The 144,179-nt window shown below is 34.9% G+C and overlaps 1 protein-coding gene across 3 annotated transcripts; it reads left to right on the top strand.

Moving 5' to 3' along the window:
* Nucleotides 1-31,668: 31,668 nt before the first annotated feature.
* On the top strand, nucleotides 31,669-115,249 carry LOC106667900. 3 transcript variants are annotated; one of them, XM_014396157.2, is made up of 10 exons: nucleotides 31,669-31,834; nucleotides 53,524-53,555; nucleotides 77,487-77,625; nucleotides 111,865-112,042; nucleotides 113,348-113,426; nucleotides 113,496-113,559; nucleotides 113,631-113,744; nucleotides 113,809-113,946; nucleotides 114,028-114,158; nucleotides 114,320-115,249. In XM_014396157.2, the coding sequence occupies exons 3-9, from the start codon at nucleotides 77,491-77,493 to the stop codon at nucleotides 114,133-114,135; spliced, it is 816 nt and encodes a 271-aa protein (XP_014251643.1). In that variant the 5' UTR covers nucleotides 31,669-31,834; nucleotides 53,524-53,555; nucleotides 77,487-77,490; the 3' UTR covers nucleotides 114,136-114,158; nucleotides 114,320-115,249. The 3 variants fall into 3 exon arrangements, with proteins under 3 accessions (XP_014251643.1, XP_014251644.1, XP_014251642.1); XM_014396156.2 differs by having other exon boundaries at nucleotides 31,670-31,834; nucleotides 53,524-53,551; XM_014396158.2 differs by lacking the exon at nucleotides 53,524-53,555.
* Nucleotides 115,250-144,179: the final 28,930 nt, after the last annotated feature.

The raw sequence follows: 144,179 nt of genomic DNA, 5'->3' as shown, positions 1-144,179 counted from the left end.
CTTCATCCGTTATATTCCTATCCTTCAAATCCCAGGACATCGTGCTCAATCGGGAAATCTCGAGTCCAGTATTGAAGCGTTCTTTACTACCGCCTTGAATTTGATAAGTGGAAAGATTGTCAATACCGAAACCGACATGTCGTAAACAATTCCAAATCGTAGGTTTTGCCCAATTCCATGACTTTTCTAGCATTATGATAGCATTCAGCACTGATATTTGCAGTTCTATCTTATTTTTAATATCGCCCATAATTTCTGAAACTAAATGTTTTCTGGAATTAACTTTAAACGATTTTATGCGCTCGGGCAGTAGGGTTAGGATCGAGAGGTTAGTGTGAAACTTTTGAAATCGGTAACAGGTCTGTTCGTTGACAAAATGATGTTGAGATTGTTGTGGATAGTGAGGTTAGTGACGTAATAATGAGCTTTGACAATTTGTCTGAGGTCTTTTGATTGGAAGGATGGATGCGCTGGATGTTGGGTGGCATGGCAGAATCCCTCGGTTCTACTCCTCATGACCACTGCGGTCGCAGTAGTCTTGTGTAACTTAATTTAGTTTTGACGGTGACAAGGCAAATTTTGGTCCTAGAAGTCTTCGTAGTTGTCCAATTCCTCCGTTGAGTTGTTGTCTCTTAAGTCTTGTACGGGTATTCCATGTTAGGCACAATCCTAAGTATTTTACTTGAACGGAAGTCGGTATCTCTTTGTTGTTGAAGTACAATGAAGGACAAGTCTGTTTTCTCAATGTTATTGACTACTCATTGACTACATTTTTCTTCATTCAGACCTCCAATTTTGCACCAATCTTCGATAAGCTCAGTGTTCTTGAATGTTGGAGGGAGCTTGGAAAGGTTTCGAGGTAGAGGGCAAAATTTCGGTATCGTCCGCGTAGGTGGTGATGACGGTATTAGGGTGGTATAGGTATTCCCCAAAAATAAGGTCATTGTTAAACACTAAGAAAGGTATGATCTTATTAACGATGTACTTACATCCGGACTTTTTTAACATTAAATTCAAAATGGTTTCATGGATTACATTATAATGGTTTAAAATGGTCAGGAACTAGCAATCCCTTTCTTATATACAATATTTTTTTACAACTGGAGCTCATACAAACGATTTTTAATGTAGTTTAAATATTCTCTAAGGACCTGGGCACATATATTGATGACAAAATCAAAGAAAAAAAGGAAAGATTTTGGAAAAAGTACTCATACATAAATAATTGGTTGTAAATCTAAAATTTTCCAACTAAACGGACCGATTTATTGACTATAATTTACAATGGAAACCAATTGAGTCCGTTTCAATGGGATATACTATTCTAATTTAATTCTCGAAAAGAGGAATGAAAAGGAAAAAAAAATCTGTGCGTTAAATTGAATTAACGTTATAACATTTAAGTCGATTTTATTTCCCACAAGATGAGGAAATCTCGGAGAAGTCAAATCTTGTACCGTGGTGAATCTCAGAGATGGTTTTTATTGTTAATTCATTTTTATCTAAAACTCTACTTAGTAATGTAAATAGTTAACTTTGTCGGACTGAGGAACAGGTTCATTTTATAAGTAATGCTAGGAAAAATCTCACCACGGAGTGTAAAAAACGATGTGCTGTGACTTTGAGGGCATAAACTTTATTTTCCAAAGATTGCTCCATTTTTCAATTGTTGAATGTGGTTTTGTAACAAAAGTGAAGCTTGTGTAGAAGAGGGGTGACAATAACGCAAGACTGCATTGACACCTATAAAGATAACCAAAATACTATCTGCCATGATGACAACAAAAGATAATAGATAAAGTAACAATTGTACTATTTAGTGACCGTTAATTAATGATTATTTGGAGATCGTAAGATGCGGTCTCGAGTGAGGTAAGTTTAGAAAAACATTTTCTTTATTGTGCCAACGTTTCGATCGTTATGTACATCACCTTCAGAGCGAAAAGATCGAAACATTGGCACAATAAAGAAAATGTTTTTCTAAACTTACATCACTCAAGTCCTCATCTCCCGATCTGCAAATAATCATTAATTAACGGTCGCTAAATATTACAATTATTATTTTTAATTATCTTTACACAATATAGCCATTATTGTAAATGTTGTAATTTATTGTAAAACTACTATTTTCACAATATAGAAATGCCTATTGTAATTAAAAACTTGTAAGACTAAATATTGTAAATTACTAAGTTATTTTACGAGGGTATTTCAACTACGAGGTTGTGTGAACCCGCGGGGTGCAGGTGTTTTTGGAAAAACCCATTCGAATGTAGGGCCGCTGGATTCGAACTCGGGACCTTAACCTTACAGTGATGAGCGCCCTGTCAACTTCTAAACCGATGCGGCCCCCGACGCCCCAATTACTAAGATCATAGGCATATTTGTGTAAGAATCCACTATTTTACGGAAATGCTGTGTTTTCTATTCTAAAGGCAAAGAAACTTTATCCAAATACTTGTCAATTTTATTTTCTAAAATTACATCCGAAATCTCACAATATTACTTTTTCACTCAGAATCTTGACAAACTATTTTGGATCCAAATTTTACGGATTATTTTTCTGACTGCACTTTTACTAAACAATATTCTAATACTCTACTCTGAATCCTATTGCTATCCTCATACTTGGCAGTTTTTTTCTCTCTCCATAATATAAAAACAATTATGCTGAATTTTCACAAAATTGCTTCTGTACTCAGAATCTTCAAATCAGAATTTTTATTTTATGAACTCAATCCCACACAAAACTAGACTTTACTTAGAATCTCACTAAAATATTTTCATTACAAATACATACAAATTAATATTTTGACAAAATATCACAAAAATGGGCAAATTATATGATTTGCAATTTGCTAAATAAGCATATCATTTTGTTACTTAAATTTCCACCAAACTATCTTCTCTCCAAACTGAAAGACAAATCACAAAACATTTATTTCGTATATCTCACAAAAAAGTTTTCTACTTGAATTCTTATTAAACTACTTTCTGTTCAAACTGTAAATAATTATATATCATACGAAATAATTGTAAATACGTTAAGAACTATATTTTGTCTAATTTATCAGAAAGAATTTACTTCATAAATCTCTCAAAAACGTTCTTCTTGAATTCCCACCAAACTATATTCTTTCCAAACTGTAAATGAATCAATTTGTGCAAAATCATCCAAAAATAATTGTAAATATATTACTTCTATATTTAAAAAAATACATTCTGTCTAATTTCTTATTTAGTATTTATTTCGTAAATTTCACTAAAATGTTATCCTTACCAAAATTCCAAATTTCTGTCCTAACTAAATCCTACATGGTTGTACAAAATCATACCGAAAACAATTTAAATATATCACCGTAGGGTTTTACAAACTCTTTTGTCTAATTAAAAAAAAGAAGTAAATCTCACAAAAACTTTGTTACACTGGAATTCTTACCCAACAATTTCTTTCCAAGGTGTGAATCTATTAATTTGTAAAATCATCAAAAAAAATAGTAAAATATCTCACCATGACATTTTACTTTCAAGCTTACTTAAAAAATAAATAAAAAAAATAAAAAAATCGTTTTGTAAATCTCACAAAAACAATGTTCCACTTGAATTCTTAACAAACTATTCTACTACTCTAATAAAAAATAATAAAATCAAATTTTGCCTATTTCGCCATTGAATCGTTCGATTTCACAGTTCGATAGAGCAGTTGATTTTAGAATTGGGTCATAGAGGAAGTGAGTACGACGGGAAACAAACATCCGCTTTATCAATAATCCTCCAAAGTAGCAACATAACTCCAGGTAGCTGGGGGTGAGAAATCACTGGTCCGTGAAGTGGGTTTTTCTTTTGACGCTAAAGAAAACGAATGACCGATAAATTGCCTGGAATGAAGGCTGCTTCCAGCTTTGCCTTTTTCCTCTACCGGTTGGAAACCGACTTTTCGTTTTCCTGTATTTTGTCAAATGCCGTGCAGTTCTTAAAACGGCTATTGAATAAAACGCAGCCCTCCAATTGACCGTGTGTTGAATTGCATAAAAAAATTTGAAAAGCTATTGGACAAATCTCTTTCATTTCTACTGTTATAAATAACAAAAGGTATAAGTTCATACAATAAGATCTAAATAAAAGACGATCATTGATTTTTTGTAAGAAGTGATTTCTTTTGGTTCTGTACAATAAATATTTTAATTGTTCTGTCCATTTATGCCAAAAGATATAAACACTGTTTACATTTTATAAATCTTTTAAGAACAAACATTTTTGAACTCCTATAGTTTTCTTCTTCAAAATGTTAAGCTTGGTAGCCAGCCTGTTATCATAATTACGGCATCTCTAAGAAGAGATGATTTCTGGCTTCTGCCCCGGTTTTGCATGACCTGTTTCGTAAGTCGAGAGAGCAGAGTTGAAAGATTCCATCACGGCTAATTTATTTGGCACTGTGGATGACTCAGTTGCCAGGGGTAACGTCCTCGGGATAGATAAAGACCGAAGCATATGTCGCATCTAGACCAGTGTAGGTTTTTGTCACGTGCCCACTTCTATTACTTAGTGGCCAGATGTCTTCCAGATCTCATCTTGGAGCGTCGAACCACGTTTAGTCAACAAATATTCAAGACCTTGAAGCGTCCCAATCACGCCGGGCAAACGCAGTTATCTTTAAAAGCTGATTATTAGCTGAAAGGCCCGGCATATTGGACCGGTTACCAGTCTCGTTTGCCGATCAGTAATGACATACTCTTCGCAGAATCGGACATGATACAGATGATATCAGAAAGCAAATATCGGGCCTGAGCAAAGAGACAATTATCTTAGAGATAAAGTGCAATGTTTTGCCAATTTCAGAACTGTTTCCTTGTTAGTACTAAAATTAATTTTCTTTATTTTTAATTCTTCTGATTTTAAGGTGCAAAATGACTTCAAGGATAAATGAATGCTGTAACACGTTATCGACTAGGTTTACTATTCCCATGTGAAAAAAAGTTGTTTCTGCTTCTCAAATTATCCCACTCTTGGAAATGTGCCGTAGATTGCGAAAGTGAAAGAGACTTTTTATCTCCTCCAGGATGGGACTTCATTGTGACATCATCACCATTACGATATTTAGGCAGATGCTATGGGAATTACCCGGGTCTCACGTTGTTCTGTCATAAATATGCATTTTGCTACGTTTAAAAACAAAAAAAGTGGAATAAGGGACAATTAAAATTAGAAATCTTTTTATTAGAAGGAAAGGGACCTTTATCTACAAAGATCGACCGATTGTATCATATTAGTAAGAATCCAGATAGTTTTAATTGACGTGATGTAACTAATAGAGGTAAAAAATAATGCCAAATCTATAAATCAAGAGTTTCGGTCGTGGAAGAAAATTATTAACCGCCCCTTATCCGGTCGTAAAGTATAAAGTTTACACGTGTTTACATCTCAACTTTGTCGGCAGGATCCAGGACACGTCGGGATACCGGTTGTAAAGCACATTCGGGGTGGTAGGAATTTGGGAGTAAAACGGCCCGAGCATCACAGGCCATGTGGCCTGTCAGTGCCGGTGCATTTGAGAAAAAGGAAATTTGAAGCCCGGCTAATTAGCCAGTTGAGATATGTCCACTCTGGATGTAAGAATTTGTAAATTACGAAATTTCTTTGAATAATTAATACGTGTGGTGTTTATCTATAATGGAATCGAAGGTTATGTACATTTTCATTATCTTTTTCTTCATCAATCTGGTAAAGTTTCATTGCCTTTGATTGAATTATCTTATTATTATATTATTATTAATCAACCATCAACGAGGACGGCCTTAATCGGTACATTTATAATTACCTCCACTGTGATATAACGTGAAAGTTTTACTTCTTTGTTTAATTTAAAGGTTCTTTTACAGTACACATAATAAATTCTTACCTTCTAGGAAGGTTCTTTTCCTTTTTATTGGATATCTGAATCACCAATTTTAATGTAAATTTTTTTCTTCATACCAGGCCGAAAAATTTTAGACATGTGTTCGAGCGTTCTTGCCAGGGGCCCTACAACAAAAATACTTTACTAAGGCTATTGTTTTTTCATTGGCTTTATTTGATGATTTTTAATATATTTGATATATATACGTATATAACATTTTTATTTAGGAAATTTCGTGAATAAAAAATGAGCTAATTTAATTAAATTTTGTGAATATGGTCTCTCTCTCTCTCTCTCTCTCTTTTTCTGGGCCGCAACAAAAGAGGCTATATCAACCCTCGGGGTGCCGGTGTTATTGAGAAAAAAGCCCATTTGTAAGTATGTCGGATTCGAACCCGGGACCTTTACCTTACAGTGATGAACCGTTGCGGCTCCCGACGCCCCTTCTCTTTGTCATGCAAGTATTTCAAGTTTATTTAATATATTGTATATCAATCGATTCGTTTTTATAGGGTGAGAAGTAAAATGGAAGATCGTATTAAATGAGATTAAAGAGATAAAAAGATAAGTAGATTCGTCGGAGGCAATTTTTATTTCACCAATGTCCGATGTTCCACTTAATACATAGCTCCTTTGAATTTTATCCAAATTGAACGTTTATACGATGGATTATTTGGAGGTCGTGAGATGCTGATTGGTGTGACGTAGGTTTTAGAAAAACATTTTCTTTATCGTGCCAACGTTTCGATCTTTATTGAGATCATCTTCCGGGCTCAAAGTGTTTGTTTTCCGTGTAGATGTGTCATTCTGGTCTGTCGTGTTGATAGTGCCCTATGTTCTTCGTTCTTCTCGTGTAGAAACGTGTAGTGTTTAGTGACCGTTACTTAATGATTATTTGGAAGTAGTGAGATGCGGCCTGGTGTGACGTAGGTTTTAAAAAAAAATTTTCTTTATCGTGCCAACGTTTCGATTTTTATTGAGATCATCTTCAGGTCTCAAAGTGTTTGTTTTCCGTGTAGATGTGTCATTCTGGTCTGTCGTGTTGATAGTGCCTTATGTTCTTCCTTCTTCTCGTGTAGAAACGTGTAGTGTTTAGTGACCGTTACTTGATGATTATTTGGAAGTAGTGAGATGCGGTCTGGTGTGACGTAGGTTTAAAAAAAAATTTTCTTTATCGTGCCAACGTTTCGATTTTTATTGAGATCATCTTCAGGGCTCAAAGTGTTTGTTTTCCGTGTAGATGTGTCATTCTTGTCTGTCGTGTTGAGAGTGCTCGTTTAAACAATAGCTTGAAAGCATATTATTTTTTCTTTCGTGGTATGTCAACTACTGTCTCTGCTTTTCCCATCTTATTTAGGTGATAGTTAAAAAGGTAGTGGCTCATGGTAAAGAGGTCTAAAATTTTTCTTAAATCTTGTCTTCTGAGGGAGGAGTTCCTTCGCCTTCGTTTTTAAGAGTTTTAAAAGTCTCTAAACTTCATACCTGGTGTTTGAGTTGTTTCCATTTCCTACTCAAATGCACTCCGATAAAGCTAGCTGTGGTTTTGATCTCATGCGCTAGCTCCGTTTGTGGCTCGTGTTCATCCTGTTCACTTCATTTTAGACCTTCATGTCCTCGAACCCACTTTAAAATAACCTTGTTGTGTTTTCCTAGATCCATTAAACAATTTGTGCATTCCAGACTAGCTTGGAGCTGAAGGTAGCATTTAGTGCCTTTATGCAGGCAGGATGGTTGACTGTCCAAGAGTATGAGATCTGTGCATCTTTCATATTTTTCATTATCAACTCCTGTCCAGTGGAATTAAACGAACCTTAAAAAATTGTTGAGATTAATGCATCGGGTTTTGCTAGCGCCCTTTTCGTTCGGCCCTTTTAACCCTACGCCAACTTTTCAACCAAACTGTTATACTATATTAGAGCTCCTGGATCTTGGGGTTACCTTTCTTCAAAAATCTTGGTTATTATGACCACTTAAGTTTGTCAAAATTGAGTTGCCCTTTTAATTTGTCACGTACCATTATAGCCATCTCATTTAATTCAGAATTTGTGATGGCATCTCCTTAGATCTGACTTTATTTCCTTGATCTCAAGAGTCTGTTGGCACTCTCAAAAGCCACCTGTTGTACATAAATATGTAAGAAAGGGTGGAAGGTCGTGTGCAGCTCTAACATATTTGCCCTTGTTATGTTTATTTACGCAAGTCTTGTAGACTTTGTTGCTTGTTTTTGCCACCATATTATGTGTCATTCTGTTGGCTCCATATGCACCAGGGGCCTGACCGTTGTGTATACGCAATACGCCAACCTAGGACCAAAGGAGTTCCTCAAGTAGTAGTTTAGTAGAGCCTTATGCAGAATATTGCCTATGTGTTTTCTCCATTTGAGACTTTGATCAAGAGTCCTAATTATGGTTCTAATTAGTTTCTGTGAAGAAAATTAAGGCTTCATCTTTTATAGTGGGTGCCTTTGCACACAACAGAAATAGTTGGAACTTGACTCGCGATGTGCTATCCCATTCGCTTGAATTTGCCCAGATTTTCACTTATTCCAGGCTCTGAAAACTCTAGGAATGAAAAATTTACTATTTCACTTGAGGGCTGCTGAAACCATATTGAGTTTATTACTCAAAAGCCTGAGGAATTCTAGGTCTGAATTAACAAATTACATAGAATTTAGGTAGTGGAACAAAGTGGTGCACATATATTTGATCAAATTTCTTTACAAATAACTGAAATTTTGAATGAGTTTTTCATCAAAAAACACGACGAAATTGTTTTCTATCTAAATTCTTCCGAATTGAATCAGTTTGTAAAATATAAAAAAGAACTGTCTTAAATCGCAAAATACACTTCTACTAAGAATTTTAAAAATATTTCGTGCCCTAAATCGTACAAATTCTATATTTTGAATGAAATACATTCTCCTTAGAAACAGAAAGAACAAACGACCACCTGGATTTTGCACGAAAAATGGCCAACTTTGGAAATGCGTATTTTTTCAGCCGATGTACGATAGATTAAAACAGATTTGTGCTAGGCCTCATTTTTTAGAACATTTTACGCTGAACAAGATGGCACTTTATGTTTTCTTAGATTCAGTAATTCAACAGTAAATTCAAAAATTCGGGAACATGTTAATTTGTGCACTTTTTACGAAAAATTCAAATTGAGCTGTGGAGCCAGTAAAATCGTCGTGTTTGATTCAACAAAACCAATAAAAAAATAACCTAAGTAACATTACATATTTGATTTAATTACAATTGATTTACAAAAGGATGAAATCGACGTAGAAAAGGGTGCACTTCATTTGAAATAAAACCCATAACTAGTATAAAAATAAAATAAAAGCCTATTTTTAGACAATTTTACACTGAACAGGATGGCTTTTTAAATGTTTCGCTAGCTTCAGTCAGCTTCATTCATTCATCAGTAAATTCCCAAATTCGGGACTTTTTATGAAAACTTCAAATTGAGCTGTGGAGCCAGAAATATCGAGTCTCTTCCCTTTAGCAATCGATAAGAAATTTTAATAAGCTTTCCATTCGTCACCTTCCATTTTACCAGATTTCTCAACCATTTTCGAGTTATTTTCGATTTTTGTGCAAAAACGTAGTTTATTACGTGCTCATGGCAAAAAAATCGATCACTCACACTCCTGATTTTATCATACATAAACCTAGTGTTTCAATACATTATTCGAAACCAAACTGCCACACCACCTGTGAAATGAGAAGGAAAAGTTGAATTTCCGTGAAGTGGGAAAAAAGTGGTTATCGACAGCAAAAACATTCCGATCCTAAAAGGTATAGGTAGTATTAGTAAGGAAAAGTAAGAATTGTCGCTTTCCAGTTCACTTTTTGAATTTAGAAAATTTTACGCTCTACAACATTTATTCCGAGGACTTTTTCCAAAATGGTATCCAATTTTTCCTTTTCAGCGCAGGTTTGTGACTTAAAAGGCTGAGAAAATATGCATTTCCAAAATTGGCCAAGTTGGTTTTTCGTGCAAAAACCAAGTGGTCGCTTTTTTTATGAACAGTGTATTTTATTTTCGAATTTTTAGGAATTAATTTTTCAAAACTTGTTATAATATAAAGAATGCATATGCGCCTTCCAATATTTCAAAAACTCGTTTGTCAAGTGTAACGATGAAGGGTTGATGTGAATGCCTTTAGTGACATTTTATATTCCCACGGATGTAGTTTCCAAAATAAGGCTTGGAATTCAATGTCTCACTTTTCCTTCCAAGCTTTCATTCAACTTCGGAGTTCGTATTACCAAACAATTCGAGTAACACAGTTAAAAAAAACAACTATTTTTTATTAATTTGTTTATGAAGAGAAAAAGAGGAACAGCATCGAAACTGATTGAAGCTTTGAAATATTCACGTTATGTATGTTATCTTCATAATCAGATGAAAAAAAGGGAAGTTGGCTCACGTTCTACATGAAAGACTTTTACGGTCGTTAATTTCACCTGTGGTATATTCGGAGCCCCAATTTTGTTTGTTACAGATTAAAGGAGAAATCTTCCGAGGGCGGATCTGTACCATTTAATGGCTTACCAATTTTCTCGTCAGAAACCATTTTTCTCTCTTTTCCATCTCAAGGCGGTGTTAACGTGAGAACAACGCGGTTCTCTTGCATTTACCGTGCATGATACCGTCGTCTATGTCAACCCTCTCAATCGGAATAGACAATCGGAATTTATGTCATCATGCTGTGACTAAACAACGATCTAGCGGTGGGAAAAAATAATTTCATGTCGCAATTTGGTCTTCATATTAAAAATTTTATTGTTGCGGTTAAACTGCAAGTTAAACTGTTGTTTTAGTGTGTATTTTTACCCATATCTTAATTTTTTGTCATAATTTCCGTTCTTTTATGTTAAAAAAATGTATCTTTATAATCATCACCCATGGTTGAACGGTTTGTAAATTACACAAAGCATGAATTTTTTATATGTAAGTAAGTTCATATTGATCAATAACTAAATAGTGATTATAGTACCATTTATATCATCAGGACCTAGTTTCTTCAGTACAATATTTGCACATTTATATCAGTTTCCGCCGACTTACAAGACTCAGCGGAAACTGTTATAAATGTACAAATATGATACAGAAGAAACTAGGTACTGATGATATAAGTGATACTATAATCACTATTTAGTTATTGATCAATATGAACTTATTTAGATATAAAAAAATTCATGCTTTGTGTAATTTACAAACCGATCAATTAAGGGTGATGATTATATTTAACATAAAGGATTTTTTAAACTCTTTATTAAAAAACTAGTATGAAGCAGGTTTAATTACAATAAAACAAATACATAACAAATTATAAACATTTTGATTATGTGATCTATGTTATTTCAAATTTCAATTAATTAAGGTTTTTAGTTGAGATAGAAAAGTCAGTGTCACGAATGGATCGAGGTCACGATAGCTCAAGTGGTAGAGCAGCGTCGTATCTAGCCGACGATCGTGGGTTCGAATCCAGCTCGTGACACTGACTTTTTTATCTCAACTAAAAACCTTAATTAATTGAAATATATTAATTGGTCAAGCGGACCACAAAAACTAGTGAATTTAATAATTAAAAATGAAGTATACTTTCACTAATGTTCTCCGTGGCCCTTTCATTTGTCGCCGAGAATCAAATAGATTACACGACATTTGAAAAATTGCAAAAAGGAGGGAAAATTTGAAAGGTGGGGTTGAGATGGGAAGTTAGTGTCCGAGTGGGTCGAGGTCACGATAGCTCAAGTGGTAGAGCAGCAGCGTAGCCGAAGACCGTGGGTTCGAATCCCGCTCGTGACACTGACTTTTTTATCTCAATTAAAAACCTTAATTAATTGAAATATATTAATTGGTCAAGCGGACTACCAAAACTAGTGAAGTTATTTCAAATGGAGCAACATTTTTTTGATATAGTCGATTTTTACCATTAGATTGAAAGTTTTTCCTTCATGGATTGTCAGCAAGCGCCAAAAAACGGTACATAACGTGCACAGTAGGCGGAATGGTAAATGGAAAAGGTTTTTTTCAAGAGTTCACCATTTTTGAACTGGGAAGTTTCAATCAATAGGCTGTATACCGATGCAAAGAAACTTGAGTGGCCGATAGTTAATTATTTCAACGGGGGGTCACGCAATGTTTTTAAGAAAAGTTGTATCTTTAGCTAACATTAGCTTTCACGGAGGTCACTGGAGCGGGCAATTGTTAATAGGTCCACGGTTGAACCATGTGGCCTACTTTAATTTTGACGGAAATTAAACCGCCAATTGGCCCCGTTGGCGGAAACGGCAAATTCGGCTGGAAAAATAAAAAAATTGCAAGTACTACAATTGGCCAAGTTTTGACAAAAGGTTACTTATTATACATTGTTAAAAAAAACCAAAAAACTGGGTTTGCTTTTTGCGCACAAACTAAATGAATAGTTACGTAAACATCTTATAAGGATTATGAATTTTCTAGAATCAATCTTAACAATCATGATTATCTTTGATCTAAAGGATATTTTATGTCTTCCTCTTTCATGAATAGGCGGTCTTATGTGGTTATTTATGTATATAAAAAAGTGATTTTTACAGTTTTTTTGGTCAACCATGTAGATTAATTGTTTCTTCGAAAAACCTAAGTTTTTCTTTGGTTATTTATCCTCAATACCGGCTTTGGATGGTATTTGTAAGCTAGTTTGCACCCTAGCTTTTATCGAAAAGTAGATTGTGTTTCTTCAAAAAAAAGTATGTTTTACTTGGCCACCGCGACAACAAAGCAGGCTTAAATGGCTTTTGTAAAACATGTTTGAATGTTGTTTTGACAAAAATGTTGGACTCAAGAAGCGTAACTTTGTTTAAAAGTTTTTGTTCAACAAACCCAAAAGTAAGTTTTATGTATGTTGGGTTTTCGTCAAAAATCAGGTTTTAAATGACTTTTATAAAACAGTTTTTTTAAACGAATCAAAGTATTGAAAAAAAAAGTTTTCCTTGCGGTTTTTGACAAAAAAAGGTTTAATTGTGCTTTTCAAAAAATAAGCATGTCAATTAAATTTTTATTTATCTAAAAAGTAGATTAAATTTTTTTCGACAAAAAATAAGTTTTACTTTGGGTTTTTGATAAAAAAAGAGGTTTTATACACTACGAGGATTATAAAAAATGTACTTATGTTATTAGCTGTTAGTCATGCATTGTAGGTTTTATTAATTTTCGACAAAAAGTTCAAAAGGTGTTTTCTTCTAAATATAGCCTATAAGTTTTATTTGTGTTTTTAACCAATAATTATATTTTTAACATTTTTTCGAAGGAACGTGTTTTACGCTGATTATTGGTAAATTAAATAATAAAGGGCCTTAAATATTTTCTTAATTGAAATAAAAAGCCAGGTTACGTTTTTTGTGTGAAATAATTTTATGTGGTTTACAACTTAAAAAAGTAGACCACATGGATTGACATGGACTTGTCTCAAACAATTTTGTTTTACATAAGCTTTACCAAAATAATCATAATTTTAAATTTTGAATTTTTCGCCAAGAAAGTAGCTTTTCAATTGTTTTACGTTTTTGACATAAAAAATAGATGGTTTTACTGGAGGATTATCGACGAAGTGAAACGTATTTACAAAATACTTTCTACATATGTTTTCCCTGTAATTTTATCAGTAAAATGAATCGGAAAGATGTAATTTTTTAATTATTTTTTTTTATAGGCTCGTTAATAATGTAACCGTAGGAGGAATGAGATCAAACTTATGTACGTTTTTACAAAAAAATAACCATTTCTAGAGACCAATTTGGATGCATCTATCATCAAAAATCCATCTACAGTTGGCCGAGAGGGAAATCCTTTTTCTTCATGACATCACAAGTTATTAATAGTTTTTTTGCGCCGTATAATTATACGTTTCCATAAAATGATTAATGATAAAACTGGAAGTGAAGATGAGCAGAATATGAGGAAAAGTAGATTTACTAGAAGGGAAATTATGTAGGATCGTTTCATGGGGGTGCCGGCATGACAGCTTGACAATGTATTTTTTTCATTACCGGTGCGCAAACGAAATCCTCTTTGTCAATTTCTTTACTACCGATTATGTGAAAAATTTTATTTTTCCAATTCTTATATCATATATTTCATCATTATATCTTATTATATTAAGAAGTTTAGTTGTAATAACAAGGGCTTTACCTAATACTTCAGATGGAAGAAACGTTATGCAGTGAGGACCTTTGTACAGGAGTATTATGCAATTTATAAAAGAAAAAGTGCATTGTTATACAATTATACATTAATTCATAATAATAAATATCTTCAAGTTTTTATAAAAATTAAAATTTACGTTTAACCAATTTAAAACAAACCTAATAGTCAGCAACGTTTAATTTTCAAGTTTATCTGCGATGATTTATAAAAGTCCGATTGCAGTGGTCACTCTGAAGCACGAACCCGATAGTAATATTGCACATGTGGGCACAATTTAAATGCTTCGATGTTTCTTTTCCCTCCTTATAAGGAGAGCTCGTTGTCTGCTGTAAGTCCTCACTATATTATATTTGTCCAAGATTGGATTACCAAGACTTGAAATACGATTTTCAAACACGATTTGGCAAAAAAGAAATTAAAATATAATTAATGCGCATTATATTTGTACAAAATAATAGAGATTTTTATAGGCGTCGCGGGAAATATTTTATCATAGCATAAGTCGTTATTATAAGTGTTAATTCTACGTTAACAATTCTAATTTTACAATGCTGTCTTGCGAATTCCGGCTTGAGTCAGCATAATGATGTAAACCAACGTTTACATCGCAATTATTAACGACATCCTCGCCTTAGACAGTTGACGTTACATGTGGATTGGATTTGAACTAGGCACACTGTTGTAATTAATTAAACAATTAATTTTAATTAACCACTATTATCATCTAGCCAACAATAGCAAGGAGCTTAGCTAATTTTTTTTAATTGATTTGATTTTAAACGAACGTTTAACCACGGAATTATTAACAAAATCCACGCTCTAGATGGTTGACGTTACATGTGAATTGGATTTGAATTAGGCACACTGGTGTAATTAAATAAACAATTAATTTTAATTAACTATCATAAGCGCCTAGCCAACAATGGCAAGGAGCTCAGCTGATCTTTTTTGATTGATTTGGTTTTTACTTATTTGTTTTGTGTTAAAATTAACTTTCAGGACAGTCAACAAAAAAATGCATGGTGAATTTTGAAGAATTTTAAAGTATTACGTCCATAAAATACCAAAAAGATATGCATTATTATTATTCAAAATTCACTAGTTTTCGGGGTCCGCTTGACCAAATAATATCTATCAATTAATTAATCTCTATTTATGGTATTGGTTGAGATAAAAAAGTTAGTGTCACAGGCGGGATTCGAACCCATGACCTTCGGCTAAATACGCCGCTGCTCTACCACTTGAGCTATCGTGACTCGTACACTAACTGAACAATGTGACACCACAAGAATCACTTTATGCCCTGAAGAAGACCCCGAATAAAGGCCGAAACGTTGGTTAAAAAAATGAAAAAGGTGTTTTTGTAAACTACCTCATTCTTGACCGCTCTTCACGACTTCAACAAATTATTGATCGTAAATGTTTCTGCAGGATGGGAAGAGTTATTGGGCCAGCAACTTTAGCTCAAGGTACCAGTTTTTTTTTTACCGAACTTTCTAATATTAGCGAGACGAATACGTATGAAGTATTGTATTACACCAATAAAGACGGTTTTGTATCGGTTTTCGGTGTTAATATGGATTTCTTTTATAGATATATAGAGCTATTATAGCTAATATAGATTCATTCATTCATAGATTTCTAAGCTATTAATACCCGTATTAGAAACTGTCGGCCCACTTACACCGCCGAATGTAGCCTAATTTTCTTTTCGTCTGCGAGGGTAGGACACAACCACATCGTTTGCAAGCAAGATTCGACCTCCCACACTCTCTACTTCTAAGATTGAAATTTCCTCTAGCCGGAATTTCGAAAACCACCTTAATTAGGCGTGATTTCACAGAGACCAAATTAGCTGTTTTAAGTAAACCTAAACGCCATATTTTAGCCACAACCAAAAATAAGATTTCCAGAGTCCAGGATGACCAGAGTACAAACTACCTACTACCCTAATAACTTCATAAAAATTAAAGTAATTCCTGTACAGGAGGACTTAAGGTCATGGGTGTCGCGGACGAAGAGTCAAACAACTTCACAACACTTTCTCCATATTATTCATAGTTAAAAATCCATGCACTATGCCGGGATTCGAAGTAAGGGCCATTAGCGTGGCAAACACGAGTCGGACCACCAATGGACTAGGCCACCGCGGTCCTCCAAATAACTTTATATTTGATTTTTCTCTTGAACTATATAAAAAGAAGAAAGGAGATAAACAGAACCTATGTGGGCAGGCGGTAGCTTAAGAAGTTTGTTCATCTAGGCCTCTGACAATGGCATAAATGACCTGCCTTGTTTATTCAAAACATCGAAAGTTACCGTACACTTTAAAAAAAGACAATACAACTGAACAATGAAAAACAGGTTTTGTTTTTATTTCAATGCCCAAGTTAACAATTGAGAAGGTCCTCCTCAAAAGATTGATCCCTTCACTAAAGTCCCTCAACTAATTCCAGATCAGGCTTTCCTCCTCAACATTCGACAACCCAGCAGTGCTTCGCGTTGTGAAACATCTTCACACTTTAACCATAAAAAATATTATATATTATATTATATGTAGGCGTTTGGTTCACAAACGTTTGATCGTGTATAAGGATCTTCTGTATAAACTAAAACATGTCCTTCCAAATACCTTGTGCCTAACGGAACGATTCTTCCGAGTACGTCAAGCATCTACTACGAATAATTGACCCTTTGGAGCGGGAAAGCTCGGACCAATCTTATACCTCATCTACACCGCAGATATTCCAACTATTCCCTTCACTCTACCTTTGACAAAACAGCTATGCTTTGATCCTGATTCCGCAATTCGGAGGAGCTTCAGGCACATGTGTTGCGAATAGCTGAATGAGTTAACTCTGGCGTATTGAGGAAAATGAAAGCAAGAGCACTATGTTACTTTTACCGTCCGAAACAAAACCCCTCATAAAATATTCCACAATAATATCTATACCTCTAAAACTGACTAAACATGCGACTTTTGGCTAGCTCTATCTCGACTCACATCTATCTGGAACCGACACATACGAACAAAAAGACTGGAATAAACACTCTTTGGACTACTATTTAAATTATCAAGACACATATTTGCAAAAAAATACATAAATAAATAACTTCGAGGAATATCGAGTACTCTGGAGTAGTGTGAACGAAATCTGGTGTGTGGATGTAATTTATTAGCGCGAATGGGTGGGCTTATCCTTAATTACCCCGTGGAATATCGAATACTCAAGGGTTGTGTGAATGTTATCAGGCTATAATATTTTATCTTATTTCTTTTTTTTTGTTGATTTATTTGTGTTCATTTGACTCAATTGTTATTTTGACGAGGCCTGAGGTTCAGAGAGGCTACAGAAAAGAGAGTTGGTTACCGTTCTATTTGGTGTGATCATAACTTGGCTGGAGGAACAGGAAAAAAAATTAGTAAAACTAAAACGCGAGAAAGACAAATCAAGAAAAAACAAAGAAAAAAGGCTGGCGATGCCAATGTATTTTGCCGGCTCAAAAATAAGGGTGTATACATAAATTAGTTGACAGGAGGTGTTGGTCTGCAAATCAATGAACACATTTTCTTTCATGTGTAACATCAAACCGCGAGTGTGCCCAGCTGTAAACGTTTGACAATTAACATTTTAAATCGTTCATTGATTTTCTGTTTTTTCATATTTTTAATCTTATGTATGGATTCTAAGTTAGACTTCTATCAAACGTAGGTTCTAAATAGTTAACTTAGTCGAATTGAAGAAAAGGTTCATTTTATAAGTATTGTGTAGATTGTGTGGAAGAGGGATGACTTGTTAATATGGCGGTGACATCTGCGTTTGTGGCGTTTGTGGACACGTCAGAAGAAAAAATTGTATACAACTGCGGAACGAGTATTGACCCTTGTGGCACACCTGCAAGCACTTCTTTCATCTCAGAAGTCTGCGACCCCTGGTTTACTATGAAAAATCCCTCCTTAAGGTATGATTAATCGGATAGTAGGTCTAGAATAAAAATAATTTTATTTGTCTAATAATCCCTTATGCCATACTTTGTCGAAGGCTTGACAAACATCTAGAAACACTCCAGTCACGTACTTCTGCTCGAGATATGAAGTAAAGAAATTTGTAACTCTGTGAAGTTGTTTTATAAATGAATATATGAGTGTTTATAAATGAAAAACAAAAAAGGCGGTCGATATTTTGAAATAACAACGATACGTTTTTAACACCGGGGCTGTTATGCGGGTCGTCCTTCGTTCATCCAGAAACGATTTCTCTCATAGGATATTAGGTAATGCCTTGTACTACAATTATTTCCAGTTTGTTTTCCTTTGATTTAACTATATTACATATCCATTTTTCCATTGTAAATTACTAGATTAGTGAAAAGAAGTCGATTGGACTTTTAGTACAGCTCGCAGTTATACGACCAGTTGTAATGATTAAACGTATTTCATTATGATTTGTACTTTAAGTAATTTATTATTTTGAAATAAAACGCTAATTAAAAGTATGTATAAGACTATCGCTTCCTTTCAATTGGCCAATCACTTTATCCAGTTCAAGGCGGACACTGTGATATAAGAGAATTTGGGTAAAGGGCACGGGAAGTTTTCCCGTTTAATGCCGTATTACGCATTTTCCCCTTTTTCCACTCGTTGATCCGCCATGAAAAAAACATTTTGCTCCGACTCTTTTAAATATTCTGGGAAAGCTGTTCAGTGTGACAGAAAGGTGTTGGATAACTAGCAATTTTCATCCGTATTGGGCTATGTGACCAAATCTTCACCGCTCATAGTCATGAATCAAAATAATTGTCATGTACAACAACTCATCTTTCGTCAAATTTTATTTATAATTAATTTTATTCTGCTCATTAGAGCTTTTATGTGACCATCCGCTGGCCGTTTCTGATAATTAGCTGCATCAATGCATGCAAATATTACATTATTAATGCTGCTAATTAGATATTAGATTATTAATTTTTAGAATGACTGGCAGTATTTCGTTCTGTAAATGATGATTGTACATAAAGAAGAAACAATATAAGTCATTATATTATTATGACTAACTTATTTACAACTATGATCATAAGAATGGTTGGTGGCGCGGTATATACTCTTTAAATAATAATAAAAAAGTACAAAAGAACAACACTGTGTTCAACATTTAAATAAATAGCATAAATATTGCGGTGGCCGAGTGGTTAGGGCGTCATATTCGTATTTGCCACGCTGCGGTTCTGGGTTCTAAGCAGAGCCCATGGTTTTTTATGGTATTAATTAATGGTATGAAAAATGTGTGGTGTTTAGTGACCGTTAGTCGATGATTATTCGGAAATTGTGAGATGCGGTCTGGTGTGACGTAGGTTTCAGAAAAATATTTTCTTTGTCGTGCCAACGTTTCGATCTTTATTGAGATCATCTTCAGGGCCTGGGATTTACAAACATTGTTTAAATTTAACAAATACATGTAGGATGTGGAAAAAAGTGAATTTATACAATACAAAAATATTTTTTATATTCAACCAAAGTATTTCTCACAAACATTTTGAATGAGTAGAAATACTTTGATTGAATATAAAAAATATTTTTGTATTGTATAAATTCACTTTTTTCCACATCGTGCGTGTATTTGTTAAATGTAAACAATGTTTGTAAATCCCAGGCTCTGAAGATGATCTCAATAAAGATCGAAACGTTGGCACGGAAAAGAAAATGTTTTTCTGAAACCTACATTACACCAGACCGCATCTCACGATTTCCGAATAATTAAATATTAAAATAAAAGTGAATTTATACAATACAAAAATATTTTTTATATTCAATCAAAGTATTTCTACTCACAAACACTTTGAGTGAGTGGAAATACTTTGATTGAATATAAAAAAAATTTTTGCATTTTATAAATTCACTTTTTTCCACATCGTGCGTGTATTTGTGAAATGTAAACAATGTTTGTAAATCCCAGGCCCTGAAGATGATCTCAATAAAGATCGAAACGTTGCCACGATAAAAAAAAATGTTTTTCTGAAACCTACATCACACCAGACCGCATCTCACGATTTCCGAATAATTAAGGTATGAAAAATGTATCGTAAAGCGATTTGATCCCTCGTATGAGATACCAACGGGTGATTATGCCTGATATACTGGTTCAAAATCGGTTTTTTCCTACATATTTTGTAAATATTTCAGAAAATATTTATTATCTTTAAAAACCGACGAGTAAAAGTGTAGAGAATTAAATTTACTTTAATATTATTAAGCCATTTATTTAAGCATTTCTGGACTTGATATAGCCTAAAAGGAATGAAATTGTATTTTTTCTAATAAATACTATTTTACATTATGTAATAGTTTCTATTACAGCGTAAGCACATATAGAAATAAGTACTAAGTGTGTCTACTAATCGATGCCGGCGGAAATCAGCAATTACACCATTCAAAATTATAACTTTGCCCTTTGCCAGCTATCAGTTGTTCTTTGTAGAGAATCGATCCAAAAAAATTACAGCAATCAGGCAGATCGAAATGCCTATATGTTTGCCTGGAGCTGGAGGAGTATCACTTCCTTTCGTCGCACTCCTGAGACATTTCCTCCACTCAAATTGTCAAAAGGGGATATTTTGGGGAATGATTATAAAGCAACAGGTGTGTTATTTTGTTAGAAATCCTTAACTGTAACGAAGAGGTTTTTTTCCCTTCAAGTCGTTCCTCCTCCACATTTATTAATTTAATTGTAATTTACGCCCACATAGCAGAAAAAATGTTGTCCGTCTTTTAAGAACGTGGGATGTACGCTACGGTAACCCAATCTCCTGTAAAAATTGTGGGCAGGACCGGACCGGTCAGGGCTGCGCGGAAACATTTAACACCTATCATATATTTAAAAAAAGTTTATTATAAACTTTAAAACTATATAAGATGAAACATAATTCCTATAAAGATGCAATTATGATGCGTTACTAATCTAAAAAGAATAAGTTCGCAACATACAGATGATCCTTTTTTTTAAATGAATTAATGAAATACCTTTAGGCAAGGGCACGTGGGTTCCAGGTCTGCAAAACCGCATTTGAGGATAGGAGTGCCAGTTAACCGCGCCCATAGGCATACTTTGTTATTGAAAACAGTTCTTTTTAAAAAAATATAATATATACTCAACAAGGCAGGACAACGACTCAGTAAATATCAATTGAATACATTGTCGTCATCAGTCTATATCAGGTTCCAGCCACAATGAGATTATTTCTTTCAAATAATTCAATACTTCGATTGTGAACGAAACGCAACAAAACAGAGCCTTGACCAAATAATAAAACGGAATTTCTGCAACATTCGTTCCGAAAGAGTAGACATTAATCATTTTCAGTCAACTGCGTACATTTGTAATATTACAAAAAAAAGTACAATGTATGAATTATAATTCTCATACTTCTATGTTGAATATGATGTGTGAGGATTAGTGACCGTTAGTCGATGATTATTCAGAAATCGTGAGATGCGGTCTGGTGTGATGTAGGTTTCAGAAAAACATTTTCTTTATCGTGCCAACTTTTCGATCTTTATTGAGATCATCTTCAGGGCCTGGGATTTACAAACATTGCTTAAATTTAACAAATACATGTAGGATGAGGAAAAAAGTGAATTTATACAATGGAAAATATATTTTTTTAAATATTCAATCAAAGTATTTCTACTCACTCAAAGTGTTTGTTTTCTGTGTAATTCTGCCATTCTTGCGTGTCGTGTTGAGAGTGCCAGTGAGATATTGCTGTTTTATGTTTACACGTTGGATTTTGAAGGGGTAGGGGAGGAAGTCGGTATAGAAAAGACATTTTTGTTTAAGGCATCGGCTTCTTTGAGGTGAAAAGAGCCGGCGAAGGGAAAAAACGTTGGTCCAGGCCCTGAAGATGATCTCACTAAAGATTGAAACGTTGGCACGATAAAGAAAATGTCTTTCTGAAACCAACATCACACCGACCGCATCTCACGATTTCTGAATAATCGTTGACTATGGTATTCTGTTCGATAACCTGTTATAACATGTGTGTGTGTGTGTGTTTGTGTAGGACGAAAATGAAGATGGCGAAATGACATACCAAAACAGCGTGGATGATCTAATGTAATGTAACTACATATAATTTATCGTTTAATACAATATCCATTAGGAGTAAAATGTAAAAAAAGTTATGCTAACAACGAGAGAAAGAGACAGAGATAGAGGGAGAAAGAAAGAGAGAAAGAGACAGAGGTACAGGGAGGGAGAGAGGGAGAGAGGGAGAGAGAGAGCGAGAGAGAGAGAGAGAGAGAGAGAGAGAGAGAGAGAGAGAGAGGGAGAGAGGGAGAGAGAGCGAGAGAGAGGCAGACAGACAGACAGACAGACAGACAGACAGTGAGAGGGACAGACTTCTTTTTATTTGTACTATGCACATTTTTAGGACATTTGTGTCCTTTCTTACATAGCGGAGAGAGAGTGAGAGAAAAAAAAATTGAGTTCGAGCTTGCTTGCGTGAATATATTTTGGTCGTATTTAGTGTGGGTAGCAGAGTGTGAGTGGAAAGAGATGGAGAGAAAGATAGAATGGTTGAGAGAGAAGGAGGGAGTGATGGAGGGATGGTCGGAGGCAGGGAGAGAATAGTGAGTTCGAGTTTGATTGCGTGAGTGTATTTTAGTTGCATTTAGTGTGTAAGTGTTAATGCAAAAACTTTAAAAGGAGAAACGAGGCAATCTTGAAAATATTAGACGCGTTGATTTTGTCAAAATGTAATTTATTAATCATTTCTCTACTAATAAAAATAACATGACTAATTTCTAAATAACTTCCGAAAAAGTCCAATGACAATTTGCACCTGTGTAACAATGGGTATTTACATCACGCCTGGCCGTTTCCAAGGTTTTCTCCCAAAAGAAAATAGTGGCCGGAAAAGCTCACTTTTTGCCTAAGGCTCTTTTTTAACGGTGTGTTTGTGCTTCAAGAAAAATCACACCTGGGATGCCCTAGTAGGTGCACAGAAAATTTCTCGTTGCGCCTTCCTATCAGATGTGGGAAATCGTGACGTCCACTTTCATTTTCCGTTGCGCAAACAAAGTGGAGAAACGCCCGTGAGAATTTGAGGTGGAGTTTTTCACAGAATCTCCACCTGGTGGTATCTGCCTAATTAATTGTCGAGGTTGATTGGAGTATGGAATCCCTCATTTCTTCCTACCCATTATATCCGAGCCAAAGGCGTTAAAGACCCGATTAGACCTGGGAATATATTTGGTTTCCTGTTTTCTTTAATAATGTTGAACCGTGGTTTTCCTTCCAATGATTCTCAAACCGGAAGTTAGAAAAACATCCATTTTGATAAGACTATTTGTAACCCACGCGCACGCACGTTCACACACATGGTGCATGGAAGAGTTATTTACGAGCAGAAGTATAGACTTCACCGACATTCCTGCCATAATCAGGCGGAAGCTGGCAATGTCAAAAGCTTTGTTGGAATGGGCTAAAGGCAATGCACCTCCTAAATGTGAACATCTCCACCGACAACAATATCACCGCAGATGGCCTAAGAAATTCATCTTCCACTTGTGAAAGACATAACAACATTCCACATGATCCACGACCTTTGTAAGGTTTCCTTCTTGTGGGTGAAAGTTCATCTCAGAATAGTAGAAAATGAGAATGCTGACAAATTAGCAAAGGATGGGTATAAAAATCAAATGTAAGACAAACTATTGATAATTGCCCCTAACCCCCCCCCTCGAAAATTGCTTGGATAACAAAGCAAAATATGCATAAATGAGAAAGTCGCTCACCAGATTATTTGCGCAGTTCTTACTATCTGCCCTGATGTAGTTAAAGATGAAGCAACTCAAAATTAACCCTAAACCAACAGATTTTTCATGTAGCGTCTGTTAATACAATTCACACCAAACTTTGTGAGGTGTAGTGGAAACGATCATGACGAAACTAGTCCAACTAGTCCAGGCGAAACTACAGTTCAGTTTGTTAGTTCAGGCTGATTATTTGGCTATTATAAGAGTTGTTCAAAATTTATTGCTTCTTAAGAACCCATTGCTATCAACCTATGTTCATTTCCATTGTGCTCGTAATGGTTGACTAATTGGTTCATTCTGGGCAGTTTGTGTCATGTTAAGTTTGACTTTATGTGTAACTAATAAATCGCCTGTTGAAAAAATTGGTTATGTGGCACCCAATCCTACATTTGTTAAGATCTAATTTTCGTATATAGTATTTTTGATCAAATCTGTGCAAGCATGGATCTAAAACTATGGAGTTTTTTTCCATTCAACTTAACTTATTTGAATAGGAACCATAGGGAAACCTGCATCTGGCGGTTACTCCTGACAAATAGTATATATCACGCCTTATGGAATTTGATGACCAAATTGTGACCAATGATGATCATATTTGGTGGGGAAAAAAACATGGCTTAATCTCTGGAGAAATTCTGCATCACAGACCTCTGATTAGACCTGGTCGAAGTTTGCGCTGAAAGCTGATGGAATAAGACGGAAGCAATGCAGTATTACGATGCATTTAGGCAAAATAAGAATTCTTACTGGATTCAATCGGGGGTAAGCTCGAAATCGCTTTGATGTCACCATTTGGGTGAAAAGATTTGGAATGGTCTCATGGGATGTGTAAAACTTTTGTTAACCAGAAAACTATGAAAGTTTTGCATTTTTTTCAGTTTTTTGATAATAACTCGAAAACAGTGTATCCTATAGAAAATATATTAACATCAGAATGTAAGTAAAGTAAATTTTACCTCAAATGAATACCAATAAAATAGGCGAAATGGACCGTCGAAAAACGACTTTTTATTTGGAAGAAATTCTCACATGTAAACAGCTTATCCAAACAAACATTCTGTGTAGTAAAAGTTATAGAGATTTTTTTCAATTAATTAATCTTTAAGTAAGGTATTGGTTGAGATAGAAAAATCAGTGTCACAAGCGGGATTCGAACGCACGTCCTTGGCTAAATACGCCGCTGCTCTACCACTTGAGCTATCGTGACTTCGATCCACTGAAAAATGGCAAAAAGTAGGGAAAATTCAAAAGGTGGGTTTGAGGTTGGTGTCCGAGTGGATAATACCTTACTTAAAGATTAATTAATTGAAAAGAATTTAATTGGTCAATCGGACCACGAAAGCTAATCGAATTATAGAGAATTTAATTCTACATTCATTGAGTTTCTAAACTTTCAAATTTATTCATTTATAAGTACATAGAAACGCTAAATCCTAAATTTCCTTTGTAAGGGATTTTCACTTAATCGCTCGTTCTGCCTGCTCATGATATTTGACACCTAGAATTTGTTCAGCTTATGTGCCGAGCACTCTAAATATCTATATGAAAGTAATTTAGTACATATGTTGTATTCATTCATAGGTACTACATGACATATTTTATTGCATCTTAGAATTAATTGTTGTTAAGCACAAGTAACTAATAAGTATTAATGTTTTTATACATTACGTGGCGAAAAAGAATTTATTGTGGAGCAAAAATGTTTTTGTCGTGGAGTAGTCGATTTAGCATAGCATGAACGTAAAAAGCTCAACGAACGACCCGATAGGATAAGTTGTTTAGAAGTTATAGAAAAAGTTATAGAAAAATTGAACAAAGTGCAAAAATTTAGTGATTTGCTGCCTATCAAAAGTTGTGCACACCTAAAAATGATATCGTGTAAAATCGGATTTCTTGGATTTAGACTCAAATGAAAATTAAAAAACGATTTCCATTCCGGCTGTTCGTATACCGACTTTTGGGGACTAATTTTACTGGCCCAACAGCGATCAGGTTACGACGAACAGTAAAAATGACATAACACTGAAAACGTTGGCAAAATTAGCCAGTTATTTTAAGTGCCAAAACCAGTTTCAACAATGAATGTTGCTGATGTTTTGCAAGAGCGCATAACATTGATCTCGCAGTCTTGATAAATAATTGAGATGTGATTTTCAGCGTAATCCCATAGTTTGCATTTCTACAATGATAAAAGTTTCAACATAGTAGTTATGCTAATCTTTATTAGTTGACAGCCTACATAGACGGCGGACCCCCCCCCAGCCATATTCCATCTGTACTGGCCGAGTGATTTCTACGCTCTACAGCTTCAGAATACGATAGTGTAATATTTCAGAAGGAAATTTCGTACCTCTTTCAAGGAGAGGTTATTTTCATTGTGACAGGCTAATTATAGTGTAATGTCTTTATTTGATTTATATAAAAGAACAAAAAAAAACATTATATCTGTACAGTGATAAATAGGGTTTTCACCGTTCGGCCACGGTCGATTGACCAATGCCGGATTTAAACGCAGGCACACTAAGGATCAATGATGTATCATTAATGATATTACAAACTAGAAAATTACTCTAAATACTCATATTTACTTATGATAAATTAATATAATAACATTTACAGTTTATCAATTTTACCTCAACGCTTCACTACATGTAAACGATTTTTTTCATAAATAAATCATTATATATTAAAATAATGGAAAAATACAGATTTTTAAAGATTAATTGTTATTTAAATTAATTTAACTTTTAATCTAAGGTTTTGGTTGAGATGAAAAGCTAGTGTCTCGAGCGGGATTCGAACTCACGACCTTAGGCTCCACTCTGACACCAACTTTTTCTTCTCAACCAAAACCTTTGATTAAATGTTTGCTAAAATGTGTAGAGATTAGTGACCGTTAATCGATAGTTATTCAGATATCGTGAGATGCGGTCGGGTGTGATGTAGGTTTCAGAAAAACATTTTCTTTACCGTGCCAACGTTTCGATCTTTATTGAGATCATCTTCAGGGCTCAAAGTGTTTGTCTTCTGTGTAATTGTGCCATCCTTGCGTGTCGTGTTGAGAGTGCCCTATGTTCTTCGTTCTTCTCGTGTAGAAACGTGTAGTGTTTAGTGACCGTTACTTGATGATTATTTGGAAGTTGTGAGACGCGGTCTGGTGTGACGTGGGTTTAAAAAAAATTTTTCTTTATCGTGCCAACGTTTCGATTTTTGGCACTCTCAACACGACGCGCAAGGATGGCACAATTACATAGAAGACAAACACTTTGAGCCCTGAAGATGATCTCAATAGAAGATCGAAACGTTGGCATGATAAAGAAAATGTTTTTTCTGAAACCTACATCACACCCGACCGCATCTCACGATATCTGAATAACTGTATGCTAAAATTTGAACTTGATCTGTACTTGAAAGACCGATTGTTAGTCTGGAAATTGAGTGGGGAGGTTATATCGGCCACGGAGTGCAGGTATCGAAAGGTAGTAATATAAGGTAAGTAAATACTACCTACTACCTAGTACCTATTTGTACTTGCGGCAGGGAACAACTGGTTCAACTGGATTTATGAAGTTTTCATAAATGTCGTCAACCTTTTTTGTTTTCAAGACGCAGGCAATCCGAGGCAATATAATGCCGTTGTTTATGGCTAAGCGGGATTTGACCGCTTGTAAAGGAACCGAACAACGGTTTCAAAAAGAGGGAAATCTAATCCGCAAAAGGGTTGTAATAGGTTTTCTGAATAATATAATTTATATATAAAAATTCTACTAAAAATAACAAAGAACTAACTTAACATAATACAAGCCAAAAGCTTAAGTTTTCTTAGAGAGTAATGTTCCACAGATTGTACATTTTCAACCGAGTGGAGATTAGAAAAATTCTTTCCAGAACGATAACGATGATGATGGAGGTCAGCTTTTTCAGGGTATCAGGGGTATATCCGGACCGAGTTCCCAAACTAGTGAAATGATGTCTACGAATTTTTTTCAATTTAAGGTTTCATGTGAGGGAGAATGAGAAAAGGATAGTTATATACATATAAGAGACAAAGAAATTGAGAGAGAGAGAGAGAGAGAGAGGGAGGGAGAGAGAGAGAGAGAGAGAATGAATGAGTGAGGGAGAGAGAGAATATAGAACGTGAGTGAGTGGTGGAGAGAGAAAGGAGGGGAGATGGATTGTTAGATAGAGAGCGAGGGAAAAAGAGAAGGATAAACGAGAATGAGAGAGGTAGGTAGATAGATAGATAGAGAGAGAGAGTGAGAAAATGAAAGAGCGAGAAGGAGAATGAGTGAGAGAGAGAGAGAGAGAGAGAGAGAGAGAGAGAGAGAGCATACACATACACAAGCGTGTACATATAAATACGCGCCGAGTGTGAACATAATATTTTATTAGGCTCCCATAAAAGCGATTATAAATATCAACCTAATCATAACGAACTGATTTATAACGTTTTTTATAAACTTCTACTGGAAATAAGTTAATAGTATTTTTAAACTCATAAAATAAATCATTCCGAGAAAAATTTAAAATATCACATATCTGAATCGATCGGAAAACACTAAATCACCCTGGTAGTAAATAAAAGTCAACGCCATAACTTTTAATAGGGCATTGAAGCAGATAATTTTTTATTTTTGTTGTTCTGGCCGCTTTTGACACTTAACGGAACCGTGAAAATTCAGTAATGACAGTAAATAAATAATTGCAATAATTATCTGGTTTCAGCGTACGTTTTATATGCTCCCACAATCCAAAAAAATTGTATGATTTATCCGTGTTGCGGGGTGATAGACCTGAAATTTGGTCGTTACCGATCCTGACGTTTTTCTAATTTATTGTCTACTGTAAATACGTTTTCAAACTAGATAGTTTTACATAACATCTCGAGTTCTAGATTATTAAAGGACAAAATAATCAGTGTTGAACAAAGCAAACAAAAAATTGTGATAATATATTAATTACATTGCAATTGTTACGTACTTATAAGATAAAATATTGTCGTAAATTATCTCTTTATCATTATTTTGTAATAGACAATTCTATAAAGCTTATATATGCTTGAGCTAAGCAGGACCACTGGTTTAAAATCTTACTCAAATGGGTTCAGGCCCATGTAGGAACTCATGGACACATCTTGGCCGATAAGCTAATTGATACTGAATTTCCCCAGTGTTTACAAAGTTTCCGATAAAACTGCATCTAGAAGAATCCTAAAACAACAGAGTGCACCAAAATTTTTTTCTCGACCACTAACGATTTCTCACAAAAAACATGGCTTTAACACGCAAAGTCAAATTATGACAGGCCAAATACGCGGTCTTCATATTTTGGTCGATTCCTATCATTTTGTTCTGCATATCTTCGATGTTTTGATTTGACAGGCTTTTTAGCTTCTTACTAGCATCAATGGTGCGTCTGGAAAGAGAATAAATATAGACCGACCAATTTAATAAGAAACGACCAAAGACTTGATATCTAAGAGCTTACAATGACTTTTCAAGTAGAGATGCAATGACCTTTCCATCAAAATTTGTGTAAAAATATATCTAATTTTTGTTACCAACTTATAAATGTTTTCATTAAAAATACATGTACAATGGTCTTGTGTTGCTGCTTTCTTTGGGTTCGACATCTCGTTTTTCAACCTTGGAATGGATAGTTCACTAAGAAGAGTTCTAAAAAATGTAAAAGTGAGTATGTCCTTGGAATGATTATAAAATAAGGCAACTTTGGTGAAATCCCCGAATAGATTTATGGAAAAGTCATTACACGAGTATCAATTTCCAATAAAACATGGCCTTTGACATTTGTTATTCTTTGAGCAGCTAATGTGTATTCGGAAGCGGGAATTTTTGAACGGAAATGTAAGCTTGTGGAAAATTTGATGTAGTTTACAGAATAAAGGTGAGATTTGTATCTTAATGAGGCTGAAGTTGACGAATTACGATTTTATGTAAAAAAAATCTGATTTTTGACTAAAAAAAAAGTTAATATCCCAGGAAAGAGCCAAGACAGAAACCTCGTTCTGGTGACACATTAAACTATATTTAATGAATCCATCGTGGCAGTATTGACATTTAACCCTGGAACACCATGTTTAGTAAGTGAGGGAGAGCGAGAGAGTGATAGTGAGTGAGTAAAAGAGTGTCTGAGAGGGAGAGTCGTACGAAAGACCAAGACCAGCTTAGACCATACTAATTTTCGAGAATTTCTTTTGTTCAGTGAATCCTTCATCTTCAAACAACAACCGATTTTTAAAGAAAAATTGACAGTTGATTCTAATATATTTTTCTAAAATATTTATTTTATTATTTTATTTTCTATTTTATTTTCTAATATATTTATATATTTTTTGATTCTAATATATTTTTGGTAATGTTTCTGTTAATACGAATAATATAGAGTGCAGCGTACGCGGTCTGTTTTCTTTATAGTTTTAACTAATCTTTATCTAAGGTATTGGTTGAAATGAAAAAGTTAGTGTTACGAGCGGGAATCGAACCCACGACCTTCGGCTCAATACGCAGCTGCTCTAACCACTTTATCTATCGTGATATCGATCCACTCGGACACCAACTCCCCATCTCAACGTACAACCTTTCGAATTTTCTATCTTTGTTTTTTCCATTTTTCAATAGTTGTAACACTTCACAAACAACCTTTGACTAATTGGGGGCATCAAATTTCAGACTAAGGGCATCATTTTTACGCGTTACTTGTCCCTTCAACCTTATAGCCCTACCAACTATTTTTCTGAACAAAAATTACCTTTTCGTAATATGATTTACTTGACGTTTTTAATATATCAACTATGGGTGAGTCCCTACATGTCTAACGTTTTGTATGCAAGAATCCAAATTTGTCAGTAATACTCCTCTGCAATAAATAGTTCGAATTACTGAGAGAGTATTGCTCTTTGCCTATGTTTTATTGTTTCGGAGTGGGAATGTTAATTTGAGTTCGTATTTGATTGAAATATTGCATTTTTTCAATATAATGTAAAAATGTTTTGTAATAATATCATTGGATAATAATCTAGCATGCAAAATAAATGACCTCAAAATAGGGTGTACTGTACACGAAAATAATTTCGTCTGGGAAAGAATCATCATGGCTCTTATGTTAATCCATATATGCTTAGCAGTCATAATTGACCGTATTAACTATTTCAAATAATGTATTTTTATCTAAGGTCTTTGTCGAGATGAAAAAGTTAATAGCACGAGCGGGATTCGAACCCGCTCTTACCACTTGATCTACCGTCTTATTACACTCTTATGATTGAGTTGTTATCAATAACACTACCACTTTATTCTAGCCGAACAGTAAAAACATGACAAAAATAAACTAATTTATAATAATAATTGTAAATATTAATCGATTTATGTTTAGTGGTGAAGTCCCGATAGCTCAAATGTTTAGAGCAGCGGAGTATTGAGCCGAAGGTCGTGGAATCTCAATCAAGACCTTACATAAAAAGTATAATTAATTCAAATAATTTAAGAACTGACAAAATTTTTTAAGATTTTCACTATATTTTCGTTTTACAGTTCGCGAGAGGATTTGAAAACAAAAGGAGAAGTAAATACACCCTGACACAATTAACTGAGGATTTACTTTCGTCCAATCTCCACTCTTTCACAAGTCGCTTGTTGGGTTCTGTAATCTGTACTCCGCACCAGCGAAGCGATGTCCTTACTCGGCGTAGGGTTGATAGTAAAAAGAGAAGAAAGTGGGGAGTCGACGTCCCGCTCTCGTTCCCCGACGTGCTTCGTGTTCAGTTGGAAGCCGGCATTCGTACTCTGTGTACGCGATCAAGTCTTCTCTCAGTCTTTGTGTTCTCGCAATGGATAACTAATTTTTTATAGTGTGCAAGATTCGGGATCAAACATTCAAGCGGATTTTACCTTTAAATTCCTCCGGTAAGTTCATTTTTTAAAAATTTCAATAATAGTGTATATAATTTTTTTTGGTACATTTAAGCATAGCAAAAATTTGTTTACATGTATAAACAATTTTAAGATGAGCGTAATATATATAGAATTTTTTCAATGCATGTTGAATGTTACATTTAAAAATTTTTTTTTTATTAAATAAGGACTCAAGTCCTGTTAGTTATGTAGATTTGCCACAAACCAGTTAACAGGATATTGTTAATCCTAATACCCATAACGATTATCTACGTAAACCGTAATCATAATTAATTTAACATTTTAATTACAACATGTTAATATACTACAACAAATAATTATTTCTTTTTTTGAGGTATTTGATTTTGTGGAATGCAGTCAGATAGTCTTTTTTGTTTTTATTTGCTGTTGTTATTTAAAAAAAGAGAAAGACAAATAAAAAAAGAATTTATTTTTCCAATATTCTGAACAAAATTGCAAGTGAATATTATGTACTTCTACTTTGTAATGAAAATTTTCAAAAATACTGTTGATCCAAAAATTATATTAATTGAATCATGCATATTCCATAAGGACTTAACCAATGCCGGTCATAAGAGCCAGGATGATATATTTATTACAACAACAAGATCGAAGTTTCTATTATAAAAAAAAAACCTAGGCAAGAAAATATAAATTAAAAAAAAAAATATAATGTAAAATTAATAAATGGTATTTCATGAAATATTTCAGCGATTGGTGCGTATTTCTCATATGAAACTTCATTAACGTAAAGCACATTTGAGGTTTTTCTTGATGAGTTTTTATATATCTATCATCAATTGATGAGAAATACGTACATAGGCCATACAACAATTTTTCAAGTAATCATTTTATTTTTATTTTTTCAATACTATTTCGGTTAAATTGGTTTATTTAAAAATCAATCAGTTAAAATGACAAGGAAATCCAATCTTTACAAATGGGTAAAATTTAAGTATTGTTATTATTTTGAGCTAGCTTGTCTTAAGAACTTTCGTACTTGAAGGCTAGTATTTTAAGTTTTTTTTGTGTACTTTAGATTCATAGTATGAAGAATTCACGATAAAAAAAGCCGATTTTTGTAAATTCATATTTAGTTTTTAGAGTGTTCATGAAGGGAAGACTGTTACTTCGACTTTTTGCCAATTTTCAGGCTTGTTTTTCAGAGTTTTCTTGAGTGTTATGCTGGATCTTATTTGTATTTAAAAAATGGCTGGTATTTCGATACCTTTGATGACTTTCGCTTGGTTTATTTAGTTTTTTTCCGAAGAAAAGGCTGAAATTTTAATCGTTCTGGTTATTTGAAAGCTCGCTATAGAAAGTGTTTCTATGGCAAAGTAGTTTTTAAAGTTTGTTTTTAGCAGTAAGATATTAGTTTTTAATGAACGAAATACTTGAATTTTAAGTTTAAGACTAGTTCAAAGCTCGTATTTCATGAATTCATTACAAACATGCTGGTTATTAGTTTTTTTACGATGTTTTTGATTAGGCTGGTATTTAAATGCTTTTAGTGCAAGCTTAAATGATTGTTGTGTGCTTTAACTATTGTCGATTAAACTTGTTTTAAACTTATTAAACTTTTTTCATCTTAGTTTTTTCTCGCGTAAGCTGCAGGTTACTCATTTAATTCGTAATAAGATCTGCACAAATTTCAAAGATTTGTTTCTTTGAGATAAAATGTTAATTAAAACCATTATCGAATTGTAATTTCCAGTTTTTGAAATGCCTGCGATCCTGCCTTTTTCTTGGTGACCTCCTAGTTTTCAGGAAATAGTGAAGCTGGGTATCACTTTTTTCGAAAAGGAAAAGTGCACATTTAAAGTTTACTCTATTTCAAAAAACTTTTCAGAGTTTTAATGCATTAAATAAGTTTTAATTTTATTTAGAATAAATTTTGATAATTAAAATGCGGTTTCAATACGTCCAAAGGCTGTTTTTCTACTTTTAATGAAAGAAAGGCTTAATATTTAAAACAGTTGGAAAGTTCTTATTTCTTGAATTCTTGATGTAAATGCTGTTTTTTATAACTTTCAAATGCTTTGAGTTTTTGCTGTTTGAGTTTTCCCGTAACTTGAATTCTGGTAGTTCATTAATTCATGACATAAATGCACTTTTACATGACTTCCAAAGGCGGTTTTTCTACTTTTTAATGAAAGAAAGGCTGATATTTAAATAAATGGAAAGCTCGTATTTCATGAATTCTTGATGTAAATGCTGTTTTTCATGCTGGTTTTCTGCATTTCAACGAAAAAAAGGCTGATATTTTGAGTTTTCCCATAGTTTGAGGTCTCGTAGATAATTAATCGAGGACATAAATGCTCTTTACATGAATTCCAATGACTGGTTTTTTGCTTTTTAAAAGAAAGGCTGGTATTTTGAATTTTTTGATAGCTTAAATACTAGTACTGGAACCGTCCCCATAGTACAAAAAAACTATGCATTAAATTTATGTTAAAATCTTCAAAAATGTATAAGATTTATTTTAAAATATGTTATCATAAGATGATGTAATTAAAATCATTAACATTTTGAAATGCAGACACGCAACCTTTTCCTCTACTTCTGGTTATAGTTTTTCATAACGGAAAATATTTCGGTTTTTATTTATTTTTTTTCCAAAAAGGAAAGACGCACATTTAAAGTTTTTAGCTAAGTTGAAGGTTCATATTTCAAAACTTCGTGACTAAAATGCGGTTTTTCATTATCTTCAAAGGTTGGTTATTCGACAACTTGATGGCTCGTATTTCTATTATTCATGGCAAAAATATGTTTTTCCCGACGCCAAAGGAGGTTCCCATCTTTTTAATGAAGGAAAGGCTCACATTTTTTGACATCTAAGGCTCGAACGTCAAAAAGTTAAGATTTAAATGTTTTGTTACATGATTTACAAAAGCAGGTTATTTTTTTCACGGATTTTGCAGTCACTTAAGAGTTTATAATGCAAGTGTTTTCATGGAAAAGTTTTTTTTTAACCGTAAGGCTGAAATATGAAGTTTTTTTTTATAACTTAAGTTTTCCTTGGCTACGCGTTTTAATAGTTTTTATATTTTAAAAAATAATTTATAAGGTTTTTGATTACATGAATGCTCGAATTTCAAGAATGAAATGGTTTTCTTCTTTTTTCAATACATAAAAGCTAGTTTTATTTATTTTGTGTTTTATTTTCAATTTCTTTCATAAATGTAATGATAAAGTAAAGTGTAAAAACAAATAATTGAATTGTCATGTGAATCTAAATGTTGAAAACCAGCTTAACGTAAAATAAAATCAAGTCATTTTTTTGATGGTATTTTTTGGACTTCGTTTCAATTTGGGTCTCTTTTGAAGGAATGTGCTTGTATGATTGTAGGAAATTTTTATGTTATTTAAAAATAATATTTTCGATAGATTTGCACTAGCGACAGAGTAAGACGTAGAAACGCGCGTCAATTCTCACATTTGCCGTTTTTCCGTCTTTTTTTCATTGCAGTTGAATGAGTTCTTTTGAACTGGTGTTTAGTTCGCGTTTATCAAAGTTGTGCATTTGGATTAGACCGAGATGATTGCAAGGGGAAATCACGTCCACCGTCTGGCATTGGAATTAGTACCATTTTGTACGCAGCGAGACGACCAGGGAGGAAGAACATGTGGCGCCCACCTTCCTCAAGAGCCGGGGCTGAGATTCACAATCCACAAAGCCACCGCAACAGGGAGGAAAACCCCTTTTCGACTTCCGCTTCGTTGTTATGTTTTTTCCTTCATTTTATTTTTACGAGGGGGGGAAGAACGTGCATTAACAGTGAAATCGAAAACGGTTCGCCTCAGTACCGCTTTAATCTTTACCGACAAACGTCCATAACTTCCGCAACCATAATTGTAAACTGATAACAGAAATTCTACAAAATATGAACTTTTATTGTCCACCTTTTTTTTTTAATACAATTTTCAAGAATACTGTCATAATTTTGGTTGGTTGTGAAATGAAAAAGCCCATCGACAAGATCTCAGTTGACAGGACATTTAACATCTGTCATCTGTAACAGTGTAATTAATATTTCGAGAATGAATTGTACATTTTAAAAGGATGAGACTAATTGAGGCTTTTGTGTTTATCATGAGGTTCAATTAAAAGTGTCGTCCAGTTGTATTCAAACTCACATCTTGTACAGAAAAATATATAAATCCATTTCGTCTTCAGATCAAGGTGGTGCTAGAATTAAGTTATATTTGTTTAACAGATTAGATTTTTTTACTTCTCAATACCTTTCCATACAGATAAGATTGATAGCTAAAGGTCAATAGGAATGTTTCTTAGAATTTTTCCCCTTAATTTTATCTGAGCTTTTCGCTATAAATAAACATTGTAAGTGCTTTTATTCAATTTAGACTTTTAATTGATGCAGATGGTTTAATTTTTAAACCATCATATAATTTTTAGTATTTTTGTTTGATTAATTCTATATCATTGTTCAATTGTTGTTCAATATATACAGAGAATATTGACATATTTTGATATTTGATACAAAAGGCTCGTATTTTATGAATTCATGACAAAATATACTCGTTGTTAGTTGTTTCAAGACGTTTTCGATCAGGCTAGTATGTAAAGTTTTTCGATAACTTGAAAAGGCCCGTTTTTCAAGAATTCATGACAAAAATACTGTTTGACACGCATCCAAAGGCTAGTTTTTAGTTTTACAGTTAAAGAGTCGAATCGTAAAGGATTTTCATGGCAAGTTGATTTTTTAAAGATATCGAGATAACGAAGTATGAATGAAGTTTCAAAAACTTGAAGGTTCGTATTTCAAAAATCCACGACTCAAATGCAGTTTTTCGTGACTTGTAAAGGCTAATTTTTTGCATTTTAACAAGGAAAGGCTGTATGCAAATTAAAATATTCGCAAATATCTACGATGTATTTTTTTAAATGAAAAATGTTAATGAAATTTATTCAGAAATCATGGGACGCGGTCTGGTGTGATGTAGGTTTCAGAAAAACATTTTCTTTATCGTGCCAACGTTAATGAAATTTATTAACATCATTAAATAGTGATTTCAAGCTTTTGAACTACAGCGGTTGCAGGCTTTTTCTTTATTTCACGTTCGTGATTTGTCATAACGTAAAAAGCTCTCATTTCGAGAGGTATGGTGACCTCAAACTGGATTTCATTTCTTTCTTTAAATGGAAAGGCGCGCATTTTTATGTTTTCGATTACTCGAAGGCTGGTATTTCAAAAATTCGTGACAAAAATTCGTGACAAAAATTCTGTTTTTTGGGACTTCAAGGTTGGTTTTTAGTTTTTCACGAAAGAAAGGCTGGTATTTAGTGTTTCTTTGTTACTTGAAGAATTGTATTGCAAAAGTTTCCATGGTAATGTGGTAATTATTTCAAGTAAGTTTGTAGTAGATGATATTAAAATTATTCCCTAACTTTTTTATTTTAAAAATTCATGAGAAAAATGATGTTTTAAATGACTTCCAAAGGTTGGATTTTAGCTTTTTAATGAATGTATTACTGCTATTTTAAGTTTTTCGAATATTTGAGGGCTCTCATTTCAAATTTTCACGACAAAAATGATTTGTTAATGTGATGATAATATTAATGATTTAATCATTTAAATTTTTTAGTGACTTCCAAAAGCTAATGTTCAGCTTTTTAACAAATGAATTGCTGGTATTTAAAGTTTTGCGATAATTTAAAAGTTCGTATCTTGATTTCATGACAAAAATCATGTTTTAAATGGTTTCCACAGGCTGGTTCTCTATGTATTTACGAAATATGGTGAGCGTGTTACAATAACTTTAAAAGCTCGAGTTTCAAGAATTCATGACAAAAATGCTCCTTACATTAGTTTTTTTACGAATTTGTAGTGCGCGTGTTGCCATAAAAGGTTATTATTTTATGTTTATTTCTAACAGAAAGGCTGATATTTTAAATTTTTCATCATTTACTTTTCCTTTTAAAGTGTTTACATGGTTGTCTTAGCATTTTTTAAAACATAAATACTGGTTTTATTAATAATTACTTCATTGTCCGTCTGTATTTTATATTTTGGCAGGTATTTCCATAAAAATAGATTTTTATTATTATTTTTTGCAATTGGAAGGCTGATACTTAAAACTGATTTAGCACCAATTTGCGGTATCTTTTGAAGAAATATTTCACTTTAATTATTTCATATCGTTTATTTTATTTAAAATAATCTCGTATCATTTACAGAATTGACAGAATGAGTAAGAGATTGTGCGCCAGAGGAAGAGTCACATTTAAAGACAAAAATTATGATTATGACTTCAAAAGGTTGTTTGTTTATTACAATTAATTAAAGTTTTTAGTTGAGATGAAAAAACGTTAATGGCACGAGCGGGATTCGAACCCACGATCATCGGTTAGATATGCCGCTGCTCGACCACGTGAGCTATCGTGACCTCGATCCACTCGGACATCAACTTCCTATCTCAACCCCATCTTTTGAGTTTCCCCTCCTTTTTGCCATTTTTCAAATGTCGTGTAATCGGATTGGATTCTCGACGACAAATGAAATGGCCACGGAGAGCTTTAGTGAAGTGTACTTCATTTTAATCATTAAATTCACTAATTTCGTGGTCCGCTTAACCAATTAATACATTACAATTAATTAAGGTTTTTAGTTGAGATGTCAAAGTGGATCGAGGTCACGATAGCTCAAGTGGTAGAGCAGCGGCGTATCTAGCCGAAGATCGTGGGTTCGAATCCCGCTCGTGCCATTAACGTTTTTTCATCTCAACTAAAAACCTTAATTAATTATAATGTATTAATTGGTCAAGCGGTCCACGAAATTAGTGAATTTAATATTGTTTGTTTAGTTTTTTCAAGATGATTTTCGATAATGTACTAAAAGGATTGTAGTGCAAGTTTTTCTATGGCAAAGGGGTTATTGTTTCAAGTTTTATAACCGTGTATCGACCTATCAGGGATAAAGCGAATTAAAAAAAAAAGAAAAAACTCAGTTCCATTTACAATTGAATTGTAACGCAGAAAACACTGGTGATAGCAAAATCATAAATTAATTAAGGTTGAAAGTGTAAGTAGGTGTTTGTATTTGTTAACCGTGCAAATAATTAGAAATAGCTTTAAAGTCCTGATGAAGGAGATACAATACTCGAAAGCTTGACTCTGCAACTGTAATACTCGCATTTTAGTGGTTTTTATTTTCTGGTCTTTTGATAAGCTAAAGTCTTGTATTTTAAGAATGCGTGGAATTTACGTTTCTAATTGTATGAAGACTTGTATAGCAAGAACTACTATGGCAAAGTGATTATTATTTTATTGTTTTATCTTACATAAAGACAGATAGTTTTGAGATAATTTGAAGGATCGTAATTTAAAAAAAATATGCTTTTTTATTACTTGGTAGTTTTCATAATTTCTTATAAATACTTAAAAAGTTGGGGTTTTTCAAGTTTATCAAATATTTACGTTTTCATTTAAAAGCTTGTATTTCAAGCATTTCCATGTCAAAATGGTCATTACTCCGATACTTTCTTTACATAAATAATGTTTTTTTTTTAGTTTTTTCTTGATTTAAGACCGATTTTAGTTTTGGTGAGGTTTTTCTGACAGAATAATTGTTTTTCGGGGCGTCAAGGCGGGAGATTTTCAGTACTTTCTTAAATGAAAAGCTGATATATCCAGTTTTTCGATCGTTTGAATGTTTACATTTCCATGGCAAATGCTCTTCTTTCTTTAAATAAATAATGATTACTTTTTACTTTACTTCAAAAGTGACTGGTTTTTAGTTTTCCAGGACGTGCAGACTCGGATAATTTTTTGTTGGCAAAATGAATGTTTTTGTTGACTCCAAGTTTTTGTTTTACTTAAGGGGTTGTATTTCAAGAATTTTCAATTTTGAGAGTGCCCTATTTTTTTTTACAAAACAACAATGCTCCTAAAGAAAGTGTGATTGTAAAAGATATTTTAATGACAGAAACAGAATTGACTGATAGAGCAGCGAATTGACTGAGCATGTCTGATAGACAATTACAGCGAGAATTGACTGACCAGGACGATACGAGACGATCAAGCTATAAATTAATCAGTCGGGTCCCTAAAAGCAAAAGTCGACGTGTCGAGTTAAATAGTTTATCTACTAAAACACAAAGTGGTAACAATTTTACATCAAGAACTGGAAATTTTAGCGATCGTTACAATTTATCTTTGTAAACTGCTGTGTGAGCTTCTTGTTTCTTTGAAAAAATTAAAAATGCTGATCGCTTCCTCCTATACAATTTACCGTGTGCGTCAGTTTCTATTTTTTACCATTTGGAATTCCATTTTCATATTTTTCTCTTCGGGTAGTTCTATGAAATTTATTTGCCTCCGAGAGACTGTGGGAGACTTGACTACCACCCATGAGAAAATAATCTGTATTAATCGTGTCTCGAATGGGAGGGATTGCGTAGAACAATCGTAACCACGTTATTTTTAGAGGACACCCAATGCGAATCGAGCATAAATAATGACCGGGGTTGTGGGTGGACGAGCTTTACCTTTTTATTTATTTGTTTATTTTGCCGACCACTTCCTTAGTGTGCCCTGTACACTTGGCGAACCAAAAAGCCTGTTCTAAAAAGATGGGATCTTATTTAATGTATTCCTCCTAATGTATTCGTTCGTCAGTATTCACCTTTGAAGATATCCTGTCATCTTGAAAGCACTCGTTTCGAATTGAAATGTGTAACCTATCAATGTATGTTGTTTTAAGGACGGCAAAAGTATTTCATTAATAAATAGTCACGGAGAACTTTCATTTAACGCACTAAAATTAACTATAAAAAGTAAACAAAATGAAATGGAAATTATGTATTCTTATTTTAATCGTAGTTAGAAAAAGTTAATTATTTATGGTCAATCATATTTTAAGAAAACGTTTTATAGCGATATCCATTGGAATAGTAAAAGTTCATCGCATAATCGAGGTAAAAATGACAGGCGTGTCATTTTTCAAGCCGTGGTCTCGTTTCAATTTCTCACAAACGGCCCGCTTTTTTCCTGCAAGCTTTCAGTTGCTCTGATGTGTCAGTAATTCATCCGAGCCTAGCGGGTAACAGTATGGAAATTATATAAAACACCGTTCCACAGATTGTTTCAGACTTTTTCCCAACTTTTTTTTTTCTTTCTACTCCTACGGGTAGATTATCCACCCGGACATGCGGTTTTAAGACGGCCGTGCGAAAGCGACCTGTTCGTCGTTAAAGGAGTATTGTATTTCGAGATCGGGTATTTTCCTTATCAAGGTTGTTCCTATTTTATGTCCTACACAGGCAGGAGGGTACATTACTAAATGTGGGACCCGGAGCTTGCACTCCGCAGGACTTATAATTGACTTAATTGAACCTAATTAAAAACAGGGTCCCATAAGTTTTTCTCACTTGACGTCATTCTAAATAGAAGACGGTGAGAAGTGAGTCGGTATATATTTAAACTTTTATTTACAAAAAGAGGAGGCTACTTCGGTAGTGGGATCACTGATTTTAATGATTTTTTTAAAATGATAAATATATAGGTCGAAAAGTATTAGACCTGTGTTCTTGTTCCTGCCAATGTGACCAAGGGGCCTAGAAAAAAGTTCATTTTTTAAACGGTTTTCTTCGTTGTGCATGTACAAGATTATTGCGAATCATGCGATTTGTATTTTTACGTAGAGTAAGAAATTAACATGCAAGTTTGTATTAAATTAGATTATGTACATATCAAAAGTCACATAAACCAAAAGTAAATGAGCGCTTCGCTGTGAATTAGGTTAAAAAAATTTGTATTGATAAAACTAATTCAGTTTAATTTTAAGCACCCTGTCCACCCTGTCACAGCAGCCACCATCCCCAAAATCACCAAATACGAATTTTCATCGCGTTGAAAAAAAAAAGGTTTAAGGTTTTGATTATTTACTTTTCATTTAAAGGCTTGTATTTTAAGAGCTTCCTTGGCAAATAGTCATAAATTAAAAAGAAATAGCTTTATTAGTTTTAACTTTCTTCAAAACTGGATTTCATTTTGTGACAAGTGTTTCTTTCAAAAAAGCGGTTTTATTAGTATTTTTTCCAATAGAACGGAAGATATTTATTTAGTACTCATACTAAGTCTCTTTTGAAGAAATGTCCTAATTTAATTGTATGTTATTATTTGTTTTATCAGCAAAAAAACCTTTGATGTGATTTACAAAAGCGACAGAGTGAGATGAGCGTCAGGCTCATGCAAATAAAAGCTCATGTTTATGAATAAATGACTAAAATTATGTTTTTCATGAATTTCAAAGTCTGTTTTTAGTTTTTTAAAGAACGTTTTCGTTTACTTAGCGTATTTGAAGTTTCTCGTTTTCGCTGGAGCTGGGGACATTTTTGCATTTATAGACTAATTTTCTCACACTTACATAAAATAACATAAAATCTAAACCTAGTTGGTATAGCATGTAGGAGAAGAATTCAGCCTTCAAAGGTTTTTATAACCTGAATTTCTTTAAAATCCAGAGGTATTACTACTATTACTGCCTTTGGTTAATCCTGTTCAAAAATCTCTATTGTTTTGCTTGCAATAAAAATTCTTATTTAAGGGCTTTACTGGGGGCTTAAAACTATTTTTTTTTAAAGTAAAACGGGTTTTGACCTACTTTATTGGAAAAGTGTTTACGTTTATGTGACTTTTCATCCAACGAATCTCATTTAATACGATCTTGCATATTATTTTTTTATTCTAGGTAAAAAACAAGACAAATCATATAATATAATCTATGTATAATAATTTTGATATACATCAATAAAGCAAAAAAAAATTACTTAAAATATTTATTTTTTCTCGGCTCCTAAGGCCCACTGGCAAAGAACGCTTGGATTCGTGTCTACGATTTTCGACCTAGTATACCAAAAAAAGTTTAATTAAAATCGTTGATATCATGTCCATGTAAATTTACTTGATTTTAGGGGGAGAATATATTTTGAAATTAAACTTTTGAAACTGGACCTACACACGACCAACACGACGGCTACAGGCCGTACAAATCAGTCGTGATGGTTTAGCCGATTTACTCAATTTCACGTTTCCTCTGAAAAAAGACTATTCTTCTCAAATATAGATTTTTGCTTATACCAAAATTCATTTGTGCATATAACAAATTGGACTAATCAAATCACAAGAGCGTTTGAAGAGAAAAATGCAGATCGAAATTTTACATGTGCCATCTTGAAAAATATCTCAAGACGCAGATGTCTTCCTGTTTTCATGAACAATGACCGGAAAGGAGATTTATATTTTCAATGGGTGGTAGAGCGTAAAATCGTATATGGATAATTTGTTCCTTTAATTAGTGATGACTGGCCTGAAAGATCCCTCTTTTTTTTTGTTATATTTCATTCCCATGGAAACGTTGGAGATGCATGTGGCGCTTAAGTCCCCTACTTCATTTCTCCTTTATTGCTCAATCTTAACAAAAACACTTATCTCCCGATTTGTTTAATAAGTTTTGGAGAAAATGTTATAGTCTTGTAGGCCCTGAGGGTTTCGCTGATTAGTGACCTTCTAACCCACTGATGACTGACTAAGACGTGACTATCCTGGTATACGTAAGCCTTTACAAGAATAAACCTAATGCAGAAGGAGTGTCATTGCAATATTGAAAGTTGGGTAAAGGCATCTGTGTTCTACACTATCGCATTTATGGTTGTCCATTCACGCTGGTTTACGCATGATCATACGCAGTTAGCAAGAGTTCCTCACTGAATGTGGCGGGAAGTCGAAACGCATAAGCGGTCTTCTGTTGATGGTCGATTTAGAGAGTACGTTATTACACACAAACTACCTATTTCTGGTACACAGGAAAATGTTCTACCAGCCCTACATAATAAATACAAGAAATAAATATTTAAATAGGAAGAGAAAAGCAGCAGTATACTCAGTATACGTTCTGTCATAAAAACCTCACCTACCACCAGCCCTACATGATAAAAAGTGTCTTTAATGAAAAATTTGAAATGCCAGCCGTTTTGCCAAATCTTCTTCCAGTCCTGCATGATAAAAACCAGCTTACTTATCATAATAACATTTCAAATAAAAAAAAGCAATCTTACTCGTTTAAAAAAAATAACAAACATTTTCCTGATAAAACGTGATATGCAATCCTGACTATCATGAAAAATATTGCAATACCAGCCATTTTTATAGAAAAACCTAACTACCATCCTTACAAGATAAAAGCAAAAACCTGTCTTTCATGAAAAATATTGAAGTGTGAGCCGTTCTGTCAGCAAAACCTTACTTGCTATCTTTCTGATAAAAAAGAGCCTTTCTTCTATAAAAAATATGATATACCAACCTTTCTTAGACAAATAAAGTAAAGCTTAGATGCTTAAAGATTTAAAGTCGAAAAAGAAAACTGGAAACATCAACTTTTCTCTCATGACAAAGTATAAACAAAGTTTCTGCCTGAAAAAAGGGAATAAAGAGTGTTGGTGCTTCAGGCTGATGGTTCCCTAACTAACCACTGAAGACGGCGGGATGCGAAACCCGGGCTGACTGACCAAAACAAAAAACGGAAGATATTAAACGATCGGAATTGATGATCGCATAATTGGATCTATCTGTTGTCTTTGTTTCCTACGGGAAGTCTAGTCTCCCCCTAGTTTACGTCTTACATTCCTGACTGAAGATGGAGTGAAGCCGAAACGCTAGAAAGCCATTTGCTGAGGGATGATTCGGTTTGTGCGTTCTTGTACACAATCCACTTATTGCTGGTCCACTTCCGAATGTTTCTCATGCATCGATTTAAATCAATTTTTAAGAAGATTCCCACATTTTCTGGAATGTAAGTTAAATAATATTTGAGACAATTTTTGTTCGGATTCACTCTCCACTAGGAATAAGTAGAGCTTTAAAGTTTTCTTTTTCACTTTCGTACCGATTAGAGCATGCCTCGTGCCGGAAGACCCAGATATCAAATTGAGCTTCTTTCTTCCGTGCATCCTATGAAGATGATTCTATAAGCATCGTGGCATAATTAGCCATTCAAATGCTTCTATTTGTACCTCGGACTGTTAAATATAACCGAGACTGTTTGTACTAGCCCACTCTAATTGTCCCGAGCATACCAGGGCGACTCGGCCCCTGAAAACTATTAGTCAACCCCACAGGCTGGTTTGTCGGGTGGAAAAAAACTAATCGTGGCAACATAACGAGAGCGTATTGTCGGCCGGCCTTGTCTAGGAAAAAGGAAACGCTCTGTTTCATGCGGCTTCACTCATCCGCGATTCCATCATATTTGTACTTCCTCTTTTTTCCACGAATAAAAATTTATTTATTTACCCGACACAATCTGTCCGTGACATTGTTAATTGTATATATACAAATATAAAAATGATAATCAAAATAAGTCTTAGTATGTTGTTAGTTATTGAAATAAACCCATATATGGAACTTGCTGAGGCGACCTTTTTCAAAGAGATGAACAAATATTTATAAAATATTATGTCTAAAGGATAAAAATTGGGGGAAAGTGCCCTTTTAAGGCTGGAATATGACAGAAAAATCAAACTAAAACAGGGAGCTTTTACGGGAAAATGCTAATCTGTGCCGACAAATTTGTACTAGATGATTTGCTAAAAACGAACGCTAGGCATAAAAATCTCTTTTAGAAAATATATTTGAAAGCTTACTGCAACGAATGTTTTAAGAGATCATCGTCTAGACAAAAGAGAATAGGCGGGACTAAATGATTGAAAAGTAATAAATTTCAAAAACCATTAGCTAGTTTATCTCTCCATAAACCTCAGGGAAAATTCTCTCAATAATAACATTGATCCCTTATAAATCAATGAAGCAAAGATATGACGATAATGGCGGATTGTATCACGAAGGAAAAAACAACGTGACTGCCTTACGCAATAATTTACATATATAAACGGCACAGTTATAAAAAATATTGAATATTTATTGCTAATGTTTAAAAATATCAATTCTATAATATAATAACCGGCTGTGTGTATAGGCGTCCTTTTCATCAAAATTTAATCGCCAGGGTTAACAATAGAGTGAAATATTTGTTTTTCTTTAAAAGGAATAAAGATTCTTTCCGGCAGGACCCCCCCCAGAGGACGATTAGCCATCTGAATTACACGGACCGTCCTTAGTGGGCAGCGGGATCTTCCCCCCGAAAACAGGAGTTGATTAACCGGCCTAGGAAACTGATTTGTGGATTTTAGATGGGACTTAAAACGCGTTCCGCGTCTAATTTCACCTAGGTTTATCGCTGTTTACACCGTCAGTATGATCTGAGTTTAAGAAACGTCTAATCTATGCACAGGCGTTACCACGGGTTAGACTAGACGATGGGGACGTTTCTTTTCCAGAAAATACCCGATAATTCACAGCGGGCCAGACGGAGAATCCGTTCCAGGTGTCAAAGCCAAAGGGTCGTATTGTTATTCACGCAATCTGTTCTCTTCGGCTGATTTATGGGCGTTGGTTTAAAAATTTAAATCGCCCCGCTCAATGGATGGCGTATCAAAACGTTATTTATGTCAGAGTGGATTTTTTGTTTTTATAACTACATATGTGGAAGGGAACAGATCAAAATTTTGCTTCTTAGTCCTCAGGTAAAATCTTAAATGGACATTTGAGTAACATTAAATCTACTATCCTTACTTTTAATTATCTCAAATTATTCAGTTTTTAATGTTTCGAACACGTTACCTCACGCTTATGTGCCAGATACCGGTTTCCTGTCTAATACTCTTGTCAACAAATTTGAAATATATCAGCTTTTCTTTCATCAAAAACCTGAAATACCAACCTTGTTTTTCCACGAAAACGTTCTACCAGCCCTGCATGATAAAAATCAGCTTGTTTTTCATCATAATCCAAATTTGGTTAGGGATCATAATTGATCAAATTAATTATTCGAATTAATTTAATTTTAGTCTTTCTGTCATTAAAAACTTGAAATAACAGCTTTTGTCTCGAGAAAATAATTGTACACCAGCTTTTTGATAGGAAAAACCTCACCTACTGGCCCTACATGATTAAACCAGTCTCTCATAAAAAATCTGAAGTAACAGCTTTTCTCTCAGGAAAACTTGCAATACCAATGTTTCTGTCATGAAAAACCTGAAATATTACCATTTTTTTTCTCATGAAAAACATTGTAATAACGCAGTTATGCAAGGAAAACTACCAGTCCTACATGATAAATACCAGCCCTCCGTCTTGATAAAGTTAATTCTAAGAAACCTTCCTGCATAAAATATGCACAATGTTATGCTTTCTTATTGGAAAACTCACCTAATAGCCCTTCATCATAAGCCTTTAGCTCATAATCAATCTGAAATATCAGTTCTTCTGTCAGGAAAAACTTTAAATAAATTTTGTTTTCTAGTAAAACATGAAATGCCAGTCTATCTCACAAGAAAAATAAAATCAGGTGTTCTATCTGTAAAAATATTAATAATTTATTTGTATGATATTTCATAATATAATAAACACATTGTTATATTGCTACAATATATTTTTTCTTTACTCTTTACATTTTTTCACGTTTAAGGTGAAAAAATGCATTTTCATACTATATATTGGATTTTCCACAAGATATTTATGTATTGTTTTTCAAATAAATTAAGTTTCAACTTTCTAACCCAGATTAGAATTGCACTGAAGAGCCAAGCCTGATGCTCACTTGTTAGAAATTTTTAAAAAATTTTGTTTTGTGACATCTTAAATACCGACCTTTCTATCTGATTAACACTATTTATAATAACCTTTCCGACATAAAAAATTGTAGAAGTTGGAAAGGTTTCACCTATTAGCCCTGCTGATGAAAAAGATGCTTGAAAAACCAGAAATATAGTTTCTTTCTAGGACCAGCTTTTAACTCATGAATAAATTTGAAATGCCAGCCGTTCTGTCAGTAAAACATGATCTACCATCCATGCATGAAAGAGCCTTTCTTTCATGAGAAATTTGAAATTTCAGCCATTCTCTTAGAAAATTAAAAAATAAAACTATGCTTTAAACTTAAAAAAAACCCTGAAAATAACAGCCTTTTTGACACATTAAAACAGCGTCATAATGAATAGATGTCTGCCTGAAGGAAAAATAGAATATTTTATTTCTGTCATGAAAAAGTGTTGGTGGTTTATCTGCTTATATCCCTGACTATGACTACTGAAGATGGCGAGAAGCCGAGACTCGTCTGAAAGACCGAAACAGCCTTTTTGTTAAAAGCTCGATGTAAATCGAGTGACCCTATATGAGGATTTAATTACCGACAGGCCAGTTACCCTCTAAAGACCATAAGAAGGTTTTTCTCTTTGAATCTTGACCAAAACACTTTTAAGAGGCCGACGTTTAACGGCAACATAAAATTATATTCAACAAGCAGGAAATTACGCGCCTACCTCCACCGTCGTGCCCACGTACGCCGATGAGTTATTTCTCCGGCTTCTGATCGAATCGAAAAATTATGTAACCAAGGATAGTAGGTGAAATATTTCAAATGAGGTTTGGACTTTTAGTTACAAATTACAAGTCTGATCGTCCCACTATCGATCCTCGATCTGCCCCTGCCAAATCCTCGCCCACGCCCTGGCTTCCGCTAATCATGGTGAAACGTCCCGAACCTTAAAACCCCTATTCCATTAACTAGATGAAGCATCAAATTTCATTGTTCTCTCTTTTCGACACGCGAGCAGTCAATCTGTAAAGTGGATTCGTTAAGGCTCTTGTTTCTGCTAAGGGAAATTCATGGTCCATAAATAGCACTCCCATGTTTATGTCTTATTTTTGTTCTTTTATTGCACAAGACACGGCAGGTACTTAAATCTCGCGATTTGAATATTTCTTCCTTGCATTATATTCATCGATAAAGGACCAGCATCGATAAAAAGGCTTTAAGAATTATTAATTTTACTACCGTGATACATTCTAACATTGTAAAATATACCATACGTGCTTTGAAAACCCGATTGTACATAATAATTAATTACTATCATGATTTTAAAAATTATGTACAACATACTACGATGATAAATAAACAACTGTTTGAAGATAGACGGTTTGAATAGTTTTTAATGGCGTTTTTATTAACATAAGGGCTAGTATTTCAAATCGAATATCAAATCCAATCAAGTTGTTCATAGTTTTATTGTGGCAGAAAGGCTGGTAGCTTATGACATACCAAGAAAAAAAAGTTCCAATTAAAAGTCAGTTAAAGATTTTGAAGAGAAGAACTAATAATTCTGGTTTTTAATGAAAGGCTGGTTTTAATCATATAGGGCTGGTAGGTGAGGTGTTTTCAGACAAAAAGGCTGGTATTTCAGTTTTTTTAAAATGAAGAATAGAGTGTTATAATACAAATAGGGTAGTTTTATCAAGAAGGAAAGGCAGGAACTTATCTTGCAGGACTGGTACGTTGTTTTTCCTAGCAGAACGGCTGGCGTTTTAAATGTATTCATGAGAGAAAGGGCTGGTAATTCCACTTTGTCATGGCAAAAAGGCTGGCTTTTTGATAATCTAGATTTTTCACGAGAGAATAACTTCTTTTAATCAAGCTGAGCTAATAATTCAGGTTTTTAATGAAAGGCAGGTTTTAATCCTGCAAGGCTAGTAAGTTAGATGTTTCCATTAAAAAAAGCTGGTATTTCAATTTTTTATGGAGAATAGATGGTTAAACAGAAAATAGGGTAGTTTTTATCAAGAAGGATAGGCTGGTTTTTATTGTGCGGGACAGGTAGCTGAGATTTTTCCTGTCGGAAAAATTGGTGTTTCCTTTTTATGAGATAAAAGCTGCTATTTAAAGTTTTATCAAGAGTGAAAAGTTGTTAATTATTCAATTAATTAAGGTTTTTTGTTGAGATAAAATGCAGTGTCACGAGCGGGATTCGAACCCACGACCTTAGGCTTGATACGCCGCTACTCTACCACTTGAGCTATCGTGACTTCGATCCACCCGGGCACCAACCTCCCATCTGATTTTTTTATTTCAACAAAAAACCTTAATTATTTGAATGATATTAATTGGTCAAGCGGACCACGAAAACTAGTGAATTTAATGGAGTTGGCAATTATTTCGAGTTTTTCCGAGCTGATATTTCAGATTTTTCGTTCATGAGAGAAACGCTGTTTATTTATCATTCAGGGCTGGTAGGAGAGATTTTTCAAAAAGGTTGGAACAAAATATTGTATTGAGGAAAGAACTAATTTTATCAAGACAGAAATGCTGGTATTTCAAGGTTTTTTTCAGACTGAATTATGAGAGCAAGGCAGTTCTTTTTCATGCTGCATTGGTACTTCAAGTCTTTCTCGCAGAAAATATGTTAACTCTAGTTTTTTAGCGGCGGAAAAGCTGCTTTATCAAGTTTTATTATTATATAGCCTTTATCAGAAGGCCTTTACTAAAATTATTTAACTTTATTTAATAATTAATTCCAAAATTTTCGTTGTTTGACTTTTTATAATGGCGATGTGTCTCACTCTGTATTTGTAAAAAGACGTCGACAATTTTTATCACAGTTTTTTGCTTCTTAACTAATTCAAAAGCAAATATTTAATGCGAATAATCGCAGACAGTTTATCGCGGGTCGTAAATTTAAAACACCCCCATTCTTCGAAAAATTCCGCCACTAATTACGTTGTATATGATCCATTGTACTCTCAATCCGTCGTGTATTAAAAATAGACGAACAATTAAAATCTCTGTGCCCGAGAGACATAAAAAATAAACGTTAGTAAATTTAATGTCCTTTACTGTCACTGTTATGATTCATGGTACTATGTATGTCTTTGACCTTTAACCTGAAACGTTCAAAACAAATAGAAAACAAACAATAGTTGTGGCATTGAATTAAACTTTAAAGCTATAGTTGAAAAGTAAAGTTTTTAGTTGGTATATTATTAATATAAGGAAAATTAGAGTAAAAAGCTAGTTTTTGATTTCTTAGATGATAGATTATCAAGTGTCTTGAGTTTGCCTGTTCACACCATTAGAGTGAGAATAGACTTTTTGAATGTTATAATATATCCAGTTCGAAAATACTATTGTGCTACTGGTGACAGGGGTGTCTAATGGTTTTCACATGGTAGAAGCAGACCTCCCGGAGCGCCATGCGTCACCGCACGTTTTCTCAAGGGACACCTTGTTACCGCTTTTAAAAACTTTGAATACCCACGATTTCGAGTATTGTAAAAACACTTTTGAGCCTGAGAGCGCGTGGGAGTTTTTTTTATTAAGGCTAAGGATTGAGTCGTAATTAAAGAGAAAGGCCTTAAAATTCTCTCGTTTTTATGTCTTCACCTTAAACATGAAAAGATATGGCGTTCGAAGGCGTATTTCGTAACGGAAATATGAGACCTTGTCCAAAGGGAGAAGAAAAAACGTTGGACGGGCGTGAGCCAGATCCCAGACCACTGAATTTTATAACAAGAGGAAAAAGTTTATGAAATCGAGGAGAGGGCTCTTTGCGGGGAGGCAACCCTTAATACGGCCTGACTCCCCATCAATCGGCCACCGCAGGAATGCCGTACTGGTTTTAAAGGTCCTGTAAGTTACTCTCCCACGCCTCGCCTTCTCCGTCGAGTCGGGGCTATTTATTTAAGGGCCATGGATCGGTCAAGACGAAGCCCATTTAGAAAGGAAAACATCTGTGACTGACCTACTCGAACCCACACATAAAGACTACTGTCGGACTTGGTCCTCATGAATAACTATAGTTTTCTTATGTATAATACAGGAGGCCGGTTATTATTTTTCTGGTAGGAGGTGTTTTTTTACCAAGAATTTTTTTACTGGTAGGCGGTTTATTTGGCCTGGTACGGAATCCCCTTTGAAATAGTGGGCAAATTGAATTTTAATCAAAGAAAGATTTAAATTTGAAAGTTTTTTAAAAATATAAGTATTATATTAAAAAAAATTAAATTTTCCTGGCAGAAGGGCTATCATATCGAACTTTTTCATAAGAGAATATCTGGTACTTCAAGGTTTTCATAATGGTATATCGTCATTTACCATGAATGAAATGCTTAAGGTTTTATTGACAGAAGAGCTTATGTTGCAGGTGTGTCGTCAGAAAAAGACTAGTATTTAGTTTTTTTAATAGAGACTAGATTGTTAGAATTAGTTTTATCAAGAAAAAAAGGTTAGTATTTTTCATGCAAAATTTGTAGGTTCTTTTTCCTGGCAGAAAGGTTCACATTTCTTTTTTTTATAGGAAAAAGCTGGTATTTCCAGTTTTCATAATAGCAAGGAAAAATTCATATTTTATCAAGAAAGAAGGTTGGTATTTACAGTTCTTCCGGACAGATAATCTGATATTCTAGGTTTTTCATGATAGAGAAAAATACCATGACATTCGTGTTTTACCAAGAAAGAAAGATTGGTATTTATAGTTTTCCTGGCAGATGAACTGATATTTCAGATTTTCCATGAGAGAAAGGCGGCTTTTTCATGCAAGGCTATTGGATGAGAGTTTTCCTGTAAGAACAGCTTTTGTATGCAGGGAACAACGAGGTTGTTAGAAATAGTTTTATCAAGAAAGAAAGGTGGTACTAATCTCGCAGGACTGGCAGGTTGTTGGTTTTCCTTGCAGAAAGGCTGGCTTTTTAAATGTATTCATGAGTAAAGGGCTGATAATTTAAGTTTTGTTTTGACAGAAAGGCTCGAATTTGGTATTTTATCGAGAAAGAAAGGTTGGAATTTTTAGGTTTTGATGAACTGAAATTTCAGGTTTTTCTGAAAGAAAGTTAAGACCTTTGAGTTGAGTCTTTGATCTTCAAAGTTATGTATATAAATTAATCATTACGTTCCATCAGCTGTTGCTTATAAAAAGCTACGTTTAGTGTTGTCTTTACGCTTAAATAGATCAGAATGACGAAAAATGATCTGGATTAATAATTTCTGATCATTATTTGTCTGCTAGGTTTTTCGCATTTTGATATTTCGTTATCTTCGGTGATTTTTAGTGTCAGTATGTTTTATCGCTTGAATGGGTAAGAATGACGAAAAACGACATAGATTAATAATTTCCGATTGTTTTGGTGTGTCAGACTCACTTAGGTTTTTCATCATCCTCAAAGATGCGCAGAATCAATATCAGTTTTTTCTTGTAAAAGGCTATGTTTAATGTTTACTTTAAATATTGTCCTATCGCTTAAATAGATAAGAATGACGTGCTTTAGTTCACTCATTTCCGGTCATTTTGGCTTACCAGACACGTTTAGGATTTTCGCCATCCTCAATGATAAAACCTTTCTAATTTCAATATTAATTTTTATTTGTTAAAAGCTATGTTAATGGTACTTTAGATATTTTCTACCATTTTAATAAATAAAATGAGGGTAATTTAATAATTTTTGATCTATTGGTCTGTGAGGCGCGTTTAGGTTTTGGGTAATCCTCGGTAATGTGTATGGCTAAAACTGAATTTGAAATTCTGAAGGTATCTGTTTATGAAACAGCAAACGTAGGAATATAAAAATAAATGGAAACGATCTAACTTCTGGATCCATCTCCTCGCATGTCTCAAGAGGACATCCCATAAGCTCAAATCTCTGCATACTCCTCATGTACAATAATATAATGACCTGTTCATATGAATAATTTTTAACTTGCTACTTATAGTAACTATTTTTAATAAAACATAAAACATTTTTATTGTGGTATTTATGTTTTTATTTTTATTTGTTGCAGGATAGAAGTGTTTTCACCGTAGAAAAGGGTAGGTAAGCACTAGCATAATAATCAACGATTCTCCGGGCAAACAATTATGCAGTTCCGGTCTAAGTAATTAGTAGTATTTCATCGGAACAGGTGGATTGTTCAAGGGACCTTAGTTCCGCGAGTGTCCGGAAGTGAGCCCTTGCAGGGCAGGTCTTCAACACCCGGGGCCGGCGGAAATCGTTCGATTCTTCGATTCTGGCCGGATGCCGTTCCAAAACTCAGAAAGGCCAATTTTAATCGAAAGCGTCCGGCACATTTAACTTAATTCGTCAGTGAGATGAAAGTGGTTTCTAATAACGTCCTTCGGACTCGCCAAATGCCCTAGAATTTCAGGATGAAAGTTCTCGTCCAAGACTCGATTATCGATGCCATTATGGGTTAATATTGTTATCCCTACCTACTAGTACGCGAAATTTATTCGGATGTACACACGTTTGTAAGACCTGAAAGTCCAATTTAAGATTAGATCCTTCGTCTGTTTTTCAATCTTTCTGAAAATTGCCCATTTACCGTCTAAGGCCCGTCTGTTAACGTTTGTGAAACATTCCACCTATTCAACGATGTCAGAAGTTGTTTTCTTTGTTTATGAAATACCGCGTCGGTCGGCTGGGCACATTGATGGTGTAATTGAAGCATGCACAAATAAAGAGAGGTGGGGGATCAGAGATGATTAGAAATGACAACAAACAACCATCTAAACCCGTAGAAATTTCCAGGAAAATATTATAAATTAACATAATAAAACGAAACGTATGAATCTATAGTTTTATAATGACAAATTTTTATTTGCAATCACCACTGATACCGGTTGACTTTTTAATGAACACAACCTTTTCAAGAAGGCGACTGTATTCATTTTTGCTCCATTAATTAACGGCATTCTTAACATTTTTTAAAGAAATTATATTTCTTAGAGAAGATTATTGGGTAATAATATTAATGTAGATAGCATCAGGAACTTGATCAACTATAAATTATAAGCAGTTTGTTCAAAAAATAAGTTTTCGAGATCGCCTTTGTTTCATCTTCAGTAAACCCATGCTGCTAATTGGAAACTCCATTTATTGGGCTATGTTACCTTAAGAAGGTAATAAAAGTTATCAATTTTTGTAGAATATTTGATACATTTTTCCAAGGCTTGCCAATTAATGTTTATCATTTTAATCTGATTTTTGATCTTGCAGTAATTTTTTGAAAGCATTTGAAACCACCTATAAAATGCGAATTTCACGGAGTCAGTAATCGTATCGGTCAGTAGTAGTCCGTGAAAGCATCCACAATCTCCAAACCCTGGGAAAACACAACCTGATAATAGCTTGAGTGCCAGTGCATGAAAGAATTAAGATCATATAACTGCGTAGAACCTATACCTTACGGATAACGAGATCAAACGCCTCCACCTCAGGATGGATCCAAAGTACTCAAAATGAGAAGTGGATAAAATCCAGAATTGCCAGACGAAGTGAATTCATGTTTAAAGAACTATTGTCCAAACTGGCATACAGTTACAGGGTTAAATCCAAGGGTCATGTACCGGTCATTGACAACTGAGAAAACACTTTCACTACAGGGCCATATTCAATATCAGAACACTCTCAACACGATGTACAACAGTAACACATCTATACAGAAAACTCACACTTTGAACTCTGAAGATGATCTCAATACAGATCGAACCACGATAAAGAAAATGTTTTTCTAACCGACATCACACCAGACCACACTATTATCATCATCATCAAGTACGTCATTTTAAAAGAGAAAGAAAATAATATTAAACAATTTCTAACAAGTTTATGATGGACGATAAAAGTAATAACTATAAACCAACTTAAAATCGGGTATTAATTAATTTGGTAGTACTCCGTCTTCTGGAGAGTGAAGAGGTTGAACGACTATTTGATATTTTATAAAATTTATTTATTATAATTTTATTTAACATTTAAATTTTTTGCTTGTTTAATTTGGAGCGTGGTTGTTTATTTTTTATGTTTGCATAATATGATAAAATACTTTTGTCGTATATATTTTCTGGGACACTAATTTTTTCCTCGTCTCGGAAGCGAAGAAGTGTTCGGAAATGAAATTAAGAACAGTTTTTGACAAAATTAGCCAAAACGCTCGACTTCCTCCAAGACCTCCCTCAACAGACTTGATTTTTAGATTTTCACACAAAATGACCATTTTTTTTTTTTTGTAATAACTGTGAATGTTCCAAGGCGAACAATGTTAAAAAATCTTCTAAAACATTTTCTTTCCGTTGATATTTTAATTATTTTAAAAATGGCTAATGTTGAGAAGCGCACACGTCCAGCTTTGTAGTCGAGATTGACCGGCAGTGGATGAGGATAGGTTACACCCGTGTATCGGCTCCATAGATCGTCCTTTTTAAAGCATCCATCACTTCCTTTCCGCCCATTTCGCCCCGTCATTGTAATTTTTTCGGAAATTATCCAATGTCTCAGTTACAATTTTTTTTAACCCCTCGTCATATCATAGACATTTCGCAATGGAATCCTAATTAGAACGCGGTACAATCAAGTTCTGCGAAGTAATCAGATAATGCGGGCATTGTTCCAATAGCAATCAAAGCCACTCTTCTATACTCTACTCCAAACAATAAATCGAACGGTTGGAGTCGTTAATTTTAATCCTGATAAGTTCGAATAAGAACCGTGAAGAAGATTCCATAAAAATGCTGACACTTGTAAAATTTCCTGCTGCCCCAAGTTTGGGTTTAGAGAGAATTGCATAATTTGCTTTACCTTGTGTCTTTTTCTATTTACTATTTAGTGAGAGGTGCGCGTTGAGGAACAGTAAAAGTAAAAAGGATGCTTCGGATGCATAATTGATATGCAAAACGGTCTCTTGCTCTCTGAATGCATGATCTGTCATTGCTTATTCAAAGGGTGTAGCTTTGTCGAGGAGAATGACCATACGGGACATAAAAGTCCGTAAATATTTCGCCTCAAGCTTGTCTAAAAGACGATTTTTTTTGGAGAGGGGGAGATTTCCTCTTGGGATCTGCTGTGTGATAACCCTGAAGTTGGGTCGTTTCCGATCATTCGCAGACTCACCTTGGAAGGTGACAAGAAGCCAAAAACGTCAGACCAAAACATAGAGAATAGGCAGACCAAATGATAGGAAACGACCTAACTAAGAAGTGGGACTTTTGCGCTGTCATAACTTTGGCTTTGTAAGTTTTTTGAGACATCGTTGATGGTGAGTAAATTTTTATTTATATGCTCTCTCGTGTAATTCGCTGCTTCATTGTGTTGTGATATTTTCATAAGTCACCTATCAGAAACTTATTAGCTACTGGGAGAATTCAGTTGCAACCAATTGTTCTACTTGTGCTGCCTCTTCATACTCTTATTGGCCATGTTATTCATTAAGTTACCCAAAGGCCCAAAACACACCGGAATCTAAAACCGAAACAAAAGGTTTGATTGAGACTGAATATGACTGTAACAATGTCAAACCACACTGCACGCAAAAAATGTTTAGCCATTTGTGAACCATGGTAGTAAAGACTCCTTTTCAGGGGGTACGGTCTGATTATGTGACAAGTATAATACCTTATAATATATTTATGAATCCATATTATATTTTGATGTACTGGCGCCATAATTGATTGACAACGTAATTTCTGATGAACTGGTGTATCATTGGATTGTTTGAAAGGGTTAATCATACATTTCTTCCAATTGCCTTACGTTTTTTCTCGCTTCTGACAATTTATTTATCTTTTTCTCAAAATAAACCTTTAAAAATGTCAATGAAGGGGTTTCTGGCCCCCTTGGCTTTGTTCTGATCAGCAGAAAATGAATCATTGGGTCCGCAATGTTTTCAATAGCAGCTGCTGGTCATTCTATAAAAATAGAGGCATGGGACTTGGACAAATATGTGTTGTATGCTACTTAACCACCAGGATTCACGAAACAACACCAGGCAATGACAGATTGTGCCCGGAGCAGATTGAGGCAAACAAAATCTTTGACTTTGGTTTATCCCCTCTTGAACCTAAGCTAAATGGTCATCCCGGTTTGCTTCAAACAGCCTGGGGTAGCATCTCATCCTCCCAAAAAAGACTGTTTTGGCTAAATCGGTTGTTTTGGGCCTAAGAGCTTGTACCATTGCAAAACCTTCACTTAGCTTGGTGATATATTGGATGATTTTAAGTTTCGATTGTTACTTGATTTTCAGCAAACTTCGTACGTACTCTGGGATATCATAGACATCACTCTACAGCTTTGTACATTGCCAACAGTTCAACCCGTTTGGTCGCCTATCAGAGAGGTGAATATATCCATGCGTATGTTGTTTCGTGTATTTGTCTTTTTTTTTTTCATTGCACACACCATTAACTGGTCGATTCCGATCATTTCTATTTGCTTTCGCTCGCTTGTCAACATCGTCAGTGACTAGTCAGGGATAACAACTGAGCAAGGCGAAAACACTGAAGATGGCGAATATTCTTGGTAAAGTAGTTCAGTTCGATTGGTCAGCATCATGGATCAAATGACTCGACCCAGAAAACACTTGGCATATATTGTTTTATAATTGGATAAAAACTGTTTCACTACTGTCCTTTAGTATCAGACCATAACGGACAGATTTAATTAATGTATCTCCATGAAAGTGACACGTCTTGGGTAAGAATATCTAAGTGAGAATTTTTAATAAACTTAACTTTTTTAAACAAAATAGATTCACAATTTAGACTTATTGTTTCCCATGCTTTAAAGTTGATGTGACGAATTTATTTATGGCCGTTCTATTAGTGTTCGTACGTAACATGGTTTCTTTTCTGCGTCACGCAATCTTTAGCATATGTTTTATATTTAATTGGGTTTAAATATATCAGAATGCCATACGAAAGCTAAAACTAACCTGTTTTACAATATATGGCAGGTTGTTAATAATGACCCTAAATAATTAAATATGACCCTCAGGAGTTCAAGGTTAAAGATGATCTGAGATTATTTAGTTTTTCGTATTTGGCTTCAAATGCATGTGGTAAAACACATTTTTCTTGTTTTTTAGTTTTAAAACGTGTTAAAGCGGATTCCGCCGAGACAATAAGCAATTATAGTTTCTCTCTTCACCTCCGCAATCTTAATTAATAGAGGAAATGTGAAAGTTGTGGATGGGTACGTTTTGAATCCTTCAATCTTCAATTCAATTCAAAGAGGGAAGAACGTTTTGAAAGGCTTTCCGCGATTTGATGCGTTGTAATTACCGTGCCTCGTCCCGGAGGATTAGACACTCTTTTGTCCAAATTGAATTATCACGCTTTCCTTTTGCGTGCTCAGGTGTTACTGCCGGGAACAGGATCACTTCAGTGCCGACTGTTTTAAAATGTACTAATCATTACACGGTAAATATTTCCATGCTAAAACGCCGAGAATGCGTTTTAAAGCCTATTATTATTATTTACTTTCCTTTTCTTTATTCCTTGGTTTTCATTTATTTTAACTTGTATTTAAGTTGTTTTTTTAAGGAACTCACAACCATTCCATTTTATCTATTCATTGAAGATATCGATCGCCCCCGATAACGCAATCTTCAATAAATGGATCTGATGGAATGGTTCTGAGTACCTTAAAAAACACTTTACAAACAACTTAAAATATTATTAATTTTTGGTTAAACTCAAACTTTCTACTTTTAAACACAAAAAAATGTAATTTATTACAATTAATTAATCTTTATGTAAGGTATTGGTTGAAATGAAAAAGTTAGTGTCACGAGCGGGATTCGAACCCACGAACTTCGGCTCAATTCGCCGCTGCTCTGTCCACACTATAGAGACTTCGATTCACACTCGACACAAACTCCCCATCCCAACCTACCTTTCGAATTTTTCCTCTTTTTGGCCACGGAGAGCTTTAGCGAAGATATACTTCGTTTTATTTATTAAATCCATTACATTTCGTGGTCCGATTGACCAAATAACTTCTTTCAATTAATTAATCTTTATGTAAGGCATTGGTTGAAAAGAAAGTGAAGTGAAGAAGGTTCCGAGTGTATCGAAGTCACTATAGCTCAAGTGGTCAGAGCAGCGGGGTATTGAGCCGAAGTCGTGGGTTCGAATCCCGCAGGTGACACTAACTTTAATTTCAACCAATACCTTACATAAAAATTAATTAATTGAAAGAAGTTATTTGGTCAATCGTACCACGAAATATAATGGGGGTAATTTATTACACTTTTCATTAAAAAAGATAATAAATGCTAATGATTTAAAATTTGTTTTTGATACTTGTTGATGATAATAGTGTGTGTTGTTGTTGTTTGTGTACCCCTTATGCCTCCAGTGTTAGATATTTTAGTGTGTCATTGTACTCAAATTTGAAATTTAATTTGCATATTGATTCTTTGGTTTCCCGTCTGAGAAAGCTGTTTTATAAATTGGGAATTTTACGCAACTTTTTGAAAATTGAACTTTTAAGGGCAATATCTTCTCTTGCAACATCCATAATAGCCTAAGGAATTGTTTCCTTGGTAGGTACTAATAAATGCTACACTAAGACTCTGAATGTAAATATAAACTCACTTCTTAAAATTATTTTACGTAAACGAAAAAATTGTACAGAGAATTTAAAGTAATGATTCTATACCAAATCTTTCTGAAATGTTCATGTTAATATATAGATATGAAAATAATTTTGTAAGAAGTTACATTAGTGTATATAACACAAGACACAATTTATTGGATAACTCACATTTTTACGATGTAAAAATTAAGCAATATTATAATTTTTTATTAAATATGGCACTTAGTTTTTTTTTTATAAAGAGAGGATCATTATTCAAAATTTCCAAAGGTATAAAGAAGGCAAAAAATGTAGTATTTCAAATTTTTTCAATTGTAGTTAAGATATTTTAAAGCCAAGAGTTAATTTGGTTTTTTCCATGCTGCACGTTTATGTTGTATTATGTTTGTTTTTCATTATGCTTTTGTAAAGATATATTCTGTTTATTTCTCTGATGATCTCCAAAAACTTGCTTTCTAACAGCAGGCAGGGATATACTCAAAATATTATTTTTTTGTTTAAATTTATAAGTAATGTACATTCTTGCAAATAGAGATTTATTATTACTATTATTTTCCATTGCCTGGTTGTGCTTATGAACAAACTGTTTTGCAAATAAAAGTTAAAAGAAGAGGAAACTCTTTTCAGTAAAGTAAATTGTTTATATTGGTGGAGTCGAAAGATTTTCTCCCCTAGTCTTCGTCTATAGTTTGGCCATTTCTTTTCGTTTAGATTTATTTAGAAGCAATCGTTGTATCGAGTTCTTCTACCAATTGCTGGCTACGTTTTAGCGCCGCTTCATCTTTACGAAAAGCCGCCGATCTCCCTGAATGATGATGATGATGCGGTCGACCTCATCCAGTGTAAGACCGACAATAGTGCCGCCTCGGCGAGTTGGGCAAGATCTTCGTCGTCTTCCAGCATCAGCTCGTTGAGTTTGGTTTTTCCCAAACTTATCAGCGCTGATGACTTTGATTGGAGTGCTGGCGGCTTCATTAACCTGCCTGCCGTTGGGTATGGCATTCCCAGTTGTTCTTCCACTATTTTCATAAACTCGCCTTGCGGCTCATTTTCCTTGAGAATGATCAATCGTTTTCCCGCTTCCAGCATGGCTTCGGCACTCTGCGCTGTATAAAAGCGCGCTTTATGCACAATCCGCTACCGTTCATAGGACAGTCCATCGCCAAAACGCGCCATCACCTCCTGTTTCTAGTCTTCTCGTATCTCTGACATACTGTGGTATTAAGACGAAGACCATAATTGACTGACCTTTTGATAATTTCATTTGCCATATACTAACGTGTTCAGGTTGTTTATTTATAGGTTTTTGAGTATGTGTTGGTAAATTCCTATTCGTGATTAATACAGATTAATAATTTAGTTTTGCAAAAAGGCTTGATAGATTATTTTTGTACAAAAGTGTCTTGATGAAATCGAATTGATATCCTACTTTTGATTGTTGATCTATCCTTTTTAATCTAACTTGTTTCTACTTTTCTGTTTATTTTGCGTTTACCAAATAACATACTTGCACCAGTTGGCAGATCCCAGACCATGTTAGTGCCGACAGCTGCGTTACAAAACATCTCGACTTAAAAACAACACGATTATCGCTTTTTGAATTATAGAACGTAATTAGTTATTTCTTGTATTATTTATTCTTTAGGATTTTATTTGTTAATAAACGGTGTTTAATGGTTGACTTTTACGACTAGTTTTTATGAGAAACGTATAGCAATTATAGTCATTCCTAGGAAGTGTCTCTTAATATTTTCTCCGGCTTTATTGATTTTTGATAACTCGTTTTCAAGATAAATATGCTGAGTGGGCAATGATTTCGCTGATGGAGATGTAGGATCGGTAAGGAATGATAACGAACCGTCGAACTGACAGGAAGTTGTTCAACTAAAATTATTCTCCGTGTTATTCGGCCGGTATATTTTTCAGAGCGAGGAAGCAACAGAACTTGGAATTCCTTAGAAGTATAACCTTAGAAATATAATCAGTTCCAGTGTCTTTCAACGGCCGAATGTTAATAGAGGAAATATGGTTGTTGTGGTAACCTAAATGAGTTTCCGAGTTTCAAAATATACCAACTTCCAGAAGTTGTAAACTACAGTTAGTTACGAGCCGGAGCCGCTGTAATATCCTCAGAGTTGAAAAGCTCCCACTGGGAATAAATTATCTGTTACAGGTGTTATTGTGCTTGGTTTTCCTTTATGATTATTAATAGAAGCCGGGTCGGGTTGTAATTTGTCACGTTTAGTCGGAGGGGTTGGAAAAATGGTTTGAAACGAGGGCTGGTTATTTCCGTACGTGTTTTGGTGCCGGGGCGGTGGTGGGTCGCGGTGCGTGACTTCCGCTTCCTGAGTTTGTTTCCTGATCTTGCGGGAGTACGCCCATGGATGTGGGGTGAGACGGACTTAAAAGGGCACTTTGAGGGAAGAAAACCCAGGACAAAACTGGGAATGCTCGCTCAGACGGTTAAGTAGAGCAGAGAAGAGGACGGGCATCCGGCCCAATCAGCCATTGTCTTTCAAAGACGCTTTCCTCTTTTGATCTTTTTATTCTTCCATCTCCCTAATTTCGTCGCCCCTTTTCTACAATCTCGTTTTAAAATGTTTACGCTGCTATGTATCTGACAGACTTTAGGCTTATTTCAAGTGTAAAGCTTGATAAAGTAAAGCTAAATATTATGACATATTGTGATTACATTTTAGTAAACCTTGGAGGAAAAAATCTAGCGTGAAGGTTTAAACTGCATATAACTTTTTTCGCACCAGAAAGATTGTTCAGAGTTAAGCAAGGTATTAATTACTCGGCGTAAAAGCAGGTGTACTCAATGGAGAGTCCTAAGTCCCGTCCTCTTCCTGTTACCCAAGATATCTATCCCAAGGAAACAATGTCACAACAAATTATACTGTGTTTCCACCCCCTCCCCACAATTCTATAGGACAGCTACAAAGGAACAGATGTGAGAGAACAGTAACAGGAGATCACGAATAAAACTTAACTTTGTAAACTTTACTAATACCACGTCCAGGAAAGACAATTTCTTTGAATGGCAGTGCAATAATGACACGTAATTTTATCAGATACCTTGTGATGGCACTGTACGGATAGCTGCTAAAATGGAGTAAAGCACACCTAAGACAAGAATACAGAAGTTAGATTAAAATTAATTAAATTAAACCAGGCAAATACTGGTACAAAAAGTTGAAGAAAGGATTGAATGAGGAAAAAATCAACACCAAGGTGCTACATACATTCACTCAAGTCAGATATGTAGGACTAAATCTAGACATGGATGTGGACTCGACACACAATACTGAAGAGGCAGCAATTTAACAGAAATCTTCGACAACTAAAAGACATTTAGGACCGAAAACTGTTTTGACCAAAACTCAACTCTGCTGTCATTCTGGACGTACGGAGTGGGACTGTGAGCTTCCAATCTCCAGAGCACCTTATTCTTCCTTAGATAAACTTTCAAAACTTAATACGCCACTACCCCATTTCAAACGTTTCCCACCAAGTTGGCCATCCACGCTAACCCAACTGCCCAAGACATATCCACCTATTCCCAACCAGAGAAGCCGCACACGTTGCCGTAAACGAAGATGGCCTAGAGATTGAGCTGGTTTCTCTTAACATGTGACCTCCGTGCCTATTTTGATAGACAGGCTACAAACAAATTATTTATTTAAAAATAACTAGATAGTTGTTTCAAAAAGCCCAATATTTCAAAGATCAAAAGACTTGAATAAAGTGGGGTGATTATCTGTGCTTAAAGCAGCTCACCTGTACACGGTAGTATGAGGACCAAGTTATCTTAATCTAATCGGCTTTAATTTTTGTACAAAATTCTGTTCGTTATTTTGTCAGCCGTATCTTTTTTGTAATAGTACATTGTAATTGTACAAGTGATGTAAAAAAAATATGTGTCGGCCTCGTCTTTGTTTTTTCGTAATCTAGGTGTTTCGATGTTAGTTCCGGTCGGTTGATAAAAAGAAAAAAAAACTAAAACGAAGCACGACTTATAAAATATCACACAGACCAACCATTGAAGATTGAGAAATGCCGACACGCGTCGGACAGACCAGGGATGATCGAACACGAAAGCAATAATTGCTGATCAATTCAACACAAAGGAGAAAAGTTTTCTACGTTTTCAACGTATAAGGAAAACCTCCATGTACTTAAAAAGAAAAATGTCAGATGTTTTACCCCGTGGAATATTTGTATCACTTTCATAAGGAATCTTTATACGAAGCTTATTTGGCTAAAAGTCCGAGAAGTTAACGAGGAATTGATACGCTTCCCGTTAAATCTTTTATTCCTTGCAATCAATTTTTACAATCTCTTCCCAGTTTATTGGTAAAGTGTAAGGTCGTATCTCGGTACGGGACTTAACCTTCTGGCTCTTTTTCTAATTGTTTAATTACAATTTACAATCTATTCAGATTTGAACTTTTAATATCACTGTTCTTTAATCATAAACGAAAGTAATAATAAAAACTTTTTATCCGTAAATTACGTCGAATTAGAGCTGTTTTACGGCAGTGTGAGGAGGTCTAGTGGATTTTATTTTATTTTATTTTTTACTTAAAAATTGACTGTAATAAATGATGTTATATATTATTACGTATATAACCTAAAAACAATACCCAAATAATCGAAAAGATCTTGGTTTGCTTGTCCGACAGTGATTGCGTAAAATCAAATTATCCAAGTTCAGGGATGGCAATCTCATTCGATTTGAATAAATTAGGCTAATTAATTAATTAGTAAACATTTATTTCTATTTCACGGATTTCATTTCTGTTGGCTTTATTGGCTTTACTTGCATTCTTACTTTCTTTATTCAGTTAGTCTACGTAGGTGTCTTTTCACCGGCTGGCATGCGGTTGCGACCGAGTTGGCGTGATTGCAAATCAACGGCTAAGATGAAGGTTACGCATGGCATTTACGTAACTCTTTCGACCAGCTTGATTTAGAGGTGTACTAATCATAAATGATGATATGATGAATCATTTAATCGTACCTTACAGATAGAAAACCTCCGACTGTTTTTATACAAGATTTTGTATTACCTTGTCATTTTCAGAACATCAAAAATATGAAATCACACCGAAGAGGTCGGTTTCCATTTAAAGATTTAACAATACGCCGATCTTTGGGGGAACACAGTTACTCGGTAGGCCTCAGAATTATAAAAAATTCAAGAACGTTTCTCGTGGTTTCTACGAAAATAATTTTGCTATTGAAACTAGAATATTCCCAAAACTTAAAAATATAAGGAACGTTCGAATTTACCCAAAAACTGCATCAAACAACGAACAGCGGATTGAACGAGCGGATGGATTGGACTTCTTCCATGGAAGGACTTTAAAAAGATAGTATGTTTTCCGTACTTCGTTTTGATATTCAGTTTATTACCAGTAATAATAATCAGTTGCTACGCTAAACAGCGTCCAAGTCTTCTAAAACGAAGTCAACTTGTATTTAACATTCAATTTTTTATATTTTTATTTAAGCTTTTGCGTTTATTATTCAACGTTTTTCATTTGCCTTAAACCTTTTCCACGTTTACATGTATCCAAATGTTTATACCCTTTTTCCTAATTATTTTAAACCTTGTAAAATTTAACAGAAAATTTAAAATATAAAAATAAGCTGAACATATGTGATTCATATAATTTTAAAATTTTGTTGTATTTAATAAGAAATGATAATTTGGTTGTTTGGACGTTTCTGATAGCGATTATTCGGAGATCGTGGGATGCGGTCTGGTTTGACGTAGGCTTTAGAAAAACGTTTTCTTTATCGTGCCAACTTTCGATTATTATTGAGATCATCTTCAGGGCTCAAAGTGTTTGTTTTCCGTGTCTAATAATCGTCAATGAAGATCGAAACGTTGGCACAATAAAGAAAATGTTTTTCTAAAACCTACGTCACACCGGATCGCATCTCGCGATCTCCGAACAATCATCGACTAACAGTCACTAAACACCACACATATTTTAAAATAATGAAAAAATACAGGTTTTTAAAGATTAATTGTTATTTAAATTAATTAAACTGTTAATCTAAGTGTGTGGTTATTAGTGACCGTTAGTCTATGACTATTTGGAAATCGTGAGATGCGGTCTGGTGTGACGTAGGTTTCAGAAAAACATTTTCTTTATCGCGCCAACGTTTCGATCTTTATTGAGATCTTCTTCAGGGCATGGGATTTACAAACATTTTTTAAATGTAACAAATACATTAGGATCCAATCAAAGTGTTTGTTTACTCACTCGAAGTGTGTGTTTTCTGCGTAATTGTGTCATTATTGTGTGTCGTGTTGAGAGTGCCAGTGAGATATTGCTGTTTATATACGTTGGATTTTGAAGGGGTGGGGAAGGTAAAGTAATAATTAATGTTTTCTTCTGAATTGATTATTGGACAACCCTTAGATTTTGGAATATCTTTACTTTTATTGATTATCTGGAAATCGTGAAATGCGGTCTGGTGTCGAGGTTTTAGAAAAACATTTTCTTTATCGTGCCGACCTTTCGATCTGTATTGAGATCATCTTCAGTACCTGGGATGTATAAATGTTGTTGTATTGTTAAGTGTGCTTATGAAAATGTTTTTCTAAAAGCTACGTCACACCAGACCTCATTTTATGATTTCCAAATAATCATTAACTAACGGTCACTAAACCCCACATATTTTTACTTTTATTGTTTACGCATTTGATATTCAAAATTCTGCAACTTCATTTTTGTGTAAGACTCGGACAGTCGGCCAGGAAGGAATTTCATCAACATTCGTTAACCCACATACGCCCCGTCGTTAGAATGTCATCAAGTTCAAGTTCGGATTTGTAAAACGTGTCAACAGTTATCCACCGTACATTTAAGACGAAAGTTTTCCCCTGTACGAAGTCCACTTGCGTGCAACTAGCCATAGATTTTTTCTTTTTAATTTTCCTGACGTCTTTTATACTTTAAAACCACGTTCGGCCGGAGTGATGTGAAACACAACCCAATAAATATTTACAGCCTTTTAAATAATTCGCTTCGACGTATCATAACGAGAATTGCTTCTTATATCTCGTCGCCGTACATGGCGAAGGCAGGACGGGGTAATGCACTTGGAAACGAGGTGGTGGCGTAAAAACCGTCTCCTTAATGCCGAGATGGCCACCTTTCCTTTCATAAGGTCCGTGACCCCCCTGGATGTCCTCCTAGCCGTGAAATTGATACGCCTCCTAACATCTTCCATCCCAAAAGAAATTCGTTAGCAATTTCGCAAAGAGGTTCTTAAAGATTTGTAAGCCAGCGTACGTCTTTTACAAATATTATACTTCATTGTTATAGTTTTTAGCTATGTATGTTTTTGTTGTGTTCTTGAAGTTCATTGTTCTAGATGTGCTAAATTAGTTTTAAAAGTCAAAATCTGAATAATAAAAATATTAAATATTTGAGTTCTGGAAAGCGTCTAATTCTTTATTTTAAAAAAGTTTAGTTTATCATCACTTAGGTAAAGAGACAAGGAGAGACATCGAGCCATTAAATCACCGGCAGAATATTGGATCAACAACTAAGTTTGGGAGTGCCGGGAAAAAACCACAGCAGGATTTGGCGGACCAAGATAACCAAGGACAGTCGCGCTACAATTTAACAAGTCGGTCTTTATGATTGTAAAGCTATGTTTATGTAGTGGATATAATAGAAAACAAGATACGTTGAGATAAATCACTTAAAAATACCGACCTAACAAAGACTAAAGCGACGATGACAAAATTACAAAACAAAGGACACGATTCTCAAACTATCACACAGACCACCATTGAAGACAGAGAAATGCTGAAATTAGTTTATCGGATAAAACGGAGATTTACCAGGACTAGCCGGAGATAACCGATAGAAACCAATAAAAACCGATAGAACAAACAAATAGTAATTTCGTAACAATTAAAAACGTCATGACAGTCTAAAAACCAATCTGACAAACCACTGAAAGTGGCGACATGTCCCAATTAGAGAAAACCAGCGAGATCTGACGGACTAGGATGACCAGAGATGGTCAGGCAACAGCTTAAGTCACTATATTTTCAGTTCTGCTCTGCAAGACTGCATATTTCAAGGTTAATAGGTTTAGTTTTGTATCATCTTGTCCAGGTTGATTTGTAACCAATCATTGACCAATAGCTTAAAACCTCAGTATGAACAGGTATGAGGTTATGATCAATGCTGATAGAAAAAAGACAGTTCAGATTCCACAAAATTTTAAAAAAGATACGACAGTCTAAATAACACCAATCTAAATAAGACCAATTAGTGAAATTTGGCAGACCAGGATGGAACGGTTTAAAAAACAGTTTGAACCTGTTGATATAATGCGCAGAAATACCATAACGTGCTTGCAGAATAGGCTGGATGAATAGTTATGAGTTCTATGACCACTGTCGATAATACAGAGATAGTAAATAGAGTCATTTCACCAAATTTGATAAATACACAGATCAACCAGTGTAACTTGGTGGACCAGAATGACTGAAGACGGTCAAGGAACAGTTTAACAAGTCAATTTGAACAGTTAGTTGATTAATAAGGAGAAATGCCACAAAGCGATTGTTGAATTTAAAATATGCGAGATTTGGTGGGCCAAGATGGTTACGACAATCTGTAAATAACTCGCAGTACTACAACTGGAGACGGTTATATGCCGAAATGCTGTACCACATGACAAACGATCAAGGGACTGTTATAAAAAAAGTTGGATCTGTGATTGTGTTTTCGTGCGCCGCTACACTTTCGCTGGAGAATCGTAAGGCAGAAAATAGGACGAAATTGAGAGTAGATCTCATGTCGGGTTTTGATAAAACTTAAGCTTTCTTTATAGAGAAGCCAACTGCGTCAATGACTGTCTGATTGAATAGGAAAAATATTGAATAAAAATCTCACCTGGACTCAGGTAAAATCCCAATAGAAATATTTCTCATGTTAAGACGAGAGTAGGTTGTGTAGGAAGGTTCTGCGAAATTTTCCACAAGTATGACTAACACAAAGCGACTTGTAATTAGAATATTAGCCCATGTTGTAAAGCCGTATCCATAATTAACATGCTGTGACTCATTGTACATAGACCAAAACAAAAATCTCTTATGAATAAACATGGCAAAAAACATTTCACGGTACTGCCTCGCTGTTGCTGAGGTTAATGTTCAAACGATGCGTTTCAACCCTGCAAGGTCGCCGTGAGCAATGAAGAACAATTAGTTCAAGCAGGGTCAATTGGACGGAGCACGCGCCCGTCTTTGTCAATCCTCCACCGTCGTTAATTACGATCGTCCAGTTCGGAGGAAAAGGCCTGAGATAACTTGCGGGATAAACATAAAAAATAATCAAATTGGATTTTGGGTTAATGGTCGAACGCGGCTAAACAGCGAGAATATACGGACTTAATATGATTAGATCAATTTGGCCATTGACCCGTTGTCTAACGTTCTTCTTGTTGACCACACTACACGGGTTGACGCATTAAAATGAAAATGTCAAAAACCGGCTCTTTACCCTCAATTCAACGAATTCCCAGAGAACGTCTCCTTTTCCGTATAAAATTAACTGTAAATTTCAATTTCAATTTCAATCGAGGTACAACTCGTACAATGCGATTGATTCAGGTTGTCAAAGATTGTTTTATTGTTGTTTTTTGATCATTAAAATTGGAGCGGAAAGAGAATTATGAAACCGAAAGCTGCCACTCCCAATATACACGCGCTCTTCATTTAGACGAAAGCGAGGATACGATATTAAAAACGATTTCTACACGAAATCCTACCAGTTTGAAATATAACAGGGTGAAATTTAGTAAGATTTAAAATTTATATCACGACGGGGTGAGAGTTCGTTTGAAAATTTCTTTAAATATTAATATCTGTATACAATGAGAAAAATAGCTTATTAATCACACATGCCATAGTAAACTTGTCAAAAATGAATAGGGACATTTGTAATTAGTTATAATTCTGTTAATTTCAATTAAATTGACCGATATATTCTTGTTAGTTGGATAAAACAAAGTAGAAAATACAAACAAAAATGAAAAAAATGTTAATCCTCATTTTTAATAACCATATACTTAAGAATAATAAGCATGAAAATTACGCATTTGGTAAACAAACACACTTTTCTTGTCTTTTCTCTATTTTAATCTAGTTGCATTCTCTTTAACCATGAAAAGACACATATTGAACAAGAAGTACAATATTATTGTGAGAATGAATCATTGAGGGTCTCCAGCAAGTGGAGATTGCAAGGCATTTGGCGTTTCTCATAGCGTAGTTTCCCGGGCCCGATTTTGAGAAACTGGAAGTGCCAATAGAGGGGGCCTGGTAGTGGATCTCAGCTCATTGGTAAGGGAGGACTGAAATATTGTCATTGCTGTAAGACAGAACCCTTTCACTAATGCCCGCCTAAATGGAGTACAAGATGTTTTGCCGGACCTTTGTCAACAGAGATAACAGCGCGGAACAGTCTACCGAGAAAGGCGATTCGTACAATGCCACAGTCCGCGTTCACTTAAGTTCAGTTTGGAGGAGGCGGCATAATGTCTGGGCAGGGATTTACACTGGAGGACGAACTGGACCCCATACTGTCGAAGGCTATCTCACCGCATTCCTTAATGTCCAAGAAATCATCGAGGGATACATCCCTTAAACTAGGGATCTCATTTTCAGGGATTTTCGATTTCTGGATGATATTTCCAGACCTCATAGAGCCGAGTTGTTCATCAATGTTTAGAAAAACTGGGAATTTCTCATCTGCCACTCTTCCCCCATTGTCTGCAGACCTCAATCCCATTTGAGCACATGTGGGATACATTGCAGAGAAGGCTTTTCGATCACCATCCGCAGCCAGGCCACCTTACGAAGTGCAGCGTTGCAACATGCATTTAGTGAAATTCCTTATGAAATTAGTGACAGCCTTATAAACAGTATGCCTAACAGGTGCAAAGTTTTAGCTAACAGAGGTGTTAATTGTTTAAAAAAGTTATTGTGAGACATTATTTTATTAAAAAGCTTTGTACCCATAATCTTGATATTAAGTTTCAGTGTCATAATTCTTCGTAGTAAACATGGCTTGCTTAATTTTACGATCATGTGTAAATAGAAACGATATTTTAACAAGGTATAACACTGGAACCAGACTCATTTCTTAATTTATTCCTATGGGGTTGCGGAGGAAGGAAAAATTACACAAAAGGCTCAAAGGAAACTTTTGAAATGGACGGCAATTAGTGCAGGGTCGGGCACGCGTCCATAGTTCCGGCGACAGCCAACTGAAACGGGGGTTTTGACTTGATCCCGGGCACAATGGATTTCTCGGTTTCAAGGATACAATTGAACGACTCGAAAAATCTTCCTTAAAACTGAACTGGCGAAGGATCCGAAACGGTGACCATTTCTCTGTCTGAATCCTCGAAAACCGCGGAACTACGTGTCGAGCTTTAGCGCGTTTTTCCTTCGCCCCTTGCTTGCTCCAATGATTTATCGTTTCACGCTTCATTTCCCACAAGTCGGGAGTGGCCGACGATGTATTCGTCGAAGCAGTCGTGCAAAAGCCAGGAATAAGCTTGGATGCGTAATTAATATAAAAACAAGTCCAATCGGGCCTCTTCTGCGTCGCACTTGTTGACGACCGAGATGACTCCTGGCTTAACAATCGACCAAAACATTCGGAAACACTTCCGTCGTGATTCAACTTGCTTTCTCTCGCTTTTTCCTATAAATTGTATTTGTCAACTGTCTGAATCATTTCGGAAATAATAAATCCATAATACTGATTTCATCAGACGTTAACGCAGAAATCTTGTTAAAATATCTCGACCATGTTTGAGAAGAAGCTTAAAAGATAATCAAACATTTTTTTAAAAATTATATGTGTAAGCTAAAGATATCTCCGTTCGACTTTAAAGTTATGGTGACTACGCTATTCGTTTGATTTCTGACTATTCATAAAGACCCTCATCCGAGTAAAGCTGATCTATAAATGTTTGTTTTCTTAAGAGTTGTCGGTTCTGAGCTAGGGGTTTTTCATCAGATTTATTCGGGGCAACATAAGCACTATTGATATTTGCGGATTTATGCTTTTTTAAACAAAATATTGAGAGTGATGTACAATTTAATAATTTGAGTATTCTTTTTTTCTTTTTGTCTGAATTTGTTACCAAGAATAAAACAATTCATGCTGCTTAGAAAGTGGTTTAATAGTAACTGATGTGGCATTTGTACGCGATTTATGTTCGTAAAAACATAACGTGCTCGTAAAATAGATGAGCAACTAAATGAAGTAACTTACACTTGATCACAATATCGTCAATTTGCCTTTTTTTCGAATCTCCTGATAGTGTTCTCGAAATAAAATTTCAAGTTCAAAACAGTGAAAAAATAATCACATAAAACTATTTTCATACAGTCAAACAAACAGGTATAATAAAATCTTCAGTATTCCAAAAGTCTAATAATTAAAACCCAATGAAACCAAGAATATTCAGCAATTTTTCTCATGTTCCGATTGTGTTTGGGATATGTGGTCCACAATCAAACCCAAAAACTTAAGGATTTTTTTGGGATGCTTGGGGGCGATTGGGGGGAGGTGAAACAACCACGATAGGCATTTTGATGCCCTATTGCACACCATTTCTTATGTGTTGTGATTGAGTTCTTTTAACATTTGTTCAGCATCAAAAAATCGTCATGTTCGCAAATTGAGATTGGTGATGCTGTGTACAGTGAGAAAAAAAAGAGGACTGAGTTCTGAGACTGAGACTGAGGTTATTCCCGAGTTTACCTTCCAGAAGAGTAGGTAACCCTAATTTAAAAAAAATATTTTGGTTACCATTATGTTAATGACATTCGTCAGATGGTGTCCATTCACACACACACACACACACACACACACACACACACACACACACACACACACACACACACACACACACACACACACACACACACACACACACTCTGATCCTCTCCTCTTTCTATCTGTTCGTCTGTCCGGCGCTTTCTCTCTCTCACACACTCTCTCTCTCTCTCTCTCTCTCTCTCTCTCTCTCTCTCTCTTTCTCCTCAACTTATGATTAAATATTTGGATGCATTTGTGGTTAGAATGCTTGTCTGACTATTGAAGTTCGACAAAGTTCGACCACCATAAGTCCACATTGGTTTGACAATCGTGGTGTATGTCGAGTAGTGGTGTTAATTGTTATGTCGTTTAGTAGTTCGTTCCGTTTTTGTCTTAGATTCGAAGTATATTTCGTTTTTTAGGTTTTGATGTTATCCGGCATTGGCCGTTTCTAAACTAAAACTTCCTTACATATATTTATTAATTATTGGAGTGTTTAAGAATGAACTGGAATTGGGATCTATTTGAATTCGAAATACCACCTTAGGTTAAAATCAAAGCTAACCGTGTATAGAGAGAGTAATTAAGCATAAGTAGAGGATTCTACACCAAAACAATAATTGTACTTTGTATTTAAGCTGATTGCTATTAAATTATCTCGTTTAATGAAATAATGCTTGTTTATTTACAAAATAAGTGAACAGAGATAAGTTTTGTTTGTAAACAAAAATTGGACAACAAAGCAATACTGTAAATACAAACAACATTTCAGTATAGGTGTTAATAGGGTTTTACGTTTGATTATAAATACGTGGTGTTTTGTGATGTTTAGTTTATTTAAGAATTTATTTTTGTTTTAACCAGAAAAGTCTTTATAATTGATACAATTGTTGAAAATTTCAATACTTATGAACTTCAATTGTGTTTGTTTTTAAGTTTTGCTTTTATAAGGAATCCACAAACATTCAATCCATCATTTCATTGAAGATATCGATGTCTAGGGCATCAGCCTCCTCCCCTCTTCAGTCTATATATTCAAAAATTAAATAATTACTCATGAACATATTAAAAGATAGTTTAATGGTAAAATTGCTGCAAGAGACACCGTTTCATTTTTGGAAACTCATAAAACAGTTATTTTTTCTTACTACATTTACCTTTGTGCTATTGAATGCTTCTCAGTGTTTGCATAGACATAAAAAATTAATTAATATTTAATACACTTAATAAAACTAAGCTTAGAATGCAGACGTAAAGCATGATGATACATGGTGAAAAAGTATAAAAGTGACTGTAACAAAACTAAAACAGTGCAATACACGTTAGAAGTTTCAATTCTTATGCAAAATTGGAAAAACGACACAGTTTCTGTATAAAAGAGTGAACAAAACAGATGTAAAGAATAAAAGAAAAAACTGGATTAAGAGAACATGGAACAAAACTGAGCATAAAATTAATTCCGATGACGTTAAGATCTTACAATTAGATAAAATATCATAGAAAAGAATGATTTCAAACTAATATAATAACTAATAGAAAATATCCACATTTAGAAGACAACAATACAAACATACAAGAAAAAATAAAATGTGTAAACAATATAAAATCATTTTATAAACGTACCAAAATTGGCAACAGAATTTAAAATTTAAAGTAAAAAAAGTAAATGTGATAAAATAATAGTTTAAAAAAATAATTAACAAAAAATGTATTTGTTTAAATTTTTCCAAATGTGTAAATATAAAATTAAATAATGTAAAATTATATATAAAAAAAGAAATTGTAGATTAACTTTTTACCACTTTGAATGAGTAAAGTTTATACTGCGTACGTTTATACGTACTACACGTAGGGATGATTTTTTGTGTGCCATCCTTGCGCAGGGCCCAGCTAATCTTCTCTGTATCGCTATTTATGCGTTTCCAAAATTGAAACGATGAAGGTGTCTACTACAGCAATTCTACTATTAAACTATGATTTGTTGAAAATTAGATTGATAAAAATATTCTTAATAAGTAATTCTGTAATTTTTGAATATGTAGACTGAAGAGGGAGGCTGGTGCCCCCGAAATCGATGTATTCAATAATTCGGTTTGATTTGTTGTGGGTTTCTTTAAAAAAAACCACCTTAAAAACACATAAAATAAGTCTACAAACAGGAATGAAGAAGAAGAGGAGAATGAGAATTCAATTGTGTTTATCTTTAACGTTATACAATGTAACAAATGGCCTACTGACTTTTTCCTTCCTTTTTAAATGGCTAAGTGATTGAAATTCAAATAAGCACCTTTATAGTTATATTAAATCAGAAGTATCTAAAAATCCTGTGGCCTTTTAAAATTCTCCGATTCGGCAGACAGAATGTCTTCCTTTCGCGGTTGATAACTCCACCGGCGCCCACGCCCTGAACCCTGCTCCGTATTTGGCGTTGTCGGTCCAGGTACGAAGGTGTGAGAGTACGCCCACCGCCGTACCGGTCCCCACGCTGTCTAGTCCGACACTCCAAATTATAATTATTTCAATTGATTATGCCGCCGATTACAAACACACGGGGTTTTAACTTGTTGCTCCCGGGTTTTTTGTCCACATTTCTTGCTGACAGTTGTTGTCAGGGCTTTGAAATCGGCTTCGGCTGCCCACTTCTTCGTAGGGGCTATTGAACCCGATACCATCGGCTACTTGATCTTTCAGCTAACCTGGTAGGCATTAAATACTTTACACCGGGAAGTTGCGAACATTGCGAATTCAAGCTATCTGGTTAAGAAGAAAGTTACAGGCCATGAGGTTGGGACAGTCGATATAGATTATGCCACAAACACAAAACTGATTTAAAAAATTCAAGTTCGAGTCGTGGTCGTTCACACCTGTCAAAATGGTTCTGTTGAAAAATAACAAAGCTACAAGTCAAAAAGGCCAATCTACTAAATAAACACTAGCTGACTGAATAATTTCAGTTGTGGTTTTTGGCCTGCGTGTCATGTGACAAATTGAACTGATCAACACTCGTTTACTCTTTCGGCCCGTTTCCTCTCGCTGGTATATTTTTATAAATAGCAAGAAACCGACGCGAAGGAAAATTATATAAACCGCGACAATAAAATTAATATAGTATTGTTTGTGGTCTTAAATTTTTTTTGACAAACAACAAAACATCCCTTTTATATTATATTACTAGCAGTCTTTTATTAATTATACGTAATAATACAACAAATTTAATATTCATATGTACGTGTAATTACCATAGATATGAAATATCATATTAGCATTGATTATAAATATCTCTCTCAATCTCTCTCTCTCTCAGGTTTTCTCTCACATGCTCTCTCTCTCTCTCTCACTCTCACTCACCCTGTCTATCTCTATATTCCTCGACTCCCTTACTCTCTCTCTCATTCTCACTCTCACTCTCACTCACCCTGTCTATCTCTATATTCCTTGTCTCCCTTACTCTCTCTCTCTCTCTCTCTCTCTCTCTCTCTCTCTGGTTTTCTCTCACATGCTCTCTCTCTTTCTCTCTGTCTTTCTTTCTTCTTCTCTCTGTTTGTGTTTCACTCTCTATTTCACTTTCTCTCTCTCACTCTCTCTCTCACTCTCACTCTCACTCTCACTCTCACTCTCACTCACCCTGTCTATCTCTATATTCCTCGACTCCCTTACTTTCTCTCTCATTCTCACTCTCACTCTCACTCACCCTGTCTATCTCTATATTCCTTGTCTCCCTTACTCTCTCTCTCTCTCTCTCTCTCTCTCTCTCTCTTTCTCTCTTTCTCTCTTTCTCTCTCTCTCTCTCTCTCTCTCAGGTTTTCTCTCACATGCTCTCTCTCTCTCTCTCAGGTTTTCTCTCACATGCTCTCTCTCTCTCTCTCTTTCTCTTTCTCTCTTTCTTTCTCTCTTGTTCTCTCTGTTTGTGTTTCACTCTCTATTTCACTTTCTCTCCCTCTCTCTCTCTCTGGTTTCTCTCTCCCTTTCTTCCAGTTAAAAAATATTACAAAACCCACAAAAGTTAAACAACAAATTAATAATTAATAAACTACTATGAACAAGAGTAACGAATTCTACTACAGATTTAAAGAATAAATTATAATTATTGAAACAATATGATCGAGCCGTTGAAGTAAACCAATTTTATCTTTATTTAGTCAAACATATATTAGATTTTTAACTTTCTCCCTTATGCCAAGACGGCCGAGAAACTACATATCGCTATCAGAATTAAAACTTACGAGTTTCTAGTTTATACGCGTCTTCTACAAAAATATTTATGCTGTCACGCAATTGTTTACGTTATCAAATATGAACTGGCGTCACATATTTTTGTAAAGCTAATATTCGAAAATAACTGAAGCGAGAGTTTTAATTTTACCTTGTAAATTTACAATTTAATTGTTCGGTCAAAGTTATTACAGACATCACGAGCTTCGCCCAAACTTCAGTTTTCAACATATACCTACAATAAAAATATAAGTTTTTTATTTTCTGTTTTCACTTCCAGGAGAATGCTGAAGCATGTGCAGCTGAGCCCTTACAGGCAGAGGTCGCACGATACTGTTAGCCTTAGCTCGACGGCCAGCTATTCAAGCCTGAGCAGGTCTTCCAGCTACTCGAGCCTGAACGAAACTAACTCACCGACAGTAAGTTTTATTTACTTTCCTTCCCTTTTATAAGTCCGACCCTACCGTTTGTCCACAAATTGACTACAACCAAATAAATACCAAAATGCTACCAGGTGCTTAAAGCTAAAGGAATTCGTGAACTCCTGGCCAGGTTTTACGATCACGTTTTTTACTTTTCAATTAACGTGAGGCCCGCTATTAGAAGTTTATTGCTATCTTGTTCCCTCACACGAATTTCCCTTTGTAGCTCACGACTGTTCTTCCGTTTCCTTTAATATTTAAAACATTTATTCAATATTATAATTCAAAACTAGGAAAAAATCTTTCCCTGAACTGGTCTTTTTTTAAACTTTAATTTCTGCGAGAAACAGAAAGAAAAATTCCCCCAAGCTTACAAAAATCTGTGTAGGTCGGTTTGGGGTCCATTTATTATAAATAATTGATAGGTTATGTGTTGATATGTAAATGATAATCAATGTGGTTAACATAAATGGCGAGATTTTCTCTTGATGTGGGGGGTCGATTTACCTGAAATTTGGCCGGGTACTCAATAAGTACCACTCTCTCTCTCTCTCTCTCTCTCTCTCTCTCTCTCTCTCTCTCTCTCTCTCTCTCTCTCTCCCCCCTCCTCCCTCTCCCTCTCCTGATTTTAACACACATAAACTTATTGTTTCAATACGTTATTCGAAGCCAAACTGCCACATCACCTGCGAAATGGGAAGGAAAGTCGAATTTCCGTGAAGATGTGAACAAGTGGTTATCGGCAGCAGAATCATTTATATCCCAAAAGACAAAGTAAGAAAAACTAAAAATTGTCGTTTTCCTGCACAGTTTTTTGAAAAGGATCTCGGAACAAAATTTGTACAGCGTAAAATTTAGGAAAACGAGACAGTTCAAAATTTATGCATTCTTGAAAATCGGGATTGAGAGGATCGGTTTTTTCCATGATCACGTAAAAACTATGTTTTTGCGCAAAAATCGCGAATAACTCGAAAACGGTTGACAGATCGGGCAAAGTAGAAGATGACCAATTGAAAGCTTATTAAAATTTCCTATCGAATCCTATAGGCCGCCGCTTCAAATACGATTTTCTGGCCCCATGGGCACAATTTAAAGCTTTCGTAAAAAGTGCAAAAATTAATTTATTCCCGAATTTTTTAATTAACTGATGAACGCTGAAGCTAGGAAAACTTTTAAAATTGTTCAGCGTAAAACTTTCTTAAAAATAAGACCTAGCACAGATCTGTGACTTAAAAGGCTGATAACATATGCATTTTGAAATTTGCCCACTTTTTCATGCAAAAACCAGGTCGTTTTTTATGTATATGATTATGATGTATACGGATATGACTTTTTCTGTCTATAAAATATTTATTTTTTTGATGAACAATCTGTTTTTGCTGTAAGTAAATCACTTCAAAGATTTGCTTTAAAAAATCTGATAACGCTTTATCATAATTGGCTATCATTTTAATTCCTCAATAAAAAGAAACGGCAAAAAAGTTTCGCCAACGGATCTGTGAGAAATGGATTGGAGAAAAAAAGATTTTTTATATTTTTTTCCTTAAAAAAAGATATATATATGTCTGTTCTGATGTATGCCGGCGCGTTTGTGTGGGAAGGAGAAATCTTACAATGGTCCAGACATCGGACACCGGCAAATGGTAGGTGAGACCTACCTGGCTTACTGTCCCACGGGATAAACGGGTTCTGTGTTTAAGGAAGGGCCTTTCTTTCAGTCATGTGACGCGAGGATGTTCAAAGTTCGAGAGGTTTCAGAGGAAGGAGACGGCTTATTCTTTCCCACCTGCTGATAATATTTCTCAGCTCTATTAAATAAAACATTAAACATCAAGCCTGTCATAAAGAATGTATCAATTAAAACCGAAAGGGTTATCTCACGGAGCGATTTATTAACCGGTTATTGGTTATTGGAGATGGCTTTTTGTATTTCAATTTCGACCATTGGGCCTATAGTGGAGTATCAAAAACGTTTTCTATGATAATTGTTACTGCCTTATATAAAACAGGATAATCACTTTTAGAAGGGTTTTGTTTTGTAAATTTTCTGGGATATTTTAAGATAGAGAAGATTATCTAGTTGTCAAATAAAAATATTTGATCGATACGATATCTAAGTGGATGTTGACTATTTTTTATAGAGATAAAGTGTGGAAACGAAGATCAACGACTTTCGCACGGTACAAAAATTATGTTCTGATGATTATCATATTAGCGAAACGATCGGGTTTTTGGCTACCGTAAATTTTCTGCAGGTTATATAAAAGGCAGCAAAATATAAAACAGTACAAATTGTTAGAATAATTATTAGAGGCAAGTTTGATCAATTGTTGTTTCAGTTGTGTATTCCTATACACAATAATGTAAAAAAATCGGTTATAAAGCACAATAATTCAAATGATAACAAGAACTACTAAAACCCGATTCGGACAGGGGAATGTTCTCTAAAATAAATTAAAAAAAATTGATAGTTTGAACGGATTGACACTACTTCACTTCATGTCTCCGTTAACAATTTTGTCATAAGACTTTTGATTGGAATCTTTGGATGCTTTGGGAGTTGGAATGCTTGGTTGACCTCCAAGAGTTCCCAGAGAGCTTCCCAGAAGTCCACATAGTTTTGAGAACCATGGAGTATATTAATCTTTTTTAATTAAGTGAAAGTTTGGATCCTCTGTCGAGTAGTGGTGATAACAGTTTGTAACGTCTGTTTTAATGTTTTAATCAAAACAAATTTTTACCTGATATAAAAGTCCAGTAACCTCTACGTCGACTCTTACCAAGAAAACCTTATTAAAAATTGGTTTGCTTGTAATTACCCAACACCTACAAACCTCAGTCCCTTAATAAGTGGATCTATTGTTCCATAAAGTTTCATCGAACAATAGGTCGTCACCACACCCTTGAAAAAATCATTATATCAATTATGTTTAATGGTAGCCCTTTTTCTTAAGGGTTCTTCTCTTCTCTTTTTGGATTTCTCAACTGACTGCCCGTATTCTTGTTTTCGGACGATCTCTGAACAACGCACCTTGCAAACACGGGAATAAATGATTGCACACTTTTGTTCCCAACCTCATAAAATTGTACGACATTTATTTATGCACCGGCTGTCACCGTATTATAATCTTGCCCTTAATTTTCTATTCAATCCCGCGCGAACAGCCGACCCCGTGGCCTTTTCACGATTCAATTTGTTTAAAGCTGTTGTAATTCTTTTTCCCGATAATATTATTAACCGTATCACTCTAATTATGAGTAAGTACATTAAAGGACTACACTAAAGTACAGGAAAGAAAATAATGATAATAATGTGGGAAGTTTAACGGCTGTCAAAAAGCTGATGCACCCTCTGCGTGCTATTACTTATTTTTGCTGTTTTTGACGCGTATTTTTCAATCTGCGTCTCGATTCATAACTGACTCAATGCTTCTGTAGGAAAACTAAGTCGATGTCCTAAAATGTCCTCTCATTCGTAGCTCAGATTGTCAACTGACAAATTCTTACATCATACACACACGTATTCTATGCATCTACATATACATCACCATAAACATATTAGTCTAGTCACATTGACACCCCAGAGTGCGGTATACTCCTCGGGGCGGGGTTATCCTTCCTTTTACACTAATAAATTACATTCATTCTAATAAATTAACTGAAAATAGAAATAATTTAACAATCTATAACTTCTTTGTAATGTTATCTCCTAACGAAATCATCTCTTCTAAACAATTTAACTATGTTTTGATAATAAATAATCACGTGTGACCTCTAATTTGTACGTTTTCAGCTTTTAGATAGTAGATTCGAAAATAATTGTTAATTTAAATGGGCCTCAGATGGAAAGAAGGAATAGGTTTTTTTCTAATTTATTTTCTTTCCGTGGTATCGAAGCTTTACCTTGGCCTAACTTGTGTCGTTAACCTGATCTTTTTGTTTTACCTTTTCCTTTTTTTTTTGTAACCTGCTCTTCCAATCGGACGACCCGATCGTTTGTCCCGTTTTCTTCCTAGACTGTCATTAAGTTGTACCATGATGTATTTCTATGTTATTCTCTCTGATATCGTTTTATTTTTCGACGACTGATACCAGTTGTGTACATGGCCTCCCACGACTATTTTGCCAGTTTAAAACTGTTTACATGCTCAACAAACAACTGCTGAATGTTGATTCTAAATCGATTTAAATAAATATTTTTATTGGATTTTTGGGGGATTCCAAATACGCGGATTAAAGTTTCCTCTGACTCATCAAGGAAGTCGGGTGGACTGTTCAGTGCCTCGTCCGAACACTAATCATGGGAAATTTTCAATTTTAAACCAAGGCCATAGAATCCACGGCTCGGTATCAGATGTAGGGCGGACGAGCAAGGACGGAGAAGGTCGCCACGGCGCAATTGTGGAAAAACAATGGGGAACAGGAGGAAGTAGATGGAGCCGTGGGAAAGCGTCGGTTTCTTTCCAGACTTTTGCCAAAAACGTCGCATTCCTTTTCGAGAAGGTTTTTTTTCTTAACCCGATCCGTGGAATAGGGCGTGAAACCCTAGATGGAATCCTTTAGCCGGATCGTCATGGGAAGGGCTCGAGTAATATAAACCAAGGTGGCTGCTGAGGATGTGAGGGCCAATCCTTCCTCCTGTGCTCTTCTAATTAAATGAGCCAACAGGGGCAATCGCCGTTCCGAGGGTCCGATCCCTTTTATTCCGGCCGTCACGAAAAAAGATCCGGTTTGGAATGGTTCAGGATCGTTAAAATTTCTCGATCGTAGTCCAGGGATGTACTTATGATTTCGGTAGAGCGTCTACCACTTTATTAAGCCTTGATTTACGATCTGATCAGAAAGATTGCTAAATATTGCTACTCGTTCAAGGAAGGCAGAAAACATTTACAAATCCATGATTTCTCATATTAAACTGTTTTACACTTTTGTTTTATTAGACGGTATTAATTTCAATTATTCCTTAAACCATTCATTCTTCTACTTCAAGGTTGTTGTATCAAGATCTCTGTCCTCAAGAAATTACAACACCGAACCTCTTCATATTTCGAGATATCACTATAAAATGTATGTGTGGTATTTAGTAACCTTAGGCAATGATTATTCGGAGATCATGAGATGCTGTCTGGTGTGACGTGTAGAAAAACATTTTCTTTATCATGCCAACGTTTCGATCTCTATTGAGATCATCTTCAGGGCTCAACGTGTTTGTTTTCCGTATAGATGTGTCATTCTTGTCTGTCGTGTTGTCTCTCAACAACAATGATCTCAATAAAGATCGAAACGTTGGCACGATAAAGAAAATGTTTTTCTAAAACCTACGTCACACCAGATGGCATCTCACGATCTCCGAATAGTCATAAAATGCACGCTTTATTTAATGGCACTACACGAGAAAGTCCCGATCTAAGATTTTTGGACAATAAACCAAGAAAGAAATGCCACGAGCAGGCCATTGTATAGCGAATATAGTTAAATTATGAGAATAACTTTTATTTGACTTATTTTTGTGTGTGCGAATAGTTTCAACTTTTCTTTCGATATTGAAACCTTGGGAATAAGGTTACATGTGAAAATGAGTATTGGTTTATTTTATATTCATATTTCGTGTGAATATGGGACCTATTCCTATTATATTGCGACTATGAGAATTATTTATAATATTATTTCTATTTAATCAGATATATTGTTATATTGTTGAAATTGTGAGAACTATTTTCACTTAAATGAAATAATTATATAGAATCGTATGCACATTATGGTTTTTCCTTATAAATGTACTATTAACTCCTGAGATTGTAATAATACACTAATTCAAGAATTATTTACATTGCTTTTATGGAGATAAACTCTTTAAAAAATTAAGACTAACGAAATAATCCGATTTAATGTTTTATAGCTGTTTTCCGTCAAATTAACTCTTTTTCGCATCAAATTAAGCTTTTTTTAAAATCTCAAATAAACCATTTCTTTAATGCAATAATTCGTAGAAGATGGGTGGAAATATAAGCTTGCCAATTAAAATTCCTGGGTATTTACAAATTTTTGTAATACAGAATATTTGGGCTCTTTAAAGAAATAGGAAAATTAATTAAATTTTCAAAATTAAATATAAAATAAATGTTCTTCTTTTTATAGATTTTTTAAAGTCAAATGATATTCTTTTAATGTCAGTAAAATAAAAAAATAAAATACACAGGCATTTTTCTTGATATGCTTACATTTCATAAAATCTCATAGTATTTGTTGTTTTAGAGAAAGGATTAAGTTAAAATTAAAAAAGGTTACGTAAACATCAAAAAGGGTTCATTTGTAATTAAAACTTTTAACTTGGAATTTAAAAAAAATAATAGAAAAATCATTTAAATTTAGAGTTAATTAATTTGAAATTAAAAAGGTTAATATGACGGAAAAACTATATTTTAAAAAATTTCAAATTCAAAGAAGAATTTTTATTTTTATAGTTGATTTTATTTAATTTTTTACTTAAATTCTACTCAACTTCATATGGTTTTTAAGCGCCAAATTATTTTAAATTTAAAAAACATCTCAAATTAAATGAAGAAAAATTTGTTTTTAGTAAGACGGATTTTATAGTTTAAAGAGCATAAAAATTTTTTCGAACAAAAAATTTATTTCGCGAAAGTTGCTTATTGAAAAATTTGTTGCAAGTTCCCCACTTGCTTAAGATACCGCTTCTGTAATTATCCGCAGTACAATAGCTGTTACAAATAAAAGGGAATTAGAACGTACGATCGACATGGTATGTTTTCCTAATGATATATTTAATTAAGTTTTTATCAGTGTGCTCATATTTGCTTTAAGAAAGGGTTCAGAAAATATAGCCATTTTTATGGACAAATAACGAGTATTAACGCAAAAATAAACACACAGCCACAATAATATTATTATTCAAAATAAGACCGGAGTCAAGAGCAAGATTTTTGCTGCATTTTGGCTATAGAAATACCCCTTGAAGTTTGACGCATTCGGGAATAACCCCTATACATTATTTGCTTAAATTTTATCGATATTTTAATGTAAAAACATCTATTTTTTAATGTTAATCAATGTTTTTCATTTAAAAATTGGTGGGCTTTAATATAGTGTTTAATATTGAGAGAGGAAAAAAAGCGGCACTGCTGGTGTCTCAATCAGATGGGATTAGCCTCCATCCGAACGGGCTTTGTCAAAAATTCTAAGTCCCTCAATAGAATGACACAAAGGGTTTTGCAGAAGTTATCTTCCATCCAGGACCGGCATTCATTGCCGGTGGGGCTGTGACAGCGCGACACCTCGCGATTTTCGTCGTACGCCCTTTCGCAGAACGCGAGGATGGAATGTAGTAAATACATGCAAAACCGGTCCCCACCATTCTGAGAACCACTCTTGTATTAATTACTACCGAATTACGTCCGCTCGAGGCCCGATTTTCTTCAAGAATTTGACGCTCACTTGACCGGTTCGAAGGTTCTGCATACAACGTGAGTCAGAGTGGGAAATGTGGATGGAATAATTGCAACAAATTTCGTAATATATAGTGGTGAACGAATCAATGAATTTTACTCTTAAAAATATATTTAAAAAATTATAGGCCCATTATATTTTATTACTTTTACTCTTTTTTCATAAAGCAGGACGAGGCAAGATGCTATAGTTCGCGAACCGTAAAAAAATCTTTGCTCAGGACATTTTGCACCCTCGTAGATTTCAAAGAGGCGCGATCCAAAACCTGAACATTTAGCATTGACAAGAAAATATCATATTACTATGATACAAGAAGTTATGGCTATAACCCTGATTATATACATATAAGCAGGGCAGGCGAGTCCTAATAACCTTAATAACCTTTGCTTTTAACTTGTTGCATCTTCGTGGTTTTGAAAGAGGCACCCTTACAAAAACAAAATATCGCATTAACCAGGTAAGACCACGTTACATTTGCGTTACGTCCGGTTATATGCGCCAGCGTCGATCGCAAATATAATTTGATTCGAGGCAAAATTCCTTTCTGTAGAACGTTTCGAATCGACAAAATTAACCAAAAAGGGGCCTTACAAAAGAAAAAAAGTATTGACAAAAAAAACTATGTTATTACAGCACGACGATAAGAATATAAGCAGGGCCAAGACAAATTTGTTGATTGCGAACGATGAAAGTTTTTCGAGGTAAAAACCCTTCGCCTTTCGCTTAGAACATTTCACATCTTATTACAATAATTTTCAATGAGATCTCCCGTCCAAAACTAAAAATGTTATTGGCCAGAAAAGACCATAAAAACGAAAATAGAAGCACATCAGGAGAGCGAAGACAAGTGTCGTCTGGGTTCCATTTGGTTACTTTTCTTTGGCTTGTCAGTTCGGTATGCAGGCTTGCATACGATTTTGACCATTAGTATTTTCAAATCATTCTTGCATCACACGTACTCCGTCTTCGAGTGTTGCCAGTAGTTGGAAGAAAATTTCCATTTTGTGTAACGACTGGAATTTTTCTAGGTGTTCATCGGTTGTTTGGAAATGATTAATGGTCTGAAATTGTTTGATTTCATTCAGGATAAACTGTAATTTTCTTTTTATTATTAGATACATTACGTTGAACACTCATGATGAAGATACAATTAGGCATACGACATGGATGCACGTGCAACTCCCCAGGGTGTCTAGAGCTTGGAAGTGGGTTTGATTTGCTTCGTACGATAAATTCTATCGGGGCTTGTAAATTGAGTTATACAACTTATTTGGGACGTGGCAAATTTGGAGTGCTACAAATCAGCCGGAAATATTTCAACACGTACCAAAAGGCTGCAAAAAAACCTTTTCCCAAGAGGCATTTTTCTCGATGGAATTCCCAAGATGTTTCGTAAAGAAAGGAGAAAAGGCGTCAGAGCTACCGCTTAAAGATTTCCCTTGCTAGATAGGCAGGAATGTAAAGTAGGACTTATATCTGACCGAAGAAAAAAAAAGAAGTCTCGAATCTCAGGTCAGCGGGAAGTTGTCTAAACGAGACACACGTAGCACCCGTTAAGAAACCAATTCCATCAGCAAATTTGTCCAATGAGGTGATTTTTTTTTCCGGAATACCACCAGACGAATGTTCGACGGAAAGTCATTACTGGCTAAAAGCTGTAAACACTTAAAAAGATCTGGACTAATGAGATGATTTAATTATCTTTTACGGCCCCTTCCCGAATGCAAATGAAAGTGATTCAGCCATGTGCAAGTCTAGACGGAAATTTTATTTCCAATTCCACTCGGGGTTCGTTACAAAACAAATCCGCTGTCGCAACGACGGGATTTTCGTTCTAATGTTGTTCCGAGAAGTTCTAAAACTAGGATCAATGCCAACAAGTACAACGTACAGAGAATCTGTCCTTCAGGATGAGAAACCTGACAAGCAACCAAGAATAAATGTATAACTACTAATGACCTATTTCACTACATATGTTATTTTATTGATTAAAACTAAAATTAAAATTACTGATCTATGTTTTTGCAGAATTTTTGATTGTTAAATTCTCTATTTTGGCCTAGTAGACACGTTCAGGTTTTAACCATCTTCAGCGTTTAGTTCTATTCCTGCCTCGCCCTACTGACACCCTGACTTACCACTAGGGTAGATAGGCAAAACCTGATTAAAATTGTTTTTGTGACTGCTGACTACTGTTTTATGATAATGGACGAAGAAGTTCATTTTCCAGTGTATGAATTCTGGTTTTTCTCCCCTCGAGACTACCTGAGGAAGGCCAAGATTCTCCTGCGAAACCTTCGTGATCGACACAATACGTCTCGGCTCGCCCTGTTTATAAACTTAATTTCTCTTATTAAACAATTTATAATCGCAACCATCGAGTCGGAGTAACGTGGTGTTTTCTTGTTAATCCGACCTTTTTAGTTTTTAAAAGAGCGCCTCTTTCTTTCTACTTCTACATTCTAAAACTTTGTACGTTATAAGCGAAGGATGTTTTGAGACGCCACGATTTCTAAATTATTTTTCAGCAAGCTAAAATCTATTTTTTGGGAGTTCCTCTTGTGGTCTGTCAGACGCGATTGACATTAGGTCTTCAGGTCTGTCTTAAGAGGCTGCAACCACCGAAACGGGACTACTGTGCTCATCCACTTATAGATTATAGCTTACTATCTATCTTGTTACTAGACTCCAGAACCTTGATAATGGCTTCTATATATTTAGGGAAGTCAGGTATTCTAAACCCCTGAGTAGAAATCTGTGTTTATTAAGTTGGCAATGTCCAGTTTTAGGGACCTGCAATGATTCTGAGTTTTTTTGGCCTTGATGCAGCAGGTATGAATTAAGTTTAGGCGAGATTTCCTCCTTTCTCTTCTTAGCGTAATATTTTGCCTGCTCTTTGGTGTATTGTTCCACTAGGTATTTTTAACATGACCTATACAGCAAGGGTCCTTTTTTTATGGAAAAAGAAGGATTTTGTACTACTGGTTCTGCTGATGATCAGCCTCTTCGTGGCATTTATGGTCCATGTGCCCTAGGAAACAGTTTTTTTCTTTAGTAGTACTTCTCTCAGTACACTCAAACAGTCCCGTACTGCACGTATGGTGATGCCAATGCTTTAAGAACAGCTTGGTTCTCAGGACAGATACCAATCTGTTTGCCTTCTATTTTCAGACCTTTCACCCCAGTCTTTTATCGTCAAGCAGAGTTGTAAGCAGAGTGAGGTAATAACAGTGACGCATTAATGAAGATGGTGAAAAGCCGAAACCGCACTTGATAGACCAGAACACATAGAATAAGCCGTCCAATATGATGAAACGACCAAATTAAATCAATTTTGTACGATAGCAATTAATTTCTGATCAAAATTTGTTTTTATTTTCAATATGCTCATTTTGTTAATCAGTAATGGCGAGGCGATGGGTACATTCAGGTTGGTGAACTGTGCGAGGTTCAAGAGGTTATATACCTACTGCTGGTGGATTCTAATTCTTCAAGGAATGTATTGTAGCTCCCAAAGACACATTCTATTGAAGCAAAGCGTTTCCATTTTCAGCTCTTTTTCCTTGCAGAATATGTTTAACGCTGATGATCCTCAGATGCCCACGAGTCTCCAGTGCCCCTTCAAGAAACTTGTTGGATTTCTGAGTCTTTTCCTGCTTCCTTTGATGTATTCTGGAGTTTCCGTTTTTCAAATCTTGTAAGGACGTACTTGGATTGCTTATCCAATTAATGATTCTCATCTTTTCTTCACTCTCGTATTGTTATATTTTTTAAGCTTTTAAATATTTAGATGGATTAGTTACTGTTAAGAATTTAACCCCAGGTTGTAGTATGTGTCGTATTTGCTCAAAATTTAGACTTCGTTCTATAAACACTATTATCACATTAGTCCTACAGGTTAATAAAGTAGTTTGCCCCCAGTTGAAATACGACCCTGTTGCTCCCACGGTGTTTATCTCCGGCGTAAGATACCACTTGTGTGCCGTACAAACCAGAGATATGAGGGGGAAGGTAAATACCGTTGGCCCGGTCGTATTTAAGTTCCACGGAAGGACTTCACCTTGGTCCACATCTTTGTTTTACGGACCTTGAATCGGATTTGAGCCGGCAGAAGTTTAAGTCGGTTTCCATTGTGGATTCGATACGGCTACGTTTTATTAACCGGGCCAGTGTCGTAATCCTTTTTTTTATTATTTTTTTCTTTTCTCTTTAAATTGTGTCTCGGATTTTGACCTTTGGGCTAATTTCAGTTTTTACTCTGCCTATTTGCCTTCCCCTTGTGAATTAGAACAGTCAAGGTCTGTCCTGTGAGAACTGTCGTCTCCCTATGGATCTGTAAGTAGATCATTTTTAACGTTAACAAGTTCATTTAATTGTGTAATAAATAATAATGTTTATCTGACATCGGGAAATATGTTTTCAGGTTTGGGGCCATGCTTGATGAAAACATCCAGTCAATTATATAACTGTTCTCGTTTGACATCCTGTTTGTTAATTATATATAAATTAAGACCAAGGAAAAAATTTGTTAGATAAGATGGGACGAGAGAAAAAATCAAATAAAAGTGTTCCCAGATACCTTGTACCTATTGCACCGTCAGAGATTAAGCATTTCCATTGCTGTAATAACATTCGAAGACATTTACTGTGATTTGAGCAACGTTAAGGTTATAAGCAAGGCGAAACAGAATCGTCGAAAGCAAACGATGATTGTTTCGAGGTAAAAAACATACTTTTAGAACATCTTCGTAGATTTCAAAAAGGTGTCTTCAAAAAAACTACAAATATGGCATTGATTAAAAAGATCGTATTACTATGATTCGACGATAAGGTTATAAACAGGGCGTGGCGAGACGCCAGAGCGTCGATCGCGGAATTGTTCGGTTTCTTTTGTTCCGAAACCACACTTCACTTAGAACGTTTCGCATCATTAAAAGTTTCAAAAATGCTCCCTTCCAAAAACTAAAAAAAGTATTATCAAGAAAAGATCAAATTCCTAACATTCCATGTACAAGGTTATAAGAAGGGCCTGCCGAGATACATAGTACAGATCGCGAGAGTTTCGTAGGATAAACTGGTCAATATTTTTAAAACTCTGATAATATTTGAGCGCAATTTTGAAGTATTGTGAATTAAGGGTAACTTGATCATTGCTGAAATGAGCTGAAAGTACATTTTTCCGGCAAGCCCATGGTCGAGCAACTTGACAATGAACGAACGGTACAATCAATGTAAGAGTATAATAATGCTTTGCTTCACGCTCAAGGGTATTCGCAATAACCTAATAAATCCAGATGATTATAAGGAATTAAATGGCATTAAAAAAAATCCGGGTTCTTTTATGGTCTCCTGCAGTAATTCACGCAGGACAACAAATTATTTCCGAAGACAGTGCTTAAATTTATTTATCTTGTATTGTACAACAATCTTTGAATCTTTGAAAAACACGAATATTTATATAATTGTCAGATATATATTGTACAGTAAATTAGTTTTTTCATAGTTAGATAAATAAAATTGAACTTGATTTAACATCGAACGTCATCCTATGGTAGAACGCGAGGGTAGAAAAACAAAACTCCTCCGTGGGAAAGTGAACCTCTTCGACCATTATCGCTTTGGACAGATGTTACCGAATCTATTATTTTTGTCCGCCAGTCTATTATACTATTATTCCATTACTACTCTCTTATGTCTGTCTTCCGATGAGAAACTCAGGGATTATATCCGCCTTCGTGTTTCGCAAATTATATGATACGGATTAACAGATTAAAGAAAATGCACTCAAGAGTCAAGATGTTTTTAGAGCTGCTTCAATAGTGACATCATCGCAATTCCGTCGGGTTATTTCTATATGTCGCGGATTGTATGAATCAGCCTCTACCGCGAAAGACTTTCTCTCTAGGTCAACCGCGAGACTGTGTCGACGTCCTTTACGTAAGACAGGATCCTTCGGAATTTGTTAGCACATATTTGAACTCATGCAAAAAAAAAAAAAAATGTCGAGTCAAAACATTTTAGCCGATGATTTTAATGTATACAAAAAATTAAAATATGGTCGGGATTATATTTTTTATACGAACCCATCACAGGGATCAGATTAATCTCAGAAGATCTCGCAGCCAATTATAAGTTAAAACTTAACGAGTTTCTATTTTAGGCATTGACAGTTTTTTCAGAATTAATCGGTACAAATTTGGATGCGTTTATGATATAAAAATTGTTTGCGCCAAGATTTGATCGCAAAGTGTTTGACTGATTGTTGTTATTATTTTGTCAAATTACATATTACGATTATCATTATTTAATATGTAATTTGCTCTGCCTATCCTCGCTGGGTTCATATTTCAGACGAGTTTCGGCATTTTGCCATCTTCAGTGTTGGGCCTGCTGAAGGCGTCGGATAGACCAACCAATTTTTTTTTTTTTTTTTTTTTTTGACTTCATTTATTTATATCTACAACTGTACATGCATGATATACAACCAGCAGATTGGATTTCAGACTGTGTGTTTGGCATTATGGGCGTTATAGAGAAAGCTACCCATTGGCAGCCGCTCTGGATTAATNGCTACAGAGGTAAACAAACAATATCATTTGGAAGAGGATTAATAAGTGTTGACATTCATACAAATGAGTAATCCTGTAAACGTAAACAGAATATTTTGTATAGATTTTTTTTAATGAAAACTTAAAATCCTGCATTATTTTCCGGACAACCCGATATGTTTTGATGGATGAAAAAACTGTTGGGATTTGAAGATCTCTGTGAAGTGTATTATTGTTTACATAAAATGGGGCAGAAACAATTAGTCTTAAAATTTTGGATTGAAAACTTTGTAATCTTTGAATATTGGAATACTTGGCCGATCCATATACTTGGCACCCATACATCCAAATTGGTTTGAGTAGGTATGTGTATGTCGAAAGTTTTGATTTTAATGGTAATTTTGATTGTCTGTTGAGTAGGTAATAAAGAATTTTAAATCGTTTGTTCAGTGTCTGTTTTTTTAATTTACCAATTTTTAAAATTTATTCCAATTAATTATTCTTTTTATCTAAGGTTTTTGGTTGAGATGAAACACTTGAGCTATCGTGACTTTCGATTTTCTCGGACACCAACTCACCATCTCAACTTACAGCCATTCGAATTTTCCCTCTATTTGCCAAGTATTCGAATGTCCTAGCCGAAGGTTCGAATCCCGCTAGTGACACTAATTTTTCATCACAACTAAAAACCTTAGGTAAAAATTAATTGGAATAAATAATATGGTCAATTATGACCACTAAGCAAATGTGGATTAATTTCTTTTTTATTGTGGAAAAATTGGTTGTTAATTTCAGAGTATCATAAACTCAGAGTTACGCCATCTTCAATGTTCATTCAGGGTTATTAGCAGGGTGAAGCATCAACACAGACCAACTCAGCTATGATAGGCAGACCGAAATGATCGGTAACCACTAAATTTATTTGGGTAGATAGTACTGCTTATTTTTCGGTTTAAATTACCATGTCCAGGTGCCTACGCGTACGTACTCATCTTTGGATTATTATTTTTAATATAAAATGTCTGTACTTGTAATTTGGTTTTTCCGACTGTCCTGGTCTGCTAAATGGAGGTTTTGGTTGCCAAATTTCAGGTTCATCACTAACGTAAAAAAGTCCTTATAAGGAAAAAGTCCTTTTTGATTAATTAATTCAACATACCTCGAACCCAAAAAAGGGTCAATGCTTTAATTTTTTGTGTGCCGTTAATAATAAATTAATTAATAACCAATCCATCCGTCTTGATCTATGATTCTTATCTATTTCTGAGAATGGAATAATCTCACATCCATCCGCTCGCTAGTCCGGAAGAACTGGTTAATAAAATTGTAATATGGGATTTTTTGAGATCTGAAGGTTCCGGGGACCTTCTTTTCTATCGTGAATGATTCTTTGAGTTAAATTAGAAGAATTTCCTACCAAAACGTTCACATTATAGGAAAAAATACAGGCTTGTGTCTTTTGTTTTGTAACTTTTGTCAGATATAATTGTTTTAATATATTAAAAATATTGGCTGAACTGTTTTGCTATGATCATTATCTTGATATCAACGTTTCAATTCCCCAAATCCGACGTTCAAGTACCCTTTTAGAGGCAATAGAATAAGATTAGGATAGGTCCTTTTAGAGTTAATTGACGCAGGACTATCTGAAGTCATGAAGCGGTTATTTATAGTTGAAATTTCCGGCCGTGAAAATAGAACTAAAGTACTCAATTTAGATGAGATATAAGTCTTTCTTAACACCGCTATTGTTGTTCCTTGTGGGCTCAGCTTAGATTCCTGTAAAACGTATAACGATCTGCCTTATTTGAATATCTGGTCTTTATGAACTAATCAGTTCCGACGTAGGTGAGGGACTTTATTCCTGGACTGTCGGTAAATATTAGATTAAAGAATGTGGGCGATGGTGATAAATACGTTGTCTGAAAAAAAAAATCTGCTGCTGAAGCGAATCCAAGCATTGTTAGTGCAAATGTTCACTATTTGCGAATATATGGCGCCATCTATCATTGTTCTCTATATTCTGTCCAAAATCTACCAAGCAATCAACAAGGTCGAACATATGCTTGTTGTACTTGATGACACCTTGGGAACAGTCTACGTTTTTTACTATCTTTTTCAAGGCTGTATTGGTCCACATTAAAAGAACAGAAGTAATGGGCTTGATGTCCAGCCACTGTACTTCAACGAGTTTACTACTACCAGTGACTAAATAAATGGCCGATAAGCTTTTACATAAAGTTAGGATAACGTTTGGTATTTTTCTCGTTTTCTTAAATATTCTCGGCCTTTTCCTTACCAGCATGCTGCAGGTAAATGATAGATCGAAGCTCTTCCCATTGATCAGTATCAGGTTTTTCCAATTTTAGGACTTTAAAAAGAACTTGGCTTTGATTTGCAAATTAATTATCTCATCCTTAGCTCAACCTTTCCTATCGTTATCATTGCGTCGTCATCCTTGTTTTTGGGTGGGGGTGAAGATGATCTCATAATTAAAGAAATGTATTGCTGCAGTTAAAAGGGTAAAATTCAGCGTAGTGGTACGACTGTATACAAGAAAAGAATCTTTCCTTGGGATAACAAGATCAAACAAAAAGAAATACAGACGAACTACAGAGTTCGTGTCACACTCAGTACATTCATGATTAAAGAACCCTCACCAAACCTGACAAGCACATTGGTACAGACGGCCAATGGCATCTGAGAAAACTAAATACATAACATGGGTATATTCAATGGTGACTCCATTTATAGGTTATGATGAGGAGACAAAAACTGCAACCTGTAGTATCTTCGATTGCGAAGCAACCTCTCAGAACCTAGGGTACCACAAGAAGACCTGCAGCAATTATAGCCAATGACCTACTACCTCTTAAAAGAAGGATTGGGTTAATTGAACTGAACTAAGGAACTAAGAAAAGTGCAATAAGTGTAAGGGGAATACACACCCCCACTTCCTAGTAACTTCTTGTCATCATCAAAATCATCCTCAAGTATATCAGTTTAAGAGAGAAAAACGTAGCTCTTGAACTATTTTTAACACGTTTATAATGTGCTAATCATCATTATAAACATGCTGAACATTATTCTACCGTATTTCAGTACTTTTATAGTTATCCAGTAGTTCGCCATCTCTTCAAGAGTGGAGAGGCTGTTGTTGTCAAAGCATCTCACTATTCACACTGACACAATGATTATTTATGACTTGGTTTATTATTTCTGTTTGACCTTCTTCTTCTTAAAAGAAAGATCGAATCAATTGAACTGATCTAAGGAACTAGGAAAAGTACAATAAGCCAAAAGGCAGCTGCTTGGAGAATTCCAAACGCCCGCCCTCTCTCTGATCATCTTCATCGTCATCTGCTAATGGTGAAGGAAAGACAAAACCTTTCCTCTACTATTTGAGAACCTGCGATACACGGTATCAAAATAAATAAAACAACTAAGCATAATAGCAAATATTTAAAGTAAAAATACTTTCAAGTAAAGGAACCTGCGTGATACATCTAATGATGTAAAAATTATCATAAAAACAATAATGTTTTCAAAGTTAAAAATCAAGAAGCGAATATTTTGAACCCGTAAAAATAATTTGACTACGACAATTGAAGGATGAGAAGAAAATGAAATAAGGAATACAATAAATTTGGTCAAGCGTAAAGGATAAGTAAACGGAAGAAAAACTTATTTTATGAATTTTGTAGCTCGGTTGTAGTGAAAACCGATGTACTATATGATTCAGAAATTATCATGATGAAGAAGAAACACCCAAATTTTAAATGGGATGAATTGTGACATTGCGGGAAATAAAAATTTGTATCGAACAGCTAAGCAAACCTGGGATTTTTTTAAAATAAATTATTATTTATATTTATCGCAAGAAAGTATTTTCATTTCAAAAAAGGCTGCAGATACAATTGTGAATAGTTTCTGTTTGAAATGTTCGTTAATTGATTGTAATCAACACATAGTATAGAAGGATAAAAGTTTTACCTTTATATCTATGTCAACTTGTTTTCTCTTTTGACTTCATTGAATGAGTGCACTCGCAATGCCCGGAATAAAAAGTTGTCAATGTACAACCGATCTTTGTGGTTTTACGGAATTTATTGGGTTGATTTTTGTTTTTCCTATTCTCGCTCATATGTTTGTCGTTGTTTCCTTCGTTAGACAATCAGCTTGTCGAAATCTTCGAGTTCGTTCGCACAGTTACGCCTCGAGGGCAGGAAGTTAGCAAAGACTCGTGTTCCAATTCGCATTGTGAACCCGCTTGGGTCGAATTATTGCATGTCTCGTTTTGCAACCGAGATTAGTCGTTAAAAAAAGAAGATTAATTAGGTTTCGTAGTTTCCAATATAATTCTAGCCTAGGTCGAGTTGCTGAGAAAGTTTTTATGTAGGAAGCTATTAAAGGGTTGTTAAACATCTTGAGAATACGTTTCAGATGGAAATATGAGAACGTTTAACGGGTAGGTGTAGGCATGCTACAGTTTGCCGTTGTTCTTGTAATTTGTTCAGAACGACAAGAAGAAAAAAAGAGTTAATAAGAAAAATGACATTGCTGATTTGGTAAAACGAACAATTTGATTTCGATTCCAGATAAGAGACGTTTCAATTGTTCCACTGGAATTATTGCCTAAACACGACCCGTGGTAAGAAAGAAAAAAACAACAACAGAATTTTGCACATGTAGATAAACGGCGAAAGCGTCTCGCAATTATAAACAAATCTGGAAAACTCCTCCCGGCCGGGTGAAGGAACAAGGTGAGAATGATCGTAACGCGAAGAGAAACTGAACTTGTTTCAGCCTAACTGGGTCATTCTGGAATGAGGATTCATGTTGTACAAACACAATTGCGTACAAACCTAACGAAATTGAAACTTTACGGACGATGTTTTTGTCTCCCTGTTTCAGTTTCTTTCAAGACCGAGGAGCAACGATCTTCACGGTGGCTCTGTTCAAGAATCTGAAACTGCCGCATCAGAATAATTGATGATTACTCCCACGAAATTGTTTCAATTTCGATGGGTTGAATTTCAAAAGAACTGTTTACCTTAAACTATTAAGCATAATAATATTCATGGACAGCTTGCCAACTTTTTGGAGATTATAGATTGAATCATTAACAATTGCTGAAATAATTATATGTGTCGCAGGCAGAGTTATTTAATGAAATGACTAGGCAGACAGATAAAATACAATGATTTGTCTGTATGAATAAACATTTGCTCAAATGCCTAGACCCTTAATCAAACGCCAAGTCCTTTAATTAAACTTCGGCCTCTGTTTAGTCAGTTGGTCAAACAACATAGCTGTAATCTTTTTCTTTTGTCCCTTGGCGGTTTTCTGTTATTATTTCCACTCCAGTATTACAATGGCTTCTAAGTGCGAACGTTTTTCTCTCGAGTTTGATCCGTATTATTGCTATAAACCTTAAAAAATGTGATCATTCAGCCGATACTTGAAAGTGACACTTTTATTTATTGAGCGGGCAAACCAAGACGTGTGTGGATAAATGAAAATAAATCGACGTGTTGGTCTTTCTGTCTGTGTTTCATAAAGTGGGAAAAATATAATTCGTACCACCGAATCATTAATTGGACTCCACAAAGAGCCGTTTATAGCTTTGATCCCAATGTAAATTTAGCGACTGTCTTGCCACCAATGAAAATAGAAGAAGATATGGAAGTGGACATTTCGTAACTAATGAACTATGCAAAAGAGAAATTCAAGATGCTGGAGGGACGATATGTGAAATGCTACAAATTAAACTGACATATACAGTCCATACATAATTGCTACGAAAGACAGAAGAAGGCATCCGAAAAAATGTTGAAAAGTTCGTAAAAATGTCCGATGAGTTAAATTGTGGTGACAACGCGCTGGTGAATGTATCTAAAGTAGACCTATTTCATATAGTTCACATTTCACAAGTAGGTACATGATTTTTGTTTCAACATAAAGGAGTAAACGTAAAAATGTAGTAATAATTTTCTACCATATGGACAACGGTTTAGGCGTCCAACTCATATTTCCCACGCTAGCGGTTCGGGGTTCGAATCCTGTCATGGCGCACTATTTTTTATTTGAAAACAAGTTTGTAAAGTGGTTGGACCTCTAGGTTTATTCGTGGGATAGGAGAAACTATTCGAGAGACAGCAGCTCGACCAGCGGTATTCATAATTATTGTTTTTGAGATGTAGCGCTCGACTTATTTCCTGGTGGCAAATTCCTGGCTTATGTAACTCCACAATTCTAACAAGTTCGATATAAAAATTAACAATGTGGCGCGATTAAATGATATGTATATGCTATTTTTAAATAATTAACTAGACAACCTGTAGTTAAGCTTGTTGTAGACATGTTGAACACTTTCAAACGACCTCCGGAATTTAAAAAAACGCATTTCTTGATTTTTCGATTTTTGTAGAACTGATTATTTCATTCAGAGGTTCGAACAAGGATAAAAACGATCGTTTAGCACCGGATTAACACTCAATTAACTATCCTGTGTCCCTCCTGCATTCTTGGTTCAAACCCCACAAGTGGTAACCTATCTGACCGCAGAATAAAAAATCCCAAACTGCTTCTTGTTTTAAATTTATGTCCTTTCAATCTGATAAAAGTACAAATTCTCACCCCCGTGTTTTATTCGGCTTCCGCCAATTAAAGTCCACCTTTTTACATGGACATCCTCTACAGCTCCCGTTAACAAAATGGGATCGTTCGCTTCCCCTTTCCGAACCTTCAATTAGCTAATCAGTATGATTGTTACCCTCCAAATTGAAGCTTTTCCGTTCCATTTAGACAGGCTTTGTTTATTGTCAATTTTTTCTATCGTACAACAACTCTAATGTCTAATAACCGACATACAATATAGTATTTTTATTGTAAACAAAACGGCTCCCACGCGTAAAGTATAATTATCAATAATAATTTTACGATATCATTCTTTTCTACAATATTATTACTTTCTCCTCATAATTTCTGAAACAAGTATGTTAACTCAAGTAGAACAATGCGCATATAGACCTATTTTTGTTCGCTTTCTAAGACTGTTTTTTTTAATTTCGAGAAAAAATGTGTTTTATTAAACCTTTGACTTACATTTTATGAAAGTTATTTTTCAAGTAATTTTTTTTTCCTATAAAGAAGCGTACAACATACAATATAGAAATCATGCAAATTATTTTATAGTTATCCTTTTGCATATTGCTACTTTTCTATACATATCAGTTTTTCATTGATATTTCTTTTTCTATTATTTTAACATTTTCAAATTTATATTCCAAAATAAAAAATAATCTATTAAAGGAAAAATAATAATATCGATTTAGGATAATACTTTTTATGAAGTACATCATTTATGACCGAACGGCATAGCAAAGTACGTTAAAAAAAATTTACCAAGAAACAAAGTTGATTGCAGTTTTTTTCACCCAGAAAACACCTGAATACAAATTTTTGGGAAAAAAAATTAAAAAAAAATTGTCGTCTTCAAATGCCTTCGATTTTTTCCTTCGCGAAAATAACAAAAATGATAACTTTTAAACGACTGCATCGATCCAAATGAAACTTTACAAAGGCTTAGAACCCTACAAACTACACATTACTATGGCCATAAATGTGGCAGTAGATAAATCAGAACCGGAGAAATAATACATTTGGGAATGTAATGTTTATTTCATCCTTTGTTTTGTCATATATAACGACATAAAATTTAAGCTTTCTTGAAATAGACTTAAAACCGAATAATTCAGCTTTTCAAAGGCTGTCATAACGCAGAGTAGAATTTGAATAAAATCCAGAGGAGTTATGAATTTTTAGGCGCAACAACAGTACACTGGGGAAAATAGCTCTGGAAAATTAATCTAGACCAAAAAATGTATAAACTTCGAATTTAAGGAATTTAAAGGATACATCAAAAACAATTTCTTTCGGCTTTTTCACTTTACTTAAACCATCCCTTGATTTTTATATCGTTTTGCACATCCGATCTCGTGTAATACGATCTTCCTCAATACTTTGTTATCCTAAATTTCAAGTCTTGATATATAATCATTATGAAATACAAGCACAACAAAGGGAGAAAACCACGTTAACCATGTTAAATTTCTTAACTTTTCCCCCCTCGGTTTCTAGGGTCCATTGGCATGAACGCTCAGACATATGTCTTATAATTTTTGACCTAGTATGAATAAAAACGTTTAATTGACGGTGATCCCACGTCCCGTAGCTTTCCCTTGTGATTGGAAAATATCAGTTTAACTTCTTTTAAGTAAGTCAAGTAACTTTGATGATCATACGGTTATTTTTGAATCGGCCTATCCTCTCTATTTGTCATCAGCCAGGCACGCTTCGTCTTTACGTCATCGTCTGTGGATGATTTAAATTCCTTTTCTCGTCCCGATATCTACAAGTTGCATAAACGAGAGCACAGCTCAACGATGACGAATTGAATAAAATATCTAAGGCCGCCTTCTAATCAACAGAACTTTATTAAAACTGCTTTTTGAAAATATTTTTTGTTTATACAATTAGATTACGAATATTTCGAATGGTTGTAAGGAAATCTAGTCTGTTTGAGCAGTAAAAACGAAGTTATTTATAATCATGTATTTAAATCGTTTCATAAGCCATAAGTTTTTAAATGATTTTTTTTAAAAGAAAAGGACGCCCAAACTAAGGGTTCAATTTACCAAAAAACGACATGGCTAAAATGAAAATAGCTGGGCGATAGTTAATGGTTTCATTTGAATTTAGAGCAATGTGACAAGCCAGAGAAATATGTACCCGTTTTTCCCATGACAATTGTCCTTCTACAGTGCATCACGCGATGGGCAAAGTGGTCCATTCACCCTGTCTGGTCATGAAGATATTTTTTAATTGCCGAACGACTTTTTAGCAAGCCAGGTGGCAAGCGTGGTTCCATTTGTTAAAAGCCTAATGCTGAACCTTCTTGTTATCGCCCAGTCCCTTTGAGAAGGCTCAATTAGACCATGAGGCCAATCCAAACTATGCCTGACCACAACTGTCCATTAAGTCGATTGTTTCAACTCCTTCGAAAACAGTAGCCTACAATCTAATCCTTAGACTGAATTGAATAGCTCCGTTACTTTTAATTCTCTTCTAGTTAGAAGAAAACGGCTACGAATGAAGCATCAAATACACGTTTCTTTTAATCTTGCTATGTCTGACAAATGTTACAATTTATTTTATTTTTTTCATTCTGTCGATCTTTTATTATTATATTTGTCTCTATTTCCCTCACATCAAAAACAGAAAAATAATTTTATAAATGTTTTTACTGTTTAATGTTAAAGGTATCATTTGAGGGTCTTAGCGTAGAAATACTATCGCCCAGACTTCCAGTAGTGTGAACTCATGTATACATTTTATTGCTTGTTTTTGTGTTGAGCTACAAATCCCGGACGATTTTCATCAGTAGAATCGTTGAGCTTTCATATGTTTCGTGATATTTTAAGTTTTCCCATCTTTCTGTTACGCATTCCGGAATTTATTCTTCTTTTCTATATTCTTCGCGATTCCTAGTTAGAGTGTGACTAGTTCTAATCGACGTTATGAGTACGTCCCATCATATTCTCTGCGCTGCAGAATGGTTCAGCTTTGACGCCGTTCATTTCTTTGTAAAAGAAGCCTCGATTTATTTCTCGCAGTCCTGAGTATCCTGGAACTCAGTAGAGGTGACAGGTTTTACATTTCTAACAGGTTTTTGGCAATTCACCAACATTTGATACTCGATTTCTGATGCCTAATGGCTGCATGTCTATTTGGTGTAGTTTTGTTGGAGTCTATTCGGAATAGCATGAAGTTTAGCTTAAAAAAATTGTATCATATAGGGGCATCCCAGGACTTTTCCATACAAGCATGTTCTGAATTCGACTGTTCAGATTTGTTTGAGATTCTGCAAAAAAAAAGTAATTGCTATATGCCCTTGGAGTCTGAAGATTTGCTTTAATCCTACTAATCCTCCCACTGATGCATGAATGCTATTTATCTATTGGACTCAGTAGTTATTATTTTAAGTTCTACTGGAAGTATAATTTCTGTACTTGGATTATTAATATTTGATTTAAGGACTTAAGCCTGATATCTCACGGCTGCTTGTTCATTTGATTCATTATTTCTGAATTGAACTGTTCGGATTTGCGTGAATTTCTGCTTGGAAAGGAATTTCTTCACAAGCACTTGGATTTTCAATATTTGATTTAAGGACCGGTCATTCCCTCTGACTTTATGATCAGCGTACCTGCAGATTGTATTTTCACTACTTTCTATTACATAAAATTTTGGTCGAATTTAAACATCTTCCTTTCATTATCAGTTAGCTGTGGGTTTTAGGTATACTCTAATCGCATTGGGTTTTCGTTCCATTGAACTCCGATCCAGACATTTTGCTCTGATTGTTGACTGTGGTTTACTTTTCAGTCCTTGCAATATTTTGGTACGTCCCAGGAGGTTTCTATACTAGGAGGTCCTCTCTATGCACATATTAGTAAACCTTTTAATAGGTCTGTTTGCTCTGGCAATTTCACCAGTGGTCTAAACTATCGGTGACCGTCTGATCAAGATTTCTTGCTAGTAATCCCAGGTTTTACCTGTTTATCATTACACCAGGCACATAATTTTCTTTCTTTCTGATTTATTTAGAATAACACACAGAATCTGCTTTATGAAAATCATTCATCCCGCTGCTGTCTTTTTACTAGGGTTAATTCCTGTCCCAGTTTATTTGCTCTTCCCTCTCATTATTTTCTCGATTCAAACAGTTCTCAATGGCGCATTAATTTTTATATTTGTATCGATGTCATCAAGGCAATATCAATTCCATTTCTCTGTTGCACAGTGTACTAAATTGTAATAAAAATACATTTTACTCGAATTTTATTTGAAAATTAATAAGACAAAAGGAAGGAGCTTTTGTAATATACTTTTTTCAAGATTACCCTTGCGGTTCATTAATGAGTAATCGAGTCCAGGCTTTCTGTAGTTTGGCAAACGGTATTTTGATCGTTTACGATTACGGCTTATTGCATAATCGCACCACTCATAACTACATTCCGGCTGGTTGTAAATTTTTTCCCCTTGGTCTATAAAATTAGGTCTTTTCCTGTGGGTGTTCCGTTGGAACTCGTTCACTTTGGTTCACTCAGTGATAACGAGGCAATTGTTTAGATAGTTCAAGAAGAGTTACATTGGTTAGGTATTATGAGAAACTATGTTTTCAAGTGCTGTAAAATGTAAAAAACAGGATATGCCGGTCGATAACGCATGGGAAATGATTAGAAGAATAACTAATCTAAACATGACCCTTCGGGACTGATAAAACTGCATTGTTATAGGAAAGACGCACGAATTAGAAAAAAATATCATGATCACTTATGTACCTACATGTATGGAAAAACTATATGAGATTAGCTCGATTAATTACCATTATATTCTATTTTTTTATTTAAAATTTTAATTTATTTTTAAAAAAATTAGATCCCTATGAAAACTCGTGTTAAAAAAGTGATGTGGTATGGATGTTGTACCAATTTTAGAATAGGACGCTTCGGATTACTTCTAATCTTGTTAGGCCCTTGAGAGATATTTTGAAGAGGATCCTTTTTGCCTTTTAAGCAGATGCTACGGTGCTACAGATGCCTCTTTAAAATCCTAAGGGCGGAAGGAGACGCCGCCCTAATGAACCACAACTGGTTTCGGATTGGGGCGAAAAATTCCGTCTCTTCCTGGTGTTAATTTATTACCAACACACCTATATCATACAAAGAAGAAGAAAGAACCAGAAAAAATATATACATTCGAGAACGATAACTAAGTAATTCATTTAGGGAAAACCATTAATTGCAAATTTATTTGAGTATTGTGAAATTTTTCTTTGTGAAAATTTTTTATTGTGAAATGTCAGCGAGGTGATGAATCTGAAATTTCCGATAATTTTGATCTACTTATCTTCGCTGGATTGATCTGTCAGGCGCGTTTCGGCATTTCGCCATCTTCAGTGTGTCTCATATTGGAGTTACGCCGTCAAGGTTCAGTCAGGGATATAAGCGGGGAGAAGCATCAACCCCCAATTATGCGAAACGACCAAGTTTTTCCGAGTAGACAGTACTGCTTTTTTTGTTTATGTCCCATGTCCAGATGCCTAGTATATTTCTAAATTTAGACTAAGCTTTTATTTTATGTTGATGTTTGGGGAGATCTTCATGTTCAATCTGGGGTTTAAGCACGAGAGAAGAATGAAAAAAAAAGCATTAAAGTAACACACCACAGTAGATAGTTCTGCTTATTTTTCGGTTTAGTGTACGATAGATTCATTTTTATTTAAAATAAAATAGTTAAGCTACCTTTACTTCTGTTTGGTTGTTTCCCCACCATCCTGTTCTACTTATCTTGGGTGTTTTAGTCTGTCAGACCGTCTCGGCGTTTGGCAAACTTCAGTGTTAGTGTTTCACACTACTTATACTCTGACTGTACATTGAAGGCCGCCTAATTCCCAACGGGTCTAAGAGACCAAGCAAGTCAGGATAAGCAGACCAGGATGATCATAAAGTTTAACATCCAGATGTCCTCGACAAGAATGTTACTATATTTTTTATAAATAATAGTTGGTAAATGTCAAACATTTTTTACTTTTTATTGACTAAGTGTAAAATAGTTGTTATTTTGGGTTGGTTTATATAGGTGGTGAACAAATGATGTGATATGTGGAGTTGGTATCATGGAAACATGACCGACCCTCATGATTTTCATGTCGGTAGAAAGCTTTTCCACCAAATCTCAGTTTCTTTTGTGATCATTTCCCCTCGGTTTAATTAAGTAAAATCCTCTTTAAGATCCGACTGTCTCCCACATCATTACCGATGTGGGTCACAAGTGTGGGAATACAGTGAATACTCACATTCTAATTGTCTCGATCTTTCCTCCTTTCGAGAGCGCCTTCCCGTGTGAGCAGCCCGCTCTGGAAAAGGCATTCCGGTATAATAATAACAACGATTTCGCGAATAATTACAATGAGCGAGATTTCTTCGCCGATGATACCCGAAGGCCGCATACCTGGAGGCGGAGAGTGATAAATAAGTTTTTATTGCTTCCCTTGTCTCGGCTATCATCGCCCCGAAGCCGTTTTTCAGAAAGCCGGTTATATGAAGGGGTGATTTATAACGGCGGACAATTAAGATCGAATCGAAAACTTACTGTCACTCTCTAATTGATATTTAGCTCTTGTCTTGTCAATATATGTGTGTATGTGTTAATTAGCCTTGATGTTAACTTTGTTCAACAACATAACTAAATTATGGATAACAGAGACAAGAAAACTAAAAAAATATGAACTTGAGGATAAAATATTGCAGAACTTTTTGAGATGTTTGTGTCACGAACGTACAACGAAATCCAAAACTGAAACGAAACTGTAGAAGGAAGGCTGGTGCCCCAGAAATCGACGTACCATAAAATGATAAGCCAATAACCAGGAAGGAACAAGAATAAATTTAAAATTTTGGTTTTGAATTGGGTAAATTTTTGAAGCTGGTTGACACGTTCTTTTGAAATATCAGTCTACTGGTAAGAAATGTGGGCTCTATTTTTCTAAATTATCTTTTATGAAAAATCTATTAACTCTTCAAGACAAAAATATATTTTTATGTCAGAATAATACCATAACTAAAGATGTATGGTAGTGATGTCAGAAAAATACCATAACTAACAACTGTACACTGATGATCAAACGGGTCTACGAACCGGAGGTTTCGTATTCCCTAAGCACTGCAGCCTTTTGGCTTATTGTATTCTTCCTAGTTATTTAGTTTGGCTCAATTGAATTACCATCAGCTGAATTTATTTGTTGTTGAATGCACAAACCCTCTTACAAATGAAAGATGGTAAGTGAAATTTGAATGTTCCCAAAACCCTAATTTTAAATTAAAGTAAATACCTTACAGATTTATATTATTACACTAATCTGTTGAACATCAAAATTAAATACTTTTATGATAGTTTGTGAAATTACTTGTATTTTAATTAATTTAATAATTTGATCGTTATAAATCATGCTCTTATAACTGTGCTCTTTTTTCAAGGTTTCCATCAATTAAACAGGTAATTTCTGGCCTAATCATATTCACATTTCCAACTTTGACATTCAACATCAAACATTCAGTTCTATAGATAATGACCCGGGGCTTGTACTATATGTCATTAAGGACGACAAAGTATACATTGTGTATACAAAGCAGGGATGTTCAAAGAGATACGAAACATAATAAGAAAAACATCAGTCTAACATAGACCAAAGTGTACATAATTTTCATTGAATACTTGAACATTTTTGAGCACGGGAGCCAGTTTTGAAACATTTTTCAGGCAAATTACTTTAAATAACAATATAATAATTTAACAATTCTTTAAATATTCAGTAAACAAAATCGTTACAGTAATTCCCTTGCGCCTCAAATAATAAGAAAAATAAGAGAAGAAACCCACTACGTATCAAAAAGCAAGAAACATATTTTAAAAATGGTGGCCGAACGGTTAGGAGGACCGACTCGCTTTTGCCAGGCTAGCGGTTCTGGCATATCCCATGACATTTTATTTGATATTAATTTGGGGAAAAAACCGCCTCCGCGACACCCAGCGATTAGGACCTTAAGCGTTTCTGTTTGACTAAAGTTCGTACTTCGGGGGTCTCTATAGATTATGTAATTTGTCATTGCCTATCATTTTGGTCTGCCTTCAGTGGTGGCGCTTCACCGTGCTTTGTTGGCAAACCTCTGAAGAAACTTATGTCAGAATTACTAAAACTTAAAACTAGAATAATGGACACTGCATACTCCGAAGGTTTATAAACTCAGAGCCAGGAAGAAGAAAAAACAGCGGATTATGTCCTTTGTCGGTGCGAAGGCCAACAGGCTGAGATTCCTACTTCTGGGTGAGTAAAAGCCCAGGCCGGAAGGATACACACGGGAAACAGCTTTAGGATTTGGTTAAAAACCTTAATGAGGAGTTCTAGCCGACGGACACAACCTTTTTATCATTCAATATAGATTTTATTTATTTATATTTTCACTGACTACAAAGGGGAAGAAGAAATCACGAGAAAAGGAAACACAATTTTGTATTTGATAACCAGATGACTCCAGAAAAAGTTAAAAAAGCGGGCTAGGTATATTCTGTGCTTGCTCAAATGTAGTCAAGCAAACTCATTAGGGAAGTAACCTTGGTCTTTCAAGCTCAAACACAAGCTATCAATGCATATTCCATAGAAAATCATAAAATAATCAAGCGGTCCTGTAAGCACTAGCACTTAAAAAAAAGCTACATCCAAAATAGTCTGGCATACATCCAAAACCTCCAACAATCTGGAAAACCATAACAACCTAATTTGGAGTGCCGAACACTAAGCAATTTGCGTAATGGATCAGCAGACAAACTGGACAGAGATCTCTAAGATTAACTATAGACCCAGAACCTATTCTTGGGATAAAAAGATCAAACAAAAGGAGGTGCGGACGAAGTCCAGAGGTGACAAGCACATTGGTACAGACAGGGTAGAACTCAGTGAAGTGTTAGGGATATATATACTCGCCGATGGCATTTGTTAAAACATCTACAAAACATAGGTATATTCAATGATAGCACATTTTGTAATTTATGCATTGAGGAGGAAGAAACTGCCACCTGTATTATAATCGAATATGAAGCAACTGCTCAACAGAGACATGACCCCATAATACCAAGAGGACCCGGGAAATTTAATTGCAGCAATGACAGTCAATGACCTACTACTTCCTAAAAGAAGGATCGAGTCAATTGAATTAAGAAACTAGAAAAAGGCCAACAGGCATAGTGACTACCAAACCTCTTATCATCTTTATCATCATCATCATCATCATCATTAAAGTACTGAATCAAATGATATGTTGAAATGGATAGGTCATCACATATCAGGAAAGTCATGATAAAATAAAGTGGAAATAGACGTCAAACTTCTTTTTTTTGATTAGACAATTTAATATTGGACTGAAGAAAAATACATGAAAGTGCATATTTTTCCAAATGTAAGAATTAATAACCGGTATCGGATTTGAAATTGGCGTTATGCATGAGTCAAGAGTAATTTATGGGAATTAAGCTCGTTCGCAGATAGGCCTTCGATTAAAACGAAATCACTTCCTACTACTTTTTTTAAATGTAATTGTGCGGGTTTTTTAAAGAAAGGCCCAATGTTATTCATTTTAAACGTTCCTCCGATCGATATAACACTGGAGTACGTTTATGTGAACGATCCGACTTTTATTATTGAAGGTGGAGGGAAAGTGTAGGATGTGGTTACGAAATTGTTTCCAAGCCTATTTCAATCGTAGCAACGATAGCCGCAGCTGCCACACGAAAATAAGATTTAATTTCTTCATTGTTGCTCCTACAACGTGAGAAGTTTTTTCAAATAAAAAACGGCAGTTGCAGTGTACATCCGCAACTTTAACCGGTATGATAAAATAATCGAAGCACTTGATATAAATGTGGGAGAAAGATTAATGATCAAGGACTTTAATTAGTTGTTGTTTTGAATAAAATCAAAACATTCTTCACTAGTGACTGTTTGTTTTTATTTTTGAATTTGGATAAAACATTTACGAATAAAAATACACGTGAGTCACAATGCTTTCATTTAGGCAAAATTTTATGTCATGTCTCAAGAATTCAAATCAACGTAAATATCTTGTTCAATTCTTCATCAGCAACCCGCTTCTTGGACATGAAACAATAGAAACAAGTAGTGCTTTCGTTAATCATTTTTCAAGTCTGGGCGAGATAGCCATATCGAAGGATAATTATTGTTCTATTAGTGTTACGATTCACTAGTCCCTTTTCAATTCCAAGGTAGTTTCATCAAGTAGGAAAATTCTTATGACACAATATTTTCCTAGGAATGACCGAAAGAAAATGAAGATGTGAACTTGAATTCATTGCAGATTCAACGGATACAGTATTAAATATTAAAAAACTAAAATAAAGAAGATTTTGTTTCTAGAAGGATAGCGATAATTTTGTCTTTAAAAAGCAAAAATAGAAAAATTCAGGTATGCATGCTTGCTATATGAAACACGCCACCAGAATAGAACAGATTTCCCTCGTCGAATGTAAACAATGAAGGGGGCGTAAAATCTTTGAAAATAGTCCGTTTTACGGCCCAGCTCCTCAGGAAAGGAGGCCCAGATACCTAAATAAGAAAGTGATGGACTCCATTTGTCCTCTAGGAATGTTTATCCAAGCTAAACTCGTAATCCGCCTGTCTGCCAAAGGAGGAGACGACTTTGACAGGAACGCTATTAGGTCCTTTCGAAAACACAGCTTGCCAGAGAAGGGTTGAATTTTGTGTGAAACATTTCATGCAAGGGAACATAGAAAATTGAGACACCTGTTTTCATTGATTTTTGTCGTCTACCACCGGTGGTGGACGCTCAAGAGCACTTAAGTTTTTGAATCACTGCTGCAGGTGTTGTAAGAGGATCCTTGAATCCGTTTCCGTTTCGCCGGGATGCACGTGTTTCCAATCCCCTCATGTGCTCGTGCCACGGGGAGGAAGTCCAGGCAGCTGGTCCCGAGAGTCTAGTTCTGCTTCACAATATGTCACCGCGACTCCACCTGTCCGAGGGGGTTTTCATTTAAATTTGTACATCACGGCGCGCGGGGAGCATAAATTAAGCTCGATGGGGCTTGTACACACGACACAAACAAATCACTCATCATCCCCTTCAATGACTCTAACGTTTAAGCTACTCCTACGTTGTAGTGCACTTCAAATGAAAATGTAAACTTATTGCAAAAAAGATGCTTATAGTTTGGCCATCTCTTTTTCCCCCTGTCGGATGATGATGGTTGACTGACCAAAAACATGGAGGATAGGCAAACCAGAGTGATCTGAAACGTCCAAACTAAAGGTTCATCTCCCCCATTCTTTCTATCAATTTCTACCTGGTTTATTATCACAAAATAATTTTCTAATTTTTTTATTGTATATTACAGCTGTATACGAATATTCAAATGGGAAGAATTATGTATACTTTCCTATGCCGTATTATATAATGGATATTATCTACTTAGGTAATCACCGCTATATTTGCGTTGCAGATAGAAAGGAATTTCATTAAAAGCTTTAAAACTAAGTAGAGCCTCGGGACATTATTTACTAACTCGTTAAATTTTTACAAATGATATTTGATGGTGTCGAGTCTCATAAGAGCATATTAACTTTTGTATGTCATCGTTTCATCATTGCCGAGTTGGCACGAGGATGCAGATGTGAAAGTTAAAATGATGGTGACTAGACAATGCGTCTGCTATTTTGTTACTTTTTAGCTGTAGGTGATGACTGGTAGATGGTAACGACATTTTTCATTCCGTCTGATTAAAGGATGACCTGTGGTTATTGTGTCCGGTGCCATTAGACGAGGCCCTTGAAAGAACTGCGATCCATGTGAGACTCCCACACAGATTCCTCTTTCTTTCTGTAGTTTCGTCCCTTTTTTCCTCGGTCCGTTCCGGTCGGCCGGCTATTTGCCCTTTCTTTCCCTTCGACGGGACATTCCTGAGTGTACGCACTATCACACGGTTTACGCCCTTGACCCGGCCCTGTGGTTTCTTCCTCGGAAGTGGCCGAACGGAAATGGAAGAATGTCCCGATGGATTAGAGGCGTATTGTTAGGATAAAAAGTCATCGCTTCCTACATCTTACGAGGATTCAGCTTTCCCTCGGGCGACCGCAAATTTAAACCGAGGCGTTTATCGGTTGGGAGTAGGGCTAAAGGCGAGCTACTGGGATTAGGGAAACGCGATTATTCGACCGCACGTAACAAACTCGCCCCGGAGCAACAATTTTCAATTTATTTCAAACGAATCTTTCCCAACCTTTCCACACTTGTGGCACCCGTTCCTACATCAAAACCCAACCGGTCGTTCCTCTGTAAGAAATTTTAAGGCGCGTTCTAACGATTTTACTTTTGAGAGGTTCACTCATGGTGGTCTATGGGGTGATGAATCTAAAATTTGGTACTTACCTATCATCTTGGTCTGCTATTCTGGCTGATTTGTCTGTCAGACCCGTTTCGTCATTTCGCCAACTTCAGTCGTAAACCAAACAGAATTTTTAGTAGTACCCTGTAAAGTGATTAAGTGTCAATTAGTTCAATAAGTTTATAGATTAATGAATGATTTTTTCGGAGACTAGTACAGATCGATAGTCTGCCTTGAACTATTAAGTATTTATTTTTTAGGTTTATATTAAAAGCATCATTTGGGTAATTATTTTGATGAGACAAATGTAAAAAAGGTGCGGGGCTTTAAATTACCATATGAAATCGGTATTAAACAGGCCTTTCTGTCAAGTTGACTCGTTAACCATGGGATAATTGAGCCAAGACTAAACATGATTACACGGAGAACGGTTCTTTCGGGCTCATCCTAAATAATCTATTAGTGAGCAACTACCGACTCCGAAAACACCGCCCTCTGGATGCCGATCAGCCTGAGGAGCGATCCGACGCCTGTCGAAATGATTAGGATTGATCGAGGTCGCCCTTCGTGACCTTTTGCGGCACATGGATAAACCATATTTTCGTCGATGGTTATCTCAACGCCGAACCGTGGTCAGGGCAGATAAATTTATCGCCGCTCCGCCCTGACAAAGAAGAGCTCTGTGTCCACGTGTGTTCAAGTTTCCGGTCTTTTCAAAAACACCCAAAGAGATCTTGTTCACATCCGCTCCACGCCCTTCGGCATTTTTTACGACCCCTCATAACCCAAAAGATCTTTTATTTTTTTTTTAAATTTTGTTTTAAATATATGTTTTTATCTTGGTTTTAACTGAAGAAAATACATCAAAAACGCTCAGCAAATTATAATAAATTAACTACCAGCATCCACAGAATTTTTGAACACGACCTAATACTTTTTTCAGCCTAAAATGACCACCCTTCATTTTTAGACAAAAAAAGTTTTAAACTATCTTTAAAATCGCTAAAGTTTTTACATAGTTAACAATGCCAATGGGCTTTTAGCCACGTGTAAAATTTGTCTGTCTTAAGACCGAGTTTGTCAAATCATTTCACTCCTAGCTTTTAGTTAATTGATCTGCAAGTCGTCCACGACTTGTGTGATGATGTGTTCAGGGCCAGGATAAATTTCTGTTTGCTTTCAGAGCACGATCAAGGTGTACGCGAGGTGCCTTCGGCCGGACATCGAGTACAAAACTCTGGGCATCACATATCAGACGACATGCAGGGAAGTTGTCACCTCACTCCTCAACAAATACAGAATGAGACACAGGGACCCCAATCTGTTCTATTTGACAATGGAAGTGACGGTCAGGAAAGCAGGTGAGTTTCAAAAATGCGACCTTTTTTTTAAATCAAATAATTAAAACGTTAGAAATAAAGATAAATAATGTGAAGGGCAAAGCAACAATCAAGAAAAACAATGTAATCTATTAGTCATATAATTACATTAGTCATTAGATGATCCATGAACCCTATGAGCTAGATTATTTGCACTTCAGTAACACAGTAACACATAATGGATATATCCTTTTTGCCACATTTTCAAATACTCGATTTTTTAAACTTACATTTATTTTCATAGAATTAAACATTAAAATTCATGACTGTTCTCTAAATAAGCTTTATTGAATGGGTGCAAGTTTCACGTTTTCACGTCATCGGCAGGTGATGCACCTGTAATTAATTGATTGGGACGTTTCCAACCATTTTGATCTGCCTATCCTGGTTTTTTGGGGTGTCAGTCACATTTTGGCTCCTCGCTATCTGGCCAGTAACTACAGTTCATCTCCCCACAGTTCTCAAGAAGAGGTCTCAAATGTTCATAGACATTTCAATATTTACTACTGTAAAACACAAAAGCCCTGTATATAGTTTGATCGTTTCTGATCATTTTGGCCTGCTTATCCTCGCTGTTTTGTCCTGTCGGACATGTTTGGGCTTCTATCCAACTTCAATGTTGGGTGAATATTGATGCTTTGGCCTTTAACTAACCACTCAAGATGGCTAGAACATTAGAATGAGAAACTAAAACGCATCGGATAAACCAAAACAGCAACAAAAGTTTGACATTGAATCCACATACACGACTTAAATTGGCAGAATTGAACAAAAAGTAGAATATTAAAAAACTGCTAGATAAATGTTTAAGACTTACTATTCACAACAAAAAATTCTTTACATAGCTCTTGTAAGTTGTAACTTCTATATGGACTTAGGGATTGGAAATGTTCGGGGATAAAAATTCAAACCTTAATAGGATCCAAACTCTCTAGTTAAAAATCGTTTCTTTGTTAGTAGCCATACTCTCCACCCAGACCTCTGAATTCCTCATGCCACCAACCAAGCCAAATCCTGTTACCTCAAATTCCACTCCAAATTATCTCTTGATTCCAACTCCTCTATTAATGTGACCTTTCCAATTTTACACTTCCTACCTGTAACCTATCTGCTTATTACATAAATTGATACAATTATAGATTAATAATAAAAAGAAAAAATAATCTATAACATAACTAACCTAACAACCAAATACATGTACACAGTAACCATTTTATTTTCTAAATAATATTTTTTAAATTATGTTCCATTGATTTGTTTAATTCTTGCTTTGGAAACTTGTTTTAGGGATAAGAACGGTAATTGTCTTAGATGAAGAATCAAGGCCTGCGGTACTCCAGTCTTGTCGTCCTAGAGGAGATTCAAAGTATGCATTTGTTACTTTTATACTTAAAAAATGTTGTGTTTTTATTTTATAATTGTGTCTTTATTGCAGGTTTGCACTACAAATTAGAAATGGTGGGCTTGTGAAAATTTATGACAGCGTCCTCATGCCCGGTGTAAGTTAATTAATTACATTTCTTTAACAACTTTTTTAAAGTTAACTATTTTTTTCTCAATAAACTTTCAGTCAAAATACAAGAGCTTGCTTATATCAGAGTACACTTCAGTTGACGAGCTCATTCAAATCCTACTGAATTGTTATAACAGTAAAGAAAGGGTTGAACAGTTTTCACTCTATGAGGTGAGTTTTCATAATCTCCACAAACTTTTCTCAATTTTCAATTAATGTTAATTTTATTTTCAAGGTTTGTGAAAGCCAAGAATATCAGAGGAAACTCCACCCAGATGATTATCCTCTCCAGGTACAGAAGAGCTGGAGTCAAAACCTCGGATTTCATTTCCTGTTGAGACGCAACCTCGACTATCGCTTAAGGAGGAGCAAGGTATATTAACTGTACAAATTAGTAAAAACTATATAAAAGGAAAATTATCACTTTTATTTTATTTTATTATTTTTTTTAAAGATTCCATGGACTCCTGATCTTCCATCGATACCATGCTCCTCCCGACAGAGCATTGCAACCGAAACAGTTTCTTCTTACCCAGACTACCAGAATTATTTTTACATTTAAGATAAAAACTCACATTGAAAAAGGTGAGCCTACAGTTCTTTTTTAAAAATCTATGTATTGCAAATTTTTATTTTTATTATATTTATTTGATATTTACAACTATTTATTACAAATAAATAACTTCCTAATAACTTCTTTAACAAATTGACTTCAAATGGTTTAAATTTTTTATATTGGTTTTTAGATTGCATTTTTCGAATTTTCTGGTAAAGCTTTTTTCGAGGAAGAGTTGGCATTGCAAGAAGCTGTAGTTCCAGGATTTTTTCCCCTAGAGACTAAAATATATATTACACATACATACATATATATTTTTTTTGTAAAATGGCATGTTCCTTTTATGTAACTGGCACCATTACAATTGTAGTTTTTTTCAAAGCAAAATTGGATAAAAAAAAGTTTTTTTTTTTAACTTCTGAGTTACCATTGTACTGAGGTATTGGAGAAAAAAAAATTATATTTCCTTTACCAGTATAAAAGTCATTAAATGTATTCATTTATAATATGTGAATTGTATAAATGTAGAATATAAATGATATGTAATCTTTACAAATGTACAATGAAAAATTTCTTTCTTAATTAATCATAGTGTGTTCACTTAAGCTTTGTTTATTGTGCAATTCACTAAAGTTTGTAAACTATAATTTTTTAAAAACATATATATATTTTTTTTTGCATAGGTTTTGATAGTAATTTAGAATATTTCATTACTTCTAGTTTACTGCTATAAATCCAAAGAATCTTCTTTTTTTTAATGTGTTGTTTTGAATTACTAAATACTTTTCTTCTTCTAAATATGTATCTACTGCATTTTTGTTTGTATATCAGCCTCATTAAATATACAATCAAATAAATTTTTTAATATACACACATATATTTTTTTTAAATTCGATAAATAAAAAAGGAGGTTTTATTTAATTATCATACCAAGTTTAAAAAAAATTGGTAATGTAGAACATATTTATTAGATTGTTTATAAACCGTGTATTAGGTTGCTTACGTGCATTTGACGCCAAAGAGTTTATTTGTAATATGTTTTATATATAGTTTCATTCATATAAGTGTATATATGTAATTCTTTTTTTCTCTCTTGGAAATAAATTTTTTTAGAAATAACCTTACACAATTTTTATTACATATGCTTAAAATATGTAATATAACACCTTAAATCCTTTCCTGTTTAATAACTTATTACAAGTGCTGTATGATCAAAAAATGTTTCCAATTTGATTTTTCTGTATGATAGATATACATAATTTGTCAAAATTGCAAACGATATACATAGGGACCAGATATATATGTTGTACAACCAGATTATTTTCTTAACCTCATTACCGTTTTTGAAACTTTTATTTACCATTTCATACTATTTAGAAGCAAATAAACTGCAAAATATTTTAGATATTTGTAAATATTTGGAAGATTTTACTTATAATTACATATTTTACTTTAATTGATATATTTTGGCCCGTATATAATCAAAACCAAATTATTGAAAATTTAAAAAAAAAAAATCCCTGACAGAGGTTTAAGAGGACTAAATATTTTCAAGACGATAGCAAAACATTCCAAGAAAGTGAATTTTCAAATATGATTCTTTGATATCAAATATAAAAAAGGAATTCCTTAAAGTGCTGAGTAGAGTAAGGGTTTTAAATGTACCTACCAACCGCAACCTGTAATAACGAGATGGTGAAGCCACCATATACAGTGAACATTTTTCAAAAATTAAGGATTGTTGCAAATTAGAAGAAAACACTGTAGCCCTAGAAAAGACAAAATAAATTATGGAAATACTACACTCATGCAAAATTTGCTTTCATTGCATCCAACATTTCATTTTCGAACACAATGACGCAACTGGAAACCCAGTTTGTCTCACTATAAGACAGCATATGTTTCCAAAAATTGTAAAATATTGGTGAAAGGACAGGTAGATACAGTGAAACTTATGACTTATGTCTCCTTTAGCCCTTTATTTTTGGTTCTCTGAAGGGCTGGATTGTGAATTTTGTTTCAACCCTTCGGTTTGTTTAGTGATGTTTGATGACCAAATATTCAACAACACAGGCAATGGTTATAGTTAAAAACATTTTTACATGCAATTATGCTGTTGGCTTAGTGAATCATGAAAAATACTTCTCTAAATCTATTATTTGTTTTAGCTTAACAATTGAAAAATTGGGTAAATTTGATTGAAATTATCATTTAACATTCTGATAATTGCAAAACAATGCATAAAATTGCACTAGGGTTTTCTAACAAATAGAGATCGACTATTTGGATATCGCCGATTAATATACTGATAACCTCTGATCTCGGTCTATTGTAAGACGCACAAGCTGCATACAAAATGAGTCAAATGTCCATTCAAATTGCCACAATTGTGATTTCTCTGTTTTTCTTTTTAAGTGCAGCTCAAAATAATGGATACAGACGAGCATCAGACTTCAAATCATCAGTGAATAATTTGTTCAGTGCCAGAGATAGATTTCTATCATCATACGACGGTTATATCTGTTACAAAATATTTAGAAGACGTGACGTCGATAGTGAAGTGAGTAAAAGTTATTCAAACGATTGTTTTGCTTTCTGTTACAATTCAAAGGAATCCTTTTTTCGATGGATAAAAGAATGCTCTGTCAAGGCACGCAGTAGAAGACATGTTAATTACAATGACTCTAATGACCACTATCGAAGTAATGTGGCAAAACTTAATGTTATGAGTAATGATCAAAACAAAAATGAAACAATGTTATTAGAATTTCAAAATCAAATGACAGACCAATTTAACGATGGAATATCTTATGAAAATAAGACAGAGCTATTGCTGCAACACGAGAGAGATCAAAATAATGCAACTGTATTTACTCAACCAATAAATAAATACAATAACAGCAATGATAATGAATTTAAGAAAATACATCATATGTATACTGACATAACGCATGTTTTAAACCAAAGTAGTTCCAAATTACATTTTCCAACTGCAAATCACTCTTATGTGCTTAATAATTATAAAAAAGATTGTAATCAAACAGGGCAAAACCATTTTCCAAATTACAGGAATGTTAGCGAATATGATTTAAATCTCCCAAATGCAACAACTGTTAGAAACCAGACTGACTTTGGTTATGAAAATTACACGCAAAATTCTTCAGTATTCAGCCAACCTAGTGAAATCAACCCAGCTCAGCAACATTATTTACCAGCACAACACAGCGATGATACAAATCAAAATAAAACAAATTCATTTAATTCCACGGTCAGCGCTGAAGCCTGTAATGCACAGGTGGAAAAAGAAAAACACAAACAAAACACACTGCTGGAACAGCCAAATGTTCAAATGAACAGTTCACGTCATGAAGCCATACAGCAAAGGAAAAAGGACAAATTGACAAAAGTTACTACAAATTCTACATGCAACCAGATTATAAATAATATCTTGAAAAGCAAAGTACTGCAAGCGGCCCTCATCGTTGCACCTATGAGGCCATGTCCGCCTGGGCGAAGAAGAGATAAGAATGGTGTCTGTAGAAGAGTGTACGCATAATAATCAATGATTAAATGTGATAAATTTTCCTTTACTAATGAGATTTAAATATGAAATTATTGAAAAAACATTGTTAATTGACTTCTATGTAATGTTATTTACAAATTAATGTCTGTATTAGAACTAGAATTAAATTATGTTTTGTAATTGTTAGTTCCACCTATTTGATTTAAATTTAAGCAATGTTTGTAATATTGCTAGTGTTTAATAACCAAACCAATTTTCACCAATATTTTCTTTAGAGAATGTTCAAAAGTATACATGATTGATTGACTAATTTATATTTTTTGTTTGTAAATTTAAGAAACAAAAGCATGTCAGCCATTAATTTTGGTCAATTTGACATAAATCAATGTCATAATAAAAATATATTGTGTAACTGTTGTTACACAGAAATATTGTTGTTACAGAGAAATTGTGAAAATAAAAATGATAATAAATGGTGTTTCTGTGAGGCTTTAAATTTATTCTACTAAATAAATAAAACAAGCAATGCCCTAGTATCAATAAGGGCTCATCCTCACCCGATTAAGAATAGACCAAGTGAGGCTGACACAAGGACACTTACTTCTGGCCCAAAGCCTGCATGTCCAGTAGAGAAAGATTGCTAGATGTGTCCCCTTCAATTGAAGGGCGCCATTCCTCTGTTTCATAGAGAGAGCACCAGCAATGCCACCTTATATGAGAATTGTGTTTGAGTAGGTATTTGGGTTTCCTGTTTGATTTTTAGAGGAAACGCTAAAGAACAAAAGCTTTTTTTACTGTGTATAACACTGATAGTTTTGTGAACTTAGTGTGTGTTGAGAGTGACTGTATTTATTGATGAGAATGTGTAGGGTGAGAGGGCAAATGGCAGAATGTGGAGTACTCCATCAACCCTCAATTAGGTTAGTTATATAATGGAGTAAAGGGTGATGGAGGATTATCAAGTACTCCACCACCCCAATTGAGAGAAAGGTATATAAATAAGAAAGAATGTGTTAAGAGTGAATGAGAGTGTGAATGGATTTAGGAACTGATCGTGTTGGGGGCTGTAATGACTAGCTGTTGGTAGCCCCTGAAGCTAAACCGTGGTGGCTGAATGGATAAGACGGAGGTCTGACCATGGATAACCAACATCCTGGGTGGGTAGTGAATCTTGAGGCCTGCTGGTAATGATCTTAAATGACAAAAACTGGAATTGCCAGAGGGCTGCGAGAAGTGTATATTTGTGTGTGTATATATATTATGTGTAGATTAGAGCCTATACGAATCAATACACTCAATACAATAATCAATTAATGTAGTTTATTAGATTGACTTCATGGCTGGTTAATAAAAATCATGGATCATGTGTCCTAACAATTTTCTAGATAATTTTAGGTGATTAGAAAAAAAGTTGAAAAGGTGACGATCGTATGGAAATTCTGTTAAATCCTTTCTTATTAATATTTTGTATATTAATGACTGAATGAGGTTGATGTATTGGTAAATACTCAATAGTATTTTACCATGGAAATGTTATTAGTTTATTTTTTATCTTATGAACCAAGGAGAAAATAATTAATTGCTGTTTGCACTTTGAACTTGCTTTTAATAGCAGGCCTTGATGATTCACAATCAAATGGCCGATATGTTATATGAAATAAATCTACGATGGTACAAAACAATGGTTATGTGCTTCATTCACACATAACAAAGGTAAAACATACAGAAACAGTAAGAGTCAGTGATTTACCTCACCCTGCTTATGACCCTGCCAATGTTATAACTGCAGTGTACATCTACTGCTCAAGTTGCTCAGTTTTTCTTCACAAGTTTGTTTGGTTAAACTATATAATGAATATTCACAATTCATTAAAATTATTTAATATTTAATGAAAACTCAAAAATTCTTCTTATTCTTGGGAAGATGAAAAACAGACTTTTTGATACTCTAGGGTAATTGCCTGGTAGATTTTTCTTTTTATTGATATTTTTAGACCATTTATTGTACACAATATTTTTATATAATTATTATATTGTATATAATATTTATTTATTGTATACAATGTATTGCATACTTCCAATATATTGTATTTATTATTAAATTATATTTATTTATTGTAAATAATAATATTTATTGTATCTAATTCATATTATGTGTATGTATTATTTATATTAAAGTACTTGAGTTAATTGAGTGGCTACTGTTCTTTTTCAACCTTCCTAAAGTCTACACTCTCCTCATGTTTTAATGTTTTTATTTGGTTGTTAATGATCATTTTGGTCTGCCTATCCTTGCGGGGTTGTTCTATCAGAATGTTTTATGTACAAACAACTAATCCCTCGGTTTTCTGGAGCATGCAATGTATTATTGCCCATGAGAAAATCATGGATTATCCAAATTCAATTCACATAATAGATAGATTAGATTGACCATGTGATTTGCTTATCATTACTGCTAAAGCCAGTTTAATTGGAAATTGCAATCATTTGAATTGGATAGCCACTTCTATTGGTATCGTTGGTATATGTTGTATTAGCGCATTCTCTCCTTTGAATTTTAGTAAGAATACTAATATTACTTCAATTAATTATACTTTTTATCTAAGGTCTTGGTCGAGATGAAAAAGTTAGTGACACGAGTGGGATTCAAACCCACGACCTTCAGCTCAATACGCCGCTGCGCTAACCATTTGAGCTGTTGTGTATTCAATCTTCATCTCAACCTACTTCTTTTCGAATTTCCCTCTTTTTGTCATTGACATTTTCAAATGTCATGTAATCAGATTCGATTCTCAGCGACTTATAAAGTGGCCAAGGGGAGCTGTTAATGATGTAATTTCTTCTTTAATTATCATATTATCCATATATGTTTAGAAGTCATAATTGGCTCTAACCACCCGTAGATTTAAACTGACTGAGTTCGGTAAGACAATGTTATTAATATTTGACATAATTTATAATTGTTCAGGTATATATACTTATTAAACAAAATCTGTTTTTATAGTCTTTAACTAATTAACCATCAGCCGTTAACCTAACCGCCCCTAACCATTTAATTTAAATTGACTGAGTTCGGTAAAACAATGATTACTAATATTTTACATAATTTATAATTATTAATGCACACATACCTGTAAAACAAAATCGGTTTTTATGGTTTCTTATCTTTGTACACTAAATAAACGTTCACTTGGAGCACTTTTCTCGATTCTGATGGTTTGGCGGTCATGCCAAATGCCGGTAATACGTCCTCCTACCTACACCACAGCTGCCTATAGTAAAGATACAATGGTGAAATTTGTATCTTCATATCTTTACATCAGGGAAACCAATTCTGTAGTTTTTCCGACAATAATGTATCAATAGTTTTATAACTATAACCGATTCAGTAATTTTTGCGACTATAGAGCGTTAGCGTAGTTTTTGCGTCTATTGACTGTTAGCGCCTCCAAATCTGAATTTGAAAGACGCGGGAAATGTGTAATTATAGGAAAACGGTATTACTTTATACATCCTGACTTCCCTTATTTGTAATAAATGCCGTTTTTATAGTCTCTAAAGACTCCCGGGATTAATAAGGACAAACAGTGAAATTTTCAATCTTGTTTAGTTGTGTTGTAATTCATGTATTTAACATGTTCAAAATTGAGCGGCAATAATACCCAGCATCTCATTGGAACGTCGCGTTGGCGGTTTCACTCTCAATTCATGTCGAGAGAAGTGTTCGTAACTCCTTCAACTAAGGATGAGCTTTAAGCTTGAAATCGGGATTGTTAACAATAACAAACTGTGAGTAGAAACTAACTTTTAAATATATTAAACAACATACTCCTTTATCATATTTATTACCTTTATGTATAAAGGCTTTAATGGAACCTCAAGTCATGTCAGAATTGGTTGGCAATTTGAGAACTTGGTGTTTGGTTATGATTATTTGTACTTGAATTTCTTGAACAATTATGAAACCACAGAACTGATTCATGTAGACTCAATTCTGCAAACATGTGCAGATGGTAAACATTCAGAACTGACGTGATGACTGCCAAGCTTTGGTAGCCTGGGGTCAGACCTCGGTCTTATCTGTACCATTGTCAACATTAGGATGAAGGAGCTACAAACAACAAGGTCATTCAAGCATGCTTTTTAACCTAAGTACTCTCACTCTCTCACTCATTCTTAAATATATCCTTTCTTATTTACATATCATTAATTAACGTAATGTGATGAGGTATTCAGCCTATGCAGGCCATCACCATTTACACATATAAGCAACTATACATACACTAACTTCGCCATTGAGAGTTGATGGGGTACTTGATATTCTGCCATCGACACTTGTACTACACACACTTTCACATTTATTAATACATTCTAATCAAACAGTTAATGCAGAATGCATCTATCACCAAATTTGTTACATATGCAATAATAAGATCACTTAGAATATTCAAATAAATCTATATAATATATCAAAATGTTGTTAAGTGTGGCACCGTGCTTGCTGTGGAACTCCATAATGGTGTTTTTTTTAATAAATAAATATAAGCCTTTAGTTTCAGCAGGTCTATTTACATGGGAAGCTTTTTAATTATTTTATAATCATTTTCAGCCCCTTAACTCACAGCCTTGTTATTTATTTTCTTTCCATATAACACTAATTATCAATTCTTGATGAAGATAGTAAGTAGTAGTGTATCTTGATCAAATGGGATTGATAAGTAATGTTATACAGGGGAAAAAATAACAAGGCTGTGAGTTAAGGGGCGGAAGATGATTATAAAATAATTGAAAAAGCTTCCCATGTAAATAAACCTGCTGGAACTAAAGGCTTATATTTATTTATAAAAAACACCATTATATAATATATAAAGAAACACCCCAATTTACTCCAAAAACTGGAATAGAGTAGCCAAAGATTTGCTGTTGTACTCAATTACAAACTTCACATAGTTTTTACTGTCTATTACTATAATTGATTTAAGGTATGACAAATTACATTATTCTAAAAATTATTTTAAGTCATGAAAATAAAACCAATTGAATGAAACCATTATGGTTAATTATATTCCGAGGCTAGGATTACATTAATTTGATGGTACCATTACTTGGATTGTGACTGAAAAAAAGTCATACTCTACAGCTTTTATGTTTTAGGCCCACCGCACATTATAGACTTGAACAATTGGATAAGCTATCCGAATCCCTTTCAATTGAAAATTTGCTTAAACTATCACCCAACTGCTATTCAGTATGATACATCCACACATTTGCTACTACCAAATTGGTGATTGACATCAAAATAGTTGTGATTTTCTGTAATTGTGTTTGGGATAAATATATAAAAAATAATCATTATATATTATTAATTATGTCTAGATCATAAAAAAAAAGTTTTAAAAGTGTTGTTCCTAAAAGGAGTAAGCAATTCGCTGATTATATTGGACAGTCTGTGCATCACTATCCAACCAAATAGTTTAGTTTGCCTAATGTGGGCAGATGCAACACAATCAAACTAAACTGATTACCAATAAGCAAGTTTGTAGTGTGTAGAAACTCTTATAATGTTTGAAATATTTTAACTTTAAGGAAATGTCCCATCGTTCAAATCAAGTAGTAGTTAGAAGGAGCAAGGCCAGATCTACAGGGTGAGTGTGGCAAAAGTAGGTTGTCAACTGTTTTTAGAGCTTTTTTTTATGACGAGTGTGCCTGAGGTTGTCTTGGCAAAACACAATTTTCTTCCTACTTTCCAAAACTGGTATTTGTTTCTAAATGAGCAATTAACATGTCAATATAGATTAAAGTCTAACTCCAAGTAACAATTACTCATACATATGTATAAAGGTTAATAAATAGACTTAATGGTTCATTCAAGGGAATATCTAAAAATTTTGTAATTGTTTTGCATCAAGCAATGAGTTTTTACTGTGTCCAATCAAAAAGGTTTAGTCTCTTTGCACTGTGAGAGTCCATTTGGAAGTATGTTAAGTACCTAGGATTTTTTTATGTGACTGAAGAGCTTTTTGCATTGCATCTATCAAAAGGGCCAATGTTGGGCTGGAGCTGTTGAGGGCAATGAACTTTCAGGCAGGCAATGACTGCCAGTACAAGTGAAAGACCTCAAGCTTTGGCTAAGTGGGCAGGGATTGAATTCTTACCAGCCACAGATTGGAAGGCAGAAGCATTGCCAGAATATTGGTAATGCCTGGTGGGAACTTAAGTATGCCTCAAAAAGTCAATGCAGTACATGTACTGTGGTATCCTTCTCTTCTTAGTGGAAATCTACGTACTTTTTGTATTTTTGAATATTCTATCTTATAATATTATATCTTCGAATATATTAATGTATCTACGTAATGTCCAATCCAGAAATGTCCAATAATATACCTGCAACGATCCTGCATTTTGGCTTCTCTGCGGCTATAGAAAATTTAGCTTCTGGCTTATTATTCACCTCCATTACCTTGAGAAGTAAAGGCCATGGTCAGCTGGTTGCCAAGTTGGATGTCAAATATGCAATGAGTGTGATTGTTAGCTGTTTAGAGGACCCTGAAGTTCGTTGCTTCAAATGTTGCTTGCTGTATTTTTGATTAGAACTTGTCAAGTCTGATATATTATTTAAGCCAGTTGATTCTCTGCTTAAATATAGGGGTGCTTCGTTCTCAAGCTGCTATTTTTATTATTTTGTTTATTTTATTACCCATTATCAAAATAGCGGGTTTAGTATGCTACAGGCACTCACAAGGTAATATGTACTGTGATTTCCACCACTTCTTGATAGAACCTATATAGGCTATCTTCTGCAAACTTCCAATATCTTCTTTACCTAATGAGTTGGTAATGTCCAGTTAATACAATTGCAATGATCTTGTTTTTCCTGTTTTGCTGCAGCTGTATTAAGTTATTTCCGGGCTTTTTATTAAAATCCAAAGCTTTGATAGTGATCAGATATGTTTTAGTTTTTATTCATTATTTTTTTCACAGTAACATTTTCACAGTAACACAGACTATTTTCGGCTTTCACAGTAACATATGTTAGTGACTGAGTCAGGTTAGTTCTGAGAAGGGCATGTATTGCACTAGAGGTATTGAGTGTTGTGGACTCTCAGGTGGCGATAGCTGCCGGTACATGTTCAGGATCTCAAGCAGCTGGCTAAGTCGACTGTGAGTGTGAGTAAGAGTTGAGTAATGAGTGTGAGTGTGAATTGTTGAGAGAACCCTGATATTTGTGATTTCTGATGCTTGCTCCATTTGTGAGGAGAGCTCGTCGAACCTGATATATTATATAAGCCAGTGGAGCCCAGCTTAAATAAAGGAGGTGCTGCATTATCATCAGCTGCAGTTTGGAAGGCAGAAGCATTGTCAAAATATTGGTAGTGCCTAGTGAAAACTTCAGTATGCCACAGGCAGTCAACACAATATACTATGAACTGCCGTGTCCTTCTCTTCTTAGTAGAATTTACCATTTTCCATAGACTATTTTCTGCTTTCTTTATTTTCTATGCTATTCCAATATACTTACCTAATGAGTCGGAAATGTCTTTGTTCCTATTATTTTAATAAACATGTTTCTGTATCTTATCACATTGGATTCCAGCTATTAAAATACATAAATATGGTAGACCTATTTAATGGACGATCTAAAAATGACCCTGATGGTGATTTTACATACAAGGAGCTCAATTATCGACTTGATATTGACACTCCTGTGCCTCATTAAATATACTCCCCATTATTCAAGAATTCTCTGTAGAGTGTGAAGTTCCTGATCATCACCTAATAACATTTTTATTAAAGCCATTGTGCTTGATAGAAAAACCATTACTTCCCTAAATTTGGTGGCGTGCAGACAATAAAGCTGCTTATCAAGAAATGCTGGAAAAAGAGGTGCAAAATTGTGACGTTGAGTAATATCGCATTGGCAGAGCCGTGTCACTTTCGGTCGAATTGGTTAAAAATGCAGCTGTCTGGCATAAATAAGTTGGTAAAGTTAAAAAGCAGACATTTATGATGCCATGGTATGACTGGAAATGTATAAAGCCAGAAAAATGGCGCGAAAATTGTTTAATCTGTGTCGTAAAAGTTCATGTTAGATTATCAAGAAGGCGTACTATGAAGCAAATGAGTATAAATATCTAATTATCGCAAAAAGAATTGAATATTACCAGAAGCTACAAGAAAATTTAAAAAGGTTAAGTTTGGTAAAGCTTTTTGGAACATTGTGAAAGCTTTTCAAAATTTAGTGCATAGAATGGCTTTTCTTACTAAGTTTCAAGGAATCTAATTTTTCCCTATCTAAAAAGGGATCGACATATGAAGCCAAAAACTATCGTGGATTATTCTTTTTGAATTGTATCGGCAAACTGTATTGTGGATTTCTTTTAAACAATTCGTCGAATTGTATAAAATCCTCAAAGAGTGCCAGCCCGCCTTTAGAAAGGGATATCCGACGGTCGATTGCATATTTGTTTTGGTTAATGTTGTCAAAATGTGATTACATAGAAAAGGAAGAAAACTACTCGTTTTTTGTCGATTTAAAAGCTGCTTTTGATAGGTAAATAGGGATGCTTTGTTCCTGAAACTGTTTAATAGAGGTATATTTTCTCGATACATAGCTGTCATACGAAATATGGATTTTGAACCAATCTCGTCAGTGTGGACACCGTTTGGAAGCCTTTAAGTTGGCAGTGGAGTTAGGCAAGGCTGTCTGTTAAGACCCCTCTTATTTGTTGTTGTTGAACAATTTTGAGGACATGTTGGTGACGGGAGTGTCTGTGGGAAGTAGAGACTTAAAAACCCTCGTGTACTCTGCCTTCGAAAAAGAAGTCAGCTCCCAGCAGCTGAAGCTTGGTGATGAAGTTCTCGTAGCCCCGGCTGATAATGCCGACGTTGCTGACCGTGGAGCGTCCAGATCAGGTGGCTTTCTAATCCTTACTGACAATCCAGTAGGTTTCAAAAGAATATTTCCAAGCTAGAAAAAAACAGTGGTAATCATAGGGTGAACCTGGAAAAGCCGAAGGGGTAGGATTGGCTCGAAAGAGCGTTGGAAATATAAATGTCAGGATAAAGAAATCCTCTTATTTCTTGGAGAAGTCGTGTTCGGCCAAGCATGCCCTTAATTCTGTTTGACTAAGAGTGATAATGCAGCCCCAGATCTCGCTAAAGGCTAAACTGCATATCTTTAACGCGGTCTCACGCTCAATCCAGTGCTATGCTGCTCAAGTGTGGGGAATCAGAGGAATTCATGGAGGTGGAGCGAGTGTTGTGGTTTTTCATACGAAAACTGTTCAGTTTTCCAAACTTACCCACCAATTTATATACTGCACTTTGACTCTGAGTAGTCAGTCCTTACTTGTTAAAGGTGCTCCAGATGGATCACTCTGGATTTCCCCGTATAATGGCTGAAGAGATCATAAGGCGGGAGATACCGTGGGCTGTTGTCTGGAGGAGACTGGCGGAGAGGGTGGGAATACGTTTGTCGTTTTTATAACCCCGAGAGTAAGGATCTTTCCCATAAACTCCAGTCGACTAAATTATAATTTTATAGTAAATAACATAGAAAGAGGGCAGTCTCCCCATCGATACCGTGTATATAGGATGCTTGATCAAGGGGTTAGATGTGCCAGCTTGGTTGGGGACCAAAATCCAAGCAGGAGCATTACAGATACGATGGATTCTTAAACTAAGAGAATTGCTGCATAAGCCATATGATCTCAGCCTCCTATGAGTTGTGCAATTACCGGTTAAAGGAAGATATATTCCATTTTTGCTGCAGTGTGCTCCATTATGCCCCCCCCCAATCGTTTGTTTGCGTTCGGCGAAAGAACCGTTTCATGGATAGACTTATAAAGTTGTTCAATGGACCAGATTGGACGCACTTGGTTATGCAAAAGCGGCCTGGGCGTATCGAAGACTAATGCTAAATGAATTTAACTAACAATCAGTATCTTTTAGTACTTATCTCTCTCCCCGCTAAGTCTTTTGATACGTGATAATTCTGTTTCTCCAATCTCAGCTCTAGCTCTTTGATTTTTACCTCTTAGTTTTTCCCTTTCTGCTTCTTTATTTTGTTTTGAACGTTGATTTACTTTATATATATTTCATTTTAAGTACTAGCTTTTACCCGCGACTTCGCCCACGCGGGACTCTGTTTCAATGTATCTTTCTAATGTGATGTAGAGTGAAAGTATGGCTTTATGATATAATGTCTCGTTTCACAAATTCTTCTCTTCTTCAGTTCACTTTGGTCTATACATGGTTAAAAATTGTCCGTGTGATCCCCTTAAGGATAGCATTTAAAAAAAATCGTTTCTTAGCGGTTATCCATGTCGATATAGTAATGCACTGTCGAAATTGTAGCCTAATGCACTGTCGAAATTGAAGCCCTTCAGATGCAGCGGTTTGGTCTGTACGTTGTCTGTCAGTCACAGAATTGTTTTACACATATATGTAAAATATAACTATATATATATATATATATAAAACTATAAACTAACTATAGTTAACTAACAATAGTTTTTAGTACTTTCCTCCTTCTCTCCGTTCTGTGGCTTGATATTTGATAATTTTGTTTCTCCGATCTCAGCTCTAGCTCATTGATGTTTACCTTTCAGTTTTGTTTGCCCTTTCTGCTTCTTTATTCTGTTTTAAACTTTGATTTACTTTATATATGTTTTATTTTATGTATTATTTATATTCTGTATATTTCTACTCATATACTGTTGATTCATTGGTAAATATTTAGTTTATTATTTTTTGTTATAAATATTACATTTAATATATCATTATATTTATTTAGCTTAATGCATTTGTATGTTTACTTTGTAGGATTTCGTTAATAATTAATCCAAACGAAGAGTGAACAGCCGATCCCCCACCAAAGCGACGTTCCAATGAGAAGCTCAAGACTTGTAGATAACAACAAACTGTGAGTAAGAAATACATTTTGAAAAAATTGAGTGAAGGTGTTATTCAGGGTGGAAGTATGAAGTGAACTTAAATTATGATTAAACTTGACAAGCATGTATCGATGGGAAGTGAAAACGGAGGAAATTTGATATTCAGCTTCATTTTTTTATATCTTTCAAGAACCAAAGCAATTCAGTAAGCTTATCAACATCGGGTAAAAAACAGAAACGGTTGTTCTTCCTCCACCAAAATATTTTTCTCCATTACGCTACTCCGACTTCAATTTTTTGTCTGTTCAACCCAGCCCTCATTCGAGAAAACGGAGTAATTCAATTTTTCCATTAGTGTCCGTCAAATAATCAGATCGAAAGGGGGAATTGAGAAGAAACTAGAAGGACTGTTCGTCGAAGGGACGGAACGGTGCGGGGGAGTTGGAGGGCCGCCTCGGGAGACTGCGCCCTTCACAAATCCCGGCAACAGCCTGTTTCATTCAACAGTATTCAACCGGATCTCCTAGCCCGCACCCACCCCCTTCGCAAGGTAATCACACGTTTCAAAATACGCGATCTTTTGAACAATACGCAATTTTTATTAAAATCGAAAAAATATCTAAGTTATAGCAGTTGAATTTATATCTTAGAACATTTCGAAAAGAAAATGACTATTTTATGTCCAACTTATAGTTTTTCTATCAATAACATTTACGCACACAACATGTATTATGCTACGAACAACATTCCAATCTTCTTACACCAAATGATCTTAGAATATTAGAGATGATAATAGGAATAGAATTTTTACCTACGATCTACAAATTGTTATTCAGCATGCATATTATTCTAATATTTTTAGAAAATTATTTTCTAGATTTCCTAGCGCATATTTTTTTAAAAATCTCTGGCGCTTTTATTTCCAAATAATATAAAACCATACACAAATTGAACGTATATACCCTGGCTTTAAGTAAAAGTAGATAATTGTAAAAGGTATTTTTTTTGAGTCACACTATCGGCTATTATGTCGTCCTGAATTTTAATATTCTAAAAATCAGTTCAAATTGCGATAACCCGTAGAGAAATCACAGCTTCATCAAAAATTATAATTTTGTATACTCATGCTTTTGATTATGAACATTTTATATTTTGATGTGTCTTTGAGCACGAAGATTCTTTAGGCAAAAAACAGCAAACATAGTCAAAACTCTATAATTTTATAAATCACGTTGGCTAAAAAACAAAAACAAAAAAACGCGTAAAATTAGTTTAAAATTATACTCGTTGATCCTAGTTTAGTCAAGTCAAAGTCAACAGTGTTATTACTTAAATTTATCTACCTACTAAATTTATTTTTTGTGGTATCTTTATAAATTTTGTATTATCAGATTAGAAGATGGAAAAGTAATCCATTTGTTACATTCTTATCACGATACTATTCACTTTCCTTACTAGGGAAGAAATTATTATGCTATTACATCTTTAGCTATCATTGATGGTTGTCACGTAATGTACGGGATGATAGTCTAGGGGGTGTTGAGGGTCCAGAGTTTTAGGGAGGCGTCTGTATTGACTTCTTGAGGTTTCGAGAACAAATGGGATTTGAAGGTCTGCGTGGATTAGGAAGTAGGGTGCTTGGGCAGTGATTAGAAGGATTTTGAACTGGATTCTTTAGAGGCTGGAAGCTTCGTATGTCAAGATTATTTGTAGTAATGATGTGTAAATGGGGTGTTTGTAGTGAAAGTTATAATCTATTGAAGCAGTTTTTTAAGTACCTAGTTTATATCATATAATGTTTGGTTATTGTCACACTGTAAAAATAAAATACTATTGGCTAACTGGACATTTTATATCTTTGATCAAGTCAAATTAAGCAATACGATAGGATGATGATCTGATATCTCCACCTGGTTCGCCTATTCTCGCTGGATTATGTTTTCTTTTTATTCGTTTCGGCTTCACATTATCTTCAGAGGGGAACAATCAATTGAAACCAGTGATCAGTGTGCTTTATCTCAAAATTGTTCACTCGCTACCCAACCAACACCAAATTTAATCTGACTACGTGTCTTATCTCATCCTGCTTATAACTAGGACAATGGTACTTTAGGTGATTTGAGGATTATCGGGATGAAGACACAGGATTTTATGGGGGCGGCAAATGGGATTTGGAGGTCTTTAGGATAGTTAGGTTGAATACGAAGTAAAGAGATTGGGCAATGGTTCGAAGGATTTTGGACTGGAGTAATTGGATCCTTTGAAGATGGGAACGCCCCAGATCGAGAGCGACATTCTGGTCATGTTGATGTTAATAATGTGAAATATTTTTGTATATTTGCCCAGAGCTTAAGTGAAAGTACTTTTAAGTTCGTCTGCCGTCTATTTTTAAAATGTCTAGATCAGTGTTTATATGAGTAATGTGGAATTCTGACGATCAGTACTCTACTGATACATAAAACATTTTACAGACCAAAATTTTAGAAACGTTATATTGATGAACAATATTCATTTATTAATGGCTGTCGATTTTAAAATGCAACCTTAAGAAATAGCTTACAATTAATTAAGGTTTTCAGTTGAGATAAAAAAGTCAATGGCACGAGCGGGATTCGAACCCACGAACTTCGGCTTGATACGCTGCTGCTCTACCACTTGAGCTATCGTGACCTCGATCCACTCGGACACCAACCTCCCATCTCAACCACACTTTGTGAATTTTCCCTCCTTTACTTAAGAAATAGGTAAAATTTTATTTGATGCATTTAAAATATGCAGTTAATGTTTTCGGTGATTTTTCCCTCAATAAATTTATGTCAGTCGATTAATTTAATTACTAACCTCGGTATATCTTAGGTTGAATAAAGACATCGTTTTACCGAAAAAAATGGGTTCTTAACAGCCCACCAAGTTCTATGATCTCGAGGGCTTATCACCTCCCCTTTAACGTCCAGTTATTAATCTCATTTCTGCCCTGAGGAGGCTTATAAATCAAAGGAAAGTTGGCGAATTGATGGTATCCTGTCAACCTTACTTGGCCACGAGCTTGACAGGAACCCATCGGTTACAGTATTTTGAAAAATCGAATTTTTTTTTTAGTTGAGTTTATTTAAGGCTCTACATTAAAGCAAGTCTTAGTCAGTAGACCACATTTTACAAATTCATTGGTCTTCTTTGTTTAATAGAAAATGTATTGTGTCAAGACCTCATATATCAAAGATAATTAATAAAAACAAATATAAGCGGTTTTAACAATAAATAAATTGATAAATGATGAATATACATTACTGCGTCAATTGGTCACAAAATTATGTGAATATATTCGCAAGCGGATTAATTCTTTCTGTTGTAGCAAAGTCGGTTAAAAAATTTGATACAAGAAATTTAAAAAATATAAACAAAGTTAATATTCGCTATTTTTTATTAAAAGAACCTCTAAATAATTTTTTGGGGGGATCAAAAAATATTTTTTTACTCAAAATTTGCCCCTTGTTTTCAACTTTTTTCGAAAATCCCAAAGATAGTGATTTGAAACGACTCTACAGCTAGACAGGGAACTTTACAAGGGCTTAAAACTCTATAATTTACACGTAAGGGAAAAAGTGTGGTCTTTTTTGAAAAAATTGGAATCGGAAATATAAAATAAAAAGTTCGGGGAGCTTTTGTTCATATCATTTTCGTTTTTCTCACCTACATGTACCTAAAAACCAATGTTTGTTCATATAGCCTCAAAGAAGAGAAACTAATCTTTCTAACATATAACATATAAATAAATATACGCCCATAACCATATACTTTATTGCACACATAGTATATACACATTCTATATAGGAAACACCCTCGATTCAGGGGGACCGAACGTTTGACCCGCTCGCCCAAGTACCATCTTTATATCAGGGCTCATGCCTACTCGCTCCCTGTAAGGGGCCAATCATGGCACTCTTCGATCAGATGTTACACATTGAACAACCTTTCTTTACAAAAGGTGGCTCTCATGGAAGGGTGCTCGGTTATTCGCCGAACAACAACATTCGATGTTAATTGTCGGTTTTCTTATCCTCTTCAAAGTGCACGAATATTCGTGAAGTAGCTGAACTCAAAGCATTCACACATTCAGGAATTAATTGTACTGTATGTAAATCAACTGTAATCATCAATCAACAGTTATTATTTACTTCTTTTTATTATTTAATAATAAACGATTCCTTACTGGTACAGATATATTAATGAAAGAAAAACAGCTTTATTCCTATTGGCCAACTTAAGCCTCGTAGTTTCTTGATTTGAACCAAAAACTTGGAACGCACTCTTCCGAATTACAAAGATCGGACCGAGGTTTTCGATGCGTGGAAACGGATCAAAAGTTTTATGCCTATTTACTGCTATTTATTTTTCAATAATAAACGATTCCTAACTAGTATAGATGTATTAATGAAAGAATAACATAGCATTGTTTTTGTTCATTAAGAAAGGATTGGCCCAACATAACAGTCTTGGAGTTTCTCGATCAAGCTGAACTAATAATTTCGAACGCTTCTCTTCCGAATCACAAAATTCGGAAAGAGGGTTTTCGATGTGTGGAACGGATCGAAAGTAAGATGGGGCAACTGAGTTTGTAGCCTCTACACAAGACAGTAACCGCAGCTTCACTGTTGTCCATCATGGTTGTAGTAAGTTGAGGACTTGCAACTCGCAAACTGGGTGGTTGTACAAACGCTCTTTGGCGAATGCCACCTAAACGGAACATCTGCGCGGGTTTTGACCCAATAAAAGGTGTCCGTGTGTCAGACGGGTATGGCCTATCCTCATACGGGTTACGACCCTTTCCTTTCGTTTCAGGGCCATCGTTAAGTCAGGTTCTTAATTCGCAGGAGCTTCTCGGACGACCCGGTCCACCCTTGCTGTCAACGTTCTCTCACAGCATTCTTTATTGCTCGCACACGATTACCTGGCCGGATTAGTTCGATCTGGAGCCCTCTAGCCCGACTTGTCCGGGTACCCAGACTTATTTTGTCTGTCTTTATTAATCGGACTTTAGTTTTGGTTTTTGTATCTTTTTATAGATCTAATCTCATTTAATAAAATTTTACATATTATATTCTTTCCCACTAAAATATCGGATTTACTGCTATATAATAACCCTAAAATACTTGCCAAACAAAGACGTTAAGTCATATTTCGAAAAACTTATTTTATCATATATATTATATTATATAAATATCTTTCGACCTAGTATCGCCAAAAGAAGTTTCGTTAAAATCGGTGATGTCGGGTCCGTAGACTCCCCTTGTTAGCTTAATATTTGTTACAATTATAAAGGCTATGTTTTCAAGTTTTGTTAAATGAACAAAACTATCTCTTAAAAAACATTTTTTTTACTTCCATTTTTCCCAAGGCAAAAGAACCTGTACATACAAACTAAACTTTTTGCAGATTTGAATAAAATAAACTTTGTTTTGATGTTTTTATGCGTATGAAAACAAAGAAAAAATTCAACATCTCTGATAAAAAGGCTCATCGCAAAAACAAAAGGTCTTAATTCCAAAGCCCGTGGAATAAATACATCCAAATGCAGATTAAAAAGATTAAAGAAAAATTAAAAAATCATTCAAAAGATTCGTTAAGTGTTTAAGTAAGTGGTAAAGTTTAATGCTCGTGACCTGAAAGATTACCGTAGCGCGAGGTAAACATTATTCAACGTCTTTCACTTTACACCTCTTGCAAATAAAATGTTCCTGAATTACACTGACAACAAAGACATGAGAGAAAACGGACTTGATTAGAGATCGATGCTGAATTGCTTAATTCATTATCCTGGATGCATTGCAAGTAGTATTGACACTCAAGACGGTGTAATTGACCAAAAATGTAATTAAATGCCGCCAATCACACATTACTATCTTAACCTGTTCCAGACATATTGCGTTTTAAAGCTTTTGTCTCGAGAAAACTACGTTTTTTGTAGTAAAAGCCCAATTTTCTCTACTTGCACTTTTTTTTTCCACGTTTGACTAAATCATTGGAAGGAAATAAATTTTCGATTGCTAATGCACTTTTAATCTTGACAAGTATCTTATTCACACCGCAATAACAGTTCAAAAACAATACAAATTACAATAAAGTTGAACATTATATTCTTAAAATTTTTATAAAAGTTGCTGGCATTGCAATATACACAGTAGACATCAGGTCAGCATTCTTTGTATCTCTTCATTGTTCGCATTTATCTCTTCATATGATTCCTGGATCCTTGCAATAAGGTGGTTTCTGTTCTCAATGCGTACTCTGTACACTTCCGACTTAAGCTACCCATACATGAAAATCCAACGGTTTTCCAAATGTGGGCTTCGGGCCGGCCAGCGCACAGGTCCATATGTCCTATCCATCTTCCCGGATTGTTTTGATTGAGCCAGTTCGTTATTTTTTTCCCTCCACCTCCCTTCCGTAGCTTAGGGAGACCCCACACAGCCAGTTCGTTATATCGCGTCCACTACCTGCTGGACACCCGTCCATTTGCCACCATTGTTTTTCCTCCATTGGCATTGTTTCGAGGATTGCTGTACATATATCATTCTGAAGATCTTAAAAGCATTTGAATTTAACCGTCAGGTAAGAAAACGGGCTCTCATACGCTGCTCACCAACTCCTAAACGCACCTTCGCACTGAACTGATGCTGGAAGTGGAAATCCCTCACGCCATGTGGATTGTCATGAGACTAAAGGTGACAATCCCCGCACATGTGAATGTTGCCCCATCTGTCAAATTATGCGATCAGAAAGTCACACCTCTCGTGGCAACATACCATGTCCAAATGCCATCCGTAGCTCCATATCACGGGGCAACAACTCCTGGGCAGAAGTCAGATAATAAACGTCTTTGGTGTTCTATTGTCTTGCTTAAGTATAGTAGTATGGATTTTTTTTAATTTCTAGTTTTTGAACATGAAGAGGATAATAAGATACTTCTCAACATTGAAAGAGTATTAGCCTTAGAAAATTTAACGCTGAACCCAAAAATGTGTCAAACGTTGAAAAAAAAGTAGAGAAAATTGAGATTTTATTACAAAAAACATGGTTTTCTCGAACAAAACCTTTAAAACGGTATATAAAAACACCATCATATGTTTAGAACTGGATGAGATAAAAATGTGAGGTTGGCGGTACTACATCTTCGGTCTAGAATTCCCGTTTTGAATATTGTCATCAACTTGCAATTCACCCTTTATATCGACAGCACTTGACTCCTATTGAGAAATTTATTTGCCAGGTCATTAATCGTCGAGAAAAGGGGTTAATGATTTTACCCGCTCTTTTGTAATTTTTTGTAATTGCCGAGGTGAGTTATTTTTAATGTTATTAATCTCTGTTCTTGCTGTATAAAGCTTATAATTCAAATTTCTTTAAGCTTATCCAAAGCGGCCTTCGCTCGTTTTCCTCATCGAATGATGGTGTTTTTATTTCAACACAATTAGTGTTAATTAGCATTCATTATTTCTACCGCTAATTAGCCATTGAACGGAATAGCAGATATTATTATTTAGTCAATAGGAAGCTTAATTATATTGAAAGACCGAAATTGACTTGATTTTCCTACTGGAGCTAAGCTCTTCGAAACAATTTCCATCTATGTTCCCTACCCTCGCCACAGAACAGTTTGGCAATAATCCGCACCAACTGAACCTAACACATATATAACAGTTAATTTTAATGCCCAATTATTTCAGTTTGAATAGAAATTTAGTTAATTAGTAACATTACTGACAAAGTACACAAAATCTCTAACGATAGGCGAGTCGAAAATGTATCTAGTTGCACACGTTTGAGTATTTTTTATATTATTTGAAATTTATGAATGTAGAATTAACGCAACAAGGAAATAAAATGGTGATAGAGAAATATAATTGACTTGCATTCTCTTAAGCGGAGAAGTAGTGACACTTACATATGAGTAAACCGATAATGTCTACAAAGCAGTGTCATTATTGAACTGAAAAGTGTTAGCGTATTAAAATCAATTATTCGCTTTCTGAGAGACATCTAAGATTATTATCAAGATGTGACCAGAAAGAAAGTTGAAGTGTGAAGATTTTGGTAAAATCGTTTATAACTAGGTCTTACAAGGTGCCTTAGAAAATCTTAAAAGAGTGTGTGGTATTTAGTGACCGTTAATTGATGATTATTTACAGATCGTGAGGTGACACCAGACCTCATATCACTATCTCTAAATAATCTTAAAAGAGGTTATATTGGCAAAAAAAATCCTCATACGATCGGATAGCCAAGCAGCAATTAAAACCAACTTAGACTCGAATTTTAGGTCATATCTTCGGTACCAGGACACAAAGGAACTTTGGGTAACGAGAGGGCAGACACACGGCCAGAGAAGGATCTGCAAGACCGTATTTAGGCCCTGAACCTATGTTGGAAATACAAAAACAAACACAGAATCCTCCATGACGGAATGGATCCAAAAAAGACAAAAGAAGTGGATAAACTCTAGGTGCGCTGACACAGTAAACTTATGCTAAAACAATCCTCACCAAGACTATCAAACTTACTGCTACAATTAGAGAGGGATAAACTCAGAGGAATGATAAGACTATTCACCGGTCACTGGCATCTTAGAAAACTTCTACAGAACATTGGAATATAACCAGCCCAATTCAAGAATGCAAATATGCAAAGAAAACCCAGGGAATGGAATTGCAGCAACGGCAGTCATTGACCTAGTACTTCTTTGGAGGAGGATCGAGTCGATTGTACTGAACTAGGAAAAGTACAATAAACCAGAAGGTTGCAGTGCTTCTTCCCTCAATTCTTTAAATCCATCATCATCATCATTGTCGTGAATATCGTCATCATCATCACTATACCGAACATCTTGTTATGTGCACATTTGGTAACCCATACATTTTTGGTGCAATTGAGTTATACATTTTCTTCGTATTTTCTGGTTTGAAATTAAGTTTTGTTGATATAAAACGTCTATAATAGCGTTACATTCTTTCCTTTAGATGAAATTGGATCTTTTTGAATGACACTATATATTTCATTAGATGAAAAAATGTTGTTCATACCAGTCAAGTGATGTTGCTTTACTAAAATCTGTTTTGTTTCTTATATCTGATTTGTTGAAGAATATATTGTCATTACCATTAAGAAATCTTTTGGTTCCCTTCACTACAACAGTTACAACTTTATAACTGCTAACAATAAATTTTATATCAAACACCTATAATTTTGTAATATAGGCTTTAAATAGCTATACCGAAAGCTTGACTATTTTCTGAGTTTTATTTGTTGGTCTCCTCACCGATACTCGTATAACATATGTGACATCATAGGGCCAAATGGATATTTTGTTTTGTCGGCACATTTGGAGGACATTGGCAAGAATGACAGGAAACATGTTTTATACTATCACCAAAAACAGTTTAATTAAAATGGATGATCCCACCAGCAATCTCCTCTTGTCAATATAATGGCAAAGAGGGCTGAAGTTAAACAATAAAAAAAACTCAGTCTCTATAGAGAAGTATTTTTGATTTATACAAATTTCTGATATTTATATCGAAATGTACAGGTTGGAATGATAACAGGTTTTAACATTTTCAAACGACGATATTTACTAATTAAATTAATTTATTCTTAACTTAACAATATTATAATTATGCAAGGAAATGGGACCGCGGTAGCCGAGTGGTTAGCATGAGAGACTCTCACGCCGCGGTTGCCCCTGGCCTTTTTTTCACAATAACCCCCCAAATTTGAACACACATATACGAATTGTCTAATATGCATAGTTCATAACGCCAAAAAAAAAACACACACAAAAAAAAAAGGAATTTTAATTTAGATTTTATCAGTTCAACCCACCGGAATTATACAACGATTTTGTAGAATGGCCTGCCTAAAGATCGTAGTTATTACATTTTCTAAATACGGTATAAGTATGCATTCTTTATATTTATTATATAGTAAGATGCTTATTCACAAACACACTGTAACATCCTAAGAAGCTTATACGGTTTCGAGATCCAGCTGAAGTAGTTCAAATGTTAACAAAATGATTGCTTAGGCTTAAATTCTTATACTATTAAAAATATTAACAACAAAATAACATTTTCTGCAATAGTGTATAAATATATCATTTCTGTGCCAAATGCGTTTTGTTATTTCCCCATCTTCAGCGGTTAGTCATGGTAATACCCAGGAAGTCAAAACGAACGCTCCTCTTAAAAATGGGTAAATTCCGAAAGGCGCCTGACAAACCGTAACAGCAACAATAGACAATGATCGAAACCGGTTTTCGGGGAGATAGAAATAGTGAGGAAAAGAGATTAGGTATAATGTTAAAATGAAGGTGGAAGAACAGGGGAAGAATGGATATGGTAAAATGAAGATGGAAGAGGAGTGAAAGAATGTATATGGTAAATGGAGAATTAAAGAAGAGAGAGAGAGAGAGAGAGAGAGAGAGAGAGAGAGAGAGAGAGAGAAAGTGAGAGAGAGAAAGTGAGTGAGAGAGAGAGAGAGTGAGAGAGAGAGAGGAAAGACAAAGTAAGAGGGAGAGTAGNAGAGAAAGAGAGAGAAAGTGAGAGTGAGTAGTTAATGTAAAATTATATAATAAAAAGAGAATAATAAAAGTAATAAATAAAATGATAAAAGCATTTGATGTAATGTTAACTACGTAAATATTAAATAAGGTAAATGCTAATTTGATGTATTATATTCAACTTATTTACTTAATAAGTATTCTTTAAGTTTTACTATGAACGATTTTATACTTTTTTTTTTTTTTTTTGAGAGAGAGAGAGAGAGAGAGAGAGAGAGAGATAATGAGAGTGAGAGAAAGGGGGAGGGGGGAGATAGAGAGAGAAAGAGAGGTAGTGAGGGAGCGTGGGAAAGAGAGTGTGTGTGAGCGGGGAGGGAGAGTGGGTGCTGCTGAATATTAAATATTAAAGATTATAAAGAATAAGCATTTATAATACGCTTATCTGAAGTAAATTGTTTTATGGGATATGTTTAACCATAATAACGCTATGGTTTTTCTTACATAATGTTAGTTCAAGTAGTCTTTACAGTAATCTCTTCAACATTTTATATCTGATATTGAGATCATTTAGTTTTAGTCGTGTGTGGATTCCACATGTCATTTTTACAAGCAAAGTACAAGATATTGTACAGTATTCGAAGAAGGAGTCGGTGTGTCGTACAAATGAAGGTGGGAAAGTTTTGCGATTAAGAGTGAACACTTTGTGTTTAGATTTTGGATTATTGAACTTTATTGTCCACTGTCCAAGCCAGGGTTCAAGCATATCATGATGCGATTGAAGCATTGCCGTGAAAACGCCGTATTTGTAGGTTAAGGGGTCTGAATGCCAAGGGAGATCAGCTGTAAAGAAGGAGTAAGTTCTTTACTTTCCAAGGGAGGAACCGTGGTTCCCTGGTGGACGCCGGCCAAAATTGAGGTGTTTTGGGTTATTTGGAACAATCGGTTTGTTGCGAAGGTTATGAAGAAAAGGCGGTATTTAAATGGAAGTACGTCCTTTAGCTTGCACAACATGCCTTTGGATGAATAGGATACCGGATGAAAGGCCTGAGTTATGTAAAGGAAAGCATCCGGGCAGTATTTTTTAAGCTATAGGGAGGTGCCAATGGTCTCGACAAGGCGGTGTGCTAAGTAAATAGTCGAGTGGTAATCGCGGAATCAGAATTGGTGATTTGGTATAGCACAGCAAAGGCGGAGGTGGCCCCATGAAATGTGATTACTATTAGCTTGATTACGCGTCATCAGCTGGAGAAGAGGGAAATCCTCATTTGAATATAGTTGAGCTGTAGAGCTAGAACAAAGGAGTGTTTAACTACTCCAAACTATGATTTTGCTCCAACTTATTAATCCATAACATGTCTACCATAATCCTTTCAAACAACTGTAGTAAAAGACTGAAACTGAGGCAGCGCGAGTGATAGAGTAACGTCTATATTTCTGGTGTATGCTGTTTACTTCAGTCAATAATGGCAAACTTTACTTTCACGGGAAGGTCACTGTGCAATTATATCACTCCAGGAGATATCATGTCATGCCGTTGTACCAAACGGCACGAAATTAAGAGTAATCATGACCCAAGCCAATTTGTTAACACCGAGCCTCTCAGTGATGGCACAACCGGGCCCTACTCCACCACAGCTGAGGGCATCATTTTACGCATCCAAAGGTCCAACGAATAATCAAATTTATGATCAAATTAATATTTTGTAAATCAGAAAGTAAACTCAATCTAAGAACACAGTTTAACACAATGCCATCAATAAGCCACAAATCACACGGTATCACGTCGGGGTCACCAATTTAGTGACTGGGAGTTTTGTGGCCCTGAAAAGGGCTGGTGTTGTGTAGAGAAGGCGTGACGATGAATCGAGGCCGAGACCGTGTGCGTGGCACCGGTGGTGGTGGTCTGTGACCATGAGTAAACCGTTGGCTGAGGTCCGGGGACCGTGAGTCGGTTGACTCCATAGAGGCCGAAGGTATCCGAGTACAATAATTAGCCGAGGGGCAGCAGTTGGCGTTTACGGCCAAGTCGACTGTTTAGAAGCCGAGATCAGGCTAATGCTGCGAGTATTTGCTGTCGACGACGGTGTTCCTTTAGTGATGGCTAGTCGGGTTGACGAGTATAGTGTAGTCGATTATTAATGATGTATGAGACCTCGTCGGGCTGACGAGTCTGCTGTCGTTGTTGCCGATGTCAGTTACAATAATGATTGGTGAGATCTCGTCGGGTCGACCCTGCTTATATAGGGAAGAGCTCTACTCTGATTGGCTGCAGAGGGCGAGAACATTCCGTAAGTCGTAGTGGCATCTAGCGGTAACGTGTGGTAAATACAAGTGACCACGACACCACCAATAAGCCACAAATCACACGGTATCATCTGTCCTAAACAATTCAACTGAACGAGGAATACAAGTTCAAGCAACTTTACTGTCCCTGGGATATCTTATTGTAACATGTAGAAGTGCCTCTGTTTTGTATCTTTTTTTATGTACTAGTGATTTTCATTCACAGGCTTTCTTAAGGTTCTGACGACATAAAGACATCGTTCCTACGATTGTATATGTTACTTGTTTCATTTTCAAAATTATGTTTAACTAAAATAAATATTCTATTGTATGTGACCTTGGGTGATTCATAAAATTTACCCTGATGTGAGTGTGCATGCAATTTTACGTACACGTTTAGGTGTTTACATTTTCCCTTTTTGTTTGTTGCATTTAGTATTTATGCTGTTATTAAAAAAATATAACTTTTTCGTAAATCTTCTAGAGTGGTTAAATGTTTCTTAAGTTGGCGTATATTTTCGTTATTCAGCCTGCAATATTACAAAGGTTTACTGCGTTAAAATGCGTGAAACTGGTTTGTTAATTAAGATAATTATTTATTTAAAATTGTCTTTAAAGAAGTTTTAATTAAATAGGAAGGCTAAATGCTAAACGGTTTCGTTTTATCAACAAACGGACATTTTTATTTAGACAGTAGTTTCAGTTTTGAATTCGATTTCGTGTCGGAAACAGAAAGTTACAAACCACCCGTCGCCTCTTTGTGACTTCATAATAATTTGAGACAAGTTCTAAGTCCAACTTTCAGGGAGGCCACGGCTTGGCTCAGCCGTTAATCAAGGTTTTCTTTAAATATTCAACTCAATTGTTTTAACAGAGTTCACTTTGGGATTTCCCTCCGTCCGACCGTCGAGTAATCTTTTTGGATAACAGATGCCAGGAGCCGGGTGTAAATTTACACAGCTTAACCTCCCTCCGCCAGACCACCCTTCGCAAGCTACAGATAACACAAAAGCTAAATGGAGAGCCATTGTGTACAGCCGATTAATTTAAAAAAAATACACTAATTGAAAAGTTTAATTGCATACGAAACATTTTTTTTTTTTAACCAATAAATCATTATCTTATTCTTTGCTATCTATAAATAGATGTACAAAATCTGTAATGTTATTGCTAATTTTCTTTCACGCTGTGCAATGTTTACCTCTTATCTGACTTGGCAGGATTTAATAATCAATTTACTTCTGTATTACTGTCTGGAATATAAGGTTCTACATATTTAAGAATAAAAGTTGCCTGGAGTTTTTTATTAAGAATTTTATTTTTTCTTATTTTATTTTATTTTTATGAGTGGCTACTAATTTTCTTTTAAGGTTCGTTAACATTGTTATTTATTTTTACTCAACTTTTTATGATTATTTTGAGATCGTTAGATGCCCAGACCACATCCGTGATGCAGATTTAGAAAAACATTTTCTTTATCATACCAACGTTTCGATCTTTATTGAGATCATCTTCAGGGTCTGGGATTTATAAACATTGTTTAAATTTTACAAATACATGTAGGATGTGAAAAAAATGAATTTATACAATTCTAGAAAATTTTAGATTAAAAAAATGAATTTATACAATGCTAGAAAATTTTAGATAAAAAATGAATTGTACAATGCTAGATAATTTTAGATAAAAAAATGAATTTCTACAATGCTATACATGCTGCAGATCTAGGTATCTATCATTGCATAAATTGTTTTTCACATTCTACATGCATTTGTAAAAGCTGAAGATGATCTCAATAAAGATCGAATCGTTGGCACGTTAAAGAAAATGTTTTTGTAAAACCTACCTACACATCAGACCTCAACTCAAGATCTCCAAATAATCATTGGCTAACGGTCACTCAACACCACACAGATGAAAACAATATAGAAATTTTAGGTTTAATGAAAGTATTTGTACTCACTCAAAGTGTGTTTTTTGTGTAGATGTCATTGTTGGGAGTGTTAGTGAGATATTAATGTTTTTTGTTTATATCCGTTGAATTTTGAAGAAGTAGGGAAGGAAGTAGGAATAGAAATCCATTTTTCTATGAGGATTCGGCTTCTTTGAGGTGAAAAGGTCGACAATGGAAAAAAATGGTAATGGTTTATCGTTCGGGCCTGGTTAGCCATTCAGGATTATTATAGGCGGGGATTATTAGGGAAAGGAGAGATAAATTGTTCACGAATTAGACTATGTAGAAATGTTTGATGTCTGGTGAGTAATGATTGTTTTATCTGTTGTATTATATGTTTCGTGTGCTATATGTGTGTTACTGATATTGAATTTGACTAATGATATTAACGTAGCTGCGACTGAGTTTACAATCATTACACTCCACAGTTCAAACGTTTCTACATAGTCTAATTCTTCAACAATTTAACTCTCACCGCATCTCGTGAGATAATAATCATTAAGACAATAATCATTAATTAACGCCACTAAACCACATATTTCAACTTTCAATTTTCTTTTCGTGAGAAATAATCGTTTGAATTTCTTGGGTGAACAAGAAATATAAGCAGGTTACTAAAATACATTTTGTTTTTTGTAAAAATTTGTTAAACCACGGTGTTGGTGATTGGTTCAATTCAATATTGGCACAATGAAACCTATTTCCAGCATGTTACGAGGACAAGAACCAGGCATTCGTTCAAACCAAAAACCGTCTAAAAACGGGAATTTTTTTTTTCCTCCAGTAGAAATGTCACAAACAACGCCTTTATCCACTTACACGAGATTCGGATGTAGGTTGAAATAC

Source organism: Cimex lectularius, unplaced genomic scaffold (assembly GCF_000648675.2).
Source record: "Cimex lectularius strain Harlan isolate CLEC.00 unplaced genomic scaffold, Clec_2.1 scaffold281, whole genome shotgun sequence".
Lineage (NCBI taxonomy): Eukaryota > Metazoa > Arthropoda > Insecta > Hemiptera > Cimicidae > Cimex > Cimex lectularius.
Note: the sequence above shows the minus strand (reverse complement) of the source record. Positions and strands in the feature narration are given on the sequence as shown.

Excerpts from the sequence above, each read along its gene's own strand:
- LOC106667900 (XM_014396158.2), top strand. The coding sequence starts at position 77,491 with ATGCTGAAGCATGTGCAGCTGAGCCCTTACAGGCAGAGGTCGCACGAT. Across the intron at positions 113,745-113,808 it reads AACAGTTTTCACTCTATGAG|GTTTGTGAAAGCCAAGAATA; the intron begins GTGAGTTTTCAT and ends TTTATTTTCAAG. Across the intron at positions 113,947-114,027 it reads ATCGCTTAAGGAGGAGCAAG|ATTCCATGGACTCCTGATCT; the intron begins GTATATTAACTG and ends TTTTTTTTAAAG.